The 127448-nt window shown below is 37.8% G+C and overlaps 1 protein-coding gene across 16 annotated transcripts; it reads left to right on the top strand.

Moving 5' to 3' along the window:
- Positions 1-31212: 31212 nt before the first annotated feature.
- On the top strand, positions 31213-119359 carry plekha6 (pleckstrin homology domain containing, family A member 6). Of its 16 annotated transcripts, none has more exons than XM_079844765.1 (26): positions 31345-31419; positions 67802-67885; positions 70087-70219; positions 71149-71253; positions 71444-71516; positions 83729-83829; positions 94714-94829; positions 96595-97041; positions 97491-97989; positions 98490-98576; positions 98907-98960; positions 103248-103316; positions 103430-103510; positions 103637-103786; positions 103938-104033; positions 104561-104672; positions 105912-106051; positions 107376-107558; positions 108302-108377; positions 108741-108844; positions 109072-109248; positions 112056-112205; positions 112303-112436; positions 112797-112939; positions 113783-113879; positions 117921-119339. In XM_079844765.1, exons 3-25 carry the CDS (start codon positions 70103-70105, stop codon positions 113875-113877), a joined length of 3309 nt encoding a protein of 1102 aa, XP_079700891.1. In that variant the 5' UTR covers positions 31345-31419; positions 67802-67885; positions 70087-70102; the 3' UTR covers positions 113878-113879; positions 117921-119339. The 16 variants fall into 16 exon arrangements, with proteins under 16 accessions (XP_079700893.1, XP_079700881.1, XP_079700883.1 ...); XM_079844761.1 differs by lacking the exon at positions 31345-31419 and adding an exon at positions 45275-45722; XM_079844753.1 differs by lacking the exon at positions 31345-31419 and adding an exon at positions 45275-45722 and having other exon boundaries at positions 94630-94829.
- The last annotated feature ends 8089 nt before the right edge of the window (positions 119360-127448 follow it).

Here is a 127448-nt window from a genome sequence, read left to right as displayed (position 1 = left end):
TAATTCTAATATTGAAGAAAGGGAACATTAACAACCCATATGCAGGTGTGTGTGTGTGTGTGTGTGTGTGTTTCACGTATTCCCTTTGTTGTGGGGACAAATTTATTTGGTCCCCATAAGGAAAACAGCCTATTAATCATACTAAATGATGTTTTTTAAAAATCATTATGTCTATGGAAAGTCCCCATAAAACAGAAACCGGATGTGTGTGTGTGTGTGCTTGAATATCAGTTTATAAGGGGTTAATCCACGGCTCTAAGCCGGAAACACGAGTGCCATTGGTGGGCTTCTTGCCTGGGGGTGGGCTGTGAGAGATTACAGTTTCATTTCTCCCTCTTTCTTTAATTAAACGGAAAATAGAAGCAGCTGTGGTAGTGTCACCCACCGCTCTCCACTGTACCCATCAACATAATTGCCCACCCCATCTATCTCTCCTTCTCTCTCTTGCTCCTTCCTTCCCTCCCTTCATTTTCCAACCAGCTATGATTGACAGCTCAGAGCAGGTCATGTGACACTTAAATACCCAGGGATTTTCAGCGAGCATGCTCCATAATGCCCCTCCTCCCCTCCTGCCTCCGTTTCTCCGGTACGCTTGTCACTCCCTCCTTTATCCATCCTTTGCTGAAAAGGGGATGCTGTTATTGTAGCATCTCGCCGTGACTGCTGCACCAGCTAGTCTTGTCGCTTTGCATCTAAAAGGACGACTTTTCTTTGCTTTGCAACTGATTCATTATTCTGTATTTTTAAAAAATAATTATTGTTTATTATATTTATATTTTGTTATTTTGTGGACATATCAAAAATATCCAAATACTGTCAAGGAGCTTATAGCAGTTTTCTGGTAAGTGCTGATATTTGTGCATGTGGGTTTTTTTTCTATACAATTTATTCAAGAAATTACTCCATGTTAGGACTGTTTTGATGTAACATTTGTTTACCCAACAGCCCCCTGTTTTTTGAGCATGTTCACACACTTATGATTAATTCATATAAGAAGTTAAGTGAATATTTTATAGCTCTGAACGCTTGAATGCGGATGGTACATCCAAAATGCTGAATGTTTTGATCTGGTTGGTCCTCATCGTTTTTCGGGGTGTTGTCCGTGATTACAGATGCTTGGGTCTCACCAGATGGGTTTCGAGCCTGTGTTTTCCCCCCTAGAGTGTCGCCACCTGTCTGTCTTTCATTCTCTTTCGTTCTCTTTTGCCTCTTTACATCTCGTTCTGTCAATGCAGGGTTTGTTCCAATCAAGTGCCGTCCAGCATGCAGAGTGTCCCAACAAATCTGAGAGTGCGAGCTTTGCCAAACCAGAGCTATTTGGATGAACTGCACTTAGATTGAGAGGATAAACTCAATTGACTTCAACAGGCATCCTGTTTAGTGCCTGGTTGTGTAATGGATTTCTCCCGGCGGGGTTGATTCGGATAAACGCTACATGTCTTTAAAGGAATGATTTTCATATGAAGCACTAATCAAATATAAAGTTGTGTTGGTGCTTAAAAACATTTGAATCCAAGTTTTCTTGGATTAAATGCATTTGAAGGGAGTTGTAAGGCTTTTCATGAGCGAGCGTGTGTGGATGTTTGTGTGGAAAAGGGATGAATGCGGTGCTTTGCCCCTAAAAAAGACGCATCTGTTCTGGAAGCACACTAGCTCTCTGTCCCAGTGTATCTGTTTGTGTTGCCACTCTCGCTCTGTTCTGTTTATCTGCCGTGTGATTGGTTTGTGCAAAGGAAATGCACTTTTGTCTCTGTTTCTCATTGGTTGGTGCATGTAAGATCTATGCTGATGGCTGGTAACGCAGGTTGTGGTTTGTGCGAAACCTGCACTGTCAAAAAAAGGAGGGAAATGTGTGCGTGCATGTGCAGCTCTCTCGTCTCTAGTATGCATCAGCTTCACTCTCTGATGCAGTGCTGATACTTTGAAACCCAGAGCGAATACTGAGTAGTGATGGAATGCGGTACTTCTAGAACAGGCTGGAGAACAGGCTTGGGGCATCTTAAAGGGATAGTTCACTCAAAAATAAAGATTCGGTCGTCATTTACTACTTACCCTCATGCTGTTACAAACCTGTATGGCTTTCTTTGTTCTGTGGAACACAAAAGAAGATAATTTGAAGAATGTGCTGGTGGCTCTTTTTCATACAAGTGAATAAGGACTCGTCTCTAAAGCTCCAAAATGACACAATTAATTTAGACCATATGACCTGTATGCTATATTTGATATATATAAGTGTTCAAAATCCATATGATAGCTTACAAATAGTCCAAAAGTAATATTTAATAAAAAATCATGGCCATCTCTTAAATTGGATGGTTTGTTTACGATTTTTCTCTTTATGCGACAAAACATATGACTAAGCAATGTCAATATAGGTGAAACCAACAGTGAAAAAATGATAAAATTATGTTACAAAAGTAGCTACAAGTTATGTTTATATATATATATATATATTATATTATATTATATTATAATGTGTGTATATATATATATATATATATATATATATATATATATATATATATAATATATAATATACTTTATATATGCACTGATTAAGAGGGAAAATAGGAAGAATTCTGTAAATTGGAATTAAATAAATGTAAATGTGTAAAGCTTTTTCAAGCAAAACATCTCACAAAAATAGGTTTGTTAGGTTTGAAATTTGTATTTTATTTTACTTTATTTAATTTCTACACTGTTTTAAAAGGGGAAATCTAAATGAATATGTAAAATAAATGTGTAAGGTTGAACTGAGTTTGATAGTCTATTGATAGCTGAAAGCATTATGAAAGTAGCTAAGATATTTAAGGCCGTGTGTCCACCAAAGCATTGTTTTTTTTATTTTTTTTATTGTTAGCCAGCAGTGTGAATAGGCGCCGAGTGTCCATTATGTCCTTTATTTCTGGTCACAGAGAGTTGAAAAATATCCCCTGGTCTACCACAATGTTAATATGAAAAAATAATGCTTGGAGGAACATTTCGTTCGCCATGAAATACGACTTTCATTCTACCAGGCTTTCAAGCACCACCAACTGGCCATTTTTTTTTTTAGAAGAGCACCTGCCGTTTTTAGCTCGCTAATAACATTTTGGTGAACATATAGCCTAAATGAACAAGTGAGGCATGTGTAGAACTTCGCGGAATGAGTTCTAGGGATTCCATTATAAATAGCTGCTGGCTCTATTGTTCTGCCATTTAGCACTGTGTCACATCAAAGTCTTTGCAGTAAACTGAACTACATACACTGGCTGATAGATGATATTTATTGTTTGAAATCAACTAGCACTGTTACTGCAGACCTGAGATGTTGATTCAGTGTTTACGGGGGTGGTGTTACCTTTCAGCACATGCTTTAGCGAATGTAATTAGGCATGGAAAAGTGCACAGCACTTAGCTAGATAACCTCCATCATTGTCCTTCAGAGTGGATTACTGTGAGGCAGACGGAGAAAGAGGGGTGTAGGAGGAGAGGTGAGGTGCCGGAGAGCATTAAAGAGTTAATCTGCTCACTCATCACCTTTTATAAAGGGGTTTTCCTCTCCCTAAAGGGAACCCATTAAATATACAGTAGGCCCAATAGGTATTTGAACACTTGAGCCACACTTAAAGATGTATGAATGTCATTGCATTAGATAGATAAATATCAATCCAACTCAGTGTTGTTATTGTAAACTAAAACTATTAAAAATCTAAATATCGATTGAATTATAACAGTTAATAGTTAACTAATCCTAAATTAAATTTTAAAATAATGCTGAAAATAAGTTTACGTACTAAAGTAAGTACTAAAATTACAAAACTGGCATAAAAACAAATAGATATATTAAAAAACGAATAAAACTGACACATAATACAATTACTATTATATATGAAAATAGAAGCTAATTCAAAATATTAATATTGTAAATACTATATTAAATAATACTAAAACAACACTGATCAAACTGCCATTTATTTTAAATAATGATAATACAAACTTTTTCAATAATAATAATAATAAAAAAATAATATTCAGATAGGCAATTGCATACATTTATTAATATAAATATTCATTTATAACATTGTTTACATATTTAAGATTTAATTTAACTATGAATTCATCTAGGTTACGTGTCCAAATAAGTGTGTTTGGGACAATACACATATCCATTTTCAGAGAATAAAAGATAGTGGGAGGGAGAAAGAGACCGGAAGAGAGGGTGGCATTTGAATAATTGGGAGAAGAATGGATTGATGAGGTGAGAGAGTGAGACATGACAGATGGAGATTGTTTGGAGTCAGGTGCATTTTTCCCTGGGGCTCCATGATGTTCTTTCAATGCACCCAGAACTTGTTTACTCTGAATTCTGACACCAACCCATTTATATGTTTATTCTTGCATAGAAATAAGTACTTATGCATATTTTATGAACGCGGTGGACATCTGAGAATGGTGGCTCATAGACGAGACAGATTGCCTCTGTCTTCGGCCCGTTTAGCACAGGGGACCAGGTGGCCTGCCAAAAGATGTGCCAAACCCGCAACAGATCGCGCTCAACTGGATTTTAACCCTTTTAACTCCCGTTGCTGTCTACTCCACACCAATAGGAAACGACTGGCACCATCCAAGGGTGTTAATCCCTATTTGGATCATGCGGTGGTTGTTTCACCTACCTTGGATGGTTTGGCTGATCACCTGACCAACCTTGACCAATCAGTCAGTCGGGTTGAGCATTTAAAGCTCGATTGATTGACCTCCAGTGTTAACCCTGAGGTCCACAGAAGTATGGTAGTGAGGCAATGATAGCACATATGCCCCAATGTTCACCTGACAAGCTATTCAACCAGAATGATTGAACTATTCAGCTGGAATTAAACTATTCAACTGAATGATTCTGGACAAGTAGATACATATGCAAGTCAGTCTTTAACCAAGAACCACCTGGTATATCTTATCCCAATCAGATCTTCACTGAGCTGAAAACAGATCTAAAATGTCTCTCTTTTCCCATATCATCCACAGTATAGGGTGGGGTGTCGGTCCTTTTGCAATAGGGTGTGAACAATTTCATTCTCTATATACAGTTTTTCCTTTTTTATATACCTGTAATGCACACTGATTATAAAAGTGATGTATAAAACACTAAATGTACACTAAACTGACGCTGTAGTGATGATAAAAGTTTGTGTTTACATAATATATGTGTGTGCGTGTATAATTATTATGTTTAAATAAATACACACTCATTCATGTATATATTTAAGAAATATTTGCATGTATATGATGTACATCATTTATATACATTTATACCTTGGTCTGTTTAAATACTCGATTCTGATTAATCCGCTGTCATGAGAAATCGTGTCCTCCTGTGAAATAGTGTCCGCTTAGGAGTCGGACCCCAGAGCGATTCTCTGTTCAGAGCCTGATCACAATTCTTACAAAATCACATTTTGATTTTTGTCGTTTAAATTGTGTTAAAATAGTCTTTAACGTCTTGCAAAGCATATGTTTCATATACTAGTTTATAACCGAAGCTATACGTTGTGAAATCAAGTATATCTCGGTTCTTAATGTTTTTTTTAGTTGCTAGTATAGCATACAGCTACCCGGCTACCCGATTAGCTTAGTTTATAAACCACGGTTGCACTTACCCTACATTTTAAAAGCCATAGCCCCGTTATAATGTTTATTCAATAAAAAAATAAAAAATCCTGTTGTATTTATTTTGTGCTATGGCTTTTAAAGGGGTGGTAAAACACATTCTTTTGAAGGCTTGATTGTGTTTGTGGGGTGCACTGTAACATGTGTTCATGCTTCGTTTTAAAAAAAATTGCCTTATTTTTCATATATTTGACCTTTATTCTACACTGCTCTGTCCCTCCTTGTAAAACGGTCTGATGCTTTCCGGGTTGTATGAAGCCAGTCCCTCAAAAATACGCAGTGGGCTCAGATTGGTTAGCTGGCCCAGTGTGTTGTGATTCGCTAACCGCAGTGCACGTCGGAAACGTCACGCCCCTTACCGCCCGAATCAGACCCAGAACATTTGAGTGAAGATGATCGAGCAGAACCTGTTCAGTCCTCGAGAGTAAAGACTGCGGATCTATAATGATCGCTACTGAATGGCACTTTAACTTTTGTATTTTTAGAACGATTATAGCCAAATATCTGTCGCAAGAACTAACCCAAAACAAACACTAAGCACTGGCTTTAACTAGTAAGTTAGCCAAATCACACACAGAACCATGTTTAGCAAGCCTGTAGATAAACAATACATAAAAGCTCTAATCAAAGAATCATTTACACTAATGCCAGGTTCGCTGTTGAGATTTTAACGTTAGTGTTTGTAACGTTAGGTGTTCGTCGGATAACGTTAAGTATGAATGAGCATTTAACAGACTGGTTTGCAGAACAGCGTTGTCATCTGTTTACTTCCTTGCTACAATGTACAACCTATTACAGGAAAACACATCGATGAAAAATAAATCAGACTTACAGGTTGTGGCCCGTAAACAGCTTCTGTTTGTAAATCCAGCTTTCAGGACAAGCCGTTGTGCATATCCTGTATTGAACTCGCGAAGTTTGTGGAAGATTGTGTTGTCCTCCGTGAAATGTGCAGCGCGCGCGTCATGCATCCACGCACCGGCAGTGTTTTTTTCACGCAGCTGACGTTGTGCAAATCTGGTATTGAAATCGCGAAGACGGTGGATGCAGGGAGCCCTGCGCGCGCCTGATTCCCCGCTGACTCAAACACACGTGCATATAACATGCTGTATGTTAAACGCTCTGCAACGCACCCCCGTCCCAAGGACTGCTGAACAGAGCAAGTACCCCAGACCTGCAATCCGGATGAAAATAACAGCGTTTCTTCGGCATTGCGGCAAAAACACAGCCTACTAACGCTTCCCCGCGGCGATACAAAATTGCCTCGCCCCCCTTATTTCATATTCCCCGGAGGAGGGGTTTATGTAAATATTGGGCCTGGTGATGTCAGCAAAACCTGGGTGAATGTGTAGTAGTCCCTAGCGGCCGTTTGCTGTAGTCCTTAGAAACTGATTTCTTTAAAAGCAAATATCTCCCTTTGCTTTAAACTTTGAACGTTGTAACTTTGCAGATGTTGTTCATGCTCAAGCAGCAACATTACACGTTAGCTAAAGTTAGAATAGTGAAATCGTGGTTTACCACCCCTTTAAAATGTAGGGTAAGTGCAACCGTGGTGTATAAACTAAGCTAATCGGGTAGCTTTATGCTATGGTAGCTACTAAAAAAAAACATAAAGAACGAGATCTGTATATTATTGTTTTTTTATTCTTTATTATTTACATTATAGTTACATTACTATGTTATGATTTTGTATTTGTTTTATTACTTAGTTTATCAATTGAAATCATTTTCAATATGTTAGGCATGTTATTGCTCCCATTTTGATCAGCCATTACCACGTTGGGTCCTAAGCGGACACTATTTCACAGGAGGACAATTTCTCATGACACCGCCACTAGAAACATTGGTAACCATAGTAACACAGTTACGCTTGCAAACAGAGTAACAGTAGCAGTATTAACATTAAGTGAAATATTTTATATTTAAATATAACATATTTTTCTTAAATATATTGCCTGTGTGTGTATTTATATATACATAATTATACACCGTACACACACATATATTATCTAAACACAAACTTTTATTTTCAATGCAATTAATTGATTGCCCAGCACTAAAAAAAACATATAATATATTGGCTTTTAAATTACATCATTTGTGGGGTTTTATTTTTGATAAATTACACTGCCGTTCAAAAGTTAAGTGTAAAAGTTAAGTAAAGAGCAATGTTAATGCAAAAAGTATTTTATGCTCACTAAAGCTGCATTTTTCTGATCAAAAATAAAGTATAAACAGTAATAACATTGTGAAATATTATTACAATTTAAAAGAACTTTTTTCTATTTTAATGTATTCACATTTTTTATTTATTCCTGTGATGTCGAAGCTGAATTTTCAGCAGTCTTCAGTGTCACATGAGCCATTTCTTATCAATATTGAGAACAGTTGTGTAATATTTTTTGTGAAAACCATTATACATTTTTGGGGTTTTTGAAATATTAAAAGAACAGCATTTATTATATTATATTATATTATTTCATATATTATATTATATTAGTGCTTTTTTCTGGCCTCTGCCACGTTTAGCTTGCTCCTTAGTATGACACTGCTATCTGTAGTGAATAGTGAATGAGTGAGCAATTCAGCACAGCATGAGCTTTGTAAAAAGCATTATTTGTTACAAAAACAGATGTGCAATGGAACAGATGACACTTTTGTTTATCACTTTTGTCATGTTTTTGTGACATCACAAAGGCTTTTCTAAGGCTCTGCAATGAAACTATGAAGTTCATTGTGTTATTTTTCAACACCCACACAGCATAGACACATGAATAATATGATTTTGAAAGCAATTTAAGTGACAGCCACATCTATTCTTTACAGTAGCTTCTATTGCTACATACTAACTGGAATATTGTTTACATAAAATCCCATGTTGTCAAACCTCTATGATTCAGCTTTTATGTAACGAGGTTAAACCCATAGGTATTAAATTTACAGCTTTAACACGCATACTGTATGAGCGAAGAAGATGGAAATCCCCAGATAATTAGGCCTAATGTTACAGTATATAGCAACGCTAATGTAATGCTAATCTCTAAAGGATCCCAGGTCCTTTTCTGGCACTCAGTGAGTGATCTATTGGACGAGTCCAAGCTCTGCAGACAGTATTATCAGTCACACGGGATATAGACCCATTAGGATTTGAATGGCATTACAAATCCTCCTTCCTCTGTAGATTGGTTGAGTATTGTGGGACTAAACCAGACTCCGAGACGCTCTCCCTCTTCTCCCTCGGTACTAATTAAAAAGCTCTTTAGTCTTGATTCTTTCCTAGGTGATGACACACCATAGTATTTCCCCATAATGCAGTTGTGTCACAATACACCTACTTTCTAACGCGTTTGAACACGCGTAAGAGTGCGTTTACATAATCGGCTGGAAGTCTCTTATCTGTTTTGAAGTCTGTTGAGTTATGACGGAAGTATTGCAGCTCGACTTTACTGAGATGTCGCATCTCACTCCGTCAGCTCATGATTACTGGCCTGCGGTAACTTTGTTCACACGTTTCTGGAACATCATATTCTTTTACTGCTGAAGTGCAGTGACCCCAAAACATTAATGCAGACTTAATTGGACAGGCTGGCATTTGCAAGTACAGCGACGTGTTTGGAGGGTCAGTAACTAGAAAATCAGGTCACCTTTGAAGAATCTCAGCAACCTCTGAAGCCTTTTCTCCCCGTAGAAATTTGCTCAAACTGTAACCGATCAAACAACAGACTCATTTTAAGGACAACAGGGTATTCGTGAGAAGTTATACTGGGAGAAAGCCAAAAAATATATAGGCTATATATACAGTATATATACATCATTACACCATAGGCCCCGCCTACTGGCATTTAGCCGCTTAACAGCTGACATTTGCCTTCACTGGATGTGAGTGTTGCGTCACTTCAAAAGCAAATAGAACATTATAATCACTGACGCTGTCTACATTGAATGCGCGTTAGGTTTCTGACATAATCCACGCACTTGAGTCTGTCGACAACAGGACAAATGGAAGAGTAAAAAAAACATTTGCTTTGTCGCGTCCAGTTTAAATAGCTGTTTTGCCTCTCTGTACAGACTTCAGAAGGATCCCAGCGTCGGAAACAAGTTTATTTTATTGGCATTCTGAATCGTGTCAGAGGATTATATGTTTGTTCGGAGCATTTTATTTTGTAAACGAGGAACAGTGTAATGGCAAAGAAACATTTGTTTAAAGATGAAGCAGTCAAATACCACTTTGAGATCGTAAAACTAATCCATATGAATTGAGCGGTTTGGTCTAAAGTTTCTGAAGAGACATGATCGCTTTATACACTGAACAGATTGAATTTAGGATTTTATTAACATATAAACATTCAGCAATCCACACATCAGTAGTGTTACATAACATTAGTGTTAAGCAGTATGTTTGAGCTTCCGCAAGAACCAATGAGGTTCATTCTCGTGTTACGCAGCACTTTTGAGCTTCTGCAAGAACCAATGAGGTTCATTCTCATGCAGGGCTCGACATTAACGCTTGTCCGGGACAAGTGGATTTTTTGAAGGGGCAAGTGAAAGAGAATTTCACTTGCCCGACGGACAAGTAGCCTGATAAAACGTCATTAACAAAAATAACTAGGGAATCACCCAAATTCAATAATGATTCTGCATTCATTACTGTAAGTGGCGATTGACAGTGAATGATAATAATGTATAATGAACTGACGGTAACTAACGTTGCACTGTTTACGCTTGCGCTGCCTCTCGAGGAGAAATCGAGACAAATGTGCACCTCACACAGAGAAACTCAGTTAACACACTGCAGTAAAAATGTAGAAATGTGGAGTTTATTTATATTTATAACATGATACAGTTGCAACGTCACATTACCAAGAGTGCTGTTTTCCTGAATAACATCACGACTGAAAAGGACACTGATTTCAAATGACAGCTCCATAAACAATGATTAAAATTAAGTCACTTACATTTTAGATGCAATATTGAGTGTTTTTGTTCTATTTCAGCAGCGAAAATAGTTCCAAAAGATCACAGCAGAACGCGTGTCACAACAACAGCGTGTTTCCGTGTTAGTGAATGATTCAGCGTTTTGAATGAATTGATAGAATCAAAGATTCAATGAACTATTCGTAAACGATTGCCTCATTCTTGAATGAATCAGCGTTTGAACGAATCGACTCAATGACTCACTCATTCAGACGGTCACCTGCTGCCACCTACTGGTGGTTTAGTTTTATCTTTCCAACATTTCTTATTTGTATATTCAAAAAATATTTAAAACAATCTCATAACATTATTTAATGCAGTTGTAATTTTTCAGTGTAAATTATTTAATTGGTAACTGTTTAATTGGTGACTGGTAACAGCCAGTGTCGTCTTCTAATTTAATTTATTGATCCAATTTAAGAATATAAAAGGAAATCTGAATCATAGCCTATATTTAAAAAGATTAAGGGAAAAATGCCCTTTATAAAAGGTAAAAATATCACAAATATGCATATGTCAAAGCTGATTGAACACTGGTGAGAATATTGCTTCAGAATAAATTTTATTTACAACACACACAAAAAAAACAAAAAAAAAATTTCCGGACAAGCACATTTTTTACTCGGACAAGTGGATGACAGATTTACTTGTCCGAAGGACAAGCACGTGAACATGCTTAATGTCGAGCCCTGTCATGTGTTACGCAGCACGTTTGAGCTTCCACAAGAACCAATGAGGTTCATTCTCATGTGTTACGCAGCACGTTTGAGCTTCCGCAAGAACCAATGAGGTTCATTCTCATGTGTTACGCAGCACGTTTGAGCTTCCGCAAGAACCAATGAGGTTCATTCTCATGTGTTACGCAGCACGTTTGAGCTTCCGCAAGAACCAATGAGGTTCATTCTCATGTGTTACGCAGCACTTTTGAGCTTCCGCAAGAACCAATGAGGTTCATTCTCATGTGTTACGCAGCACGTTTGAGCTTCCGCAAGAACCAATGAGGTTCATTCTCATGTGTTATGCAGCACGTTTGAGCTTCCACAAGAACCAATGAGGTTCATTCTCATGTGTTACGCAGCACGTTTGAGCTTCCGCAAGAACCAATGAGGTTCATTCTCATGTGTTATGCAGCACGTTTGAGCTTCCGCAAGAACCAATGAGGTTCATTCTCATGTGTTACGCAGCACGTTTGAGCTTCCGCAAGAACCAATGAGGTTCATTCTCATGTGTTACACAGCACGTTTGAGCTTCCACAAGAACCAATGAGGTTCATTCTCATGTGTTACGCAGCACGTTTGAGCTTCCGCAAGAACCAATGAGGTTCATTCTCATGTTACACAGCACGTTTGAGCTTCCGCAAGAACCAATGAGGTTCATTCTCATGTTACACAGCACGTTTGAGCTTCCACAAGAACCAATGAGGTTCATTCTCATGTGTTACACAGCACGTTTGAGCTTCCACAAGAACCAATGAGGTTCATTCTCATGTGTTACGCAGCACGTTTGAGCTTCCGCAAGAACCAATGAGGTTCATTCTCATGTGTTACACAGCACGTTTGAGCTTCCACAAGAACCAATGAGGTTCATTCTCATGTGTTACGCAGCACGTTTGAGCTTCCGCAAGAACCAATGAGGTTCATTCTCATGTTACACAGCACGTTTGAGCTTCCGCAAGAACCAATGAGGTTCATTCTCATGTTACACAGCACGTTTGAGCTTCCACAAGAACCAATGAGGTTCATTCTCATGTGTTACACAGCACGTTTGAGCTTCCACAAGAACCAATGAGGTTCATTCTCATGTGTTACGCAGCACGTTTGAGCTTCCGCAAGAACCAATGAGGTTCATTCTCATGTGTTACACAGCACGTTTGAGCTTCCACAAGAACCAATGAGGTTCATTCTCATGTGTTACGCAGCACGTTTGAGCTTCCGCAAGAACCAATGAGGTTCATTCTCATGTTACACAGCACGTTTGAGCTTCCGCAAGAACCAATGAGGTTCATTCTCATGTTACACAGCACGTTTGAGCTTCCACAAGAGGTTTGTTCTCACCCGTCAAGAAGGTTTGGTTGAGCTTGTGTTTATGTTCGCTGATCAATGTTTATATGTGAATAAAGGCCTAAATCCAATCTTTTCATCAAATAAAGCGATCTGGTCTCTTCAGAAAATGTGTACTAAAACGCTTTATTCATATGGATTAGTTTTACAATCTCTATGAACTTTTCGAGGCATAAACATTTTCAGTTGTGCAGCTGTCAACAGAGGCACAGCAAGTTCTCAGATTTCATCAAAAAAATCTTCATTTGTGTTGATGAACAAAAGTCTTACAGGTTTGGAACGACATGAAGGTGAGTAATTAATGACAGAATTTTCAGCTTTGGGGGAACTAACCCTTTAAAGAAGCCGTCCCTTAAAAGCTGATCTTTTCAGACAGAGGGTCAGAATGAGGGTTGAAAATAACAGGCCTTGTTAATTTGTTAAATGTGTAATAAGAGCCTAATTTTGGTGTTGAGGTCTTCAGGTCAGCCTAAAGGCTCACATTTGTAATTAGTGCTGAATAGTAGGAGGAGCATCCTGACCTGTTATGTGTTTTCATGCTTTTCAGATGTACAGCATCATGTAATTCTTTCCGTTAACTGCATCGTAAATTGGTGGTCTGGTCCTCTTCAGGCTCCACCAGTCCTTACCATATGTTATAGGAAGGCAGCTTTATTCCTCCCTTACCTTCTGTTGCTGATTTTGTTTTTTGGGTAATTTCCAAAAGACTGTTAGATCAAGAATATCCCAAAACAGAAAGTCCAGGCCTGGTTGGCCTAACACAATTGAAATGTGTACTGACCCAGTGGACCATTTTAAACCCATGTTATTACTGAGATTATTGTTTTATCAACTGTAGTGAGCACTTGGCAAATAAAAACGCACTTAAATCTATCTCATTTCTTTTATCAGGTCAAGGTAGAGTGACCCGATTTATGTGCACCGTACTATTTCCTGCTTTCAATAAAGTGAGCATTGAGAGAGTTTAATCTCATTGTTTAATCCTTCCTTGGAACATTTCCTTTGAATTGTTTCTGGCAAAACCTGGACAGAAAGCTTAAGGAGGCCAAACCTTAGACTAATTGCTATGAATGTGTTGCTTTTGCTGGCAGGCACCTTTTTGAAGTGCTTCTTGAAAGCAGATTTGGTCTTAGTTAAGATTTACTTACAAATAAATTGATGCGTTGTCTTCGCTCTGTAGCAGCCTCATTGTTTCATCCAGTTGCAAAAAATAAATAAAGGTTGTCTTTGCAATGTCAAGGCGAATGCAAATGGATGCTAAAAATAAAAGGCGAATCACAATTCAGTATGCAAATTGAATTAAGAAATCAAACCAACTGTAAAATCTGTATGCAAATTGTATGATGCCGTCACTAAGCCTACTGGTTCATTTTTAATGCACAATGGAACATTTTCCAGCTTTAATGTTAAATTTGAAAAAGCATTTTACAAAGCCCACATTTTACTACAAAGGGCCAAAAATCAAACTTGATTGAGGACCATGGGCCAAAAGTAAATATTGCATTATATATATTTTTATAACTATAAAAATCTATTAAATCTGTTAAAAACAAATCATATTCATTTATATTTACATTTAAAATGAAAAAAAATAAATAAAAAAAATAATAATGAAAACTAAATGAAGATATTCTCCAGTAATGGGTCATCACCGGTATAAAGTTATGCATTCTAAAAAAATAGACCCTTAAGAAATTGACTTTTAATGGGGTCTGAATGTGCAGCTTTGGGCTGAATTTATTTTATTTTATTATTATAAAAACTATAATAACTAATCTACTAAATAATAATAATAATAATAATAATAATAATAATAATATAATAACTAATCTAACTAAATATACAAAAAAAATTCTACTATTAAAATTTACATTAAAAACAAATCATTCAATTATATTATTTACATTTAAAATATCAAAATAATAAATACAAATATTAATGAAGAATTATAGAAATTAAGATATTCTTCGGTGATGGGTCATTTTATTTTATTTATTTATTTATTTATTTATTTATTTATTTATTTATTTATTTATTTATTTATTTATTTATTTATTTATTTATTTATTTATTTATTTATTTATTTATTTATTTATTTATTTATTTATTTATTTATTTATTTATTTATTTATTTATTTATTTATTTTTATGCATTTATTCATGTCATAATTAAATGTTATTTATTGTTTTATTTTATCTGTTTTAATTTTTTATTAATTGCAGAAATATTTAGGGTTATGTATCAAATCCTGTTCAGAATGTTTGAGTAATATCAATTGGCTGCACTGTAATTAGCCAGAACAGATGTAAACAGTGATGTTCAGCTGATTTAGAGCAAAAGCAGGTATAATATGATCATGAGTTCACACTTAGCTCAAGTTTTACAAGTTGACAGTGACCCTACAGTGAACTGGTTGTCTTCTGTCAAACACACTTCTGGGCCCCGTTCACAGATAAAGCACACAGCCTCCCCAATCCTTTTCATATCGTTTAATCCTAATCCCAATGATCTACACAGAATTATAGTAGGACATCAAAGACCTCAAATGGCAGCATTGGCCTCTAGCACCCTTTAAAGTTCTGTGAGTGGACTTTAGCCTACTAATTATTATAAAACAGCTGCTTTCTGGACTGCATGTGCATTGCGCGTCATTTGTTCCACATTTTTCATTGACTCATAGACTGCGATAAAACAAGATTATTTCCCTTTTTTCTCTCGCAGTCTGTCTCTCAATCCTGTGTTGTTTTTCTTCATTCATCCAGCCGCCCACAATCTCGAGAAGGATTTCTGTTGAATGGGTGAGAGATTCAACACATTCATTATGAGTCATCAGGCTTTTAAAGTCTCTCTCAAGCATTCAGTTTATTGAGAACACAGCTAGTGCATTGTGGGAAAGTGCAACAGCCAATACCCAGTGAGTTTGGTATGGCGTTAGCATGTTGCTACGCTAAAGGCACAATATCCTAAGCACAGAAATACATAAATATACACTTAACTATTTTTATTGATGCTTGTCAGTGTTAATTAAAACATATTTGATTATAAGCAATATTGCTTTGCCTTAATCGTTCACAGCAATTCACATTGAGGTTAAATCACAAATGTTTATGTTGTGCTGACCAATATGGCTAGCATAATGTAGCATAAAAACAAACATGCCCAATAGAGAAATTTATTTTTCTAGACTGTTCATTTCTTTAACTGTTAAACTTTTTAATGAGGGAAATCATTTAAAATCAGAGGGTATTAATGAATAAGATCCCAACAGGGCTTTTAAATTGAAGTTTGGAGTGTAAAAGATCAGTTGAATAGCAAGGTTGTCAAATGACATAATAGTATTTGTCAGACAGTTGAAGCATGTAAAGGTGTGGTCTCCTTCTGTTAACTTAACTTGTGCTTCAAGACGCAAGACAAAAGCGTTGAAGGCAAATATTCTTGTTTTCCAGAAGTCCTTTGATTATTCACAGATAAGGCATTAGACAGGTGTGTAATTGTGTATCGCACGGAAGATGGGACAATCAGGACATAAATCTTTCAGAGGATGTACTTTTGATGCATATATTATGATCGGTTGTCTTGTAGGACATGAACAGACTGATAACTTGCTGACTCAACACACTGACTAACACCGCAATGATTTAAAACTTTCACAAATCTAGCCACAGGCATCCAGTTACCGGATATACAAGGTAAGAAACTTCCTGTACTGATAAAAGTTTCATTTTCAGCATTCTCATCTCACCCTGATATATTTTAATTATCAATCACGTAAAATGTATTTACACAAAGTGGATTTTGTTTCTAATTCATAAAGGTGATGTGTTTTTTTGTTGTTGTTTTCCCCCCCGTTTGTTTTGTCCTAATTGGCACTTAAATTGACAGGAACTGTAGATAGATAAATAAAAAAAATACGGGAAGAAGAGTGTAGAATAGGATACATGAAATATTTAGCTTAGTTGCTTTCTTCCAAATATAGTTTTTTTCTGGAAAAAGGCATAAAGCATTTCATTTAGGCTACTGAAATGCAGCAACAGAGTTGTTTAGAAGAACATGCTTGTGAAGTAATTTTAATCTGAAAGCTGTAACATTGGCTTATCCAGCCATGTGTCCCATTTACATGCTTTGCAAATGATAGGCATGTCCCAAAGCTGCTCATTTGTAAAGCAGAACTGTTGGCCTAACAGATAGTCAGCATAATATCCTCTTGGGGGTGTGCTTTACTGTGAAATATGACTGGCAGTTTGTGTCAGCAGAGAATGGTGGGATGTGGGTTCAATAAATGATGCGCACAGGCAGCTGGATGAGTTTTAATGATGTCGAGCGAACAGGAAAGAATCTGTGTGTTACAGGATGCTGGAGTCTAAACTGCACAGTCTGGTAGCTGTAGTACAGTACGCTTAGTTGGGCTGTCTGCACATGTCCTGTAGCAGAGAATGTTTTCAAATGAGTTACTTCCTGTTTCTGCTTCTAATGGCATATGATTGGATTAAATTTGTAGTCTTGTCTGTAATTCTGAACGAATCAAAAAAAGGCATTTTTATTATTTATTTCATATGATTAGATTCAATTTGTAGCCTTATCTTTAATTCTGAATTAATCAAAAAAAGACATTTAATTTTTTTAATTATTTTATTTATTTATTTCATATTATTGAATTCAATTTGTAGCCTTGAATCAAAAAATGATTTTTTTTTATTATTTTATATTATTTGTATTTATTTAATACATTTAATAAGTTAAAATAAATAAATTAATTAATTTAATTTTCTTTTATAATTTTTTTTAATTAATTTAATTTAAATGGATTCAATTCTTAGGCACAAATAAGTAAAACATTTTTGGTATTTTATTTGATCTTATTTATTATTTTATTCAATTTAATTTATACATTTATTTTTAAATAATTTATCATTTTATGTGTATTAACTAATTAATTTATTTAAATTTAATAATTTCATTGAATGTAAATTGGTTCAATTTCTAGGCACAAATAATAGCCTAAAAATAAGTAAATATGTTAATTTTGTATTAAAATGTTTGCTTTCTTATTTTATTATTTTATTTTAAATTTAATTTATTTAAATAATTGTTTTATTTTCTTATTTTAATTTAATTTCATTTAATTTAATTTGTAAAATTTAATTATTTTATGTTTTGTTTTTGTTTTTTAGCTGGTAGATCATGATGTAGATGGTATGGGTTCAATTCCTAGGCACAAATAATAGCCAAAAAATAAGTAAATAAACTCTTTTAAATGTAATAAAAAAAAGTTTGCTATTTTATATTTTATCTTATTATTTTACTTTATTTCATTTTATTTTCACTGAGGTCATCTGTTCAGTTCCCAGGAACAATGCATCCCTTAAATGAACTGTAATTAATTTTGGATTAAAATGACTGCATGCATAATTTTATTATAATTTCCTCACTGCCACTTGTGTGATGAAGCAAGTGCGCCAACCGCTAGGTATCCAAGGCTTTTAGCAATTGCATGAAAATAACAATTTTGCAATTATAGCTTGTTGTACTAAAATAATGAACATATTAATGGGAATGAAGCATCCTTTCTTTGTCCTCTCTGTCTCTCCCTTTTTGTGTTCAGTTGATAAGTGGGTGGGGCAAAGAGAGTTGGGAGGGGCTGTCATTAGAGGGCAGCACCAATAACATCGGCTAAAACATAATTGACTTGAATAGGAGCACCTACCCTTCCTCCACTTCGACACAAAGCCCCATGCTGTGATTACCTCCTTTTGTTAAGCTCCCTTTTCTCTGTGGCAGTCTCCTTGCCACGTGCCAAGTGTTTTCGTCACGGCAGATGTCTGACACAATCTGCTCTAATCTCTGCCGTGCTTCCTTGACGTGACTAGCATGTAGTGACTTTGCAATGGTTTTGAGTTTGATGTGCACAGGAGGGAAGATTATGTATTTGCTTAATTTCATTTCAATCTAAAGACTAATGATTGAGCTAATGACCTAAAAAAATAGAGTATGTTTAATTAAAAGCGACAGGCAGATAACACATCTCTAAACGGATCTTTCCGTAATGTTAAGACACTGCTCACAGCAAGGACAAGGGCGAGTGTAGTCAATAGGCAGGGTGTGTATTCGCTACGGTCCTCACTAATGAATTTAGAAACCCTCTTTGATAAGGGCCAGCATGAGGTCTAATCATCAAAGAGCCCTAAAAACACGCTGGCTAATTAGATTAGCTTTTTCATCCACTGCATAAAACAGTTGCCTGTCTTTACTGATGAAACTGTGAAAGCAAGAAAAGGCTTCAGCTTTAATTTAACACCCTGTTCAACTTTAGGTTGTGGAAAAGCGGATGCTCCTTGAATGTTTCTCCTCCATCTCGAGGCTTTAGGAGAGGTTTGGTCTTGCACGCTGAGAGGCCTGCTGAGTTAATGCTAAACTATGGATATAGAGCAGGATGAACTATTGGATTGTATCAGATTTGTGTTTAAGGTTGTGAAATTGTGCGCCCTTGCTTCCGACCTCCCACCTTTTCTGTCTGACACTGTCCTTCGTGGCTGTTCATCCTCACTGTGGGACTGTTATATAACTGTGACTTTCTGACTGATGATTCAGTAGATTTGGCCTCTGGTTATCTTTCCCAGAGGGATTTAGCCAGTGACAGTATCCAAGGCTATCTAGACTTGGGCTGTGTTCATAGTGTGGCATGCTACCATACTACTATTTCAGCAGCTTGTAGAATGTATACTGTATATTTTCCAAAATGCACATGACATATTAATTATATTCCACAATGCAATGCAACCTTCCATTTCCAGGGTGACAAATTGGAACTAAATGGGAGAGAAAAATAATAATAATATTTAAATTCTGCAGTTACTGAAAACTTTTCTATCCTTGCTGCTATAAGTGCCTTTTCTCCAGATATAGTTTTACAGGACAAATGCATAAACCTTTTCATTTAGGCTAGTGAGTGAGTCGATCAGATCACAAGTGGATGATGCTAAATATAGGTGTAAATGGTGTGTAAAACGTGTTGTGTTTGTCCACGTTCAGAGGTAGTCGAAAGCACATTCGAACTTGCTTTCGAAGTATAAACAGCTTGCACTGCTCTGCGACGCGCCACAGATTACGTAAGCACGTCGGAAAGATCCAGCTAGATTTAGGAAGAACAGACCCAAGCGAATGTGCCAAGACTAATACAAACGCCCTTTACCAAAAAAAACCTCCATCTCCAACTTCAAAATTGTCAGACATCGTTGTTTTACCTTTTTTTGCCAAAGGACGTTTGTATTAGTCTTCACACATGTACAGTGAGTGAGTGAGTGTGTGTGAGTGAGTGTGTGAGTGTGAGAGTGAGTGTGAGAGTGAGTGTGAGAGTGAGAGTGAGTGAGAGTGAGTGTGAGAGTGAGTGTGAGAGTGAGTGTGAGAGTGAGTGTGAGTGTGAGAGTGAGTGTGAGAGTGAGTGTGAGAGTGAGTGTGAGTGTGAGTGAGTGTGAGTGTGAGAGTGAGTGTGAGTGTGAGAGTGAGAGTGAGTGTGAGAGTGAGTGTGAGAGTGAGTGTGAGAGTGAGAGTGAGTGTGAGAGTGAGTGTGAGAGTGAGTGTGAGAGTGAGTGTGAGAGTGAGTGTGAGAGTGAGTGTGAGAGTGAGTGTGAGAGTGAGTGTGAGAGTGAGTGTGAGAGTGAGTGTGAGTGTGAGAGTGAGAGTGAGTGTGAGAGTGAGTGTGAGAGTGAGTGTGAGAGTGAGTGTGAGAGTGAGTGTGAGAGTGAGTGTGAGAGTGAGTGTGAGAGTGAGTGTGAGAGTGAGTGTGAGAGTGAGTGTGAGAGTGAGTGTGAGAGTGAGTGTGAGAGTGAGAGTGAGTGTGAGAGTGAGTGTGAGAGTGAGTGTGAGAGTGAGTGTGAGAGTGAGTGTGAGAGTGAGTGTGAGAGTGAGTGTGAGAGTGAGTGTGAGAGTGAGTGTGAGAGTGAGTGTGAGAGTGAGTGTGAGAGTGAGTGTGAGAGTGAGTGTGAGAGTGAGTGTGAGAGTGAGTGTGAGAGTGAGTGTGAGAGTGAGTGTGAGAGTGAGTGTGAGAGTGAGTGTGAGAGTGAGTGTGAGAGTGAGTGTGAGAGTGAGTGTGAGAGTGAGTGTGAGAGTGAGTGTGAGAGTGAGAGTGAGAGTGAGAGTGAGAGTGAGAGTGAGTGAGTGTGAGAGTGAGTGTGAGAGTGAGTGTGAGAGTGAGTGTGAGAGTGAGTGTGAGTGTGAGAGTGAGAGTGAGTGTGAGAGTGAGTGTGAGAGTGAGAGTGAGAGTGAGTGTGAGAGTGAGTGTGAGAGTGAGTGTGAGAGTGAGTGTGAGAGTGAGTGTGAGAGTGAGAGTGAGAGTGAGTGTGAGAGTGAGTGTGAGAGTGAGTGTGAGTGTGAGTGTGAGTGTGAGTGTGAGTGTGAGTGTGAGTGTGAGAGTGAGTGTGAGTGACAGTGACAGTGAGAGTGAGAGGACTGGTAATCCCTACGTTGTGGGGACAAAATGTCCCCACAAAGATGGCAATATCCGAAATCCTCATCCTTGTGGGGACATTTTTAGGTCCCCATGAGGAAAATATCTTATAAATCAGACTAAGTGATGTTTTTTGAAAATGTAAAAATGCAGAATGTCTCCTGTGATGGGTAGGTTTAGGGGCAGGGGCAGTGTAGGGGGATAGAATGTACGGTATAAAAACCATTACGCCTATGGAAAGTCCCCATAAAACATGAAAACCCAACAAGTGTGTGTGTGTGTGTGAGAGAGTAAATGTGAGAGTAAATGAGTGAGGGAAGTGAGTATGAGTGAAGAATGAGTTGTTAACTGCATGCAACACACCGAATTGAGTATCATATATTATTCTACTTTTATTGTTGCATACAGCAAGGAACATAGCATAATATAGCAGGAACTACATACTGTGCGATATGCAGTAAGCAACTAGTACTTCATTTTCTCCAGCACAGCCTCTGAGAATTCTGACCTTGTAAATTCTGTTTAAAAAAATTCAATGGCTGCAAAGCCTCTTTCTCTTCAGATCTTCCTATTATGAGCCAGTCTTAAGCCTTTTTTCAGTCAACACTCCAAGTTTGAGGAGCAGTCAGTGGCAGCCCAAGGAGGATTTAGATGGACTTGAACGGAAAAGAGGACATGCGTCTTGATGTATTACTGCTGGCCTACTTTTGACAGTTCTTTAATTGCTCCAGGAAAATCTGCTCTTACTGTCATTTGTTATTTAATAGAAGTCTTCTGCAGTCTGGAGAGGTTTAGAGGTCTTTTAACTGAAGAAAATGAAATGCATGAAACGTCTGTTGAGTCATCCCCACTTGTGTCTAAATGTTACTGTATATGGAAAGGGAGATGATAATTGTTGCGTGTCATTGGGAGGATTCTGGGAAATGGAGTTCTCAAGGGGGATGAGGATATGTGCACTCCTCAGGGAGGGTAGCCAGCACACAGTGTGGGAGAGGATGATGAACAAGAGTCATCCTCACAGTTTCACAGCCCAGAGCAGAGAGAGAGAGAGAGAGAGAGAGAGAGAGAGAGAGAGAAAGGGCAACAGCGAGGCAGTGCTAAGTATAGAACTGCAACCACTGGAGCTTCATCCCATTGGGCACAACCACAGCCAAACAGCCTCCAATGATGACATCCTCTGGGGGAAAGGATGGGCCAAGGGCTCAAGCGGGGTTCATACTGTACAATTTAAGGCACAATTTTGCTGTGTGAAACAAATTTCAGGACCCATAAGAGATTTATTTTGCCGTTTAGGGCAGGGGTTTTCAAATCAGGGTTTTGAGTCCCCCAGGGGGCAGCAAAGGGGTGCTGCGGGACTTACAAAAAAATTATATATATATATATTTTTTTTACAAAATTTTATGTAATGATTTTTTTCTTTCACACAGTAATATTATTTATTATTTTATTCTGCTTCTAAAGACAGATGAGAAATGATGCCATGGATTTTTGCCATAGTTTTTAAGCCTTAGTTTTTTTTTTTTACTTAATTAAAAGGTATTTTAACATTTTGATAATATAAATGCCAATTATTACTTTCGAAAACAATTTTGTTGTCATAATATTATGCTTAATATTTTTCACACACACTATAGTTATATTTACATGAAAATATCTGCTGTTATATTAGTAGAAGGTTAGTAGAAGATTGTAATATTTGGGGGTCCTTAGTATTAAAATATTTGAAAACACCAGGGCATTATCGTCAGTTTTGGATCGTTTTCGCTTTTATGCAAGATCTCATCTGCTAATATCATAAAATTTGAGAAGCAACAATCGAAAAGGACAGAACAAAAAATCAGTGTGCATCCATCTTTAACTGGATATAACCAGACTATCCAAATGTCTGAGGTGGCGGTGAACTGAAGAACTATTTCAAGAGCTAATTTGCTTAATCGTTCTTTGCTTTGGCCTCCAGATGCATCTGTCCTCATTTTCACAGTTGTTTACTTCTTCTTCACAGTTATGACTTCCAATGCTAATATGGCTCCCAGGTTGGGTATTAGCCTATGTTGTTGTAAAAGAGAGAAATCAGCAATGAGATATATGTACTGACTGCTGGATATGCATTTTTATATGTTAGTATTTTCTGTCCTCTCCGAGATCTCTTGCCCTTGATGTTGCCCTCATCCCTGCGGCCAGAAGTAGTCATGGCAGTGACGGACATCGATGGTCAGCTTTATTAGCATGCAGTTAGTACATGTCCTGCAGCCCATGTCCTTCTCCCTTACCAACTCATCTCTCTCAGGCGCTGAATGGTCTCTGCTCATCTGTCCTGATTTACCACAGCTCTGCTTATAGGGCATGGGAAAAGAGCCTGCTCTCATGTCTTCAGAGCCATTAAAGTAAATGGATGGCTGCCTAATATGGACAAATTTCCAACATAATGTCACCACCTCCGTATTTTTCCAACAAAACCACTCTCTTATCTAGATCGACATTTTATTTTTAAATATGATTGTTTGATAGATACAGCTTTTTTCTTCTTTTTGAACAAAGCCTTCTCTTTTAAACTAGTGGTGATGTGACTTCTCTGGTACTTTAAAGGGGACATTTTATGCCCCCTTTCACAATATGTAATTTAAATCTCTGGTGTCCACAGAATGTGTCTGTGAAGTTTCAGCTCAAAATACCCCCCAGATAATTTATTACAGCATGTAAAATTTGCCCCTATTTGGGTGCGAGCAAAAAACTGTAAAAAAAAATAGTCGTAGTGTCCGTGACGTCACCCATAGGATTCTGAGTTGGCCGTTGCCATCTTGGCAGCGCGTCATCACGTGTCACTCCCGGATAATAGAAAATGGGCAAAGAAGACGTGGGTGGAGCTGAGGTGAGGCGATGACTAACAGACAGCAGATAAATGGCTATCCACATGTAACCCACAAGTAAGTGGCCACGCCCTTAATTATGCAGAACTTTAAAAGGGTGATGAATTGAGAAATCAACTTTCCCTTGAGCTTTTGATATATAAAAGGTAATGGTAATATAAGAATATCCTGTAAGTTTCAGAGCTGAAAACTTCCTTGTTAGTCAAAGAAAAGCTTATAGACACCAGGCCCAGCAAACGATCGATGTCAGAATGTGCCCGGCTATGACATCAGAGTGTAGTGAAGCACCGCCTCAACAGAAGAAGAACAACGCCTGATTCTGTAGCCCCGCCCATCGACTCGTGCTTCTAACATAACACAGGCCTACATAGAGCTAAATCGCATCGAGTTTCTAAACATACCACATAAGCTTCATTCGGATTCCAATATTAAGAATGCATGGATGAACTTTATTTTTAATGAATATCCAGCTCATGTGGGGAAGACTTTGCGTTTGTTCCTTCATTTAACCACGGATTCGTTTGTAAACAAGAGACTGGATTTGCAGTCTGGATGAGATTACATGAATGAATGTAGCAACACACTAATGTGAGTAAAACATGTTTTTTATATGTGATAGTATTTCATTGTTACAGATCGTTTGATATAGATCTATTGATTGTGTAAGTGTCTAACTTAACATGCCTTAGCACTACACTCTAAAAAAAAAGGCTCGTAATCATAGGGGAACCTTTTTTAGTGCTATATAGCACCAATTTTGGTGCTTCAGTGGTTCTTCAGCGGTTCTTCAGAGGTGCTATATAGCACCTTAGTCAAAGAACCGGTGAAGAACCTCTGAAGAACCGCTGAAGAACCACTGAAGAACCGCTGAAGAACCACTGAAGCACCAAAATTGGTGCTATATAGCACTAAAAAAGGTTCCCCTATGATTACGAGCCAAGAACCATTTTTGGTGCAATATAGAACCTTTTTTTTTTTAGAGTGTAGGGGTTGGGGAAAATTTTGATTCTTAGATGCATCGCGATGCAGACGTGAAAGATTCTTAATCGATTCACAAATTTCAAAAAATCGATTTTCTAAATGTTGATAGCGTAATGTTGATGGAACGCAAAAGGCGCAACTCTGAAGCGCGCGTCGAGACCGCCTGTGGCTTCAGCGTGCACATAACAGAGACACATGATAACTGAGCGACATCAGACCGGCACCCTCTGCATTAAAAGCTAGCGTATATATGGAAGCACATTGGCTTCAATAAGTCGAAGGGGAAAATAACCGCAAGTTGTGTCAAACTAAACTAAAATATTTTCGAAACACGCGAAACCATATCAAACGTTTCCAACGTTTGGCTGAACCGGTAACGTTAGACGCTACCAACCAGAGGACCACAAACTCAGTCGCTAATTTGATGGTCAAGGATTTGCGTCCGTATTCTCTGCAGATATTAATTTAGTGTTCAGATGTTCGTTGCATAAAATATTTTTTTATTGTGGTATAGAGGAAAAAATTGTCTGTGCTAGACTTTAATTTTTATTAATTATTAAATTTAATAATTTAAATTTTATTTTAAATAAATTAATAAATTTTAATAAATTAATAACATTAAATTTTATTAATTTAATTTTTTTTCAGCAACATTTTTATTTTATTTTTATGTCTGAAGGATTATATTATTCATTGCACATAACAGGAGGGTATTGCTCATTACTTTATGTTAGTGATTTAGAATATGCTGAAGTCAGTATTAATTTACAAGTATGCTGCTACACATTTCCTGTTGGTTCTTCGAATGTTGGGACATATTCTGGCAAATCTGAATCGTAATCGAATCGAATCGTGAGGTCCCTAGAGATTCCCACCCCTACTTAGCACACGGTCAAAGGCTGGAGAATCCTTTATTTTTGGTTTTATTTCCTTAATCCTCTCTTGACTTGATATTTGAAGGAAAAATACAATCGCAAAGTTTTGATCATGCAGTATGCAACGAACTGGCGTGCGCGCGTGTGTGTGTCTGTGTGTGTGATGCACGGTTTGCGCTTATATCCACCGATCGGGCGAGCCAAGTAATACAAAAATAACATTCCAATCAATCGCGAGTGGATGAGAGATAAATCATTGTGTTTGTTTGATAAAGATGTTTTGCGAGCCCTGTGGGACGAATTATTCCGGTTGCAACTTTCAAAATAATCCCTTACGGCGTACTTGCGGGGAGCCGAAGCTCATTAAATATGCAAATCTTATCCAATCCTAGTCGTGGGCGTTTACTTCCAAGTCTTCAGTGCGGCACGCCCATAAAATCCGAGTGTGCAGGAGAGAGCCTCAAAATCAGGGTAGAAAATAGCCTATTACTTATTCATTATGATGTTTTTGAATGTGAAAACCACGCAAACGTCATAAATTGAACTCAGACAACAGTATAAAATAAAATAAAATAAAAAGCCAGTTCATGACACCTTTTAAGGCATTATATAATAAAAACAAATGAGTTATAAAAAATATTTTTTTTACATGCAGCTTAGGTGAGCATAAGAGACTTCTTTCTTTCATATAAAAAAAAAAATTTGTATCAACCCCAAACTTTTGAACCGTATTCATAAATGATTGCAGGGGAAAATAAATTCCAAAATAAACATTTTAATTGTTTAGTTTCCTCAATATGTTCATAAACCTACATTTGAGAAAAAGGCAGAAAGAAATGGAGTTGGTAATATTCATTCTGTGTCTTTAAGAGTTTTGTGTCTCTGTCAGGTCAAGCCGTTTTGACTGATAAACTTTTAAACTTTTCCATGTTGCAATGTTGATCATGGCCATGTACAGCATGTTCCCTGTATGGCCTGGTTAATGATCGCTGGACAATCCAAAAGGTCAGTTTGTGAACCTCTCTGGATCACGTGTGCTGTAAGTGACAAGATCTGGACACTGTCTAAACTTTATGGGTCATAATACTGTCAAAATAGGACACCGTAATCTCTCTTGCTGTTTTCTCTCCAACTAGAGACACGTGGTTGTTCCATGTTAAGTTCTACACCCTTTTAAGGGCGCTATATGTCAACACTCTGCGGTACGGTTGACCTGGTCATCTCCTGTGGGAGAAAGAGGTCTTTCTTGTGTCTTTTTGTTCTGTTAAACCAGGTAAAACCAGAGGAGAAAGAGAGAATTAGTGGAGGGGCAGCTGGGGGAACGCGCAACCTCCGCAGAGCCGTGAAGATCCGGTAACAATAGACTTGTTTTACTTGAACAAAGAAGTTGTCATGGTATTTTCCCACCATTCTCTCTTGAGCACACTGATTTAGTTACAAAGCAGAGTAATATCAGATGTGTTGTGTAGGTGAAGCTTTATCTGTTCCCAATGATAGTGAACTGTATTCAGAGCAGCAATATCCTTTTTACAGAAAAAGAGCAAAAGCCCAGTTTATTGCAACAGAGAAATAGAGTAGAGGTTTTCGTTGTAGCTTCAGATATTGTGCTATTTGCCACAGTGTTCTGAAAAACTGCTTCATAAAATATGAAGAAGTGTTACCACGCTCCCAGCAGGCCTGCAGTAGCTCGTCGTGTATGTTGGCCATTAGAGCCCCTTTCCCGCAAACACGGCTACTCTACAGTAGTGGGTCTGACAACACTTAACCTCCGACCTTGCCGAAAACCGTAACGTTAAACACGAGAAGAAGCGTGGAGAGGGCCGGGAAGTCTTGTGGGAGTGTGTGATTATAGGGAAATATAAAGGCTCAGAGCACTCCAGTAATTACTCACAGGCGCACATGGCACATGTTTTTAAGGGATCATTTCTGTGGTTTTCGGAAAAACAAACAGGAAGTCTACTGATAATCTTATCTAAGATTTTGGAATATTAGGCATACAATGTAAAAAAAAAAAAAAATTGTTGAGCAAAGATAAAAAATAAAAGCAACATGATGCATGAAGATTAGTCGCACTAAACCTACTTTGTTTAGCCAGTTGGAATTTGGTCGTTCACTGAATGCAAAATGTCTTATTCAGCTGATAAATTCTTGCCAAGCAAGGTTTCTTGTTCAGAAAAGGTTCAAATTGCAAACCATAAATAAATTATTTATTGATTTTTTTTAAATGACTGATTTAAATGTTTTATTTGAAATTTGACTAAATGACATGAACTGACATCTCTCAGCATACAAGAATTCCACCCTGAAAAGAACATGTAGCGGTAAGTGTCACAATGATGCCTATATTTGAACACTATTAACGGTCATTTGGTAACTATGGGAAATTTTCCCTTATTATAATACTATTTCACACACTGTCCGAGTGTTTTCCTCATATGCGCTCTTGTGCAAGCAATGACAAATCGTTTGAATCCTCTAAACAACACACGTCCACGAACAAACGTTGACATCTTCACATTTACATATCCTTTTCTTCACAAAACGAAACAAATTGAATAGCCTAATGTGACGTCTTGCATTTATACACAAATCCGGACAGACACCTGTCTGAAGTGTAGAAAATACATAAAAATAAAAACGGTATTGTATTTTATTCCCACCTAAAGAATAGCCTATATACTTATAAAAATATAAGAACAAAGTATGTTTTAAGAAGAGCTCTAGATAGCCCAGCACACCATTAATTTACACTGTTTAACCATTAATCACACACACACACACACACACACACATATAACTTTAAAGTTATATGTATATCATGATTCGAATATATCATGATTCGGATCGCGTGTCAAACCACCAAACTGCTGAAATTTGGCGATTCAAACCGCTGATTCGACTCGCTGATTCATAACGCTTTGAAGCTTCATGATGCCTTGTTTTGAAATCGTCATCACTATGTAAGTCGTTATTTAGGGCCGATTGATAAAGTTATTTTAGAACCACTGTAGTGAGATGGACTTTGTAACGACGTCTTTAGTACCTTTTAAGGGTCTTGAGAGTGTAAAGTGCCATTGTGCCAATGGAGGCCTTTCAGAGCCATCAGATTTCAACTAAAATATCTTAATTTCTGTTCCGAAGATGAACGGAGGTCTTACGGGTGTCGAACGACATGAGGGTAAGTAATTAATGACAGAATTTTCATTTTTGGGTGAACTAACCCTTTAAGTGTGTGAGAGAGAGTTTGTTATATTGATGCACAAACAACAAACCATGTATGTGCGTGCTCTCGATCATTGATCGCACGCTGCATTCATGTACAGACACATTTCCGTACATTTGCGTTGTTTCCACACACACTCAGAGTCAGGAATGATAATGTTTGATTTGACATGTGTTTATGCAGTCAAGTCAAAGCGGTTAATTTAGGTACTTTTTTGGGCATTTCTGTGTGGTCCTGTTCGGTATCGCAGCTTTACTCATCTAAAATGAAAACTCTCAGTGTTGTTGCTCCGTACACATACTATAAACTGTGAATTCTGTAAAAAAAAATTCTGTAATGTTTTTTTTTTTCATGGGTGCTTAGGTGTGTATAAATGTATTATATAATATAATTATATGGACTCTTTATATTTGGTTATTGTGTGTCATTTTGAAGTCTCCAAAGATCCTTGAAGCTTGCAGAAAATACAGTTTTGTGAGAATCACCCTTTAATCTGTTTGTTTACTTTGCTGGATATAGCAAATGATGACAAAATCAATGTGTTTAATGAGATAAATGGCGTATGAATGGCATATGCTTAATTTGACGCTAATTTCACAAAAATGAGATTAATCGCGATTAAATTTTTTATCGATTGAAAGCCCTAAAAAAAAAATATATATATATATATATATATATATATATATATATATATATATATATATATATATATATATATATATATATATATATATATATATATATATATGTGTATAATTATTCATTAAACACAGTACACACACATATATTATGTAAACACAAACTCTTATTTTGAATGTGAATAATCCTGATTAATCATTTGACAGCCATTATATTTTCATTCATTCATTGTGAGTATATAATTTTTTGTTTCAAAGAAAACTCTTATACATACCGAGGCTTCATTTATTTGATTAAAAAAAACACAGTAAAAAGAGCATTGTTGTAAAATATTAAAATTTAAAATAATTTGTATTTATGTTTTAGCTTAATACATTTTAAATTGTATTTTTTCCTATTTATGTACATTTTAACAATTAATAAAATAAGTTAAACTGTTAAATGTAATCAATTTTAAACTGTACATTACTGTAATGTTATGATGTTTTTTTAAATGACTGATTTAAATGTTTTATTTGAAATTTGACAAAAATGTATCAAAATGACGGGGGGAAAAAATGTATCAAAATGATGGAAAAGTATCAGTTATTGGCCATAACATGAAAATAATTGCCAACTTATCAGTATCCGCCTGATATTACTACATTTCTGTCTAAAGGTTTTATTTATTTTTTATATTTATATTTATGTATTATTTATAAATGTAAATACAAATTTCCTGTGACTCCCTGTGTGCTGGATAAAATGTTTTTTTTTTCTGTGATATTTGCCTGTGCACATTCTCACTACACACACACACACACACACACACACACACACACACACACACACACACACACACACACACACACACACACACACACACACACACACACACACACACACACACACTCTTACACAGTTTGGCTGTTTCTGCACAGGACCCTGTATGACATCACAAATATGTGTCATGTACTCAGTACATGTCTTTGTGTGCATGCACGGGCACGTAAGGAACAATAAAAAGCACGCTGGGGCAGCGAGAAGATGAAGATGAAAAGTGTGCACTGTGCAGTGTAATCACCACCTATATCCCATAGTCCTCCATGCCTCTCAGGAGACTGCTGTCTTTAGTATGGTTGTTAGCCTTCCCCAAATGCTCAGTCAGACACTCTCTCATGGGCCACAGTGCACCTGACCTCAGCCCTTTCCCTTTATTAGAAAATGTTGCCATGGCTTCTCCTCTGTGGAAGAATCATACTATTAATTAAAAAAGCTGCATTTCTGTGTGCAAGTGTGTGGTTACAAGACGGAAGTCGGCTGACAGGTTGTATTTTATGTATGGCCTTGCTGGATGTACAATTCTCCTATTCATTTTCTTTATTGAATCTGGATTGGAGGCGAAAAATGGCTGTTCTTACGCACCAGGAAGGGATTTACTTCGAGGTTGATGAGTGGAGGAGAGAGAAAGGAGAGGGGGAAATGATTGTCTGAGGGCCACCGGTGGTTTCATGTTTCGTCTTTACCCTGGAGCTTTTGATTCTTTGCTCTCCCTTTCTCTCTCGCTCACCCTCTCCTTTTCTTTCTCTTTGCCAGCCACCCCCCCCCCCTTCAGACCACACCACCACGCTTCAGGAGCACAGTAATAGGGAGAAGAGAGGGAGGCAGTGAAGGAAGCGCATTGCGAGGACTTAACCGAGACGATTCTCAGACATTAAAACTCTCAGCAAGGTAGGATCACCTCTTTCTTTTGGGAAATCTCAAGTTGGGTGGGAAAAGAGAAGGAAAGCCCTCCTTTCTACATCCACACCGATGGTTTCTGTTCTGTCATTTCTCTGTTGCTAGCTCCAGAACAGATGTGAAGTAATCAATGGATGCATGTGAGTTTGTATGTGTGTTCGATATGTGATACAAGGTGTCTAGACAGAGAAGGGGGTTTTGATGCATTGTCCAAAGACTAGAAGAGACTAGATCAAATCTTTCCTGTCTTACAGATAGCATATCTTACAGATTTAGGGTAAATATGAAAGATGTTGGGTTATTTTTAGTCCTCATTTTAGGAGTGATCTGAATGATTTAGATTGTGTAAATGCAAACACGTAATGGACTTCTGATCTTCTAGAAGTTACCAGTATTTCACACCAACATACCAGTATTTCTATATAAAATTCTATATAAAGTTAAGATTTTGAATTAGCATTTATTTTTGTAATTTCAGTTTTCATTTCAATTTTAGTTCTTTGTTTTTGTAATTTTTTAACACATTTTAAATATATTTTAGTCTTCATTTATTATTATTTTTTCCATCTAATGTTTACATTTTATTCAATTTCTGCTTTATTTCGAATAATAAAACATGTTTTTAGTTTTAGTTAACAATAATAACCCTCCGACATACACGGGTAGATGAACTGACGAAGCTATGATTCATCATGTTAGCTTAAAGGCAAGAAAAATACAGCAAAGACGCATGCACGCATGCTAAGACAGATGTTGTCTGAGGTCATCCAGATGCCCAGGTGTACATCATTCAACAGGAATATGCCATCATCACCTCAAACCAAGCAAAAACAGATAATTATAGACGTGGATCATTCCTGAAAGGTGTTTTACCATCCCCTGCTACTTGATTTACTCTTTCAGGACAGAGCACCTGTTTTGCGCCTGTGGTATATGCCGAAATCGGGAAAAACAAACTGATCTGAAGACTGCAGAAGGGTTGATGATGCTGTAGGCTGTTGATATACATCCCGCCATTCTGAGTTTAAACCTCTGATTAGCATAAGCCACGAGGCAGCTTAAAAATTTTAATGGGAGACCATAAACTCCTGGGCTTAATTTTAGCGAGTTTAAAAGCTGGAGCTTAGTGGCACGTGGTGGAACTGCGGTGCTGGTGTGAATTTCAGACTTGCTAATTTCTACGCTATATTTGGATTTCAGGGGAAATGCAAAGATGCTCATTTGTGATGGGCAGGCTGCCATCATCTGCAGAAAAGGCATAGATTAAGCATTGAGAACTGTGCTAAAAGTTATGAAACTTCCCGCAAACCAGTTATAATGCCTATTTTTTGCATCCACATTCGATGGAAAGCTAAACAGCATAAATTTCAAAGATCCACCCTTGCTGTAATTGCATGTTAATATATGATTTTTTTAGCATTGTTGCTATGGCAGAAGTCAGTTGGCTGAAGTTGGTTTGGCAGTGGCAGTCGTCAGATTGACTGTTCTCTGGACAGGGTTGGCGTCCCTCGACGTGACTAGCACAGGGTGAATAGTTGCCTCGGTGTCTGGATGGACAGACTTGGCACTGGCCGATGGATCAGGAGAGGTGAACAAAAAGCTTGAAGATGACAGACGGGAGAGAGGAAGAATACCCCACTTGTCCTGTGTCTAAGGAGCTATTCAGTGTTCACTGTGATGTTTATCTGAGTTTGTGCAGAGATAAAAGCTCATTTGGGCACACCTTTCCCCAAAATACCCTTGCAGCACACAATGTCTGAGGATAGTCTCTACATTTTAAGAAAAGTCTTTACCACTTTCCCCCTAATTGGGTGAATATATATATATATATATATATATATATATATATATATATATATATATATATATATATATATATATATATATATATATATATATATATATATATATATATATATATATATATATATATATATATATATATATATATATATATATATATATATAAACAAATGAACACAAGAAATTGAAATCAAAGCAAGACAGTTTAAGCAAATCAAGGTGGCAAGAAAATGTCTTAGCATATCTAAGTAAAAGACAACAATTGTTAAATAATTGTATGAATCTCATGAAAAGAAAATCTCATAAAAATAAATAACATGAAATTATTTTTTCCATAAAGAAAATGTTTAAAAAAATATTAACTAAAGAATATTTTGAATTGTGACATTATTTTCATGACAGTCATGGACATTTAACTCTTTGCTCAATTGTAAGCTTACTGCATAAAGCATAAAATGCAGTAAGCATTAATGCAAAAATTAAATGTTAGAATTAAATTTAAAAATTAATTATTGTAATGAGAATTTTAGTGGAAATGTATCCTAAAAATAATATAAAAATGCAATTTATTTAAGAATACTTTTTAAACAAACATACACAAATGAAAATATTTATTTTTCCCCCAACATAATAAAACAATACAAAAAATAAATGTACTAAAATAATGCACTTTTTTAATAATAATAATAATAATGGTAATATTTTGAGGTGAAATATATTAGTATATTTATTATTTTAAACATTTTTATTATTATAAAACATTTATTCATGAAATTCAGAGTTATTTAACATGTCTTTTGACTTGTCTTTTGACATTCTTGCAAATTAAGGAGTATGTTGTTAAAAATGATACCATACCTTAATCCACTGCCATATTCCTCATTTTAGCCTAACATATCATTGTATACCTCTATCTGTAAAATTCTGTTTATAGTAATAGCCATCTGTATATTATATTCATAGTACATATCCACCTGTAAATTCTGTTTATAGTATTAACCATCTGTATATTATTCACTGTACATATTCACCTGTAGATTCTGTTTATAGTAATAACCATCTCTCTATTTATAGATATATTTATATATATTTAGTACATATCCATGTCCGGCATTTATGCAAACGTTGTATATCCTGCACTTGCTGCTATTGCACTTCTGGTTAGACCTAAACTGCATTTCGTTGCCTTGTACTTGTACTTGTGTAATGACAATAAAGTTGAATCTAATCTAATCTAATCTAATACATTTTTTAATGGAAAAATACCATAGAATTTTTTGAAGTGCCACGTGAATGCCACAGTAGATGAATGAAAACATGCAGTACCATAGTACATTTAAAAGTAACCATCAAGTATTACCATCACTTTTCCAATGTACCACCACAGTATTTGTTTGCAAGGGCTATGAGTCATAAAGATTCCAGACAGAGATCCTTAAAAAAAAGCCAGGACTAAATAACAAGGCAAAAGTCTTTTGTTCAACAAAGAGCACAGTCCCGATAAAGGACAGACACTGTTGAGATGAAACGACAACTTGTATTGTCTGTTCTTGATTTACTGTGCAAGGCCATCTGGGGTCCTAATTAGCCACACCATTATTAGCAATAGCCAGTTTCCATATAGCATACAAACCCCCCCAAGCACACACGCAGTGTAAATTAGAGCCTTCAGTATCTTTGCGCTGTCTGCACAAGTCACTACCTCCCACCTCTGTCTCTGGAGCATCATTTAGATGGCTAATATGAAAGAGAGAGAGCAGAAGACGAGGTGGGGCACAGGAAGTCATATCAGACAGGGATTCAGGAGAGCGGGTTGACTTATGGTGCTTTAGTGATATGGTTCCTTTGTTCTGTGAACCGCTTTGGCCAATTTAATTGCTCTTTGAGTGGTCCTGCACTCGCTCTCTGCTGGGCTGCTCTTCTGGCATGGAGATATTTTTGGCTGGTGTCCAGCGGGGGAGCTGTTATGACTATTATGCTACACTGTGAGTTGCTGTAAATGAATCCTAGTTCATAGTTCACTATCCCTGACTGTAATTTTTTTAGTAGGTTTTACAGATTGAATTTGCGTGGGCCGGGGGGATAAATGCTAATATACCAATGTACTGAAGTGCTAAAATATGTTTTGTACCTTTTATAATATACTGACAACCACCCTAAAAGCACAGGTAATAAAGCATCAAAGCTTGTCACAAGCAGTTTTTCCACAAGCTGATGTAAATACTTTTATATAAAAGGTGCACGGTTTCATACACACAAATGCAAAACACAATGATTATGACTTTGATTATGAAACACAATGACTTTAAATCATTAAAGGATTAGTTCAACCAAAAATGAAAAGTCTGTCATTAATTACTCACCCTCATGTCGTTCCAAACCCGCAAGACTTTCGTTCATCTTTGGAACCAAATGAAGGTCTTTTTAATGAAATCTGAGAGCTTTCAGTCCCTCCATTGACAGCCTACGCAACTACCACTTTCACTACCACATAAAGGTAGTAAAGATGTCATTAAAGTAGTGACACCAGTGGTTAATGTTAGAAATTTTCAACTTTTTGGATGAACTATCCCTTTAATTTAATAACATAAGATGTTACATAAAACGTACATAACTCATAACAATTGGGAATGTCAAGTTTTTCACAGGTAATTATACGATGATTATACGATTATCACTTGCTGAAAATGTAACCGTTTTTTACTATTCGATTTATCACAGTTTTTACTTAATATAGTAAGGAAACGTACTGTTAACCAACTAACTTTTTACTCTCTACAGTGCTCAATCTATACATGCTTCCCTATAAAGTAGGCAAAAAACAGTATGTGAAAAGAGTAATATGTCCAAATTCTTAGTATCCGGATGACAAACATAACGGTTTTCTTTTCTCCATGACTGAAAGTCAAATTTGAGTGTTTCAGGCCAACTTGGGGATGCACGATAACCCAATGATTTGGAGCTGATCATTTACAGTAAGGTTATGTGTGGAACATGGTCTTAAATCAGAAAACAAAGATGACAAGTTTCTGTAGGAATATAGTTGTGTTGCTTGTAGAGACCTGTTCATCACACCCCTAGTATTTCACCTCAGGCAAGAGGAGGAACAGGACAGAGTTAAATACCTCCCTGATGAGACGGCAGGCACATAGAATGCACCTTTGTCTAAACACAGTCGGATGTCATCAGGAGAGAGGTGTTGACATCTTTTTAAACTGCACACTAGACTTTGATACACTTTGATACAAGCCACTTATAGACACATACAAAACAAAACATGTCCAAAAAAAAAAAAAAATACACATGGCTACACCCTGAGATGGAACCTCATCCATCTGGACATGACGGTTTGTAATTATTTTCCAGTCCATGGAGAAATCCTTTTAATCATTTCCTATGAACTGCTACTTACCTGACCTGGTCACTGTAAAGGGTTCTGGATTAAAAGTTACAGAGAGCGCTCATTATTTTTGTATCTCACCACATGTTGTTACTGAATTGTTGCCAAGGAATGGTTTTCCCTCATGAAAACAGACTGTAATTAATGTGATCTCTATTTATCAAGAGAGACAGTGGAGTTATTCTTGCAATATGGCCACAGGGTGTCGATGTTAAGCATAATGAGCAATTGTGTGTGTTCATAGAGTTTTTTTTAATCAGTTCGTAGGAATGGATTTAAAACATGGTGAATGATTTATTTTATTTTTAAATATTGAAAAAAAAATATATATATACATTTTATTTAATAATATATATTTTTTTAAAATATTTTAGGTACTATTCCATGAACTTTGAGGTAAAATAATTCTTCATCGTAACGGGAATTATTAAATGACCTGCATCTGCATTTTAACGCAAGCTCGCACCTCACTAGGGATTCCAAAATTAGCACCACCATCGATAAGATAAAAGGTTTAGTGCTCTTTGCCCAGTGGGTTAGTCCACTCAGGGTAAGTGGCATACAGCCACAAATAACCTAAATTCCTCGTTCATGGAACCTGCCAGTACCTGTTCCATCTTAGTTTAGCTTAGACTAGTGATAATGGGTCTTTCTGTGGCCCGTTTCATCCCTCCATCCTATCAAAGTGCGGTCCAATAAACTCTCTAATGGCTAATGAGAAACAAACTTGTCACAAATGTTGTTATTAGACTGTTCTTGTTTTCTGTTTGTCGACAACAGAGCAGGTGTTTTTTTGTGGTGTTTTTTTTACCCTATGATTTGAGAAGAGATGCTTGTGGTTGTGTTGGTTTACAGATTAGTGGTAAATTACAAGTTAATAGTCTTCAATGAAAACAGAGGATTGCTGCTGGAATGTTTTAATTGGCCCAACAAGGGGGAGATTTGTGGGTCTTACGAGACATTGGACCCCAGGCAATGAATCAAGCTGCTGTGTGGTCGGACAAATAGAGATAAATAACATTCCCCAACGGACCTCGCCCGAGCATGCGTGTGCCTCGATTATCACAGATTATCTCGTGTTGAAAGGACACAACGTGTGTGTGTGATTGTTTGTTTGTCCGTGAGTAGGTTTCAGAAGGCCGGCCATCTGTGTTGACTCGCTCTTGATAAAGGCACTGGATTTTATGCCCAAGAGCCATTCCAGGTTGAAGCCTGACCTTGGCTAGTGCCAAAGTTGAAAGCATTCTAGACGCCTCCTTCTGAGACATCACAGACAGACCACATCGATTCAGAGAATCCTCCCCCTGCTGTACTCAAATATTTGTCTCTGGTTGTACTGTTGATAATGTGTTCTGCAGGCAGGGTTTCATTTGTACACTAGAGCCATGTCAAGTCCTTTGTATTTGATCCTGTCCAGCTACTTTTCTTCCTTATGAACAGATTGTATGTTGACTGTGTGTGTGCACATTTGCATGTGGTTATGCTTATGTAACCAGAGCAAACAAAGTGTCCTCACACTGTTGCTCTGTCCCTCTGTTCGTTTCCCTCGCACCCCTTATCCACACACACACACTGTCCATTTCCAATATAAATGTGTGTGTTTGTGCAAGGCTAGAGAGCTGGCACTAACTCCATGGTGACCAGGGAAGCATAAATAAGCCACCTGTCTAAAAGCTCTGCAGGGTTGGTGACACAGTGCACGCTCTAAAGCTTGTCTGTGTGGACTCTCCCATGTAGAGATATCGAGAAAAAGACAGTTCACCAAAAAATGAAAGTTCTGTCATTTATTTACCCACCCCCATGTCGTTCCAAACCCATATTACTCTATTTGGTCTGTGGAACACAAAAAGAGATATTTTAAAGGATGTGCTGGTTGCTCTTTTCCACATGATTATAATAAATGGAGTGTGAAGCTTTTTAAGCTCTTAAAATGATGTTAAAGTGCCATAAAAATGAACCATATAGAGTGTCTAAAGCCATACAATTGTTACATGTCTGTCTGTTTAGTTTATCCACACGAAGCCAGAACTTTCCCTATCCAATCTTTTTTTCCCCTCGTTTCAAGAAATATCTGCGTACACACGAGAGCAATGAAAACAACTCAAAACGATGTAGTGGTGGTGTAATTCTGCCACATAAATAAACTAAAAACGGAGAAGAAGAGTTGTGGCTAGAAAGGGTACAGCAATGGTAGGAAGTGAGGCAAAATCTCACAATAAAATTACAATAAATAAAATTGCTACTTACCAGATGTATTTTATTAATGCCTACACCTACCCTAAACCTACCCTTACAATAATGCAAATACAGTAATTAAATGACGCAATATTGATGTGCGCATGCCCAGTGCCCGTAGTTGTATCCCTTTCTAGTCTTTCCCACGCGGGACGTGGTGTGATGACATCATCTTTTCACAAAATATACGGATTGGCTGTACACACGAAAACACAAGGGTGTCGTTTTTAGATTTATCCACTCTGGGACCCGGTTTAAACAAATATCGGTTTCATGCTCCCAAAACGCTGGATCCTTGTGGACGAATTGCTGATACGGTACAAAAGTTACAGCTAAACGCGTCTCCGTGTGGATGGGGCCTTAGTTTCCCGCCACTTGTTAGTTCCCATGGTTACCCTCATTAGTTCATCTGTCCCTTTGTCCCAGCTGTGTCTTGTTAAACATCTTGTTTCTCTTCACTACTTAAGTTACACCCTCACCTTCAGTCTTTGTCTAGTCACTGTTATGTTACATTGGGTTTCCGTTGCCTGTCTATAGTTCCTTGTGAGGTTTGGATTAAAGTTTATGTTTGCTTATTATCTCCTGAGTCTTCAGCCTGTTCCTGTGCACACCCAAACCGTTACAACAATAGCTTTGTGTGACAAACAGACCTATTTTTTTATTTAATTTTATTGTAAATCGTCCCCATTGGGTCGATTGGGATATTAAACCAGTTAGAATTTAAGAACTGGATCAGTTTGATTCATGAATAAATCATTGGGACTGGTTTTGTGAACTGGAGAAACTGATTTATTGCAAGAATCCAATTCAAATGAATGATTTGTTCACAAATTGGACACTGCTTGTATGTCATATGGATGTCATTCAAATCATATGGACAATTTTATGATACTTCTTATAGTACTTTTTTTTACCTTATTTACTTTTATTAATATTGAAAAGACTGGTCTGGATATTCTTTAAAAAAATCAGTTTTCTTTCTCAGAAGGCATAGAGGTTTGGACCAAATTAAGTAAATCTAAAATCAACCACCAATGGTGATTTTTATTGTATTTATTTTTTAATTATTGTTCTTATTTGCATCAGGTGTTCAGGTTGTATTTGCATTTACTATATTTAAATGCTGTTACTTTATGAAGATTCCAATTCTCTAAGCCATACATTTGAAGATAATGTTTTAATATGCTGTTGTAACTTAAAGTGGAACCCTCTGTAAGGCACATGCACTTATGCATCCCTCTGGTATGGAGTAAAAAAATGTGTTTGTACCAGAACTCCAGAACACATTTACCCATGAGTCCATTTGTGTAATACCAGTCTGGTGTACTATGATGATGTGTGAATGAGGTGGTAATGGAACAGGAAATGGATATGACCTTGCATCATGTCACCGCTTGATATATTACTTCAGATTTCAAGGTGGTTTGAATAAATGCTCAATATCTTACTGGGAAGCTTTCAAACCCCATGGGCATAAAGGTACAGTAGATCAACCAGTAAACAAGTATTTTACACCTTTAGTTTTTTATTATTTATTATTTATACTTGCCCTCACAATGTAAAAATACAGAATTCATATTTATGTTTATTTATTGTTTCTTTGTTCATTGTTTTTTTCCCCTTTTTTTTTGCTAAAGCCATTGTTGTTTTTGAATTTCTGTGCTTTTAAAACTTACATAAGACTTGACTTACATGAGACAAGAATCAATTATAAGACAATCCACATTTATACTCATCCTGTTGAGAGTCAGCTAGGTTTTGGAATGTTTTCATCTGTTTTGCCCGCCTCCCTGGTCTTGAACCCGAAGTGTTTGTGAGAAGGCAGCCAGAGTGTCTGATAGGATGGAAGGAGTGTCACTGAAGAATGTGGAATGATACAGCATGGACACTGTGAGAGCTTTGTCCGTATATCAGTATGAGAATTTAGGAAAACAAGTGGCCACATTGCAAGCACTAATAGGACATGCATGGCCATCAGATGCCAGGATAAGTTATGAGGACAGTCTTCATTAGAAGTTTGTTTTAGGAATGAATAGCTGGGACAGAGACCTTGTATGTGAAAATTGCAACCACTTATTGGAATCAGAGATGGACTTAAAGTGACAGTTCACCTAAAGGCCAATTCACACTGCACAGAAGCGCCAACAAACAAGTTGGCTGTTGGATTTAGAATTTTACGAAAAATAACTGTCATGTTCACACTGCCTCAACAGACACAGACAAACTCAAGCACCCACAGAAATGGTCGAGCACCTATATTCTCCTTTCATTTTAACCAATAAAAATAAAAGATTGTAGCGTTTAGACATCAATCAAATATTTTGACATAATTTGAGGCAGTTTCTATGGCGTTAAATGTCGAGAGCGCATTATTGTAACGCGAGAGTGCATCCATTAACGAATCTTTCCGCTCGCAGGCGGATTTCTTTCACTCTTGCACAAAACTTACTGGATGGGTGCTTTCAAATAAGGCTCTGCTCTCATTCAGATTTTACGTGTGCATGCACAAACTTTGTCCAGTGTGCTCTCGCGAAAATCTCCTTGCTCTTTTTCTCGAATTGTCTTCTGGGGCCTCATTTATAAAACTTTGCGTAGGATTTGCGTCAGAAGTGGCGTACGGATGAAACATAGGACGTGCGTACGCACAGAAATATTCGGATTTATAAAACCGTGCGCACGCACATCCTACGCAGTTTTCCCTTAATAATTCACAATCAATTCTAAATGTAGCGTAGCTTTTGCGGCTTCATGTCACGCCCATAGTTGCCTATAAATAGTCCGCGAAACGCCCCCAAGTTAATATTCATCGATTGCGAAATCATGGCAAACACAGAGATGAAATCAAAAAAACGTAACCTCACTCAATGTGAAGTAGAAGTTATCGTTGGCGGGGTGGAAAAGATGAGAAAAATGTTGTTTTGGAGGGCACAGTAATTGGCAATTACTAATGCCAAAAAGGCACTTGAGTGGCAAAATGTTGCAGACGCCGTAAATGCTGTAGCCCTTACAACCTTGGACCGTGGCCGAAATAAAAAAGAAATGGTCGGACATCAAAGTCGAGGCAAAAAAGCGTCTAGTGCACCATCGCCTGAGTGTGTCCTCGTTTGCCAGCAAGTCTTCTTGCTGTCTGAAGATGCGTTCACTCTGACTCCTTCCATTTGCCACATCTTCTAAGAGCGCAATATCAGCCATTGTGCGTCATTACGCATTGTGATGGGGCATTTTATTTCCATCCATTTAATTGCATCTGACAAGCTACAGATGTCGGTTATAATCTACGTGGAAATGGGAAATAGGCTAGTTCAGTGCAAATGGAAAGTCTTGCAGCTTTCTGAATGGTTGAGACATACGTTATACGTTATTTTATCAAAAATAAAACAAACTAAAGGCATATGCATGAATACCATGATTCCGTAGCTGATGAAGAAATTTTTACTATGAAAACAACTTTCCCCAGTGGACAATGAATAGCCTACATCAATCTATCTATTTATCTATATATCTCCCTAATTATCTATCTATCTATCTGTCTGTCTTCCTATTTGAATCTATATCTGCTCCGCCAGACGGACACATTGACGAGAATAGCCTATCAGTTTTGCACATTATTTCATTCTGTTTACCATATTATTTATGAGGATGAATTGCATAACATGCCAATATTATTGCAGAACATATTTCACTTTTCTTTTTGCAAATATGTGTTAATTTGCATTTCTGTTGTAATTTTCGTTTGGTTTTGTTTGTTTTACACTGCAGATCGATCAAACAGGTGTTCGTGTAGGCTGTTAATTGTAAGACTTGCTTTGTGAAGTCTTCATGTTATTTATGAGAGGCAGTATTGCCATTTCTTTTACACAATGGTCTACAGTTTCACACACTTTCACGTGTTTCTTCCATCTGCCGACGGTGTCGCCATTTCTCATTTCACCCGTTTTTGTGCGTACGCCTGGGTCAGAGCTTGCGTGAAGGACCGCACATTTTCCCGTCAAGTTTGCTTTTTATAAATACCAATTATTGCGTAGAGAGTGGCGTACGCCTTCTTTTGTGCGTACGCAACGTTTATAAATGAGGCCCCAGATTTGTCCAGAAACCTTCCATTTTTTTCACTACAAGGGTAATTACCAAACACGCAAGGGACCTACGTCTTTGCAAGGGATTTGCCTCATCATCATGGCAATGGTTAGTGTCCAGGTCAGATTACGTCAGAGTTTGTTGTCGTTTGTTGGAAAATCATACCACGCTGCTCAGACATTCCACGACCCAACAAACACAGATTGAACATGTTCAGTCGGGTGAAAACAAACTCAGACCAAAGGCAACATACGCCGACAGGGATAACACACTGATCCAACAAACTCAGACAGAATTGTTTGTTGGCGTTTGTCTCTGCAGTGTGAATTGGCCTTATATTGTTCCAAATCCAATTGATTTTGTAGAACTCGTAGCACAGAGATAATAGACAGGATGTTCATGATGCTCTCTTCCATATAATGAAAGTGAATGGTAACCAGTGGCTGTCAAGCTTCAAAGTAGCCAAAAACAACATAAAAGTTGTCATTAAGAGGTGAGTAAATGATGACACTGTTCATTTTGGGGTGAATTATCTCTTTAACTAGGGCTGAGTATGTGAGGTGCAGGAAAATAAAGAGAAACTTTGTAGAACTGTTTTTGTTCACAGATGATAAACCAATAGAAGTCTGATAAAATGGTAACACTAATGTAGCTATCTGCAGGTTTGTAAATAAACTGTGCTTTGACCTTGGAATTCTTGAAAGGCCAGAATGCTCGTTGCCAAAACCACACACAGCCTCATTATTTTATAAACTGTAGCTGGTAATGGCTTGAAGTTATGGCGCAATCCACAAGAACATTACATCCTGTTACGCATAAATCAGTCCACTGGTCCAATAATGACAAATTAATGAAATAGCCACTGTAGGATTATAAATGAACATTGCAGGCCAAAAAATGTAATATAACTCATTATCATAATTATTAGGTGTGTGGCCTAACATTATCAATAATCCCTAGGGGTGTCATTCCACAGACATTTTTCTCTGTCATTATCATTGACCTTCTACTCTGACTACAAAGATCTCAATGCACATGACAACATTGTGGCTTGTCTCGCTTTGCAGAAAACACAGAGATGGAAGATATTATAGAGGCTAAAAACTGTCATTAAACGAAGTTGAATTGGGGAAATTACTAAGAATTAACTTAGCGCAGTTTTTTTGTTTGTTCGTTTTTTGTATGATCTGTCTGCATTTTTTAATGTTCTTATGCAAATCAGTAGCAATGGAACAAACATGGCCAAAAAGTGAATGCAATTTAGAATATAGTGCACATTATTTGGACTTTTTGCAACAGCTCCTAGTCACAATTCACTTTCATTGTATTGAAAAGAACATTCTGCTAAAAAAAATTTGTTCCATAGAAGAAAAAGTCATGCAGACTTGGAACGAGTTGAAATGAGTTGATATTGGCAGATTTTTCATTTTCATTAGTGGAACAATCCTTTTAACTAGGGCTGAATACATTTAAAGGAATTATGGAAATCAGTTAATGATATAAACATGGCTAAACATTTCTGAACGCAACTTGCACAGGCTGGTTCTGAGTACCAGGTTGTAGGGGAAACAGTAGAGTTCCACAATTTGCCATACTTTGGGACTGTATCGCATATGCAAAACTGCTTGTAGACACAATTTTGTTTACCATTGTTTTGGTTAACATTTCACTGGGTAAAAAGCATTGCGTTAGTGTGACATTAATTGCACCAAACAATAGTTTCTAAAAATTGTTAACTGTCATTTGGTGCTGTGTTAATTTCACTAGGCAAATATTGTTGTGTTTACTGCAGTTCAGTGCAACTGAAACTTTTATTTACTGTCATTTAGTGTGGTGTTAGTTTCAGGCATATAGTAGTGAGATTGCATATTTGTACTAATAATAATTACTTAATTTACAGATTGTACACTGCACATGCACATACTGCTAAAGTAGTGCAACTGTAATGTCTGATTTAACATCAAAACTAGCGAACGTTATAGTGTTTCTGCTTGTTTCCTTCAACCTTTTGCGGACATTCTGAGTATGAAGAGGTTGGACAGGACATGATTATGCTCCCACAAACCAATGACAACGGATTACTGGGAAGCCCTAGCATGATAGTCCATCCAAACCTCAGATGAATTGCCCTACTTCACCATGTTATGTAACATTCTGCAGCCTATTTGCACTGAATCAGTGGCCCTCATGTTCACTTCCACCATCCTTGTTGATGGTACAAAGTATTCCAGGAGTAAGAACAGTCTTTGTTTTTATAACCCATGAAGAATGAGTGGCAGGAGGCCACCGAAAGGGTTAAAGGACGTACTGCCGCCCCAATCAGAGTTAATGATTAGAGTAGAAACAGCACCACAGAAATGAGGGAGCGGACAGGGGCTGTGCTGTGGGGGATCTGTAGGGGAGTGTGTGAGAGGGAGCAAGAGAGAGAGAGAGCGAAAGAGAGAAAGCCACTGTGCTTAAATCCAGCTGGCTGCCTCCCTGGGAATGTAATCCATATGTGAGCGCGAGTTCAGCTGCAGGAGAAAGAAAAGATATTACCCGCAAAGAAGCGATTGTTTCTGCTTTTCTTGTTTAAATTCCACTCATTCTGGCCCCTGGACCCTGGCTCTGGTTCAACAGCCAACACAAAAAGAGAGGTATAGTGTGGAGAAGGACAAAGTGAGAGTTGAGAGAAAGTTGGAGAGGATAAAAGCGAAGGCAAAAGGAACAGTAGAGAACAATATACAGATTAAGAAACCGAAAGAAGAATGAAAGAGGACACACAGGAGGAAGGCGTAGAGAGGTAGGTCATCTAAAATTTTGGTTTTGTTTTCTAGTTAATGCTGGTTTAGGTGCAGAGGTAGTACTTTGTGCTGGGCTGTTTGGACTATGTCTGGATAGGAAGCAAAAGGAGACCATGTGTTTATGTATGTGTGTGGATCGATCGATAGATGGGGGCGTGGGGCTTCTGAGGGATCTAGGAGCCTGGAATATAGCACCACAACAAAGATCTTACAGCATGTTGGTACATGGCATTTTCTGTAAAGTTCATTTAAAGTTTGAACTCTTTAGTTTCTTGTAACTTCTTTCAAATGTGTGTGTTATTTCTTAGAATTCCTTTTCTTTTCATTCAGGCTTAAACTTAGCATTGGTCTCTCTTGATGTTATTGGATAACCAGTTGGATTCTGAATGTGCCACATACCATAATGGTTTATTTGCTCAGCGTATTTGGTTTTTATATACTATCTCAATCATTGAATCACCTGAATAGCTTTCTTTTAAAATCGCTTTTCTTCTACTGTGGTCACATGAGATTATTTTAGTTGCCTGGACACTCTTGGACAAACTAGTTAATCAGTCAATAAGGTGTTTAAGTTGATTTTTGGAATATTGTGGCTGGTCAATCGACTTTAACCAACTAATAACCAGCTTGGACCAGCTAGCATACTTTTAAAACACAGCTAGCAGCTTAAGCTGTGTCTTTGTACTGAAATTGGTAGTTTTACACTCACAATGTGTTTTTAGTGTTTCATGCAAAAAAGGTTATCAGGTTTAAGAGCCACCTCCCATCCATAACCCTTAACCTGCTTGTAAAACATTATCAATAATGACTCAACTCTATGTTTACTAAAGGTATATCTTCAATAAAATGTCTGGTTGCAGGGATTAGTGAACAAAGTGGGAATGGAGTTTTTCCTCATTGTTCCCAGATGGGAAATTTGTGTAAATGGAGAATTTGCTTGCAGACGTGAAGGAGAACCTCCAAGTCTTGATTACTCTTGGGGAAACACAGCGAAGGCCAGAGTATTTTGACTGGAAGAATTTCTCTAACTTAAGCACAGTTCACTTGCAGTAAAGTTCAAAGCGTGAAAGTGCTGTCAGGCAAGAACAATAACTTGCAGTGCAGAACAATAAAGCTAGTGGTGTAGAATTAAAGCAAATGCTTGATGTTTCTGAACAGTCTGTGTGCCATAAAGGACCTTTTGGTTCAGACTATAAGAAGAACCCCAGATCAATAACTAGCAAGTTTCAGAATGCTAAACTAGGGGTGTCCAATCCTGCTCCTGGAGGGTCAAAGTCCTGCAGAGTTTAGCTCCAAACTACCCAAAACACACTTGCCTGGAAGTCTCAAGTAATCCCGAAGGCATTGATTAGCTGGCTCAAGTGTGTTTGACTATGATTAGAGCTAAACTCTGCAGGATAGTATGTGCTATACCTATCCTGGGGTACCTATATCTGCTAAACCTTTCCCATCATGTCATGAGAGGAACCCATCCCTTGACAACTACGCAGGTAGCCAGTTGTAGCAAGTGGTCACAAGGCTTAAAAGGTATTGTTGGGAATGTGTTGATTTGAAATGATCTTCTGTTAGCACAAGTCATCCTATTTGTTGAAAGATTGCAGCCTGCTACTCTGTTTTCTGTCCTCAGCCCTCACCAACAAGGAAGTATGCAAGGAAAGAAGTGTGTTTTGCCCATTGGAGGTGGTATTGTGCTTTGGAATGTTCTGGGAACGCCCCTCTCCAGCTGGTGTGGAGTGACTAGGTCTCATCCTTCAATAAGGATTTGTGAGTGGAAAAAACGAGTGCAAATTTAGGTGGTGGTTTGAAGTGCTGTTGAGGCTCCAGGAGTGTCAGGAACATATCATTTCAATGTATCGTACGTGTCTGAATGCCATTGCCCACAAGGTGCATGACAGGCATTGCAGTCTTATCAACATATCTCACGTGAAATGTGGACATGCACGTCCTTACCCAGTATGAAGCAAAAGTAATGCATGTTTGTTGAGTCCAAGTGTGTCATCATCTCTCATGTTTCACTGCAATCTTACTACAGTAGGTTATCAAGGAGTGGCATCGGTTGTCTCTGTTGTAGCTTGGCCTATTTCTTCTCTGACCTGACACGGGAACAGAAGCACAAATAGGACTTCTACTGTGTGGCTCAAGACCAATCTCATTGGCTTGTGAGGGATCTAGGCTGCCATGTCACTTGCCTGTGGAATAGTTCGACCTTTTTCAGTTTTCCTCGTCCAGTTCTTCTAAGCCCCTTCTACTGTTTAATTAAATGACAATACTGATCTCAAATCTGCAGGAAAGGATCAATCTTATACCAACAGATTGTATTCACAATGAGTCAGTGGTTGACTAAATTGATCTCCTTTTAAACACTACAGCCATGCACATTCAGACTGACACATTCAGACTTTATTCCTTTAAAACTAATTTTAAAAATTGGTTCAGTTTTTAAATGCAATAATTGTAAATGTCCCTCGAACGTTTCTGTTCAGGGTAAGGTGTACCCGAAACCAGCCTAATTATACAGGGATTCCTTAGCTGACTAGTCTTTCAGGCAACCCACCAACTAGTCGCATTTGCACAACTTTTAATTGCAAGTTTCCTCTAAGAAGCACTTACAACTCTGTCATATCTTATTTCACATGTCCCAATAGACTCCCTCTGATAGCTGACTGAATTCTTGTTTTTTCAACACTTGATATGTGCTATACACTGGGGGCATGTTAATTACTTAGCTTAGTCCAGAGTAAGTAATTGAATGAAAAAGTTTGTTCAAACCAAAAATACATTTATAAGTGTTAATTTGTTCATGCTTAGATAATGGAAACTCTTAATTAGCACTTGTTTCCAGTATTAGCTCAGTTTAATAGATGTCATCACCCAGGGAGTTTTGAACATTAGTTTGTAAATCTGGTGCTGTTTTTGCAACTAACTTATTGCACTTTAAAATAGCCATGAAATCAAAATTGAAGTCTTTTGGCTTTTAGTATGAATATATTAGTCTTACTGTTATCTATAAGCTAGTGTGCTCCAAAACAATGACAAATTTCACATTTAGAAGATATAAGCATTCAAAACTTACAGTCTCTCGCTTCCGCCAATATGGATCAAGGATTTTGATGACATGAACTTCAGGGGCACGTTCAAACGTTGAACATCATGTTTCCTGGAAACGGTGTGCAACGGGTTTGAGATGCGTTTTCTCTCGTTTGGTGGGTGTGTCAAATATGTCAGCCCAATCAGCAGCAACATGTATATAAACCACACGGTATTAAAGAGACAGCTCGCTCGCACAATGGGTCCAAGTGAAGTTGTTTACAAATGTGTCCGCTGCAGGTCGGTATATGCAACAATTGAAGATATTAGAAGACGTGATTGTCTTAAGAGTTTTATAGTAAAAATATAGCATATCAACATGATGATGTAGTTGTTTATATTTTTAGCTTCATTGCAAGGCAAATTTATTTATATACAAAATCTCCTACACAATCATACGTGCTTTACATAAAAATTTGAAAGAAAATACAAGATATAAAAAAGTAAGAACTAGAAATAAAATGATTTAAATTAGAATTGATTACCAGGAGATTAAGTTGATTCAATGGGATGGGGATGTTCTCTTTTATTCTGGACGGCAAGGGCAGTGATTGCATCGAGTGTATTTTGCAGTATTAATTATGTATTTATATCGATTTCATCAGGCTCCAAAAATTCTTCAAAAAGAACACAAAGAATGGCCTTCTTAGCTGCCATAGTTGCAACTCCTGCGTCATCAGAACAGGGTGTTCAACACAGCACCGTTTCCGTTTAAAAAACCTTTTGCAACGTTTTGTCTGGGCTGAACGCAGCCCTGCTTCTCAGAAGCTCTGTCACTTGTTCACACATTTACTATTTTCTACATGGTGAATGGCTCATAGTGCACTATACAGGGGACAGGGAACGATTCAGACTGTAAATATGCTTTCTAATGGGGCGAATGAAGTCTGGTTTCATGTTAGTGTTACGTGAACCACCACAGTGCACGCAGTCTGCTCCGGTCCAGAGACACTATAGCACAGAGCGGATCGTATGTGCAAGCCGCTGCGTGCCAGAAAATGTATCGGACACATTTGAAGTCTGCACAAAATGCTATATTTTAAAGCGATATATGGAGGTGATTAAGAGGAGAAACGGTTAGAGATTAGGAGGAAACTGTGGCTTTACCGAGCTGAATGTGATATAAATGAAACGCTATTGGCTTAAAATAAAACGGGAGGAACTGTTCGATATGTATCGCCCTGTCTTCCTGTTTCCTTGGAAATTACATCAACACATTGAATAATGCTGTGCGTTTCAGTGGGCCTTTAACTTGCATAGAAAACGTTACCATGGTAAAGATTTTCTCAGAATATTGTACTTACTGCAGTAAAACTGTGGAAGTTTGTTCTTAGCCAGCACTGTCATAAAATGAATGATTCTGAAAGCTTCATACGCGGTTTGCAGGAGATCCCAAAGTGTTATGGTTCCTTGGTAGTAAACAGTAGTAACTTCACGATTTTGGCAGCTAGCATGGTAAATATTTTGCTAGCCGTGTCTTTTGTTAGACATGACTCATTAAGCTTAGTGGGCTTTTTCAAAGAAATTCTCCTAAACCCTTGTTAACCTGGAATTGTATTATTTCTAGTATTGACTCGGGTTAATTAGTGCTGTTAAACTGCATTGAATTTATTTCCACACAGTTTCTGCAAAGTGAAATAAATTTTCCACGTTATCAGCCGTTTCTATTTGGCCTCGGCTCTAGAGTGAGAATGCTTTGTGTTAGCGCAAGGAGGAAATTATATGAAATGATTATCTAGGCCGTGGGTGTATTTGAATCATTTTAAGCAAATACCACAGCACATTTCCTACTCTTATCTGTGAATTATTATAGTAGTGTTTACATAAAACCCACCACAGCATAAAGGGCTCTGGAAACATTTTAAGTGTGTACGTGATTTGGATTAAAGCATGTGTGCAAATTTGGATCTGAAAAAATTAAGCGTAGCCATAATTTTTCTAGTATTCATCAGCAGAGAAATTGTTTTATTATTAAATAGCTATATTGTCAGGCACAGCATCATACAAAGTGCATGATTATTCAAAACACATTCTACAGCCATTGTGTACTTTTTGAACTCTTTATGAACGATGATGCATAATGAGCCTTGGCCGCCCATGACCCTGTCGCCGGGACCACGGTTCCTTCCTTGGACCACTTTTGATAGATACTGACCACTGCAGACCAGAACATTTACATAATTTAAATAATAATAAGTAAATGTAAGTAAAATAAAAAGGAAGGAAGGAAGGAAGGAAGGAAGGAAGGAAGGAAGGAAGGAAGGAAGGAAGGAAGGAAGGAAGGAAGGAAGGAAGGAAGGAAGGAAGGAAGGAAGGAAGGAAGGAAGGAAGGAAGGAAGGAAGGAAGGAAGGAAGGAAGGAAGGAAGGAAGGAAGGAAGGAAGGAAGGAAGGAAGGAAGGAGGGAGAAAAATACCTGGATTATCTTTTAATGAATCATAAGCTTTTAATGTTAGCAGTTGGATCCTCTCGCCTATGATTTTCTTTTTTAAATTGTTTAATTTATTATATTAAGATACTGCATATTGTACTGGCTACATGTATCACACCGACAGATGAGAAGGGTTTTTCTAAAAGCAGCAGTGGGCAGTTACTTGCAATCAAAGTTTGGAAGGAAAGGGACATTTTCTAAACCTAATAAACCGTTGCTTTACTACATTTGGTCCCAAATGCATTTTAAAAACTGCACTCAACCACATAGCTGTCACCTTGGGGAACAGGAACCATGCACTTTCCAACAATATTATTTGATTGAACTTAATTGTTTTTTTTATTGATCGCCTGCCTTTGTGGCAGTATGTTTCAGGTTTACAAATTTAATTTAAACCTGGTATTAACTAGTTTGTTGAGCTCTGTATGTTCACTTCAGACTCCTCATGTAGTGTCCCTGTTGTTTTGCAGATTTTGCAGAAAAATTGTGATATTGAAATCTGGATTTGTCTGAAGTTGTAATTGTGTTTTGTCTGTCTGAGATGCAGGTCAAAGGACACATTATTCATATGAAGTTGTGGTGGCGTGTGTGTACTTACATTCTTTGTCTTAACCCCAGTCTCAGTCTTAAGCCATGTCTTGTGGTTGGGGATTTGCTAACTCCCTTGTGTTCCTGAAAGGATATTGCCTCATTCTTAATCTCTTGTCTCAAGAGTATACAAGGTCCTTGATGGACCCTGGTTAAGTTGAAGGATCCTGCAACTCACAAGAGGTTACGAGAAGACTAATGAGAACATTTTACCAAAACAAATCTGTAACATTAGCTTAACCCTAATGTCCTATACTATTTCCTCTAATCTTATGCTATTATTTTTTATATTTTTTCCCCGTTTTGTCACAAAACTCACAAAACTCATGTTTTGTCTTTGACACCATCATTGTTTTGGCCTAATGCAGGGGTTTTCAAACTGGGGTCCAGGGACCCCCAGGGGTCCTCCAGAAGGTTCAAAGGTGTCCCCAGAAAATTTCAGAGAATAAAAAGACAAAGCAAAAATAAAATGGTCCAAACATTTCTTGCCGTATAACATGTTTGCTTTGTATCTTTCTAGTGAGTTTTTCTCAATAGTCCCCTTTATCTTGCTCACTGGGGTTGTAAGGCAGTATTCCTACAAATCATTTTTTATAGAAAATATTCTTCTTCATGTTTATACATCCAACATTAAGTTTAGCCAATTTAAGTTTGGAAACAATATGTTGTATTTAGGGGGTCTCTCATAAAATGTTCATCATGTTCGGGGGGTCCTTGGCATCTCAAAGTTTGAAAACCCCTGGCCTAATGCACAATATTCAGGTATACTGTTATTCAGCAAAGTGACAGCAAAGATGTTTATAATATGACAGAAGATTTCAAATGTACTATCTACATTTTACATTTACGCATTTGGCAGACACTTTTATCCAAAGCGACTTACATTGCATTCAAGGTACACATATTACATTTTATCAGTTCTTGCTTTCCCTAGGAATCGAATCCATGACCTTGGCGTTGCTAGCGCCATGCTCTACTGTTTGAGCTACAGGAAAGCCCATAAATTCATCAAGGAATCCTGGAAAATGTTTTCAACATTTATAGCAATAAGAAATATATTTTGAGCACCAAATCAGCATATTAGAATGATTTCTGAAGGATCGTGTGACACTGAAGACTGGAGTAATGATGCAAAAAAAATTATATTTTTCCATCACAGGAAAAAATTACATTATTAAAATAGGAAACAGTTTTAAATTGTAATATTTCACAATATTACTGTTTTTACTGTATTTTTGATCAAATAAAAGCAGCCTTGGTGAGCATTAGGGCTGCACAATATATCGAAATATCGCAAATGTACATATTGCAATATGCATATCGCAAGGGCACGCAATATCTGAATGATTTTAATAGGCTACTTCAACATTGTGAAAATTTTACGTTTTAGGTCGATGCATATAGCAGAGAATAGACTGGGCACACGACTGTTACTTATGTGACTTGCTTGACGTTAAAAAGAGTTATTAAATGCAATAACTTGCGAAGAACAACTTGCAGTCTCGTGCTGTCTGACACGCACACCGAAACGTGCACACAAGCCGCCTCTCTGAAGCGTGTGAGCCCTTCAGTTCTGTTTCGTGTCTTGTTACACACTCGAACAGTCAAGATATTTAAATATTGTCATTACATTTTTTGTTTGTTTACATTGATGTTAAAAATGATATTGTCAGATTTGTGACATACATTTTTGCTAAAACACTGCCGGTCACTTTCAGAAGTTGTAGCGATGCTTTCTTTTCCCAGAAAGAATGTGAAACACATAAATGGTATCGTTCTCAGTTTTTAAATAAATTGTTTTAATATAATTTAAATAGATTTTACACACTTAAAGCAATATAGTATCGCATAATCAAATATTGCATTATTTAATTATAATTATTTTCTTCAATATCGCACAGCCCTAGTGGGCATAAGAGACTTATTTCAAAAACATTTTAAAATAGAATAGATCCCACAGATCTTATCCCAAACTTTTAAATGGTAGTGTATGTTACAATTGGAAAAATCTATGGACATAGGTCTACACATGATACTCTCTCATATAGCAGTTATAAAAGCAGAGTTGGATTTTTGCCATCAGACGGATTAAATTACCCATATCTCCCCTTGATCTGATTTTACTGTAGCACCTGCACCTCCATCAACACTTGACTGATTTCTGCTTCAGTCAGGCCAGCAAAGGCCAACTTTATTCCTTCTATCAATCAAAACCTTAATCACAGACCTTTTTGAGGTGTGTGTATGCGAGCCTGTGTGTCTCCTCCTTTTGTAATTAAGCTCCCATTGTTTGTTTAAAGGAAGCACCTGGATGTGGCACCATCATAAATGACATAATGATGAGTGTTATCAGAAAGCAGCGTGTTTTATTGGAATCATAAATGCGCATATATCAGTGTAGAGCCTGAACGTTTGCCAGGTCTCTTCATATGTAAACATACACAGTTCCACCTGAAATTACAGGACTATCGTAAGCACTGTTGAGTAATAAATCTCACAGTTACGAAAGAAAGCACAGCTCAGCAATGTTCTGGAAGGTATTGTTTCACTTGGTCAGAGAGAGCACAGTACCCGTGTGTGTGTATATCTCCAACAGAAATAGAGAGAGAGTACGAAAGAAAGGGGGAGATGGATTTGAGCTTCGGCCAGCAAACCTGAGAGTGGGCACTAATCACTCTCCACTGCTGTGATGTCATCTGGGCGTGTCTGACAGATTTACCGTCTGCTGGATGGCTAGAGGGATATTCAGGCCGTCCTGGAAGACCAATCTGTGAATCATTTGACCAAATTGTCATGTAAGCTTTGTGTCTTCGTGGCCCGGAGCCAGATTCACCCATGTGATTTATCCCTCGTTTGGGTGCACGTTTAATATTCCATGATTTATTGAGTCCGTGGCAGGCTATGTGAAACTATTAACAATCAAACTAATAAACAAAATAGACAGTGGTGATAAAGCCTGAGTGATGAGCTTATGAGAAATTTTATAGTTTTAAGATTTCATTACTTTGTAGCTTGCAGCGAAATATTTTCATTGCAACAGGGCTACCTGAGCGTTTTTAAAAATATAATTTAAATAAAAATAACATTTATTTTTGAATATAAATAAAAATAGAATTTAAAAACATACCTTTGGTCATTTATTTTGCCTCATGTCATTCCAAACTTTGTATGCAATTTTTTTTAATGGAATTAAAAAAAGTCAAACTCAAAAATGACAAACAACAAAACAAAAAAAACACCATAATGCACCATAAAAATGGTCTTGATTTGTTTGTTAAGTGATAGTTTTGTGTGAGAAACAAACCAGCATTGTAATCTTATTTTTGGGGGGAAATTGAAATTGACATTACAAGCATTGTAATGTTTGGTCAGTATGGAAAGAGTTGCGGAAATCAATCAGAATTTTTTACTTTCACGTTCCAGAGAAAACAAACTGGATATGTGTTTGACGATTTTCAGGTGAACTATTCCTTTAAAGTCATGTATTGCTGTTACATTCTGTGAAAAGCAGTTTAATGGACGGCCTCATACACTGAGCGCAATCCTCAATGGGATTGTCCTGAGAGAAAGCTTTGTCAGCAGCCCTTTTCCACATTGTGCATTGATCCATTTGGGTGAGTCTTAACAATCAATACTCACCGCAGCCCCATCATTAATTAGACACAGGTAAATTTCCCCACTTCTGCTCTTTTTTTTTTTTGTATTACTGTTACTTTCCCCTCTCTCTCCCTCTTTTTCTCATTGTCTTTTTCCTCTTCTCTTTACTATGAGATTACATTCATTGAAGGCAGAGAGCCCTGGGCAGCTCTTGGCAGTTCGAAAATGTAACCTTAGCTTTGAAGAACATGAAGGGAAGTAGTGGGAAACTCCCTGTATCATTTCCCATGATGCCTCCCCCTGAGGAGAGCCCGCTGAGAGCAAATTAATAAGCTGCTCTCGGATCATCCACACTTGTTCACTGAAAAACAAAAACTGTATTTTTGTCATGATTTTCTTTTGGAAACATCTATTCTTAAAACAAGATAAATTTACTTATGAAGCATGCTTCTCATATTCTTTTTTTTTCTTCTTCTTTTGTACCCAACAGCCCCGGGCTTTAATATCCTAACCTTGAAAGGAAACATGTTCCTTTTAACTCATATAAGAGCTGTATTCAGAGAATGTGTTTTGAATTAAAGTATTTTTTCGTGTTTTAAGCATTATCCTCACTTATAGACCTTATGCACCAGAGAAACAAGCTTTAGAATTTTGTGTTTGAACTGCTGTTTTTGCGGTAGTGGATTTACTTATTGTAGAGTAAACAAAAGTTCATAAGCATTGTAATGTTTGAAGCGAATGTCATAACAAATGTCAGTTAGACCGGAAAGATTTTAAAACAAACTAATTTACATTCATAAGTGAATTACCTTCATGCTGTTCAAAAGTTTGGTGTCAGTAAAAAAAAGTTTAAGTAAAGATTCAAATATTTTTGTTATTACTTTTCAATTAAAGCAGTATTTCATGTTAGAAAAGAGACAATGCCTTTAAAATCAAAATTTTGAAGGCAGATTAGAGCCATCTGGTAGGAGTAAAAAAGAAAAATATATGTAATGCCATGGTGTAACCAGATTCCTCTATAGCTTTATATAAAAAGGCTTCAAAATTCTCTAAAAACGTTGTTTTAAACTTAAAGTTGCAGATTTTTATATATATGTTAAGACATTCTCAACTACTTTTTGTCAAGGTTTCAAATTTTAAGTTTTTGTTTGAAATGTTGATTTGAAGTGTTGTTTTTTGCATCCGTTTTATTACAGCCAAATCTGAACACAAAGACATTTTACACATAACATCAAAATGAATCAAAACTGCAACAAAAATGAACAGAAATGCTTTATCAGAGCTTAATCACGTGTACACTTTTTTTCTGCATCGTGGCTGATTTGTTGATTGTACGCACAAAAAAAAATTCCCAATCATTTCCTATGACGGTCATTTTTGTGACGTGACTTTAAAAATAAAAAATTTGGGGGTCCGAACAACACCATAGGTATAATATATTAACATAGATAAGGGTTATTTTACATTTTAAATTACAGACAGTATTACATTTCACAATTTATTAAAGCAAAGCAGTTTTCCTTTTTATGATCTTGCCATTTAAAAATGATATGTTAAAAATGATGTTCTGCAAAAAGGAAAAAAAATACATATAAAGAGAGAGAGATAATGTATGATTATGTAGTTAATATGGTACCTACATTAATGGCTCTGTCTCTGACATCCTCAATGCGGGGTGAGTCATTGCATGTGAGTGTGAACACGCGTGTGCAATCGCAGGATTGCTGTTGCTAGGAAAACTGCTGAAACACCACGTCTGCACTCTCACATCTCCAAGAAGTCAAATAGTTTAAAATGACCATGAGTGATTTAAATCATGGTCATGTCCTTATTATCCATTATTAATTTGGTCTGTGATGTCATCCTGTTTCTGTGAACATACATATTCTCTCTACAGAGAACATTAGGATGCCATTCGCTCCATCTTTATCGTTGAAATAGACTCAGCGAAAATGTTGCTGTTGTGAGCTTCAGAAAACAGCCAGTGATCAGGTTTCTGCGCATCGCTTTGTGGTCCGCTGCAAGCTCATTGGCGGCAGCACTCAAGTGTAATTATTCATCCCCCATCCCTCCCTCCTTTCCTCCTATCGTCCCTCCAACCCCCTCTCGTCTTTCTTCCCACTCATCCTCTGGCAAGCGGTGAGGATGTGGTCGCTGTGATGTGGCTATTGTGATTTTGCTCGCCGCCACCATCTTGGCGGTGCTGAGGTCAGAGGTTTGACTTGTGATTGCATCATCTCATAGCAATGGCAGAAAGAATGAAAGCACACGTGCGCACATTTATATGCACAGGCACGTACGCGCACATCCCATTCATCACAGTCGTCTGTCTAATTAGCATCTTTTTAACAATGCGCCTTAGAATGACATCACAGATACATTTATCACTGTAATTGTTCCTCGCTTTATGGTTTAGTGAAAGTCCACGAGCCAGTGTGACTCCAGGCAGTTCCCTACACTCCTTTTTTATGCTTTATCATACTTGTCTGATGCTATGACAGGGAGATGTGAAGCTTAAGCCCACTGTGCCGTACTTCTCGGTTCTCTCTATATGGCTGGGGAGCGAGAGACTGTCAGGTTTAATGCTGGATTTTGCTCTCAGCCGAAACCCGAAAACCTGTCAGAGTGCTGAACACCAGTATTGCCAGAGCACGGTGGTTCCGTTTACAAGAGCACATTAGACCTGACATCATGAAATACTAGCAGTGTTGTTCATGGTTAACTTGTCAAACATGTAGTCGGGTGTGTTTTAACTGTCTCAAGCACACAACAATATAATAAATAGTCAAATGTGACAAAATTCAGTGGCTTCCGAAGTCTGAGTCTTCTATTTTGCATGTTTTTAATTTGATGCAATGTTTTTCATTGCAGATTATATTATCAGTCGGACAATTTGAGTGAAAAGTTGATATTTACATTATTTTCAAAGCTTTTTTTAGTATTTGGTTTGCCCCTTGTTTGCTTTAATGGTGTTATATCTGCATGGCTTGAGATGCATCTTGTGCTTCACTGAAACCATCAATGAGCAATGTCACAAATTTGATTAGAGACCTAGAAATTGCAATGTGTATGTTCAGTTTTAGTTTCGTTTTCACTCTGTTCCTAGTTTCCCTGTTTGTTAATTAGTTTCCATAATTCATAAATCTATCACACCTGTTCTGTTTCCCGCTAATTACTTCCCATGTCTTTAAGCCCTTAGTTTTCCTTAGTTCTTTGTCAGATATCAGATATAAGTTTATCTCCTGTGATTTTTCCATTGTGGATTTATTTAAACACAGTTTTTGATCCTATACTCTTTCGTTATGTGCGTTCTCTACACCCACACGTAACATAAATAGCATAAAATCTTAAATATTAAAAATGGTATATTTTTAGAGAATTATTCATTTACTATATATTACATTTTAAATCACATATTTTGAGTATTTTAAATATTATAAAAAAAAATTTATCCAGTTCAATAATATTTCAATATTTTTAAATTCAGTATTTAAAGGTGCACTGTGTAAATTTTAGCGGTATCTAGTGGTGAGGTTGTGAATTGCAACCGCCCACCGCTCACCCCTCCCTTTCGGAGCACATAGAGAAGCTACGGTGGCCGACACAGGACAAAGATGTTGTACAGTAGAAAGTAGCTAGAGCTCTGTAGAGCAGTTTGTCCATTTAGGGCTACTGTAGAAACATGGCGGCGCAAAATGGTGACTTGACTGTAAGGGTGTATGTACACGCGACACGGTGTATGTAGATAGAAATGGCTCATTCTAAGCTAATAATAACATAACGGTACATTTATGTAAGGTCTTTATACACCACTGAAAATATAGTTATGTATATTATATTGCATTTCTGTCAATAGATCCTCATAAATACTACACACTGCACCTTTAAGTATTTTAATGATTCTTCTTTATTCTTTTGTATTTTAAATTAGATTTTAAATTCTATATTTTCACCCCCACAGTATTTTTTATTATTTATTTATTTACATTTTCAAACCTTCGTGTTAAGTCTGCAGATTATGCTATGACTCATAATTGACAAAAAAAAATAACACACACACACACACAAAGATTTCCATCTCTCCAATCTGGAAATGAGTAGACATTATCATTCTTAACTAATCAAAATTCCACCCCTGCACAAAACATAAACCGCATATTGTCTGTGGTGTTCCCAGATGATTTCTGAGTGGGCACTGTTAGTGGAGACCGCGCCATACAAACCATTTGGGTCCCGCAAGCGCAGATGACAAACTGGCTCTCTGGCTGACCTTCACTCTTTCACCGCAAGGACGCTTTTAATTTGAGTGCGTAGCTCTCAATACTAAGCACAGCACTGAAGGACCTTTTTTACTGCACAAACGCAGCAGGTAAATTGTTAGCAAATGGATGTGCTGTTTAGAGTCAGCATGCCACGTTTCATCCTGTACAGCAAAAACCAGACACATTACAGGCTTGTATGGTACATTCCATACCAGCTCTGTGTCTTAGTGTGAATGCTTGCTCTTTATATCCAAGGTTTAAGGAGGGAGCGAATGCTGACGTCTTTCAAAATACAATAGGGATTAGCAGGAATGCAAATAATTAACATGATTAGTTTAAATAGACAAGAATTAAATTAAAACATTCATAACTCGTGGTTTAAAGAAAGCAAGAGATGGAGATTGGGTGAGGAGAAGGTATCAATATGCAATCCCCTCAGAGGGGCAGGTAAGCTGCCACCTTCTATTTGTATGTGTCCCTGTCATATCTGTACACAGCGGGGGACGTGATACGGAGACCATCTGGTGAGACCACATATAATGGAAGCCCACTGATTAAAAAAAAAACTGGGACGACCGCCATGTGTTTTCACTGGACTTGACAGCTCTGACACACCTCGGTGAGGTAAAGCGTGAGACTAACCTCAGCAGATGCCTCAGGCTTCTTTTACATATACAGTACATAGGCGGATGGAATTCATTTATTGATCTAGTTTACATGTACACTATGTGATGTGACTGTGGAAAGATTATTATGTAATATCTAAGGATTCTCAGCAGAGAAATATTTAACTTTGGAATTCTCAGAATTTTTCTGAATGAAATTGCTTGCCTGTATAAAAATTCCGCAATGCTAGAGGGTTGTGGATACTTGCCAGGGCATTGCAAAGTGGTCGCTAGGTTGTTCTTGATGGCGGCTAGGGTCTCCATGAGGATGTTTGGGAGCTGCTACATGAATGATTAGTGGTGGATGGGGGTTCTGGGTGATTGCTATGGTTTTCTTTGTGGTTGCTGGCTTTCCAGGTGGTTGTTATTGTGTTCTAAGGGGTTGCTAGGTAGTTACCATGGGGCAGGTGGCTGCTGGGGTGTTCTAAGTGATTGCTGGGATGTTCTGTTTGACTCTTAGTTCTTAAGGGGAATGCTAAGGTGTTCTTGGGTTGCTGGGTGGTTGCTAGGGTGTTCTGGATGATTGTTGGGGTCTTCAGGGGGTTGCTAGGGTGTTCTTGGGGGTTGCTGGGTGGTTTATATGTGGCTGCTAGCCTAGGGAGATTTAGATGGTTGTTGATTAAGATGTGGTTTCTAGGGTGTTCTGGGTGACTCATTGGTCTCTAGAGGGATGATAAGGTGTTTTTTGGTTGCTGATGATTGCTATAGGGCAGGGTTCCTCAAATCTTTCCCCAGAGGGCGAATGCCCTGCAGAGTTTAGCCTCAACCCTGATCAAACACACCTGGGCAAGCTAATCAAGGTCTTCAGGATCACTGGAAAATCACAGGTAGGTGAGTTTGATCAGGGTTTGAGCTAAACTCTGCAGGGCAGTGGCCCTCAAGGACTGGATCTGGGGTACCCTGCTATAGGGTCTAACGGGGGTTGCTAGGGTGTTCTTGGTGGATGTTAGATGATTGCTTACTAGGTCAAGTAAAAAAGGTTGGGATTATTCTGGCCTCTAGATATGGCTTAAAGGGGCACTTCAGCGCTGGGAAGATGAATGTGTATTTAAACTGTGTCATTTATGTAGTAGAAATGTGAAATTATTTTTGAATTTGGTGCCTTCTAGACTGAGAAAAGACAGAAAATGTATTTTTGTCTCATGTGGATGAAAGACAACAACTCCCAGAATGCACTTGCTTCCTGCCCTACGAGACCACTCCCAAAGCCACGGCTATTGGTTATCACTTGCCCACCGCGGCACCGCCCCCAACGTCGTTTTGATATTCATAGTAATAAAATAATTTCGTTAGTTAGAGAATAGACACTACAATTAAAAACTGTGTCTTTTCAATAAAGTGTGAGTGAGCCGGACGAAAGTCACGGGACAAACGCAGCATGAGTCGGATTTCATTCATCACGAGAGAAGAGCTGAGCAGAGCTGAGGTAAGCGCGGCAGTCATTCTCGGCGTGTGTCCAGTCTGGCGCGTTATCAGATCGCATATGGAAGCTAAACTTTCATAGGAATTAATTGAAAAGTTGAAACCCTCACTTTGCTCCGTACTGCTCCGTTATGAATGCCCGAGCTGAGCAGCAGCGGGTGTGCGCATTTACATTCTGTGAGTCAGATCCCTGGGCGGGTTGAAAACATGCGGAACTAGCTCCTGTAGTCTCTAGCCTCTGGCCAAAAATCAGAATTTGTTTCCAGAAATAAAATGCATAATTCTCTTGTCTCAGGGGGACATGAGGAAGGAAAGTACCATAATTCGAATATACTACCGGGTTTCTACTGATACAAAGCTTAATGCTAAATCACTGAAGTAACCCTTTAAGGCACACTCACTGTAAATCAGTGGGATTTTTTTAATCACCCACCATATGAAAATTATCTGATCATGTAGGAAAGTAAAGTGTCATTCATGATGAGATACAAGCCAAAGTTCAATACTTGGGGTAAGGGTCTTGTAATAGTAGTAGTGATACTTGCCTCATTTCCAATTAAATCTCTTTTCTGCAGTTACCCACGAATCCTGTTTTACTCAGAGATAAGAGTCATTTTAGTGGGGGAATATGACCGGGTATATTATCCATAGACACGATTAAAGTTGATCTGATGTGAATATATATGACAAAGTGACATTTTAGTGCGCCAGACTCTGGCTTTTAATGTTGAGCTTGTCTCAGTGTGATATACAGATCTAATTATTGTGGTGTGGGAGTGATGTGTGTGTCTCTGGGTAAGGCTCGTCAGGGGGCGGCTGCAGATGCAAAGCCGCCTACCTGAGTGGGTAACGTCTTTTTTGCCTCGGCCACTCCCCTTCACCACATCCAAGGCTGTCATGGGCGTCCCAGGGGAATTCTGGTCATGACTTCTCCTCGGGTAGGCATGGGGGTAGCATCTACATCTCAATCTGATCTGTGATAGGAGGCCCCACGTGTGTGAGGAAGAGAGAGAGTCCGACAAAACCAGTAACCAAATAAGCTGAGCTGAGCAGATCTAGAAGGCAAGAGAGCCAGAATGAGATATAGAGGTTGAGAGAGAGAGAGAGAGAGAGAGAGAGAGGGAAGCTGGCTGGCAACAGCACACATGCTCAAGGAGAGAAAAGAGGACAGCAATTATTGTATCCAACACCCTACAGCTCCTGCAATAAAGGCTCGCTGTTGTCGGCATCACAAACCTGCTATTCTCTCCACCTGGCCTCATCCCACTGACTTATATGATTGATCCGGGGGAAAATGCTGAAGTTCCGCGCGGACCGGCGAGTGAGGTAGGTAAGGGAGTATGTTGGGAGAGAGTTTATAGCGGCAGACAGCAGTGTGAGGGGAAACTCTGAGCTGGAGGTCAGGCAGGACTGCAATGCAGTGCTGGCTTTTTCGTGGACCATCTTTATGAGATATTGAGGTTTATTTGTGTAAAGTTTGCGTGTTATCGGTGCGTGTTGGCACCTCATTTGTGTCCTTACTGGATTCCAATGTGGTTCCGTTTACATGCTCCGTTGCTATCCTGCTAAATCATTCCTTGATTGCTAACGACTCAATCATTGATTAGTGGTCATATTAGCGACATTTATGAGCAGATGTATGTCTTGTGCCTCTATGTAGGTTTATAGGTTACACACGAGCGAGCAAGACCACATCGGAGCGCGCACACGTGCACTTGCACACCTCAACCTGATTTCAGTGGCTAGGCTGTTGTGCTAGATTTGTTTAAACATTTGTCCTCTGGTGTTATATGGAGCACGGAGCTCTGGTGTGTGTACCTTTTTGATGTCAAGAGGTAGATGCCTTCAGCATGAGTGTATTCTTGGCTTGTCCTTCTGGTCCCCGACCTATCAGGCCGCGTGTGTTGTGTGTCAGTGTATACAGAGACTGCACAGACTTTGAGTTCTGCTTGTGTTATCCAATTGGCATGTTGTTCAAGTGCACTTAAACAACACTGAAGAGGTGTGTCTGCAATATGTACGAATAATTTCAAACTGAAGAGATAGGACAAGAACAAGATGAATATAAGACCTTAAGTATAGTGTTTTTACTGTAGATCCAAGAAACAGGCTTTTCACACTTGAAATTGTTAAACAAGGTTGATTTTTTTAGTTATCTTGTGCCATCTTAATGCATGGTTTTCATATTCCTCATTGTAAATGCGTAAACGTAGGGGTTACATTTCTAATATTTAAATTTACAAGGTTTATGTCATTATACAAGTGAAACATGTGACTTGTACACATAGATTCGCTAATACTGCTAATAACATTTTTTTACTTTTTCTCTCAGACAATGAAACTAAACAGAGTATGAACTAGGGTTGCCAACTTCAGAAAAGGAAAATAAGGTACAATTGTGGATCTTTATAAGAAAAAAAGACTCTCAAAATATCTGTACTGTACCACACAGTGTATGTCATTTTTCAGTGTTCAGTGCAGTTAAGTGTGTGTATAAAAGGTTCTCGGATATAAACACATTTGTTTTGCTTAACCTATTAATGCACAATTTAATCATAAAAAGAATGTTAACGTCATAGAAATAAATGTCAATTGTTACAAACAAACCATTGAAAGCTTTTGTTGCTTTATACACTTGTTCAAAAGTTTGGGGTCAGTAAGGATTTGTTTTAAAGAAATTAATAGTTTTATTCAGCAAGTATGCAATTTGTCAAACTTGACAGTTAAGACATTTTAATATTACAAAAGCTTTTTATTTCAGATTAATGATGTTCTTTTGAACTTTCTATTCATCAAAGAATCCTGAAAAAAAACTGTTTTCAACATGTATTTCTCATTACAGTATAGTGAGACTATCATAATCATTTGTTTGCAATATAATCTACAAATGCATACACAAACAGATGTTCCTTTCACGTTTAAAGGCATTTTACTCGCATACACCTAGTTTGCAGAACAAACTAAACCGACAACTAACGTTGCTAAGCAATCATAAGCCGCGTTCCCCATGATGATGAAGAAATTTCAGCAAAGGATACATGGATTTCCAGCCTTTGCATTAGCTGCTAGATATAATTGCTAAATATAATTATGGCCAACGTGTCTCGATCGCCCCGAGGTGACTGGAAGCAGTATAGGTCATAAAGCCCACCCCCTCCATGAAATGAAATGGGACATAGACACACTAAACAATCAAATTAAACTTCAAATAAATTTTTTCCAAAGATACTATTTGTCATTTTAGGCTGTTTTTTTACCACCCTGATGTTAGTTCAAGTGTTTGTTCTTTTAAATAAGTTTGGTTTTAGTTAGTTATTTGATGCTATAAAAACTGGGGTGTGATGTTATGATTGACAGCTGCTCCGAGAGAAGTAGTCACTGAGGCACTAACAGACTTTTTTTCGGGAACTTCGGGAGGAGATTGGAGTTTTAACTACAAAAAGTTTGTTGATTAGGCGGGAGTGTGGACGGGACCTTGATATCGCGGCTCCATTTCGCGCTCACTACTACGCAGACTCGGGCTTCAAGTTGCTACTGCGCAGACTCAAGACTCAGTGCCATATCTGAACACTGGGGGCTTCACTTACGTCAACAGAAGAGAGTGAAGGCGCGTCGTCCATCTTTTTTTAGAGTCTATAATGTAGACATTTAGCGTTTTGAATCAAGTCACCACAACATTTAGCAGGGCTTAATAATCTAGGGTTAAATGCGGTGTTAACACCCCTTCAAAGTGAGAAGCTTTAACTCAAGGTTAAAATTATTCTTAACCCTGGGTTAACTTCTTTTTAACCCTGGGTTAAGCATAGGATTAAAAGGCATGTAGAGGTTATTGGTTCATGTTAGCTTAGCAATCATCCATCCATCCATCCATCATCTTCCGCTTATCCGGGGCCGGGTCGCGGGGGCAACAGTCTAAGCAGAGACGCCCAGACTTCCCTCTCTCTAGCCACTTCCTCCAGCTCTTCCGGAGCTTAGCAATCATGTCTAGTTTAAATTTGGATTTAACTCTAGCTATTTGATCGTTATCTTCATGTGAAACTCACTACACTTCACAAGCAAAACAATCAATGCATTAAATGTATTGTCTTTACTTATTTATATTTACTATTGCAGACAGGTAGACTGGGTAAACCCAGCCTGATCTGCCGGCGATTTGATTTTGCGTTCATTTATCCTGCGTCTGTTGCACATTTGCAGGAACCAATCACAGACTGGCTTATCCACCTGGAACGCTATTGGCGGGTTTAGCACAATGATGGATAGAGAAGGGATGGATTGATGCATTGATCACGCCTCTTGTGGTCTGATTGGTTGAAGGACTATCCAATTACTTACAGTCATTTGAATAATTTTCGTTGATCACGCCTCTTGTGCAGGTGAAAATACAGAGCAGACTCTCCAGACCAATGTTCAATCTTAAATTGAGCTTGGTCTGGTGATAGCCAGACAAGCAGACAGGTAAAATCAATGCTAAATGCAAATAATGAAAAGTAATTAGCCATTTACTGTGATTTAAGCACAGTTAGGGTATGAAAATAAATAGGCTTATAAACTTTTAAAAGGGAGAAGAAAAGATCTCCTATACTGTATATTTTACTGTTGGTAATAATGACATAATTTTAGAGATGAACTGTCCCTGATGAACTGTGCGTGTTCACTACTGTGCTGTTGTCAATTTAAGACCTGCGTGCATCTAATATACAGACACACGCGATTTTACTTTCACTTTAGACATAACCCACTGTGTTTATGTTAACCTTGTGTGTATACACAGTATTAGTGCAGTAAGACGACTATTTAGTCCTGTAATCACGTGTTAGACAGGCGTTTAGTGCGCGCGCTCCGAAAAGCGCGCGTTAAAACCGCGCACACGAATGAAACCGGTAAGGCTTTAAAACACATGCAAATAATGAACTTTCGTGATTGTGAATAACTATAGTGTTCCTTGAGTATAACTCTACCACTAACGTGTGATGTGAATGTATGTCGCGTTGTTCAGTAGCCTATATTGGGATGGAGGCAAATGATAGAATGTGTAGAAAAATAATTAATTAAATGCAAAACCGAAAAAAACGCAATTCACAAGCGCGTATTGAACGATGAATGCTGTACCGAACGGTTCAATGTTATATTGAGAATTGTGGCATCCCTAATATATATATATATAATAGTATTCATTTCAGCCCTTTTGTATATTTTCAGTTTTCATTTTAGTTAAAGTTTAAGTAGCAAATTTTGCTATGTGGTTCCTGAAGCAAAACAAGTCTAAATTTCACCCTGACTGTAGCATGTCTACAATTATATCTTATGGCCTGGATCTTTTCTAAATGCTAGTTTTGATTTGATGTCTCTGTATCCATGGTTCTCTGAGAGAAACAGGTTAACCAAACCCAGAGAAAACGTATTTGCTTGCTCCCTCTTCAGCAGTTGTAAAATCAATAGCCAGAAAAGTGACACACAGCGATGAAAACACTTGTAGGATTTACACCCGAGAGACAAGTTTCAAATGCGCATCCACAGGGAGAACACATGAAGCGAGGTCAGAGAAAGTGTGACAGAAGTTGAACTCCAGACTTCAAGGTTTTTATATGTACCAAAAAAGACATGTCTTTTCTTAATATAGACTGAATATAATAGGTGTGTATGAACTCTGACGTGTTATTCTCCAAGAACTGTCTTGTTGATATTTTGGCATTGAGGGCCAACCTGTCCACACTTAAAACGCTCTTTCACAAGCGCTGACAGCCATTAATTTCCACAGCAGTTGTCTCATGTGGACTTACAAAAGAAAGTGGCCTTGTATTGATCGGACATGATGTTGTAATGCTGAATTATTAATAAAGAAGGGATGTGCCTTCTGTGAAACAGGTTTGAAGCCACAAGAACGAGTTTTGAAGCATCTTAAACAAATGGAAAATCAGTTGCTGCTGCTTTTGGCTTGATATTCTTCCAGACAGTTTTTGAAAGATTGTTTTGGCTGGTTTGTCAATCAGTCTGAAATCCTAAGTGTCTTTTTTTATCTTTTCAGTCAAAATGACCCTAACGGAACAGTTGGACACCAGCAAGTGATCCAGACGCACCTGGAAGACAACGGACCTTTGAAACCCTTGCTGTAAGTGATCTTTTGTTTATTTTTTTTTGTAAAAATGCTGCTAGTTTTATACTGCCTTTGTTAATTCTGTTGTTGAAGAAGAGCTTGTTAAACTGTTGTAAAAAAACTTGGATACATACCTAATTATTTCTGACAACAATAACATAACGCACAGTGGTACCATCCCCATGATAGATTGTAAATGCAACTTCAAAATATGTACAATACCATTCATAATTTTGGGGTCAGACATATTTTTTTCCCTTAAAGAAATTAGTACTTCAGACACATGAAATTTGTTACAAAAAATGAATGTTGCTTTTCTAAACTTTCTATTCATCAAAAGAATCCTGATGAAGAAAAAATATCATGATTTCCACAAAAATATTAGCCTGCAAAATCTTTCAAAATTGATAATAGTAAGAAATGTATCTTGATCTTCAAATCATCATATTAGAGTGATTTCTGAAGGATCATGTGACACTGAAGACTGCTGAAAATTCAGCTTTAACATTACAGGAATAAAATACATTTAAATTATATTTAAATAGAAAACAGTTTTTTTTAAATTGTAAAAATATTTTGATCAAATAAATCCAACCTTGATGAGACCTCTTTCAAAAACAAAAACGTCAACGGTACTTTTATATTTTTACTTTTCAAAGATAGTGTATATTTTAATGATTGAGCTGCACAATTAAGGAAAAAGGTGTTTGTCTAAAGCTCTTATATATGCATATATAATTTTGCTTAGTCACATATCATTGACTTTTTTCCCGTTGAACACAAAAAGAAAAGGAAATGTCAAAGCTGCATTTATACAATGAACAAATAATAAAAAAATTATTTATAAGGATAAAATAATATACTTTTATCTAAATCCGTCAAATTTCATGCTGCATTTGTATGTAAAAATGACATATTTTTTATTTTGAGATGGAGTCAGTTTACTTGCTGCTAAAAACATGGTGTTCCCAACAGTCTGTGTCACTCATGTTGATGGAAATCATCGACTCTCATTGAAAATGAATGACTTCCGGCTCGTTGTTGCTGCAAATGTCAGTGTGAACGCCCCTAAGGAGATGAGACAGAAAAACAGTTACTTGTCAGACCAGCCCTGTTCTGTCTGCCTTTTTGTATAATAGCCACTAGACAATAATTGTACACTTGCGGAAACATAAATATATACAAACAGACGGTATTGTCAGGTTAAATTACGCTGAGAGCATTTTATTAATTTGTTTTAAGCCGCATTAGATAACAGGTGGCGGATAAACATGTCAGAATTTCCTTGATTTCCTCTATAAATTTTGTCAAACGTTTCTCCTGGACAAAGAGAATGCACTTACCTCTCTCTCAAGATCTTGCTCTCCTCCGGATCAATATAATATTGAGTCGAGAGCCAATAGCACATTAATAAGAGGCGATGCCATTAAAGCTGAGATCCATCCAGGATTTAATTTTATTAATTTCCTGTTACGACGCAGGAAGCCGCTGGAACATACCCGCTGTTTGCAGCGATAGCTAAATAAAGCCTAGATAATTAGCGCAGAGATGTTTCTGGTGTGGGTATCGTGCTCTAATGTAGTAATTGTTACTGTCGTGTGCGTGTTCCCACTTTCCGCTAATGATTGTGTGTCTTTTTATGTCCTCATTTGATCTGTACGTGCATGCTCCGTTCCATATGTGTTTATGTTCTTTGCTTCAGAGACTCATAATGACTTGCGTATGGCTATAAACTGACTGCGGATGGTAGCGTGCACTACAGTGAGCTTTCCAAGATGGAAGCCACCGGGCGGCTCCGGGGATTGTAAATTCATCTTGCTGGTCGGCGGATCGAAGGCTGTTGGAGAGGGCCTGGGCGGCCCTTTAAGGAGATCAATACGATTGACCTGGGACTGCAGGCCTGCATCCACCAACCCTTTCTCTCTTTCTTTCCTCTATTCGCCACTCCAATCACATTCTTTGTGAACCATCGCCTGTTTTTAAACTGCAACCTCAGGGGTGCGGCCTTACGACGGTGCCAGTTGGGAATAAAAATAGCTTCTCCCAAATGCCTGTGTGCTTCCTTCCCATAATCCCTCAGTTTTCCAGCAGTTTGAGTCAGTGTATTGGTTTGAAAATGATTTCTCTGCATTGGTGCGTTGAACGCAGGCAGATGAGAAGATTGTTGCGGGATCAAACGCTGGGATGGCTCAATGGCTTTGTGTGTGTGCTCACAGGAGCTCTGATTTGGAAATGAACGGCAAGGCGGGTGGCAGGGGGCCCGTGAACAAAGTCAGCGAAGCAAACAGCAACGCCAACAATCTCAGCATGGTTTCTGAGATGCCCCCGGACTCCCAGAACCACACACGGGTCAGTACAGCTGCTATAGATTAACTCGTTTCTAGAAATATAATAATAATAATAATAATTATTATTATTATTATTATTATTTATTTATTTAATTAATTAATTATTTTAATATCAATTATACTTTTATTATTATTATTATTATTAAATATGACTTTTAAAGTAAATATTATGCTTTTTATATTGTTTTATTATTACTCTATATTATATTTTACATGTTGTTATTATTATATTATATTCAATATATTATATATTATTTTAAAATAAATATTATGCTTTTTATATTCTTTTATTATTATATTACTTTATATTATATTTTACATGTTGTTGTTGTTATTATTATGTTATATTATTTATATTATATTATATTTTATTTTATTATAATATGATATTATATTAATTATATTATATATGATTTTAAAATACATATTTTTTTTATATTGTTTTATTATATTCATTATATTATATTATGTTATATGTACAAAGTAAGAAAAAATTTAATTTATATTTTATATAACAAACAAGTCTTGTCCTGCTTGGTTTTATTTGAATATTATTTATATACTGTACTATTATAGAATATTTGAATTTTATATTAATTTGAATTAGCTTTTATTTTTATTACATTTTTTGTAATATTATTTCCTTTCATAATTTGTATTAGTTTTTTTATGTTTCTGTTTAGCTTTAATTAATTTGTATTCAATTTTAGTTTTAGAAATTTTAGTACTTAAACATAAAAAAAAACTTAGAAATGATGCCTTGGCATCTTACTGAAATAATTAATATAAAGTTTATATTTATTTTATGTAGTTTTTTATTTTTAATGGTTTTAATTTTTGTTAACAATGCAAATCCATTGCCACTGTCATTCATTACCCAGATTGAGTGTGTTTGCTGTTGGTGTTATTGTGTAAACACTCTCTCACCAGGGCACGCGCACACCCAAGAGAGCCGCCACATTTGGGAAGCGTTCCAACTCTATGCGCCGCAACCCCAACGCTGAGGTGGCCCAGCAGGGTTGGCTTCACAAGCAGGTACTGTTGCTTATCCTTAAACCTCACCATTATCCACACAGACACACAGACAAACAAATACGCCCTCACAGCCTAAAGCCATATCTCTATAATCCATACTTAAGCCATTCTCTTTCAAAAACGTCTATGCACTTAGATGTAGTTTCAAGGCCTTGGTTTTTTTCTTTCTTTCTCATTTTCTGTAATGTAGGCAAGCAGTGGTGTGAAACAGTGGAACAAGCGCTGGTTTGTGCTGACAGATCGATGTCTTTTCTACTATAAAGGTAGGTTGTGTATGTAAATGGGAGTTTATGCATAAATTCATGCCTTGTGCATTTGGTTAAACATTTCAGTGAGTTCCCCAGAAGCTCAAAAGTTATCTGATTTGAATGTATTTTTTTAAAACCAGTTTTATAAAACAATATTTGAATTTATCCCATGGCATTATTTCAGCACACAGACTGTTTTCTGCCAGTAGTGAAGAAGAGAAGTATAAAAGTAGATATATAATGACAGTCTAGCACAAGCACACATCCTCTATGAAGGCTTTAGGAAACTGTATTATCTATGTTGTGTCAACAGAACAAGTACCATGGTATTTTGAAGCACTGTAAATCAATTGTATTTTTTTGAAGAACCATATAATGCCATATAAATATTACAGTATACCATACCGCCAAGTTTGAGGTCAATACGATTTTTTTTCAAATGAAATGAACACTTATTTAGCAAGGATGCATTTACTTGATCAAAAGTGACAGTAAAGACAATTACAATGTTACTAAAGATTTCTATTTTAGATCAATTCTGTTCTTTTGAGCTTACTATCCTTCATAGAATCCTCAAAAAACAGTTTAAATTGTAATATTTCACATTTTTGAACAATGCTGTACAACTTTTGAACGTTAGTGTACAGTATACAGTCAAACCAAAATGTATTCAGACACATTTTCTCACATTATCTCAGTTTATTCGCTATAGTTTATAAAATGGAAATAAAATATGACAAGAATTCAGAGTTAAACTGTGTCAGAACAAATTCATCTTGATAATGTCAGATAACTTTGATAGAAAGGTATGTAATGGATTACAATCAACCAATCAGCTGTCATCTGTTAAATTTAAGTACACAATTAGATAATACCAATTTAGGTTAACCAATGTCCAAGCAATGCTTCATTTTGTTCAGTAAAATGAATTAAATAAAAATCACTTAAGCAAAACATGGTCAAGGAAAAGTGTCTGTATAATTTTGGTCCCACATTTTTATCAATTTTACGGATAGTCCACTGTATGAAGAGTTTTTGGGTATAATATGTCACAGTTTACTTTATTTAAAATGTATAGTGCCCTGCACCCACTAGTAAAAAAATATATCTGCTGTCTGAATAATTTTTGGTTAGTCTGTATATGAATACTTGTGTGGTCAAAGTACCATGATACCGCCACTGGACTTTTAGGGTTATGCTGCACATCAGTAGTTTGTTTATATTCACTGCTGAAAATAGAGGATTTCATGTTTAGACATGTTTGTTTTGTTGTGTGTTATTTCGCTTGATCTCTCTCGTGATGTTGTCTTGACAGCCACATGGGCTGATGTTGTCATGGTTGAGTTTTACATAAACCTAAAGCATCCAACTTGTGGTTGCCCTCCAACCGCCGCATAGACAAGACATTAGTAATTATCTTTGATTCGCTTTGGGGTAATTACATGTTTTTAAATGACATTTCAATTTGCACATATATTCAGCTCGTTTTCCATATTGGAGAGAAATTAACGAAGTGTAGCTGGATTCCTAAAGAGTGTATAATGTTGGAGATTAAGGAAATAGGTTATATGAAGGCTAAAAGTATTTGAAATGTGTACATAAACACATCGATTTTGTGTGTTTGAGATACAGTATTAGTTAAAGTAACCTGAAAATACCGTAAATTGTCAAATTACATTTGCTCAACCAGTTGTGTGAGTTTGGAATGGGATCTGTTTGTCTAGCCAATGGAAGACATTTTTGCAATTCAGTTTGGTGCAAGAATGACACATTTCAAATTTAAGTGTGAAGCAAATTTGTTCTCACACTATTCACACACATCAATCACGCACTCAGAAAGCGACGTCTGTGATCTGCGTGACAAGAATATATGACCGCCTCCTTTAGACCAGCCGTGAAGGTCAGTCACAGCTCGTGCGTGGAGAATCAACAACATCCAGAGGCATTGTGGGATAGAGGAGGATGTTAAGATATTTGGTATGCAGCTTCATCCAGATGTTCCTTCATGTTCTTCTCTCATTTCAATTTTAGAGTTCTGTTTTGCTCCGTTCTTTAGACACTGGTCACATCTGGGGTTTTAACCCTCTCAGACCAGTATTTCAGAGACACCAACATTATATCCATACTTTATTTGTACTCTAAATTATACAAAATAAAATGTAATTTTTTAAATATTTACTTATTTTAAGAAAAATCATAGCTAACATATTGAAATAGCAACCTACTAATAATTTCAGAGGATGTCAAATATTCTATTTTGGGTTTGCAAGATACTGGAACACTTCAAACCTCTCTGTCACCCAAGCCCCGCCCACGCTCTAATGGTTAAATTTAAACTCCATAGACAGATAGTGTGCTCTCGAAAATGAGTGGGTATGCTTTAGACATGTCATCATATGAGAGGTTGCCTGCAGGTGTGGATGATGCACATCAGCTGATGCACATCATGCATGTCCGGCATGTGTCCTGCCCACTTCCCTCCAGCCGCAGTCAGTATTATGTCAACAGCAGCACACTAGTTCACTGGCTTTCCACCCTCCACTTTAATAAGAATACCCTTACGAAAAAGAAGTTTATTCAAGTGTGCTATTAGCATACTTCTTTTAAGCTAAAAATAAGAAAATCAAGCGTATAGCGTTAGTTCTGGCAGGTCACGTTAGTCAAGCTTGCATTAGCTGACTGTCAGCTGATCACGACAACCTATAGGAATACAGTGCCAATCACAGCATGCATATATAAGCTCCTTCAGTACTATCAGCTGCTATCGCGTTTCTCTGGTTCTCTGCTATTACCCTCCTCCATCCCCAGCTCCTCCTCCTCCTCTCGTCAGTCAGGATTTGGCATTCTGATTCCCCCTGAATCAGACAAAATTCCCGAATTAGGTTGTACATTTTAATATTGACATTAATGATATCTGCAATACATCGTTGGTTCTGTTCTGTTTACCCTTGGTAAATTTACACCTCATTTAAGCAGTGAGTTCTTGCCCAGAACAGAACCATACCGCCAATCTAAACTATATGCTATCATCTTTGACGATAGTGGTCCTGACAGAAGTATATTCCAGTCTACTTTTTATGTACTTCTCAGAAATATACTTAAAATGGCAATTATACTTGGACTATACTAGACTTATACTGACAGAAAAGGAAGTATATTTGGCCTATTCTTGTTCTCAATCTTTTGATCAAGATATACTTAAAAGTACAATTACGTATTCTAAGTATACTTGGCTTGTTGTGTATAATCTTTTGATTGAGTAGCCTATTAAGTACTTTTTACACATTGTTTTACCTACTGTCTTATAAACGTACATTGTTTGAAAGAAATAAAGAAAAAAGATATGTTCCTAATTCTGAGTATCTGGGCCCGGTTGCATGAAAGCCCTTAAGTTAAGAAAACCCTTAAGGGTCCACTTAAAGGAAAACTCAGGTGAAACATTTTTACAGTTGTCCTTTAAGGAATCTTAAGGCTGTTACTAAGTATTTCCCTTAAATGCTTAAGTTTTCCCTTAAGTTCTGTTATACGTTGCAACAAAGTCCTCCATTTACCCCTTAAAAAATTAAGGGATCAAAATAGGTCACTTAAGTCATCTGCTAAACTCAAACGTGATGGATGATTTCATGTTAATTGATAAAAAATTTACCGATGTGCCTTTTTACCAATCATTTAAAGTAAACCTGTTGAAAGTATGACGTGACACTGTGTATATTGATTAAATAAACATTCAACACCAAAGTTTTCATATTTTTTTCATTACTTCCACTGTGCACTTGAATTAATTATTTCATGGCAGGCTTTCATCTTTTGCGCAAGAGTGACTGATTATAGTGGCAGGCTTGGGTGTTTTTTCCCTGTCTTTAAAAAAAAAATGCTGTTTGTCCTTGGTCCTGTTTGTTTTAGATTTTTTTTTGTTTCCATTACTGGAAAGCCGGTTGGCACATGTTGCGTCTAGGACACCGAACGCGTCATTCAGTGAATAATCACCAAACTGCCGTTGATGCGTGGGTACAATACAATAACAACAAGTTGGACATATATAATGTCATTTAATGAAAAACGATGCGAGTGGCGCGGCAGGATTTTGAACATCCTCCGGTCAGGTGTCGTAGTTGGACTCATAAACCAATGTGCTCGAGGACGCTCTGTGTCGTCCGTCAGATGCCTTTAATATTATTCATAACTCAAATATTGTAATACAGCTGTATAGTTTAGTAAATGTCAAACTTGTTTAAAAGTCAGTGGTCCGTTATGTTCTGTTTATTTGCGTGAGATTTCGTAACTATAGCAACCGCTTCTCCATTGCCGTGTTTTCGTGAAAAGCTTAGTGTAAACACTTAGGTAAGGGTGACGGCTAAGATTTTTTCCCCCTTAGGGGTACAACCACTTAAGAGGTTTCATGCATTCGGGCCCTGAATTTTTGTGTAGGCTAGTCCACTGGTAGTGTACATATGAATTTACTTCTAATTAGGGCTGGTCTGAATACCATTTTTTGAGCTTCGAAGCTTCGTTAGTAATCAACACAGAATATTCGAAGCTTAGGAGGGAAGGGGCTGAACATATTCTTCTCTCTAATAAAGGCAGGAATTTCGAGAAGCCGCACATCTCACGTGGGCAGGGCTTATATGCTCATAGAACGGACGCTGCACTAGTGATACAAAACACGTCCCAGTAACAAGCTCCTATATTTCGCAGCAGATTCATTTAGATTGATAATAACTGGTAATAGGCTTGCTGCGATAGTCTGTGTTACAGGCATAAGACCGGTTACATCAACCACCGCGGCACCGCCCCCACCATCGTTTTGATATTTTATAGTAGTAAAAATCATTTAGTTCAGTTAGAAAACAGATTAACTACAATTCAAAACTGAACGTGCATCGTGAGCCAAACAGCAGGAGTCAGATCTCATTCATCACGAGAGCGAGGAGCTGAATGACAAGATTACGATATTAATTTTCAAGCTATCCATTTTTACACTGTTATAAGGTAGCACAGAATCTCCGGATCAAAACACAGATGAAGAAGCAGAATCAAGTGATAGAAGATTGCTAACGTAAATGTAAAATAATGTGATCATCAAACATTAAACAACATATAAATCATAATGTTACCGTATGAAGTGTCAAACCCTTGGAGAGGACAGGACAATGAAGCTTCGGGGTTGATGTTGGATTCGATCTACTCCATCTGTGTTTTGATCATCATTCTGAATTTGATGTGGATGTCTTGGACAAAAATGCTATTTTCTCAGCTATTTATTTGTTTTCTTTATTTTTTTATTTATGAAATTTACCCACATTCAAGTGTTGATAAAAAAAAGGATGTGTGAATCTCCAATAAAATGTTTTTAAAATGGAAAGATTTAAAGGTATATTTCAATTATAAAAAAATACCTAAATAGGAACATAGTAATATACTTAAAGTACCAAAATAATTTATAAATAGTAAACTTTTAGGAAGATGTTATGTTCATTTAAGAAAACTTAAGTATACTTGCAGTATAAAACTACTAAACTAGTTTACTTTAACAAACTAAAAAAGAAACTACTAGTATACTTATAAGTTCACTTGTATTACAGATACAGTACAAATGAGAAACTTAGTTGTGTACTTAAAGTGTATTACTTTTACACTTATAGTACACTTAAACGTATACTTTTTATATACTAAAGTGGGCCAATTTAATCCCAAGCGGTATTGAAATAGTATGCTTACAAGTTTACTAGTACATCGATACTAGTATACTTACTAAATAACATATACTTAAAATATGCTTGAACATTACTTAGGTATACTTAATAAAATGAACTTGAAGTAATGTAATGGCATGGAAAAGAATGACCACATTCTTTCTACATTTGTGTTCTATGCAAAAAGGAAGTATTCCTCTTAGATGTACATGACTTTCTTCTTTCAGCCGAAAGTTATTATATTAAATAATATCCTGGCTCTTTCCAGATGTGTAATGGCATTGAATAATACAGAGTTTTTTAAGCGTCAGCCAGTTATTACGTTTTAAATATGGATATTTTTCTTTTAAAAAAAACACATCGCTTCACTTCAGAAGCCATTTATTAATCCACTAGAGTTGTATGGATGACTTTTATGATGGATGGATGGATGCACTTTTTGGAGCTTCAAAAACTCTGGCACTATTCAACATTACAAAGCCGAGAAGAGTCAGGATAGAAGTTCAAGAAGAAAGTCATATACACACAGGATGGCTTAAGGGAGACTAAATTATGGGGGAAAAAAGCATTTTTGGGTGAACTAACCCTTTAATGAAATTTTTGTAGTAAGTTTATCTTCTGAATATTTAGACAATTTTATTTGAAAACAAGAAAAATACTGAAGAAAATGTATTTTTCAGTGCACTCCTTTTTATCACTCTATATTTCTTTTTTAATCTGCATGTTTTCCTCTGTGTCCCTCATTTTAGGAACATTTTGCATTTCCTTAAGTGATTTAAAATCCACATATTTTACTGTCTGGGAATATCAGTCAGTGATTTGTCTTCATATTTGCTAAAGAAGGTGTAGTCTATCATTTAGAAGAATATAAATCAAAACATTAAGTTATGTAATCACAATTTTTTATCATTGTATTACGTAATCTTATGGCAACACTATTGTCAGTGATTCATTGTGCATTGTTTTAGAAGCAAACAACATTTGATGATGCTACTATTCAGTCACATAGTTTTGGTTTTAGGTCCATTGACTGTTTTTGTGTGTTTATGTGTGTGCACCTGACCATAGTTGACAGTGATACTGTCTGAGGTAATGCAAATATGAGTCTCTCAACGTCTCCAAACATGTCAGACTTCCTGTAAAATTCACTCTTCACTTGCTGTCAGTGTTGTTCTTAGTTTTTTCTCAGTTTTCAGAAACTGGCTTCTTGTTCCTGTGTATCTAAACACTTGCGTGCCGTATCAGACACAAACTTGTTCTGTGAGATTATAACTGCCAATCATCCGTGTAAAAACAGCAAGGTTTTGTGTGTTTGCTCAGAAGCATCATGCAAATTGAATGTGACGGGGCACGTGCCACTCCAGATGTTTTAAAAATGCAACTTTGAAAAATTATTTTAAATTATGTTATTACTATGTTACTTGGGGAAAAAAGTCAAGTGTTTGTTTCCAGTGGAATGTCTTTTCAAATGTTCCAAACAATGAAAAAGCATGATAATTGGCTGTCAAGTTTTGTGCATTATTTAAAAATTCATATTAAAGATTACCCAAACAATGAAAATGTCATGTTGAACAGAAAATACATATTTTCATAAATGTTTTAATGTTTTCTTTTACCGTCTAAACAATGGGGGTCATTGGGGGTCCAATGTTGTTTTGGACCCCATTGACTTTCATTGTATGGATGAAAACACTTAAAACATTCTTCAAAATACAGGTTTGGAACCACACAAGGCTGAGTAAATGAATTCTCATTTTTGGATGTACTTTAATCTCTTTAAGTAGGGTTTTGAACAAATTCCATGCCAAACAAAACTACCACTAGACCAACACATTCTCTTTTAGAACATGCTCTGAAGATCATTCCTCTCCTTGAAGACCTCCTCATCCCTTCATGCGGGAATTGCAGTGAGTCTTCCAGGCCCGTGTTAGGGGCTGTGCTGTTTCCTTCTTTGAACTTCTACCTTAATGTCTTCATGCAAGCGTATTCCTTTGGCAGGACTCCCATGCATTTGATCTCAGGTTTTCTGAAGGGAGTGAAGACGCTAGACGGCCTCCCGGCTCTGCTTGGATACGCATGTCATGGGGTTTGTTTGGGCTAGAGTAAAAAAAGGTATAAAGGCTGTTGTCTTCTTCCACAAGGCCTATGGAGGATAAAGCTGTCCACATTCCCTACATCCAAGTTTGCATGCGGATATTGCGCATTCACACATGAGAATTCTGATCATTGATTCAGCTGATTCTGCTGATCATCTGAGCAAATCCTGCTTTCTCACTGGTCTCCTTAATATCTATTTGTTGTGTAAATTTGAGACCCATTAGAGCTCCATTACCCTATCACATTAGATCCTAAAATGTTCCCATCTCAGGCTGCAATTTAATCATAAACTTGAGGAACATCTGTGTATGCGTCTACCCTGAGGAGGAGGTCTACAGTAATGGTTCTTGGCTGGATCAAGCTTTCTGTGTGCAGCAGGTTTAATTATATCGGTGAGTCCAGGCCTGTGGGGCTACGGCTGTATGATTCAACCCTGTTGACTTTGCCCACGTCTCTCTGTCTAATTACTTCACACTGCCTCTCCATTACCCTCACATACTGAAGGCAACAACAAAACACGTGCTCTGGTCCAAAACCTAGTGGGCTACTTGCGGAGGGTGTGTTTTAAGGCATTTTATGAGCACTCCTGACATCCTTCATAGAGAAGATGGTCCCAGAATGCATTGCTGCAGCTCAATTTAAAAAAAAAATCTAAGATGAGGTGCAGAAAGCAAGAGAAACTGATTATAAATAAACTTTCAGTACTGAAAAAATGTCAATAAAAATGTTCAGTGAGTTTATTATATAAGATGATTTATTATACACCTCTCATCAAACGTTTGGAGACCATAAGAGAATTTATTTTTCAAATTATACTGAACATTTAGATTTGTCATCACAGTAATTACATTTTAACCCTCTGGGCCTCTTCGGTCAGAAATTATAGAATTTTAGGGTTAAATGCCCCTGCTTTACTTGAAAAATTATCAAAAAATATATTAGAGAAAAAAAGTGTATTATTTTCTACCGGGAAAAACTAGTTCATAAAATGTGTATGAATATTGCATAGTATCATAAAATCCCCTCAAAATTCTAAATAATAATCAAAAAATATTATTGAACAAAAATATATTACATTGGTTTTCCTGGGGGGGGGGAAATAATTTCGATTTCAAGGCTTCAGTCACTTTTGACCACGAAGGAGCCAAGTGTTACCCTAAACGAAGAGGGATAAATATTTTTAAATACATTTCAATAATATTTGACAGTATTACTGTTTTACTATGTTTGTATTCAAATAAATGCAGCCTTGGTGAGTATAAGAGACTTATTTCAGAAACATTAAGAAATCTTACTGACCCCAAACTTTTGAACTATAATGTTTATTTTTTTACCCAATCTTAGTTTTCATTCCGTCATTTTATGCCATTCTGGGAATTGCATTGTTAGCTTGTCAAAATCTAACTCCCATCATTTTCCTGAAAAAAAATAAAATAAATCTAAGATGGTAGGTGAACTGAGATAAATGAAAAATGTGTTGATTGATGAAAGTATGTTGATTTTAATAGTATCAATAACAACTGTTCAATGTAATTTTATTTAAATTTAATCGATGGGTTATTTTACCCACTGGTTGTAAAGTTTGTGTATTTTAATTATTAATGTATACTATAATTACATTATAGTGTGTCATGTTGTTAGCTTAGCAACGTGCTAAAATCAAACTATTGAAATCAATAGCTTATGTATTGAACAAGGAAGTGCATTCCGTTTAATTTTTGGATTAGAACTATTCCTACTTTTGACCTCAACGTCTGGAATCAGAAATCAGATGCAGAGTCAAAGGGGTATTTGTGTTTCAGTATGCCAACAAATGTGTCATCCCACTTGCATTGAAATACATTTTGCAACTACTTCACACAAAGATCATTGTATATTCAAAAATTTAACGCATAACAATATTAATGAGAGTCACTGGCATAACAAACACACTCCAGGAACAACAGGAAGTTTCTTTCCTTCCTTGACTGGCTCACTGGGATGAGAGGGTCATTTATTTAAAAATCATAATCAGCAACACTCAGAAATTGGCTGTGTCCCAAACGTCTCCACGGCTTCCCTTAATATCTTGGCGACGGCGCTGTGTTTGGAGGCACAACACCATGTGTCCTCTTATCACCCCACATCCTTCTACCCAACTGTGATTTAATGCAATTTAATGCCTTAATTGGTATTCTGAACATGAGGAGACGTTGAAAAATGGCTCGCTGTTGTTGTCACTGCAGATATCAGAGATGTATGCCAAATAAGAGGCTTGAATGAAATGATTATTAAGCGACAATTCTTGTTTTTTTATGGAATTGTAACGTACTGCTCCGAGACTTAAAAGGTTGAGGATCCAAATGCAGCTAGATATAGGCAGAGGAAATGAGGTAAATGAGACACAGGTGTAAACAATGAGTGAAGATGAGTGCGGGCAAAGGATTATGGGAAATGTAGTTCTTGATGGAGTGACAGTCCGGGGTGGAGTATCCTCTGGTGGTAATCACGGGCACTCTCACTGGTGAATCGTGAGAGGAATATTGCAGTATATATTGCAGCAAAATTCATATGCCTTTGTAATCTTTAATCAAAATAACTTGCCCTCCCTTTTTGCAACGTCATCTCTTCTCTTATGATGTTTTTCAGCATGAGGGCGAGACAACCTGTCACCCACATGAGATCACAGCGATAGCAAGCCACAGTCAATTCAATCCAATCAATTCCCGATAGACAAAATCAAGTGCCGCCCTACATTTTTTTCACATTGTCAATGTAGCGATGTATGATGCCCAGCTCACAGAGAAGTCACTTTCAAACCAAGCAGCTTTCTGTTGGTTAAAATAGCAAATTTGCGAAATCTATGTGGGGAAATCTTTCGCCCTCAGGCAAAATTCCCAATTTGCGGGGATTCCACCAAACAACAGTAAACTGGACTGCACCTTTTGTCAAGGCTTTTACTATAATCTATTTTCAAATAGAGGATCTTCCCAAGCCTGTGGTATCAATAATCATTTGAAAAGGCAAACGACAGATTCTGAGAGAATTTGTGAATTTAGAATCGTTACATAACCAGTATAAAGTATACAAAACATATTTTGTGTATAAGTTCTGTAAAATTACATATCAAAGTAGACAGAAGTATGCACTTGGACACAGTTCAGATGAGTTTCAGAGTGATAAAAATAGGTGCCTGACAAAAAAACTAAATCTTGATCTGTTTTCATCTTGCTTTATAGTGATCTAAATACCACTAAAAAATATGCTTAACACAAGATATATGCCAACACGGTAAGAAAAATAAAATAAAGTTATTTTAAGATTGATTCTCTAAAACCATGTCTTATTGTCTTATGCAATTTTACTTCTCAGGTAGATTTATCTTTTTTTAAATATATTTAGAAATTTTTACTGGAAAAGGTGACAAAATGCTACATGAAGGGGGCGAATAAGCATAGTAAGGCTACATTTTTTGCAGACGACTAGCCTGTAACCATGTTATCAGGATTGGAGAGGGCTAAATTAAAGAATCAACCCTTGAAAATCATATCTGAACTCATAACCATACAGAAAATGACATTCCTTGTCAATCTCTGTAGTAATTACAACCCTAACAGACAGGTTTAGATTGTGGTGTTGTTATTGTTGTTTTATAACCCTCCTTTATACAGTGTTCATGTATTTCATTGTTTTTAAGTTTGTTGTGGAGATCATGTTTTTCCATATCAGTATAGGTTTCTTATTCAGAATTGTTTTGCCTGGCCTTTTTGTTGACAGAATAATAGACTCTGATTGGTTGTTCAGTGCAGGTACAGCTGGTCGAGAGCCAGAATTCCTGCAGCACTAAGTCACTGAGGGATGATGGCTATCTCTCTCTCTCTGTCACTGTGTCTCTCTGTCGCTTCCATACAGCACAAACACAACCTGCTCCACCCCTCCTTTCCCTCCGCCCCTCCCTGTCTCTCTCATTCACACACAAACACACACACATAGTGCTGTCAGAACACACGCGCGGGTGGGTTCACTGCATTTCCCCAGCAGCTGCTCTCAGTACGGGAGATCGAGAGCGAGAACACTGGATCTCCATTGCCCTCCTCACGATGAAAATTTAACGATGTGCTCCATTATTTAACCAGCCAGAGCATTTCTCTCCCAGGCTTTGCGTCGCTGCTTGCTTCAGTGTCATTAGCGTTGCTTTGTGCCGGGATAAAAATGGATATCTATTATGGGATTCACCTGCAGTTTACCTGCTTTTCCAGTACCGCTGCCTATCATCACCAGTGTAGCAGCTCACAACTGAAAGTTGGACTTTTCTGATTTAGTACGGAATTTTTTCTTACCAATTTTTTTAAAATCCAGGTTGGAATGATATAATACAGATGTTTTGTTCTTATTTTTCATTGTGTTTTTCTTTAGCATTGATGTTTTTTGGTTTTTTTTTATGTTTATTCCATCTAGACGATAAAGAAGAAGGAGTCTTGGGCAGCCTTCCTCTTCTCAGCTTCAAGATTGCACCAGTCCAGGCATCGGACAACATCAGCCGCAAGTTTGCCTTTAAGGTTGGTGATCTCTGTGCATTTTTAATACATGTTTTGAATGCTGTCAGGACAAGGGATGGGAGGGGTGACAGGTAAACATGGTATTCGGTGTCAGTGTTTGTCATATGATGATAGGAAACTTTAAGCGATGTTTCTGAATTAATCATGATTCGATGACCACGTATCTGTTTTTAGTCAAAACCACTGACTCTATATTTACCCTGATTGCACACCCACACATGCAGTGGACTTTGCATCTTTGCATGCGTTCCCGAATGTGTTTGCACACCATGTGCCAGAAGGACAAACATAATGTCTGATTATATTTTCATCAGGATCCCAGGCGAAAGGTTTGAGTACATAGACCTTTAGAGCATACATATATATGACAGATCGCAGAATTTCGGAGTGTATACGCCCCTGGTTGCACTGTGAGAGAACGTTGTTGTGGTGAGTTATCATAATTTAGTAAATAAGATTATGGTTGGCCTGTTTGTGAGGCTGTATTAGATTAGACAGGGTGCATGCTGGGTAGCATGTGAAGATGTGTTTTCAGCTGTGTTTATAGTATTGTAGGTGTGCTCGTTCCACTTATGGAGAATGTGAGACCGTTATGTGTTTGGTAACTGTTTATGTCTTGTGCTTCTGGCTCCATGGGGCCCCTAAGGGCTGGGCTGGAGATGTTTAAGAATCTGATGTCGTGTCTCTGCAGGTCTTGTTAGGTTTCTAGTAAAACTGCTTTTTTTAATAGCACACCTGGCTTTTAAACTGACCAATAGGAAATAAGTAAGCAACAGAGGAGGCACGTTGATGACCTTTGGCAATACTTTTTTGAAAATAATCAGTAAGGAGGAATACGCTTTGCTTCTGTCAGAGCTGTATTAAGAATCATTTCTGGTTTAAGCTTTTTAAATATTTAGTTATGTTTGAATGATGCTTTATGCAAAAATGTTTAGAATTAACTTCTTTGAAAAAGTGCGTTATATTGATTTTATTATTCTGATATATTATTTATTCTTCAGTTGTACTCATGCATACATTTAAGTTAATATGCTGTAGTCGATAATGCTTTAATTATATTGTATTTTAAACATATTTAGTGCTTATTTGACTTGAATAAACAATATCATTTATATACACTACCTTTCAAAAGATCAGGGTGCGTAAGAATTATTATTGTGAAATATTATTACAATGTCATGTAACCGTTTTCTATTTGAATATATTTTAAAAGGTCATTTATTCTTGATGGCAAAGCTGAATTACTCCAGTCTTCAGTGTCACATGATCCTTCAGAAATCATTCAAATATGCTGACTTGCTTCTCAAGTTTTTTTTATTATTATTATCAATGTTGATACGTCATGCTGCTTAATATTTTTTCAGTATACTTTGATAAACAGAAAATTCAAAAGAACAGCATTTATTTGAAATAGAAATATTGCATTCTTGATGATAAAACAGTACTGACGCCAAACTTTTGAATAGTGTACATTTACGATACATTTATTATTTTCTAAATATAATGTCTTTAGACTTATTTTATATTTGCCCCTTCTATTTGGATTAAATTATATATAGACAACTCCTGTACTGTTGTATAATGTTGTCCATGAAATAATATTGTTTAAGAAGCAGGTGGTTCAACAGTCATTTGACTGTAAGATCATATTTACTTTAAAGCATTCTTTATAGTTCTCAAATATCTCTTTTTGTATTTTTCTTTGGTTTATGCATCACACTTATACTTCTAATGTTCATCCCCTGTGGAAATGGCGGGGTTAGACACACCGCCAATACAGCTTTACTAAAACCCATGTCTGCCTATCCACGTGTTTTTGAAAACATATCCAGAGCTGTTCAATCTTCTACAAAAGAGAGACTATTTTATACTCCAGAGATATATTTGTAGAACAAAGCAAACCATCAGTCAGAGGGATCCAGTAGCCTCTTGCATCTGCACCCTGAGGCAAAAGGTGTGCAGTGTTTCTTTTACATATCACAGAGACCCCTATAGTGTAGTTTCGGTGTAGAGCCACGTCATCGCAGATCAGGTTCATTTTTATGGCAGCCATCATAAAAATCATGACACCATCATATATGTCACACTATGTCTCTAAAAATACCTGTGTGCATGTTTTGAACTTATAACCTAGCTTGGTGTTAATAGTTAACCAGGAAATATTGAAATGTGTTTGTCATATGCGTGTGTGTGTGTGTGTGTGTGTGTGTGTGTGTGTGTGTGTGTGTGTGCGTGCGTGCGTGTGTGTGTGTGTGTGTGAGGGAGAGAGAGAGAGAGAGAAAGGAAGATGTGTTTAATCAACCATTCTTCATCGTGACAGTGAATGGTTACATGTATCATGTTGCCTTCACAAAAGAACCTGAAACATGTCCGATACAGTGCATCTTGCCCTGGGTCTTTATAGTCAGACTCTTCTCCTGGAAGTGTTGCCAATTCTTTTATGAAATTCTTCTCCTGTGTGAAAGGATCAAAACTGGTGTTTGGCCTCTGGGCACAGGATATTCTTCAGTTTCACATAGGGGATTCTAATACTGTCTTGCTCTGCGTCGCTTTAGGCCTTACGCACCCACACACACACACACGTGTGTGTATGTGTATATTATGTGTGTGGACACTTGGATACAATTTGTGGAAAAAACTGTCCCCAGAAGTACACTAAATTTAGAGTTAGGGCCCGTTCACACCAAGAACGATAGCTATAACTATATAGATAACTATACCGTCCACATCAACGGATGGTAATGTTCTGATTGTTTTAAGCACACACTGCAGTTATGTTGTCTGTTTCTTTTAAATGCTTGAGCTCTTTAAAGTTATGTTGATTCTAATTGGCTGCATCTAAAATCACATGCTTCCCTACTATATAGTAGATGAAAAACTGTATGTGAAAATAGTTGTATGTCTAAATGCACATAAAATGAAAGAGTAGGCAAAAAGTACCTGGATAACCTACTACTTCCAGCGAGATTCTGAAGTGTGCATATGATAAACACTTTACCATCCCATGAGGCCACGGGAGAGGATTTTATGAATGGCAGTGAACCAACGCAACTGATGCTGGTAGATCACATGATAATGACAACATGGCGAATGTAGTGTGTCCGGATTACATTCATAATATATAGAACATGCTTTTTTAACTGTCATTAAGCTGTTGATTTAATGTGTTAATTTGGTACAGTAAATAATTCAAAGAAATTTGATAAAGAAATAAAAATGTATCTGATCTATCCATAAATACAGCAATGTTTTTTTAAGTTTCCACTTTAAAATAATGCACCCTCTCCCAAACAAACATGCCATTTTTTTATATTTTTAAAGGGTTAGTTCAAACGAAAATGAAAATTCTGTCATCATTTACTCACCCTCATGTCATTCCCAACCCGTAATACTTTCGTTCATCTTCAAAAACACAAGAGATTTCTGTCCCTCCATTGACAGCTATGCAACTACCATTTTGACACTTCAAAAAATTCATAAAGAGATCGTAAAACGAATCCATATTAATCAAGGTGTTTAGTCCAAATTTTCTGAAGAGACTTCATATGATGAACAGATCGAATTTAGGCTTTTTTCCCACATTTAAACATTCATCAACTCACACATCAGTTGTAGTAAACGGAAGCTCAAGCATGTTTGCTTGACGGAACCAATGAGGTTTGTTCTCGCACGTCAAGCATGTACAGTTGAGCTACTGTTCATGTTTGCTGATCAATGTTTATATGTGAATACAAGCCTAAATTCAGTTTTTTCATCATATGAAGTGATCGAGTTTCTTCAGAAAATTTGGACTACTCAATACCACTCAATTCATTTGTATTAGTTTTATGATCTCTTTATGAACAAAGTAGTTGCGTGGACAGTCAATGAAGGGAGGGACAGAAATCTCTCAGATTTAATTTCAAATATCTTCATTTGAGTTTCAAAGACGATTAAAAGTCTTACTGTTTTGGGACGACACGAGGGTGAGTAATTGATGACAATTGTTTTTTTTTCTTTTTTTGGGTGACCCTTTAATGCTTTTGTCTGCAACAGTAATATAATTTTTTTCTCAGCCAAATGTATTTTAGGTAAAGCTATATAAATGTGAATGTGTTTGTTACTGTTCTCTTTGGTTATTTTTCTTTCACTCCCTTCATTCTTATGTCCCAGTATAGAGCCACTGCAATATTAATGAGTGCTTGTTGTGTAACTGCTGTGTGGTTGGAACGTTTTTAGCCTAAGATTCATCTTTTCTCTGAGGGAAGAACGGCAGAAATATGAAAGATCAGGAGGTGAGTCTCCCGACTCAGGCCATCAGACTTTGTGCTGAGAAATCTTTTCTGGAGGCAAAAGTCCTCAGTGGCTGAACCACCGCATGTGGGATGCACAAATACGGCCAGACAGCTTTCATATAGTTTGTAATGGATTCACGATACACATATTTCCCTATAGTAGGGTGGGCCAATCTGGAAGAGCTATTGATGGCAATTTGGATCAAACCTCAAATCTCCTGTTCTCACCCGTCTCTGCAGTCGGTGTGGTCTGTCCTGAGTTCATTTTGTTCTTCTCAGCAGCCCTGAGCTGGTTACCTTGTTCTAGCATGCGGGGCTGAGGTGTCTCTCTTATCAGACATGTGGACTCTGTCTGTTTGCTGTGTGTGAAGTACACATCAGAGCGTTCAGAACAGACACATGCCATCCAGAGAGTGTGTGCATGTTTGTAAAGTATGGCGGTAGACAGAACACACGCACAAGGAGCCATCCAGCCCTGTGTGACGCCTAGTCATTAAAGGTTGCTGCAATCATTCATTTTGCAGTTCTCCCCCATATTTTTGCTGTTGTTTGAGCTCGTGCTGTTAACTGCTTTGTCAACATGGAGAGCATCACACTACAGCTGTGGCTCTAACCTTCACGCAATGTTGCATGTGCGTTTTTTACAGATGTTTGCCTTCGCCCAGCTGTGTTGCTGTGTACAGTATGGTTGATTATTATAATATTATTAACTTAAAGGAATGTAAACTTCACTGAGAAATATTTGAAAGGCTACTTATACAATTTATTTATTTATTATAATTATAAAAAAAACAAAACATGGAATTAATATTTTTTTATTTAATTTAATTTAATAAAAAATTATAATATAAATATTTTATAAATATTATTTCACAAGGGCTGCTAACCAAATAGCAAAATACTTTAAAATATTGTATGTAATAATATAAATATTAACTAATTATTAATTACTTATATTTACGTGATATATATATTGTTGTTGTCTACTGACATTTTTGGTATTTTGACAACCCTATTTGGTATCATACTTTTCCGAGAGCATGTTTGTCTACATGTCCCTGCCCCCTGGACTCCAGGATCAGCAAACATACGGATCAAAAACAAGCGAGTTCAGTCTAGCTCTGCATGACTGGGGGTACACAACTACTTGTGTCAGAGGCTCAGTTAAAGAGAGCGAGACATGCAGAATGACAGAGGCAGGGAGACAGGAAAGCAGAGGGCTGTCATTTCCATATCTGCTGAGGCTTGACTGTCTGCTTCCTCTTCCATCTGGCCCTCCAAAAAATAAGGCAGAGAACTGCCCTGCTCCTTTGTTTTTATATTGAGCTGCTCTGGGCATCAGCACCTGCTCTAATTTGTGTGGACAGGTGAACTGCTGTTATTCATAGTATTTTAATGAATTATGTTATGTATTTTATTTATTAGTTTATTTTATGTTGTTATTCATTTTATTGTATTATTTGTATGTTGTTTAATTGTATCATATTTATTGTATGGTATTATATTTTATTCTATCTTGCATTGTATTGTTTTCTGTTTTATTTTATTCTATTCTCTTCAAGATGCTACAGAATCACTGTTCAGATTTACATTTACATTTATGCGTTTGGCGGACGCTTTTATCCAAAGCGACTTACATTGCATTCAAGGTACACATTTTACATTTTGTCAGTTCTTGGAATCGAACCCATGACCTCGGCGTTGCTAGCGCCACGCTCTATTGTTTGAGCTACAGGAAAGCTACAGGTGATGAAATGTACTGTACATTATACATAATACAGTTACAGTAAGGCTTACAAGAGAATTTCTGAGGCCATTGAGGGATTTACCAGAACAAAATGGTAAAGAAATCCTAAGTAAAACTCAGCGACAGATTGTGTTGTGTGGTGTAAAAAGCCATGATGTGATGGCTCAACTGTGGGTCATAGCCGAGATGAAAAACTATGTTTAGTGGATATTGTACTCAAAGGAAATAACCCGCAGTGCCTTTCATTGTTGCCAGTTGAAATCGATGATCTAAGATTACCAATAAATTGACTCTTTTGGACATTCGATTAAGTCTTCAGTGTAAACACGGTTCTCTTTCACAACTATGTGATGGCTCATAGTAGCTCATGTGTCCCGGGCCGCACCTCTCTGCCAGTGCCATAGGAGACGGAGAGCTCTTGGCACGGAGAGAGACAACAAAGCCCACTCAGATTACGACAAGACATGTAGCTTGACCTTCTTTCATGTGCAATAAAAGGGTCAGATGAATGTCACTCTTATCAGATCATCTGCTAGTCTGGTGTATTGCCTTCACTTGCATCAGCAAATGCACAAAAAGAGGGCGTCATTATAATATGAAATCCTACACAGATCAGGATGCTAATACATACTTTCCAATTTTCACACGCGTAGGCTTATTTCCTCAGGCTAGCTACAATAAAAATTGATCTTGTGCTAGTTCTTGTCTGTGGTCTGACGGAGCCTGTGGAATTCCTGAGGACGATATTGAGCTCTAACATTCCTGAGAGAACTATGTGAGATATTTCTCTTCGCAGACCAATGTTGACAAGCATTTTCAATTAGGACATAATTAAGCTTTGACTAAATATAGTCTTGATGGGAAGTTCTTCTTTCTGATTTGTGAAGAAGAAAACAAGGCACCTGTGATTATTTGGGTAGACGAGTACCTGGTAGTTAAGAGGAGGTCTGTAAAGATAGATCAGTCTGACATGTGACGCCACTGTAAACTCAAATGTCTCCTTCAGAACATAAATATGTCTTTAGGATGCACTGGGACTAAGGCGATGATTTCAACCCACCTTTGAGGAAGTGATTCACAAGAAATGAAGCGTCACTAAAAACCTGTTTAGGTTTCTAAAACAGCGGGTTTATTTAAAGCGATAGTTCTGTTATTATTTACAAACCCTTGTGTCATCCCAAACCTTTATTACTTTTTGCTTTTGTGGAACACAAAAGAAGACATTATTAGTATTTGTAATCGTATTTTATTATGTTTATGAAGAACATATCACTTTTTTTTGTACATACAATGAAAGCCAATCGGGTCCAAAACAGCATTGAATGCCATATGTGACCCTGGACCACAAAACCAGTCATAAGGGTAAATTTTTTAAATTGAGATGCATACATCGTCTGAAAACTGAATAAACAAGCCTTCCATTAATGTATGGTTTGTTAGGATATGACACTATTTGGCCGAGATACAACTATGAACTATTATTGAAAATCTGGAATCTGAGGGTGTAAAAAAACAAATATATATCTGTGCGACTTATGACTGGTTTTGTGGTCCAGGGTCACAAATTATTCAACACCATATTATAACTTACTGTGCATCTGGGAAATCTATGAACTTCACGTTACCTCTTCACATTATAATATTACACTTTGAATCATTATATTAGCGACAACTTGACAAATTAGTGGCAGATAAATCATGTCGCTTCGGTTTAACATGACTCATTTGTCACGTGTCCTCACAAAGCAATGTCAAATATCTTTTACCTACTTGCAAACACCTCCTGCACTAGTTTTCCTTTCATAATGATGTGCTAGAAAGTTGGTTATACTATAATGAAGGTTTAAACAGCTACACACAACAATGGCATCTCTGTAAAATCAAATGCAAACAGTAAGCACAGAATTTGCCAAGCCCTGAAATGAATCAATAGTGCAGGAGTGTTTGACGGTTTCCTCAGGGAGAGGTTCAATCAAAGGAAACCAGGCATTCTTTTGGCAGGTACAAAGGTAAGCGAAAGACTTAGGACAGCATGACTAGTTTCTGTGCCAGATTTCTAAGGTTGAGCAACCTCCGCAATGCGAACGACGAAACTTAAGGCAAAACTTTGTTTTGATACTCCACTGTGATAAACAACGGTCTCGGTTTCGAGAGAATTGGAAGCATGTAAACAACAGCTTATTGAGAGAATGAACAAGAAAATGAATGATTACTTTAGTTTAGTCCAGGTTTGTTATTCTGGTAAATTGGTGACGGCATGATGAAGCTCAGGGATCTCCCTTAGTTTTGACATTTCACATATGAACTTTTTTTGTATTTGTACAACAAATCCTGTTCATCAGGTACATACAATTTGTTCCCTAAAAATCTCTACTATAGTGTCAATTAGCTAGCTGTCATGTAGAGCAGTTAACTATTAGCTAACACACCCTCAGATGACTAAAAGTGTGTGTGGTTGTTTGAAGCAAGACTAATTTAGGGGATTGGCAATGGTAGAGATGCTGCATTTCATCATTATATTTTTATGGTCAGATTATTGTAGCTTCCAGTGTTAACACACCCTCTCCATTCAGATCCTGCTGTGCGTTTCCTCAAACTGTCATGTCTTTTGTAGAAATCTGAGGTTGTCACAGACTTTTTGCATAACCCTAGTAATATATATTGTGTTGTTATATCCTGTAGATATATTACAGCTTGTTATTTGTTTGATTTTATAAGTAACACCAGCTAGAATTGATCAGAATGTGAATTTATTTAATTTTTTTTCTCAATTTACTTGAATGGAGTGTTTAGCAATGGATGGACTAAACGGACTAACACTGTTTTGTTCTGGGGCAAATATTGTTCCTTAGTAAGAACTTAATTACAGAAACTAGACACAAGTTAAATCAGAAGCATTAGGTTCTTTTGGGATATTATAGAAATAATAGCTTCAGCATGTTTGGTTTTTGTTGTGTACTATATTTTAAATCAAAGTAATTTATTCAGTTATTTTTTCTTTTTCATTTGCTGTTTGACGCTTGAATGACCACAGAATGCATTGTCCACAATTAACTCTGTATTGCCCCCATGTGGTGAAGTTGTCTACTGCAGTGTTTTGGACAAGTTAAACTATGCAGCCTAATTTGTGTTATTCTATCTAGCTTTACACATTCACACAAAGATTTTACATTGTCAGGTGTCGATGTGCCTCGATGTGTTCATATAGCCGATGTTTTGTGCCACGTTTCTTTCAGGATATTAATGCACACTATATCCACTCCATTACGATACATCTGGCCACATCTATCCCACATGTATCCTGCTCCAAAAGTTGATTTTATATTTGATCTAGTCATCCTTATTTAGTCTTTTCTCCTCTGTTCCCAATACCCACCCCTCCCCCCATCTCTGAGGACCCCTGACTGAGCTTTCTCCAATGTGTCGATGAGCCCCATTTAGTAGGTATTTCAGAGCACCTCTTTTTGCTCCTATAACTGCATGACAAGGGACAAGATCAGACTCTCCTGCCTGCGTTCCAAACATGAGCTGACAGTAATGATAATGATGACAAAACTTAATAAGTATCTTCAAACTTCTATTTTCAGTAGTCTAAATCAAATGTCATTAAATGGAATAATTAAACCGGACTTTTTGTCCTGTCTGCCTATAACTATATTTGTTAGTCTGATCTGCATGTCCTATGCACTATTTTCTCCCACGTCCTGTTGCATATTAAATATCAACAAATTTGACCCCACTTAAATTCGCCGATATGACTTTACGTGAAAATGTACAGTCATTGCATGACAGATTTTTTTGTTTGCATGCACTGCAACATCACCGACTCACGTCTGTCCAGCTTTGAAAGGCTTTAAGCCCAATATTACTCTAAATAATAGTGCTGTATTTATGCCTATAACTTTAAAGGGATAGTTCTCCCAAAAATAAAAATACCCCATGATTTACTCACCCTCAAGCCATTCTTTCAGATGAATACAATTGGAGTTATATTATAAAAATGTCCTGGCTCTTCCAAGCTTTATAATGGCAGTCAATGGGAGCACAAAATTTGAAGCCCAAAAAAGTGCATCCATCCATTATAAAAGTAATCAACACGGCTCCGGGGGGTTAAAAAAAAGGCCTCCTGAAGCAGACCGATAGGTTTGTGTAAGTAAAATATCCATATTTAAAACTTTATGAAGTAAAATATCTAGCTTCCGCCGGACCACCTTTTTTGAGTTTTGAACTGCAAGAGGCGTTACATTTTCTTCATAAGTTGAATATGGAAGGCGGTCTGGCAGAAGCTAGATGTTTTAAATATGGATGTTTTACACAAACCCATCGATTCACATTAGAAGCTCTTTATTAACCTCCTGGAGCCGTGTGGATTACTTTTATAATGGTTGGATGGATGCACTTTTTTTGGGCTTAAAATTTTGGGCTGCCATTCACTGCCATTATAATGCTTGGTTTGACCAGGATATTTAATAATATAACTCCGATTGTATTCGTCTGAAAGAAGAGTGTCACATAGGATGGCTTGAGGGTGAGTAAATTATAGGATCATTTAAATTTTTGGGTGAACTATCCCTTTAAGCATGTCCTTCATGTGCAGGCTGTTATTTATCCGTTCATGTACATATGAGCAATTGAATGCACTATTTTGCATGAGCTGTGTTGGGCCTTTTTTGCATGCTCTGTTGTTCTTGTGGTATCAGGTTTACAGTTAAGTTCTTGTGCAATGGGAGTGGCTGTAGGACAGTGCAATAATATTCTCTCTTTCTCTTTCTGTTGCAGGTGTGGTGCGAAACAGAGGAAGAGGAGGAGGAGCAGGAGGAGGAAAGTGAGGATTTAAAGGGAACTATTGCGTTCTGTTTGCAGGCTGAGCACGCAGGAACTCGTACATACTACTTCAGTGCAGATAGTCAGAAGGAGCAAGAGGAGTGGATCCAAGTCATGAGTGAGGCTGCCAGGGTCCACATCCCAGCCACACCCAGGTACACACACACCCACCTATAATACACACTGATTCACACAGAATTTGGTCCTGCATTCAAAAACAGCTTGACCCGTATGACTTTCTTTCTTCTGTGTAACACAAAAGGAGAAATGCTGAAAAATGCACTGGCCACTTTCCAATAAAGTGAGTGAGGACTGTTGAGCTCCAAAAATGCACTAAATGGCCCTTTAAGATCAGATAACAAGTGGATGTCTCTAATAAAAGCATAAACGGGGGCTAAAATGTTTAAAGTTTGTCCACTTTGACCACTTCCAGGGAAGTCGAAAACGTATTCGACTGGATTTTTTTTCGTAGTGTAAACGCTCATGTGGGCAACAGCCACAAAAGACCACCTACTCTACGCCTACACTCTAAAAAATGCTGGGTTAAAAACAACCCAAGTTGGGTTCAAAATGGACTAAAAGCAATTGGGTTGTTTTAAGCAAACCTTTAACCCAACTACTTGGTTTAAACGACCCATTCACTGGGTTAAAACAACCCAATTGCTGGGTTAGTCCATTTTCAACCCAACTTGGGTTGATTTTAACCCAGCATTTTTTAGAGTGTACTGACTTAATACGTAAACATTATGGGAAGCGTGCTAGCCAGACAGAATTTAAACTTTTGTTAGCTGAAGACCGACGATATAAAATAAAGAAAATACCTTTAATTAAGTTCTTATCATTTGCTATCTGCATGTCACATGACCAGTTTTGATGCAACAAAATGAATATGCAAATATGAAAGTGCAAAGGAGATATGAGAGCTACTGTAAAGGGGACAATTATAAAATGTTGGCCTGTTCATCAGGCAATGTAATGGTTTTAGATTTTTTTGATGGCTGATGCCAATATCTTAGAGAGCAAGAGTGACCTATATAAATCAAATATATGATATCACACTATTTAATTTAAAGATAATAAAAAACACAAGCATAACAGTTGCTGTAATTACCATTATATTTATCTTGCATAATATTTATTAAAATAACTTGATATAAATCAAATAAATCAATCTATGTGAAATGGAAATAAAAAAAACTCAAATAAAGACCTGGCAATGCTAATTTTACATACCACTACACTACAAAGGGAATATGACACAAGTAATAGAACCACATAGTAGTTAACTGGATATATAATGCACTATAGTTTGTAGTTGCTCATTTCGTGTGTATCTACTGACAGCCGAAATCAATTCACATGGCTTGGATAATTTGCACAGACAGACTGTCACACACAGTACATGCATTTTTCCGGTGCGTCTGCATGTCAGACAGTAGGTTCCCAATACTCTCAAAATAAAAGTCCCACTTAACGATACTTGTCAACCAAACAGTATAACTTATTGGCCAAAGCAATAACTTAAAAATGTCAAATATTGGCCGATATATCGGCCTTGATATTATACCGGTCGACCATTACTTACATAAAGTACACTTCATTCATAGAGAACAAAGAGATTTCAACTTTTTGGTTTTCACAGAAGATAAAAAGTCATAGGAGTTTGGACAGTCTTAAAAATATTATTCTTGTGGAGCAAGAACAGCAGATTGCAATATCCGAAGACACGTTTGATGAAAGTGTGCAGACAACAGTGCAGACAAGTGTACAGACAAGAGCAACAACTAAAAAATAGCAGAGATGGAATGCAAGAGTGTTCCTTATAAAACAACATTTCATAAATAATGATCAAAGGCATCGCTCTGTTTTATGAAAGTGTCTCACAGATGTTTTGTCTTTCTCTCTCCTGCTGTCCTGCAGAAATAAATCTGAGCCCATCCCTGCTGCGGATCAAAACGACATGGTAGCCAAACGACTGGAGCCCAACTCTCATGCGGAGAACAACGGGCAGAGGCCAGATTTTCATGAGCCTGTCAAACATGAGCCAAATGGAGTAGAGAGCAGAGACACCACACCCAGCACCCCAATGACCCCTAATATAGAGGGCAGGATGGGGGAGCAAGGAGGCCTTGCCCCCCATCACCCCAACGGTTGGGGTAACTATGGTCCTCCCAATGGTTCAAGGTACCCGTCTCAAGAGAATGTGAGGGACTTGCGGGACCCTCACGAGGAGAATGTGGTGATGCGGAGGGGCTTTGTGCCCAGGACAGCACCAGAGAGACTCGCCCAGAGGAAAAGCTCCATGACGCAGCTGCAGCAGTGGGTCAACCAGCGCCGGGCCTTGGTGCCTCAGGACGACGGCCCCAGGTGAGGTCTAGATTGGCTTCATGACCTCGTCCCCTTTCCTTCTCAGCAGGGTTATTATAGTTTGAGATTTTGAGGGTTTTTTGTTCAATGTATGATTTTGATTTTGTTTTTTTTGTTGTTGTTTTTTACTCTCAATCAATCTTTGTTAGATAATCTATAGTTTTAATATTTTCAGAGCAATTTTTTCTCTGACATTTTAGTTTATAATGCAAATAGATTGCAAAAACTAACATGTACGTGAATTTAAGTTCTTTTTGAAGTTTTAAAAAAAAAGTATTTTTAGTTTATATTTAATATATACTGGAGTAATGTGGATGCTGCCGAAAATCGCAGGAATAAATTACATATATTAACAATTTTAATAGACTTTGACCCCAAACTTCAGAACTGCAGTATATTTTTTATACAAATATTCATTTGTTTTTAATTATAATCACTGTACTTCTCAGTCCATCCAGGTACTACACAGTGAACCGTGGTATGCCAGCAGACTATTACAGCGTGTACGGCGGACCTCCGTATATGGATGAATATCCCCTCTACCCACCCGGTGTCCGACCCGAGAGCATCTGCTCCATGTCGGCAGCGTACAACCGACCATCTCCTCGCTGGACCGTGGAAGAGAGAAGGCGGTCATTACGAGATGGACCCATATACGGTCAAACACGAGACCCTCAGTGGATGATGGGACCCCAGGGTCCTGCCTATTACCCCCAGCTGGACTCAGCACAGAACTCTATGAGACGGCTTTCCATACAGCCGCGCTCACGGTCAGTCCCTCGCTCGCCTTCTTCCTCATCGGGAGGACCCTACTCTCCACACAGCTTCGCCTCACCCGCACGATCGCCCAGCGTCAGGTTTGATCGGGGACCCGGCCGACTAAGAGAGGAGGGTATTTATGCTGATCCCTCTGTCTATGGACTCCGGAGGTCACTGAGCTCGCCTAAGGTAAAGCACCTGTCAACCAAATAAGCATCCATATAGTGTAAACAATAACCAGAGCACCTCAACTGAAAGATTCTTTAAAAATTATTTCAGATTTTTACTGTTAACTTTCTTAAACTTTTTCATTCTTTATGTGAGCGTGCTGTCAAACTACTGTTAGTTTTTTCATAGCCAATGCAGCTCTTTCTGGCCACTTGCACAACAAAATATATTACTACAGAAATACATTTAATATGAAAATCCTGTCAAAATGCAGCAGGTTTTTCAGTGTCACATCATCCTTCAGAAATTATCAATGTTGAAAACAGTTGAAACCATGATGCAGTTTTTTCAGGATTCTTTGGTATTTATTTGAAAATAAAAATCTTTTTAACACTATAAATGTTTTTACTGTCCCTTTTGATCAATTTAATGCATCCTTGCTGAATAAAAGTTTTTATTTTAAATATAGTGTACATTAAGTATTATATACACTAAATTGCCATATTTAATTCTTGTTTTAGTATGATTTCCCTGGTGATCGTCGCTCTTACAGCCAAGGGATGTACCAATATAACTACCCAGCATCCCCCTCGCTCCACAGTAAAATGGTACGTCAACACTTTTAAGCATATGTGAATGTATTTTGCATGGTACAAGCCAATTACAGCCTTGCCAATTGAGAATCAGCAAATTGTGTAATCATGTAACTGATCATTTTGTATGTGCAATAGCTTGTAATTGAGAGCATGTGTAATTGTCTGTTCTTATGAGTATGAGCGTGATGCACTACGCTGTGCTGTGATTAGCGATGCCGTGACCAGCATGTGTGTGTCCTCTTCTGTGTCTCGGTCTCTGTCTCTCCATCTGATGCTTTTGCGTGCTGTATGCTGCTGGGTTTGACACACTGGGCTTTGCTGCTGCTTCACTGCACACATCAGGAGGACATTTTAGACGTGCAGCTTCAGAGGAACCTGGAGTATCTAGATCAGCAGGTAGGAAGCTTTATCCAACAACCACAACTGAGTTTCAATCCAGACAGCAGTTAGCTCTGTTCCAAAACCGAGTGAGCTACCCACCTAGGCAACATTTTTTTAATGAAATATTGCTGTATTATAAAGGATTTATCTGTGCACATCATTTTTTTATTTCATGTGAACTTTAGTCAAAATAGCCTCCCCTCCCTCTTTCAAACAAAATGTCTTCTCTGATGATGTGTTTACTGGTGTGAGGGCGGGACAACCTGTCACTCACATGAGATCACAGCAATAGCATTAGTAAACCACAACCATCCAATCAATTCCCAATGGACAAAATCAAGTCCCGCCCTACTTTTGTTTTTCTTCTTGTTTGAAAAGCTGTTTCTCTCTAATATGCCACAATAGTGGAAAAAAGATTTTCGCAACTTCCTTTTCATGCCGAATATAATTAATATAATAATATATATAATTTTGACCACATTAGAAAACTTTTTTAAACCTAGACATAAACTGAAGGTTTTAGGATTTTAATGCATTCTTGTGTGTTACAATGGCTGCCACGTGCGGGTGTCTGTTAAGTCCTTGAGACCATAGGGTGTCCGATTTGTCATTTTAGGTTTCTGAAGGGTGCTCGTGAGCACCCCTGTTGCGGTCGATATGCGTCCTCGATGCACACATTTGCCGAGCCCGCATTGAAGCGAGCTCCACCGCAGACTCATAGGAAGACCACAAGTTTTTAGGGTGCCATTTGGGACAGGGCCTTTATTTGGATGGTGCTTTTGTAGATGGTAGACAGAGGAAGCTCACAAAGTTTTCAAACAGAGTTTTGATTGTTGGATTCACATTAAGGACTCACTGATGTTTGGATGCCCACTTACAACATAAACAACCATGTCATAAATGTAGTCATGGTCCTTTCAAACATTTTGTAAAGCACCACCTCCCGCTCTCACTGTCTTCTCCTCCCTATATCCTCTTTGTGTCAGTTCTCACACTGATCTGAAAGGGTTTCTAATTTTATAACAGTTGCATGTTAAGTGCACAGCAGCAGCCGCTATATAGCTTCTTCGTTTTCACATTGGGAAGTTGTCACGGGGTTATATATGAGTCAAGAGTTCAACTATAAAAAAAAATGTGTTTACTCTAGCAGTGTTTTTTTTATATTTTGTTTATTAATTATCTTAAATATTTTTGTTAATTCTGGAAATGATTATTTTTAATGTCAAGTCGGGGAAGGATGCTAGAATTTTATTGAGGCATGTTGTCACACCTGCTGCTTTCAACATTGATTAAAAAAAAAGGTTTCTTCCGATAAATGCATTTCTTGCTATGTTGAGTACCATTAATCTCCAAGAAGACGTAGTCGTGGAACTAAAGAAAATGTTTTAATCAAATGAATGCAGCCTTAGTGAGATTATGAGACTCCTTTCAAAAACGACCTAAACGCTAGTGTGTACCTAATATAGAAAAGGACTTAATCGAAAATAAACCCACCTTGAGAATATTGACTGGAGTACAAAAAATGTGACAACTAGCCCCGGTCTCTCCTCAACCTGCTGTGAAGTATAAGTTAGGTTCCATCATATTCGGCCATATTCAAAGTCAGGCTTCTAGCCAGATGAATGATGGTTTGTTCTGCCCTAGATGACAGATGGTGATCACCTAATCAGCATGGTCACCAGAATGGTTGAACGTTCCTCTCCTCGAACAAAGTTATTCTCACAAGTAAGAGAGTTGAGAGTCCTCTAGAGAGGCAGGCTGCTGATCTACCTGGTATTCCTGCAGCACCAAACCTCATTTCAGTCTCTTTCAGGCAAAGTTAGGCTCAAACGAGGCTGTTCTGAGGCTGTGATGGAGCCTGCCTCTCTTTGTGCTTCCTGGTCGATGTGGCATGTTGGATGTCTTGATAGTGCTTTAGGTTTAAGTGATAGTTTTCAAGTTCAGCCATAAAAGTTAAGCCTCAATCTTCAGTTTCTCTTTGGCTTTTTTTGCTTTATTTATGTATCAGAATCCCACCATTTCCATCCTTGTTTGCCCAATATCACACCCTCCATTGTGTGGTCAATGTGTATTGTGTCGTCTTGCTGTTGTCCTCTGTCTATGCATCTTATCCATTCACATCGTCCAGCAAGAAAGCCATTGTTCAGTGTATAGCCTTCACACAGTGGGGCTTATCATTGACACAGCATTTTGGGATGGTTTTTGTTGCTGAATAATGCAAACAGCACGTTGCAATGGCAAACAATTTTTTATTTATTAAATAAATAAATAATTTATTTATTTAGAAAGAGTTGGTATTTATTTATTTAAATTGATCATTAATATTAATAATATTTAGTGCTGTCAAATCGATTAATCGCATCCAAAAAAAAAAAAAATATTTTACAAAATATGTCTGTGTACTGTGTATAATTATTATGTATATATAAATACACACATGCATGTATATATTTAGGAACATTTGTTATATTTATATATAAAATATTTATATTTCTATATAATATAAATTATATAACTATATATACAGTAGATACTTGCAAATATTTCTTAAATATATACATGAATGTGTGTGTATTCAAATGCACGTAATAATTATACACAGTACACACATATATTATGTAAACACAAACTTTTATTTTGGACAGCACTAATAATATTATATTCTATATATATATACAGGGAGTGCAGAATTATTAGGCACGTTGATTTTCTGATCATATTTTTTTTCCAGGCACATTTGACCAATTCCAAACCACAGTAATCCTAATAACTACTATTGATTTAGTATTTAATAATGTATAAGTGATATATAATTGTTCATGAAGGCTGGAAATGAAAATCACCTTATATTCAGGTGTGCAGAATTATTAGGCATGTTTTCTTTTACAGATAAATTCAGCCAAAAAAGAGATTTAACTCAGACTGAAAAGTCAAAAAGTATTAAATGCCCATGAGAAGGATGCAATACTAGACATTGCAGTTAAGGCGTGACCATTGGACAGTGAAATGCTCATTGGGTCAGCAGGATCTGACAAAAACAGGTGGTGAAGAAAAGACACCTGTTAACTGCAAAAGAATTAAGAATTAAGGTGAAGAATTAAGGGTGAAACCATCAGGAACCCTTTAGTCTCCAGCGCCACCATTTTCCAAAGCTGCAACCTACCTGGAGTCTCCAGAAGTGCAAGGTGTCAGGATCTCAGAGACTTCAGTTAGGTAAAGAATCCTAAAAAATGACTCCCACTAAATAAGAATCATAAGCTGAAGTGTTGTAAAATACATGAAGCCTGCTTTTTTATAGGCTTTATAGGTTTTATAGGTTGAGAATGACTCTTGAAGGACCAGCACCACATCCTCTAGTACCACTGTTTGAAGAATTCATCTTCCAGAATCTAGCAGTACGTTTTGGGAGTTCATTTTAGTCCATCCTGAAGTCCGTTTTGCAGAGATGGACTAAAAATGAACTCCCAAAACGTACTGCCAGATTCTGGAAGATGAATTCTTCAAACAGTGGTACTAGAGGATGTGGTGCTGGTCCTTCAAGAGTCACTCTCAACCTATCTGTCCATAAAGCCTATAAAAAAACCTTCTTCATGTATTTTACAACACTTCAGCTTATGATTCTTATCTAGTGAGGGTCATTTTTTAGGATTATTTACCTAAATGAAGTCTCTGAGATCCTGACACCTTGCACTTCTGGAGACTCCAGGTAGGTTGCAGCTTTGGAAAATGGTGGCGCTGGAGACTAAAGGGTTCCTGATGGTTTCACCCTTAATTCTTCACCTTAATTCTTAATTCTTTTGCGGTTAATAGGTGTCTTTTCTTCACCACCTGTTTTTGTCAGATCCTGCTGACCCAACGAGCATTTCACTGTCCAATGGTCACGCCTTAACTGCAATGTCTAGTATTGCATTAGTATTGCATCCTTCTCATGGGCATTTAATACTTTTTGACTTTTCAGTCTGAGTTAAATCTCTTTTTTGGCTCAATTTATCTGTAAAAGAAAACATGCCTAATAATTCTGCACACCTGAATATAAGGTGATTTTCATTTCCAGCCTTCATGAACAATTATATATCACTTATACATTATTAAATACTAAATCAATAGTAGTTATTAGGATTACTGTGGTTTGGAATTGGTCAAATGTGCCTGGAAAAAAAATATGATCAGAAAATCAACGTGCCTAATAATTCTGCACTCCCTGTATATATATATATATATATATATATGTTAAATATTTTTCATATTCAAAAGACAAATTTTCACTAATATTTCCATTTTATTTATTCTCTCTGGTTATAGGTGCCTCCATTCCATGATGTGTACGGTGACCTACATCCCACACTGAAGATTAATGAGATTGAAACCAGTGTAAGCTGATTTGTATGATCAAAGACATCATTCTTAGCGCATACATTTACAACTTTATAAATCATTGTCATTCGTACAACAGGCCCGTGAACTTTCATTTTGTCTCTATACAGAAACTACTGGGCCGCTTATGTGAGCAGAATCGTCTTGTGAAAGAGCAGGAGACTGTAGTTCATCGTTTGCGAATGGAAAAGGTAGGCTACATATATTGCTTTTAAGACCCTACCACATTATTTATTTCAAATTAAATGATATACTTAAACCATAAAATGTAAAAATACTGAGCCAAACATTACTTGAATGTCTTCTGCAATCTCCAGGATAGTCTAGAGGGGGTGCTGGTTGCCACACATCAGGAGATGGAGCTGTACAGGAACCAGCCGCTGGCCATGGAGAAACTTCAGCTGAAGAAGGAGAGTCTACAAAACAAGCTGATTAACATCAGAGGAGAGCTATCTCAGGCCTCCAGTGTAAGAAACCAGACAGTTTAACAGTTTTATGAAGAAGAAAAAAAACAGCACATAAGCAAAGCTAGTGTTGTTCATTTAAATACATGTTTAATTGTATGAATATTGTAGAGATTGTATGTTTAATTTTAAATCTTTGCATGTTTCTTCACAGGCCCTGACCACCACCCGAATGGAATTTGAGGCGCTAGAGGACGATGTGAACAGTATCCATGGTGACCTGTGGGAGCAGCTGAACGCTGGAGGGCAGGTATGTTGATTGCCACGTTTGTCATCATCATCAGCGGCATTCATGTTGTCAGCATTACTATTAGTTACTTGGATACCTTGAACTCTTAAAATACAAGCCCTTAATGACTTCTGCCGTCTTTTCATTTAGACAATCATTTATTCATGTGCACATGCAATTACCCATTTGCATCATGCATTCAGCACGATCATTTTCACATTATTGATTTACCTTTATCCAATGATATGGGCATTATCATATTTTTAAAAAGGTGACCTTGATGATACAGAATTTTATTGGTATACTAAATTAAGATCTATTGCAATTATCTATTTATTTGCTAGTAATGCAAATGCAAGGACTGCTCACATTCATTTGAATGGAGATGAATTATTTAATCAATAATTAAATGGCTTGTGATTCTCTTGTTAATTATTAATGAGAATAAAAAGCATTTTTATAATGAACCTGGCAGCACTATTCAATAATGCATGTGTCTTTTCTGTTTCAATGAATAGCTTGTCTAACAGAATCTCCTCTCCTTCCAGAGTGAGCTGGTACACAGGCACATTCAGAAAGAGTTCTGGAGGGTTCAGGATGTCTTGGAGGGGCTGCACAAAAACAACCCGTCTCGTGGAACGGACACGGCCAAACACAGAGGTCAGATGATCTCCTTATTGCGTGGCGTCACACATAAACTCTGCATTTTTTTTCTGCACTCAGAAACATTAATATTCTATTATTAAAGTCAGCATGAGATCAAAATTCAACCTATTGTTTTTATAAATGCAAGTTTCACTTATTGTGAATGATTCATCCATGCATATATTTCATTTTGTAAAACTAGTTTGTCATTTAATCAAAATGTCATAACCGGATTTCCGGTGAAACTTCAGACTTCTCTCTGGTGACATACGCCGGATTTTTTCAATAATTTAGTCAGCTTAAACCCTGCACCTTTCTTACAATCAACTGAAAGCTCACATTCAGATCTGCCTCCATCCAATCAACAACCAATGGATAGAACCAAGTCCCTGCCCTCCATTTTTTTTCGACAATCTGTTTGTACTCTATTGTACATCACAATATGGAAGAAAAGATCTGCTGTTACTTGCTACAACTTGTGACCAGTGTTGGGGTTAGTTATTTTTAAAACTAATGCAATAAAATATTTTGTGGAAGTGAGATGAGTAAATACATTTTCACATTTAGTCTAGAACTACAATAACCATCATGTTCACATTGCGCACACAACACCTCTACACCTTTACTCCCGATTTCTCCCTACATGGGGACAAGAAGAGGTGTCAGTCAATAAATGGGAAAACAAAGTAACAGCATTACTTGTTTGAGTAAGTAATTCAAATACTCAAAAGTTACTTATAATATGTTACCCCTGTCACTGCCTGAGACACTGAGACAACCTGTCGCTCACATGAGATCACAGCAATAGCAAACAATAACGATTCAATAAAGTCCCGTCCAACATTTTACTTGTTCGAGAAGCCAGTTTACTCGGATATACATCACAAAAGAGAATAAAAAAAGTATTACTACTTCCATTTTATGTCGACTTTAAAGGAAATACTCAATACAATAAATCGGAAATTATTTTATTTTCTGTATAGAGCTGCAATTTTGTTGTGTAGTTTTTAAAACATTGTGTGCCTGCTTTTGCAGCTATCCTGTGGTGCTGTAATACCAATTGTGTGTGCATTTTGAAACAGGCTTAGTAATTGTGAAACAGAGTGCAAGAGCAACGTCATTTGTTTTATGATTTAATAATATTTTATTGGAACGCAAAAGCAGCTAAGTAGAGCACATTACAGGGAAGAATATTAGGTTAGTTATGATGTCCTGACATAGGTCCTTAACTCCATTATCTGTCTCTGTCCCCAGTAGCCAGTGGGACATCCGGCTCCTTCAGCACAAACAGTCCTGCAAGTCCCTTGAGTTCAGTGAGTCTGACGAGCCCTCTCAGCCCCTTCTCTCCTGTCCCTGGCTCTCAGGCCTCTCCCACTAAACAGCTGGCCACGGAGGTATTTTACACACCATTATTCTTTAATGAAAGACACTGTTACTCATTACACTGTACAGAAAACACTACTGCAGCATATTCTGTAGAACCAAATCATTTCATGAAAAAGGGGATATTCAATTATTCAGTTTCCCCTAATTAAATCAAGTCTGATCATAGGACTTAGCTTTTGCATTCAATTTTTGTTTATTAAGGACAGCATGATTTGTTCCTTATTCACAATAATTAATATTTGCTGTAGCAGGCTCATTTAAAGAAAACCCCTAACCATAGTCAAATGCCATGGAGTTGTGGTAATAATTTAAAAAGACTTTTATTTTGAAAAGATTCTAAAATAGAGTGCGGTTACGGAAGTAAAAATCTCATTTATTTTGTCCATAGTGAAACAATATCTTATAAATCTTAAAAAAAAACACATACAGTGAGCTACAATTTTGCAAGTTTGTTAATCAATGGTATATGCTTTTGTTGGGATTGCTGTTAAATACACACTCTTGTACCTTTGTCATAGCTGGTTGTTTTGCCCCATGGCTTATAACTCCTAAACAAAAAGTTTGAAAAAAATACTTCTGAAATTAAAGTCTGCTAAAAATGTGGACGGGCACTGATGCACTTTATTAGCTTGTTAGCATAAGATAAAGCATTATGAGCTTGATCGGGAATTGAATAAATGTAATTGAATGATGATTAAATAGCCTGATATGGGATTTAAAAACTATTTCTGTGTCTAATACCTGTTTTCTGGCTGTATGATTCTGTTTTTTGTTGTTACTTAGCTGTAGTAACTCTTAAACGTTTGGTTGTGCGTGTTTGCTAGTATTCATAGGCGACCCACTCCTACAGTGATACGCTACCAAAATATACCCAGAGTTTAATGCCTTTTCTGGCTTCTAGCACGCACCATTTATTCCGAAAAACCAGCCCCTGACTGAACTGCACATTTTCAGACTTCAAATTGTAGGTCACAAAGGATTTCCATGTTAAAACAAATGGCCTGAGCTTTTTAAATTAATTCCCAGTTGCCTTTGCTAGCAGTGATTTGTCGAAATTGCGAAGTACACTTGTGGGTCGTGTGCAGGTCAGTGTTGCTTTGCGTTTGTGGTGTGGGATCCATGCCTATATGCTTCCCATGATTCTCTCCGCGCTCCACCTGGCTTAGTCGCTCCTGATGCACAGCTCTCTCTCTCCATTCCTTCCCTTCTCTTCTCCTCCCTGCATTTTTTTCCCTTCTGCTTAATACCTTTTCTATCTGTATCTTTTACTTTCTGTTCCCCAACTTCCTTTGTTTTTGTTTGGTTTTTTACTCTCCTGCCTTTCCATCACAGGAGGTTGGTCCTCCGAGACCTCCACTTCCTAAATCTTACCAGCCCCTGGAGTCCTCCCAGTCTTTTCCCCCCTCCGTCCCTCCCCTGCCCTTAGACAGCAATGCCTGGCTGCGCAGTATGGGCCCCCATTCAGGCATCCACCAGGAAGGCTACAAGGACGACGAACAATTCCGCAGCAGAAAGGTACCTTAGGAAGGTGGTCACACTACCAGAACAAGGAATCATACTTCCACTATGTCCATTTCCATCATCATTATTGCAACGTCGACAACATCTCACTTTCACTCTCGCTCATTAACTTCCCTTTCTTTCCGCTTCACTATTTCACTTTATACCATCTCTGTTTGCTTTATATAATTTTGTCGTTTATCACTTTATCTCAAACCATACGGCATCACAATATAACATCTGTTGTAAGACATAGAAAACATTGGAATAAAAAAAAATCAGATAGAGTAGCTTGTCTTCCATTACAATTCCCATTTTCCCCTCCAACATGTGTGTGTGTGGTGGCAGACAGCTTAAGTTCCCTCATATACAGACTTGTGTAGTTGCACCATTTCTGTCCTTTGAACCCATTTTATTTGTGCTTGCTTGTGTCAATGCTAGTGTTGCATTTATCAGTACTGTGGTTTTTAAAAATGCTTCCATTGCTTTAACTCACAGCTGTATTCGCCCAAGCAGCCTCACGCTTTTACAGGCTGCTATTCATCATGCTATTGAGCAACCTATAGAAGCCCCCACTGTGCCCCATGCTGACTGTTTTTTTTTGCATACTTTTTTTCCTGTATGCTAAGAAAACTTTTTGAATAATGATCTGCTAAAAGTTGTGGTAAATGGGGGGTGGTTCTGTGGGAAATTAGCAATCCCGTAAATTCCTTTAGGATATTTTTACTAGGGTTTATATTTGCTATGTTCTGTTCCAGCACAACTACAACTCACAGGGAGAAAAGACCAGCAACTATGAGACAGAGCAAGACCGGCTATCCAACCAGAATAAAGGTAAGAAGTTTAATCTTGACCTTTCTTGAGCATGTAAAGTTGGGTGTACATTTGGAATATTAATATTATTGTTTTATTGACCTCAGCATTATTAAAGTTTCATTATTAAAGCATTAAAAAACAATGTTTTTTTTTCTGTACAGCAGTACTAAATAGACCAACAATTTAAGAACAATTAAAAAAATATAGACCAATATTAAAAATATACAAATTGCTAATCTAAAATCTCATATTATAAAGCTAAACTCTTAATAAATTCTAAAATGCTTATAGAATGGCCAACTGAACAACCTAGAAACCAACAAAATGTTATTGCCTTACAATGGTCTAAAATATAGTTTATATTTAACTTTTTCCTCGCAGTTGGAATTGTTCCACCCAGGACCAAGTCGCCTTCAGAAGAAAAGAACAATTCTGATGCCGTTCATCGGAGAAATGGGAAGGTGTCCAACGGTCACATTTCCAGGGTAGGTTAAATTGTTTATGTAGTAAAAATGTAAAAATTCTTCAACAATAGATATACACTTTATGATAAAATAGAATGAGCTATAAAATATAGCAGGTCCCATTAGTTTTATCAACATGAGTTACAGATCCAAAGGATGTGTTTAGATTTTGTATGAATAGGACTAGGTGGCATTACAAGTAGTCTTTTATAAATACATCCTGTAATGGTGTTGGATGTGTGTCCCAGGAGAGGCCAAAGAGTGCGGTGTTTCCTGCAGAAGTGAAGTCGAAAATGAGTGTGGAAGAACAGAACGAGAGGATACGAAGAAACCAGAGCAGCTCTGTCAGAGACAAGAGGCGCAGCCTTAACCTCTCTAGCAACCAGCACATCGATGGGTTCAAAACCTCAACTAATTACAGAGTGGTTAGCGTCATACTCTTAAACATCATGACTGAAAGACTGATGAGTTAATGCAAGTCTAGCTGGTTACCAGGTTCAAAGAAAGCAGTCTACCCGTAATATGAAGCTTTACCTGTAAATATGAAGATACATTTCTAGCTCTGACTGATTTTAAATCGTAATTTTGGTCACCCCTGAAATGGGTCATACCATTAACATCACTGTTGAATTACGCTATAAAACTGCGCTCATTCAGGGACGTGATTTTCTTGTATTGACGAAGAACATAATGTTTTTAATACATATAGCATGTACACAGTTCCGTTGAATGATCAAATTTGCCCTCTTTAATGCTGTTAAAATGAATGTATGAGGCAACTGTTTGCTGAAAATACCCTCAACTTAACACTGAAATAGGAGCGTGCAGTTTATCTGTCAATTGCGCGTAAAAGTTGCATTCATCACTATAATATTATGCATGTGTAGGCCTATATACAGTATATATATATATATATATATATATATATACTGTGTAAATTCATCTATTGATTCTACTGAACACATCTTCAGTGATGTTCCCGGAATCATTGGGTGTTTCGGGTCTTTCAACATCGTACACCCTCATCCAGGCGACCCAGCTGAGGCTGATCAGACCCCAGCTTGTGTCCAGTTGGCGAATCTAGCTACTTTGCCCCCATGGATCTCCTCTCTTGAGCCATATCCATCTTGAGGCTTTCTCTGCTGCTTCGGTGGTGTTGTAGATGGCTCTTCTTCTCCTCCCTCCATCGATGCCTAACAGACGAAAGGCTCTGAATAGGGATCGGGCTGCAAAGCCCCTGCTTCCGACCTCGATTGAAAGACACCTTGCTCTCCATCCTGCATGTCGACACTCGCTGACCAGCCCCTCATACTTGGCGAGCTTCCTTTCAAAGGCCTCTTCCAGGCGATCTTCCCAAGGGACTGTTAGCTCCAACAGAACCATTTGTTTGGTGGACTCAGATAAGAGAACAACATCTGGTCTTAAGGTGGTGGTAACAATGTGGTTGGGGAACTTGAGTTGCTGCTCCAGGTCCACCAACAGCTGCCTGTCCCTCGCAGTGGCCAAGATGCCTGCAGATGTTTTTGCAGCTGGTCTTGGCTGCTCTCCAGCTCTGATGAAGGTGATGGCTTTCTTGGAGAGGCGGGAGTGCTTGGCCCACTCGACTCTTGCAGCAATGGCTTCAGCGATGGCCTTCAGCACCTGGTCATGTCTCCACCTGTACCTCCCCTCTCCCAGTGCCTTTGGGCAGCAACTCAGAATGTGCTCTAGTGCTCCACACCTGGAGCACAGTGGACATGCTGCTGACTCCACTTTGCCCCATATGTGACGGTTTGATGGGCTGGGAAGCACATCATTTACCGCCTGCATGAGAAACTTGATCCGCTGTGGCTCTGCCTTCCACAGATCCGCCCATGCCACCTTCCTCTCGATCACGTTTGCGATATATATATATATATATATATATATATATATATATATATATATATATATATATATATATATATATATATATATATATATATATATATATATATATATATATATATATATATATATATATATATATATATATATATATATATATATATATATATATATATATACATATATATATACATATATACATATATACATATACTTCACAGTCTTTTCACAGTCAGTATCATTATTTCTGTTACAAATATTCAAATGATCACAGAAGTACTGGGATAAAAGTCTATAGTTCAGATATAAACACTGATGTCTATAGAATCAATCAAAATAGAGCAAATCACCTTTTGAAAGTAACTTGACACTTCAAATATAGATTGTATCAATTACATTACATAGGTTACTGTTAAATAATATATATGTCATTGAATCATTCATTCAAGAGATCTGTTCAAAAATGATTAATCCAGTAATGAAACAATTGAAGTATTTATGAATCATTCATTCAAATTTTTTTTTAATAATTAATTCAAATTAAAGAAGTAGATCAAATTAAATTAAAGTTTTTAAATTATTAATTTAAATTATTTAAACATTTGTAAATAGGCTGCAGCAATTAATCATTTGTCAGAAGCTGACAAATTCATGTTATTTTGTTTAGTTTTCTGTTGAGAATTGTGTGATAATTGTGATCTCTGTTTGAAATGTAAAAAAAAAAAAATCATGATCCTCAATTTATTATATGTAATCAGATGCATATGTAAAATAATGCAATCATCAACATTAAACAAAATGTCGACCCAGAACGAGTGATAGGACTTTGCAAGCATTACGGGTGTTGATGGATTTGATCTACTCAATCTATGTTTTGATCATCCTTCTGAATCTGATCTGGATGTTGTCTTTGACAAAAACTTGATTTTCTCAGCTTTTTGCTCAAAATGTTGCTTTTTTTTTTTCATGAAACTTACCCACATTCGAGTGTTGATAAAAAAAGAATACATGATAAAATAAAACAGAACAAAATATAACATTACAAAATATATAGAATAAAACAAAATATTCTTGCAGCCATGAAACTTTTGTGAAATGATCAAAAAAACTGGCGGTAGCTGTCAACTTTTTCTAAAAACACTGGCGGGGAAAGAGAGTTAAATAAATTGCTAAATATATTATTGATATATTATAAATCTAATAATAATTAATACATTAAACTGGTTCTATAAAGTATATGCTTAAAGCAAGAAGTGATGTGCCACTGGTGTAAGACACATACAATTAATTAAAGTTTAATAAAAAAAATTTGCAGTGTACTTAAGTCATTCTAAGCATTGAGCCGCGTGTTCTTGCCGTTATCCAGGTGCGGAGGAGAGTAACAGCTGATGAGGTGGATATTAAGGATCTTGAGGCAGCCGTGAGGGGACAAGGTGTGGAGTCACCCAGGCAGGAAATTGCTCGCCTGCGACGACAGGTGGAGCCTGAACACTATGACCTGGATCTCAACAGAGAGGTTAGAGGTCACATGGCAACACTGCATTGCACTTTTTGTTACATCGTACAGCAATTTTACAGTCTATGCAAGAACATTTGTGTCATTGTTTCTCCAGTTGTCCATGCCGGATAAAGTCTTGATCCCAGAGCGATACTTGGACATTGAGCCCAGTACACCGCTCAGTCCAGAAGAGCTCCAGGAAAAACAGAAGAAAGTTGAAAGAATTAAGACACTGATTGCCAAATCAAAGTATGATGCACAACATTTTCTCATTCACTGCACACCAAGTAACCTTCATTCTGTTTTTGTTCTATCTGGTCCAAACCCATTTGTTGTTATGCCATAAACCATATGCAGCACTTGCTGTACAACCTGGGACTGTCAAACTTTTAAAATGAGGTCAAGATGTGAAAATACAAGTATAAAAACACACCATAAAATACAAATTTTTACTTTTGTGTTCTTTGGAAAATGTAACCCGTTTGGAACAACATTGAGTAAATAAAGATAGAATTTCCTCTTAGGTAAAATCTTGAAAACTTGAAAAATACATCTTAGGATATTTATCTTCTCTATTGTATATTAATGGCTGATCTGTCTTTGCTCCAGCCTGCAAAATGTGGTGCCAGTTTTGGACGGGCCAGTGGAGGGACCCAATAACCCAGACCAGCAGCTTCATGAGCAGGAGAAACGCATCGAGATGTCCTGCGCGCTGGCCGCCGAGGCCTCCCGCCGTAGCAGGCTGCTCTCCGGTGAGGAAGTCTGCCGCCCTGAGGAGCCTGGCAAACTGTGACCCCAACTGTCTGATCACTGTCTGACCCTCATGCCCTTCTAATATCACATGCTCCTCAATGCACACTTCACCACACTTCAGTGCTGAGGTTGCACTTTAATTCTAAACACTTTATATATACTATTAGATTTATTATTTTGCAAAAGGAAATAATATGATTTATTTTTATTATCTCAATCTGCATTTGCAACATATTAATGAAGTTTTTAGATGACATCTAGATGTGTGAGCTCTGCACTGAAGCACACTGTCTAATTCCATTTAGATTCACTGGAAAACTGCTCTAGAGTTTAATGACTATGAATATATTCAGGTTTGCTATCTTTACTAAATCGTTAAACTTAAGAACACATGAATTGAAAAAGGCAGAGAGGACAATTTTTTATATATATATATATATATATATATATATATATATATATATATATATATATATATATATATATATATATATATATATATATATATATATATATATATATATATATATATATATATATATATATATATTGAATTTAACATGCCTTTGATCTCATTTGCTAGATTAAGATTTTTAGCCAAAATACACCAAAAAAAAAAATCATGCTAATTTTAGGATCATGCATTGGATGTTCCTTCATAGTTTTCTTTCATTTTATTCCATGTTTTTTAAGTCAAAAATACAATTAGCATGTATTCATTTGGTGTGGCTCCGTGAGAGGACAGTATATGATCACCTCTCTGTCCCACAAATCCTTTTTCATTTGCTTCATGGCATACATTTCTTTTGATATTTCCCCCCCATGATTCCACTGCATTGCAGCCAAGTGCGTCCCCAGTCCCCCTGCCTCCCCAACCAGCCTGGTCCCTCCCCCTTCTGCTGAGTACTCTGACTCCTCCCACATCATGAAGGTGTGAAGGTGAGTCCCGCCCACTGCACAACAATCCCCGCCCCTTCCTTTCACTCCCAGTTCCTTACACAAACTGTTTTCCTGGTCCTATTCATTACTGTCTTTGCTTTCTTTTACTTTCTGTAGATCTAGAAATATAAAGGCACGGAATATCACATTTACACCTCCCTGTTTTGCTATTTTTCTAAAAGAAAGAAATTCAATTCTTGATCTTGATTAACTCCATATTTATTCCAGGATTTGTGGCTACTCTACAAAACCTCCTGCAATCGTGTTGACTGGCGTTCATTCTGTATATTTTGCATAATTTCCAACAAACAAGTTTTGACACAGAGAGTAAACAGACTAACAGTAAACCTAAAAGCTGCAATCAGCTCATGACATTAATAGTCAGTGATGATGAAAAACATGTGATAAGAATTTTGAATGGCTTGGTGTTTGAAATTGCACATTTGGAACATGTTGATCCTATGATCAAACAATACATTTCTCCTTTCATTAAGGAGCATTTTCACCTGCTATAATCACATGGAAACCAGATGCTGATATTTTGTCTACAGCTGTGAAATTGTGAAATTTTATTAACTGCTGGGTCAGAAACAAACTCAACATAAGAATGCAAATGTTAAACCAGATGTATTGCAAAAGTGCAATCCCGTTGAATGTATTTAACTTTAACTGCCATTTAAGCCTTATTATTCAAGTAGCTATAAGCATAAACATAAGTCAACTTAAACCAAATAGGCCCTGCCACAAACAGTGTGTTTAAAGGGATAGTTCACCCTGAAATGAAAATAAAGCCATCTTTTACTCACCATGCTGTTGTTCCAATTCCCTATGTCCTTCTATCTGTCTCGGACCTCAAAGGCAGAAATTAAAAAAATAGTCCTGCACACGCTCCTTCATATAATGGCAGTGAATAGTGACCAGGTTAAAACATTACAAAAATGCTACAAAAGTATCAAGCAATGATACAGTGAGACGTGCGCCATATATGGAAAGTGTTCAGGAGGCATAGTATAAGGTTTTGCTTGAAAAAAAATGTTTTATTCAGTCAAAATATTGAGCACGGACGTTACTCTGCGCGCGTTCCTGTGAGTGCGTGCGAGCCACCAGCAGGCGCTCATGCTTACTCGCACTGTTGTCATGGTACCCAGGATAAGCACACACAGTCACACACGCATGATTTTGAGAAATCAGGCTCAATAGAAACAAACGTGACTCTTGTCTTTTCTATAAGGTATATGATAAGAAATAATTCAATAATACTAATAATAAGGTAAACCTTTTTAAGTGAATGTTGTGTACCAGTTGTCATGACAACATAGCGTGAGCTCCTGCTGACAGGGACGTGCACAGAGTAACGGCCGAGCTCAGTATTTTGACTTAGTAATATGGTTTCTTTCTCGCAAAACCTTATAGTATACCTCCTGAACACTTTCCATTTATGGCGCGTGTCTTACTGTATCATTGTTTTTTCATTGCATTTAAGCCTGGTCACTATTCACTGCCATTATATGAAGGAGCGTGTGCAGGACAATTTTTTGAGGTTCGAGAAAGTTAGAAGGACATAGGGCATTGGAACAACAGCAGGGTGAGTAAAAGATGGCTTTATTTTCATTTCAGGGTGAACTATCCCTTTAAAGTAACTCAGTGGTTCTCAACCAAGGGTCTGGGGCTCACTAGAGGGCCTCGGCAAACTTCAAGATGATTGTATTTTGAAAATACAAAAGTATTAAAATAAGCCAAAACAACTAAAAATATAAAATATTTATTTTAAATCACACCCTAAACAGTTTTTTTTTTTCATGCACATTCAATTAAAACATTAAAATCTTGTAACTCACAAGGGCATTTTTATAATGAATAAACATTTTTCTAATTAAGCCAAGCTCTAAAATATTTTATTGGGTAGAAATTATAGCAGTAAAATATAGTTTTAAAAATCCTTATCCTTAATCCTTAATCACGAAAAACTTGCCTGCAGATATTATTGTGGACAACAGGGGACCTTGGAGTCAAAAAGGTTGAGAACCACTGATCTAATTTGACATTTTTGCAGCCGCTATGCATCGTCAATATGCCCTTTTCCCCAAACCGACACTGTGGCCAAGTGTAGACAGCATTGGATGAGGTTGCCATTTAAGACAGACTCATTCTTTTCAAATTGTTCCTCCGGCATGACCATAAATGACCTGAAAAATTGTCTGTATATGAAGAGAGTTTACACTCATGTACACTAATGTTGCCCCTAGTGACAGCACATACTTTTGTTGCATTTTAAATTACTGATACATTTTGTCAGATTTCTAAGTATTTTCTATCATCATTTACTCTCATTGACGCCATGTATGACTTTCTTCGGCATAACATAAAATTGTCCATACAATGAAAGCCAATGGGGTTTAGTCTTTTGACTTTCATTGTATGGAGAAAAAAAAACTGTTAAAATTTTTTTTCAAAATATCTTCTTTTCAGTTCAGCAGAAGAAATTAAAGCCTCATTCCAATTTTTGTGCATATCCGATTGAAATCCGGAAATTGAATTGAAATGCGTGTTTCGAGCTACATTCATATGTGGTTTGAAGTCCTATTCACATTTCTGGAAATCCATTTCAGTCTGACTGCTCTGATCGGATTTCTCTTGGTTTATGGGACTTTCTCACACCAGTAAAACATAAACGTAAGACGTTATTATTGGAAACAATGTTGTGTTGTTGCAAATTGCCGGACGAGCAGAAAATGACAATATAAGGAGACATGTTTTGAAACTGGCTGAGACGACAGCACGGAATAAAGCCACGCGTACCAGCCTCATACGTTTCTGCCGCTGCCTCATAGCAGTAGTCCAGCGCAGCGGCTATACATTGTCATGTTGTAAATAAGGGTGCGTTCACACTTGTAGTTCGGTTCGTTTGGTCCGGACCAAAAAACAAAAACAAAACATATAGTCCTGGTCCGCTTAGCGTTCACACTGGCATTTTTAACAGCGAATCTAAATTTACCGTACCAAAGGCATAGGGATACGGTCACAACATGATTGGTCGGCTTTAATGACGTATATTTCGCGACGGAGCTTGCTTACCGAACATTCAAAACAATGCTGTGTGCTGGATTAAACGCGATCATTTTATGCGTGTACATATTTTATTTTTACCAGCTGAGAACTCACGAAGAGCTCATAAAGTGTTCAAAACATTCAAAACAGCACCAGGATTTCTGCAATGCAGAAACGAAGATCTGCATTGATGAGGCACTTTACCTACTCGTTGCTCCACGTTTGATCTCTACTCATTTTGGATACACTCAAATCAGCTGACGTGTAGCGGCATCTTGTGACAGCACGTGCTGTTTTTGGTTCGTTTACCAGTCTTTGGTCCATGTTGCGTTCATATATCAATCAAACCGCACCTGAGTTCGTTTGGAAACGGACCGAGAACCATCTTTTTATCGATCTCGGTCCGCTTGTTTGGTGCGCACCAGGGTTCGTATGGCAGCATTCACATATGTTCAAATGAACCGCACTAACCGAGCAGTTCCAGGGTTCCAGGGTAGGCACTAACCAATCACACCAGGGTTCGTTTTAATCGAACCAAACATGACAAGTGTGAACCCTTAGACAACATCTGTATTGCAAACCCCTCTATGTTGCGGTTGTTGTTTTTGGCATATACCTACCAACGCAACATCATTGCCATAAAAACCAATGCAGAGATTCTGGCAAGCTAAAGAGCGGCATGGGACACACACACATCGGATCTGAACAGTTGCAATACACAATGTGGACAGTCAATAATTTTAGATCAGATTCCAAATGGATTTGGACTGACATTGTGAACGTAGCTTGTGGACTGACAGTGATACAGGTTTCGACCAACGAGTAAATGATGACAGAATTATACATTTTTTTATACAGAGTGCATTTCTGGCCTTGCTCAAAATGTTGTGTTTGTGTGTGAAAATCTTTCAGCTGAAGTTGAAACATGACAGTCTCTGACAATACTTTTGTTCTCCTCTTCTCTTTTCTCTCTCTTACCTAACATGTTCCCAGCTCAAGCTCTTGCAGCTGTCAAATTTGACGATGAGCCCTTCTGAGTGTCCAGCAGACAAAGAAAAGATGGAAAAACCCCCACTTTAACACCAAGAACATATGTTTTGCCTTTGTCAAACATTGTATTTCTTTTGATTACTTGCACAATATCACGCAGAGAAATATTTCAAAATGTTTGGACGTCTGCGGAGGGCTGTTCACAAGCTTATCTTCCTCCACATCTACGCGCACTCTTCGTTCAGAGTGCGTAACCCACGGCAGAACTACGTAATTGAATTAATCAAATGTTTTGACTTGGTTTCGGAGGATGGCAGTCGTATTACAAAAGCTACAAACTAGCCAGGAAGTGGACGATGTTTACAGATTCATATCTGCTCTCGGTCACATTACAGTGATTAGAGTACACACAGCAAATTCATGCTACAGCTGCTCAGGGCGGATTCTGCAGACACAAGCACGTTCGTGGCAGGAAAGAGCGCGATAGGAGACCGAGATGCGACCAGAGGAAAATAGCCATGCTTGAGAAAGTTGTAAAAACCAGACCAAGGACTACAGCAAAGTTGTCAAAGTTTATTTGCAAGTCATCATGAGAGAGATTTGGAACCGCTGTTATGATCATTTTATTTTTTTGATTGACCACAAGGAATATGAACAGAACCCAGTTGGAACTTGGAACAGTCACAAACTGGGGATGAATCCGTTGTTGTTTTGATCCAAAGGATGTTGTTGATGCAAGAAGACTTGGCATTGGGCACTTCCCCTCCATCAATTTTAAGGCCAGACTCACTGTGACTCCTCCTGGCCTCCTTCTTTCCTTTCCCACAATCCTCTCCGGTTTCACTATAGGACTTGAGAACCCTCTACCCGTCAGCATTGCAGTCTCTCAAACCATTGTCAGGCCTTTACCGTGTGTATCTATAAAGAAAGCATATATATTGATATGACTATTACTCTAATCTTTGCATCAAAGCCATGTGGACTCATCATAGTGCTTTTACTGCTAGGACAGTAGCTACCAAATAATGGTACCTAAATACTTGTGAGCGTGTGTGTGTGTTAGATTAATGAGAAAAGAAGCTGAAACATTGGAAGTGTCCTTAGAATTGTAAGTCTGCTTGTTGAAACGATACGTGTTCATGCAGGGCCAGCAACTTGCATTACAGCCTGTATATACTGACGTTAAATTATGTAACCTGTTGCCCCAACAGAATATCAAAGCCCTTATTTGTGGATCATTGTGCCATTTAGAGATTCATTTGGCTTTCTTTTCTGCTGTGGCACAGTTATAGTGTAAATACAGATTGACATGGAATTAAATGGAACGATATTTTGGATTATTTTTCTATCACTGGTAATTACCTCTGTAATCAAGCAGTTTGATTATAATGTATCGTAAAGTAAAGAACAATTTGCCAAACTATATAAATCTCCTGTTTTGTACTTCGATCTTTCACCATATCGAAACCTCTGAAATGCCATGCAAGTTGTTAGCCCATACTGTGCTCTCTGCTTGTCTTTTGTTTTATATATATATATATATATATATATATATATATATATATATATATATATATATATATATATATATATATATATATATATATATATATATATATATATATATATATATATATATATATATATATATATATATATATATATATATATATATATATATATATATATATATATATATATATATATATATATATATATATATATATATATATATATGAAATCAGTCTGTCTTTGGTCTAACTCTTGACTAAGCACTGGCCCCTGCTTGTATATGAGATATTTTGTGAGAAATTGTTTGACAAAACTGTTCTTATTCCAAAAAAAGAAAAAGAAACCCTGAATCGAGCTAAAAACACAGTATGAGATCTGTAAAAGATAGTCACGTTTCAGAGAAGCAGATTACTCATCATCACTTTTAAGCAAAAACAGCCCTGAAGGGGAAGACAGAGATCTATTTTTATCCTTTTTCAGAAAGAGAAAAACAAGATCAATGCATTGCATATTTTTCTATGATGTATAAAACAAGGGTTTGATTGGTTACATTTATAAAATGATTAAAGAGAGTTTTGATCTGATATATTACGGGGAATCTAGGCTGATATATTTTTAATTTATTGACCGAAACTTTACAGCATCTTTTCGAAGGCCTTGTTTAAAGTGTTATTTTGTATGTAATTGGATGAAATGGTTAAAGTCGCAGTTGGACAGACAAAGCAGAGATATTTGATAAAAAATGTAGCATATAAAGTGGGAATAACTCATTCAAAATAAGCACATTGGTCTGTGTAAATATTTTTAAAAATCAAAACACTGTATGTCTCCATATTTACCGTGATTAATGCTATTTTAAGGAAAAAACGAGACTGCTTGAGCTATGCAAATCCAACAGAATAATACTTCATGTGCTTGCTTTAGAAGTACCCTCATGCAATAAAGTGAATGTATTTAAAACCTTCATTTGTAATTAAAACTCTTTATTTGTTCATATCACTTTTTGAACATTAAAGGTAAGATTTTTGGATTAAAATATCCAAAAAAACACCAGAAAAATGTTATATAATTTGTTGACTTGTGTACTTGCATTATTCCAAATGTTTCCAAGGATGTTTAAATCCAGAGAAATAAGCTATTTTAACCAGTGCTGCGTTCCAGGTTTTTTCACTTGCTAACTTCCCTCCGTCTCGTTCACTCGGATGTGCGTCATTGCAGAAGGGAGCAGAATCTCATTGAGCCCCATGTTAAAATACCCAACTTTACAGCAAAAGAACACATGTTTACAGCCTGGTACAAATTGTGGTTTTGGTCTATACGGCTCATTTTGCTGCGAGGGGGGTGAATTTTTTTTATAACTCGTTCGTTTACATTATATAAAGCTTTAAAGTCCAGCATAATTAAGGGCGTGGCCACTTTGAGTGACAGGTGGATAGCCATTTATCTGCTGTCTGTTAGTCATTGCGTCACCTCAGCTCCACCCACGTCCCGCCTCTTTGCCCATTTTCTATTATGCGGGAGTGACGCGCTGACTCGTCCCTACTTTGCACTTCAAAATGGCTCTTCAGAATCCTATGGGTGACGTCACGGACACTACGTCCATATTTTTTTACAGTCTGCGGTCATTGCTTACATTGCATGAGTGCCCACTACTGGCAGAACCTTTGCAATAGACTGAACTGGAACTTCCTAAGCCCTTGATCACTTGAATCCACTATGGAGTATTTCTTTTTCTTTTACGAAATTGTTTACTGCAGCATTCTTTATGTGTATAGAGGTGTGTTTGGGTTGTTTTAAATGTTTTTAAAAATAATTAAAATATCATAGTTGTTTGTGGTGGGGTTTTAAATGTGATGTGCGGTGACGGCACATTCGTCTTGCATTGTGGGATATGAAGCTACCTAAAGTGTACACATGAAGTAGACTCGCTCCCTCAGTCAAAATTAAGGGAGCAAGGGTCTCTCCATATAAACTTCACGAAGTGGAACGCACTTCAAAATGGCGGCAGGGATTCCCCCGAGGGGAAGTGCTTAGGGAAGTTCGCAAGTGCGTGTCTAAAACTGGAGTGGAACGCAGCACAGGACACGGACTGTGTCCTTACGTCGCCTATCAATGACATACCTGTGTTACCCTCGATTTCCGTTTATATTTTGTAGAAACCATGGAAACACCAAAGACGCATTAACATATGTGTTTTATTTGACAGGTGAGTAACTGTTTGGATACATTCATCGACAGAAAACAAATCATTGTTATATAGCTCAACACCGTAGTCTTATAGTTTAAATCTCGTTTTCTTGATTTACTGCATTTACCATATTTTATCATGCCTAATATTGATCTAGCTTACTGCGGTGTGCAACAAGTGTCTCATAGTAGCCACAGAGCGAACGCACAAAGCAGCATTATAACATAGCTTTCAACACACTCAAATGTATGATAAAACAGCGCTGCGTTACCATACACATGACCGGAAGAAGCGGAAACGGTCGTCTGCGGCATAATAAAAGCTCCACTGCTTTCGAGCCGTGTGTCACGCTTGTCTCTCATTAGCAATCTCTCCCGCGGCCTTGTTCCGCTCCAACAGCTTTCAGCCCCACCCTGCTTCATGTAGTATGAAGGGTGCTTCATGTAGCATGTAGAGTGGAGCAGTTGTTAATGAGTAATGTTAATAAATCTTTAATACATTCTCATCCATGAATATGATTTCTGCCCAAGTCCCATCGGATTCTTTTCCACCAGCTGTAGAGGTAAAGACAACAACTCCCATGATTCCATGAAATCCAGGCGTCATCAAGCTACGCCTTTGTTTTGAATAAGCGACCTCTAGTGGTGAACATTACATATTGTGCCTTTAAACATAGAACAACCATCCTTTAAATGTGATACTTTCCTCCTAAAACAGACTTCATACTTTAGCTTTCTGGAGGTAGATACAATTACACTGTATTACAAAAGAAGTTACTACAGAAGTTATTTGCTGCAACTTGTGAGGTAAATTAATAGTTACAACAATAGTTTCAGCAAAATAGATATATTAAGCCTATTTATTATACATTTTGAAGTCTTAGTCTTGTTTTGGCAGTTGGAAATGGAATACTCTGCAACAAACCCCATAGTGAGGAGCCAGATGTCAGTCAATGCAACATTCCAACACGTTTTTTTTTTTTTGTTTTGTTTTTTTCTTTCTTTTTTTCTTCACAGAAATCCCAACCACTTATTTATGACCACAGTCATTGGCCTGGGCCACTTGTAACATTTGTAAGCAATGAAGCTTAGTGCTGAATATTTTGCTCTATCAAATTTTACATTTGCTTTTAATTTTGAGGATGAGACTTTACTGGAAAGCAACTATAAATTTACTTTCAGTGTATTTTGACAATAACAAAAACAAAAAGAGAAAGCCAAGAAAATGTGTCAGCAGTAAATATAACAAGTCATGTCCCCTTTATTTATATAGCGCTTTATACAATACAGATTGTTTTAAAGTATATTCACAGTTAAAAACGTCTCGGTTACGTATGTAACCCTCGTTCCCTGAAGGAGGGAACGGAGACGTACGTCGGAACTGACCGACGAATTGGGATCTGATCTCAGAGACCAATCTACTTCGAGTGTATTAAAAACGAGCCAATGGAGATCGGCATGCGATCCACGCATTCCACGCACCGCCCCGCAGCGCGGGTATAAATAAGGAAGTGGAATGCTTGATCATTGCTTTTTTCTGCTGAGGAGCCGAACTAGTGACTCGGCCCCCTAGCGGAAGCACAGCACCTGGCGACGGGACGTACGTCTCCGTTCCCTCCTTCAGGGAACGAGGGTTACATACGTAACCGAGACGTTCCCTTTCAGTCGGTCACGTTCGACGTACGTCGGAACTGACCGACGAATTGGGATCCCTACCAAAACGCCAGGGCGCTGGCCCTTCCAGCGTCCTGCTTGAGCGCACTGGACCGTCTTAGATGGTACGGAAGTCAGGGCTCCAAGCAGGGAGGTCAGTCACTGCTGTTTCTGCAAGACCCACTCAGTGTGACTATTGGATAACACTGGGAAAGCGTGCCCGTCTCGGGAGATGGTACGCTGCGGGCCACGTCCTTCGTAGAAGGCTAGGTGGCAGAATACACATAAGGACTAACCTGGCAGGGTAGTGCAACATATGGCAGTCTCTGGGGTGGTTCCAGCCTGGTCCCAGGGGGGAAAGAACACGCCCAGAGACGACAGAGCGGGCTCTGTCAAGGGAAAGACACGGGGCTAGCCGAGTAGGGTAGCTGGTACCGTGGAAGAATACACATATGGGGTAGCCGTGAGGGGACCGCTACATATGGAACCCAGCCTACACACACGTTTCACAAGCATACGGGTGCAGGCCTGGCGTCAGACGGCCGCAACGTCTGGCACCGCAGGGGTGACGGAGGAGCTCGACAGGGTTAGCCGTTTCCGGGGAACACAACTGGAGAAAATAGACGCACGTATCCGGCCCAGAGGGCGTGAGTGGCGTTGCAAGCCGACACTTAGAACGGGCACTTAGCGCTACTGGCCACTGGGGGCGAGGATGCGGGAAGATACCGGCTCTACACGGAGGCTATAGAATCTAGCGAACGTGTTAGGTGTCGCCCAGCCCGCAGCTCTACATATATCTGTCAGCGAGGCGCCTTGAGCCAGCGCCCAGGAAGAAGCAACACTCCTTGTTGAGTGTGCTCGCAACCCGAACGGGCAAGGCACGTCTTGGGACTGGTAAGCCAAGACGATAGCATCCACTATCCAGTGGGCCAACCTCTGCTTGGAGACAGCCTTTCCCTTCTGCTGGCCTCCGTAACAGACGAAGAGTTGCTCTGAGGTCCGAAAGCTTTGAGTCCGGTCGACGTAAGTGCGGAGAGCGCGGACGGGACATAACAAAGCCTGGGCTGGGTGTGCCTCCTCCGAAGGCAGCGCTTGCAGGTTCACTACCTGGTCCCGGAAGGGAGTGGTAGGAACCTTGGGCACGTATCCAGGCCGGGGTCTCAGGACAACGTGAGAGTTGGCCGGCCCGAATTCTAGGCACGATTCGTTGACCGAAAGTGCATGCAGGTCCCCTACCCTCTTGATGGAGGCCAATGCCGTCAGAAGCACTGTCTTCATTGACAGGTTTTTAAGCTCCACAGACTGCAAAGGCTCAAAGGGAGGGCTCTGAAGTGCTCTGAGCACTAGAGCTAAGTCCCAAGAGGGTAACGAGTTTGGACAAGGAGGATTTAGCCTCCTCGCACCTCTGAGGAACCTGACGATTAAGTTGTGCTTTCCTACGGACTTACCTTCGACTGCGTCGTGATACGCCGCTATTGCTGCGACGTACACTTTGAGCCCATCTTGCAGGAAAGAAAGCACGACACTAACCGAACACCTTCGGGGGTCTTCCCGGTGGGAAGAACACCATTCAACGAACAGGTTCCACTTCAAAGCGTAGAGGCGCCTCGTAGAGGGGGCTCTAGCAGAAGAGATGGTGTCCACCACTGCCTGTGGTAGACCACCTAGAACCTCCGCGTCCCGTCCAGGGACCAGACATGGAGTTTCCAGAGGTCTGGACGCGGGTGCCATAGAGTGCCCCGACCCTGAGAAAGAAGGTCCCTCCTCAGGGGGATCGGCCAAGGAGGGGCTGTTGCGAGGAGAGTTAGTTCTGGGAACCAGGTCCGGTTGGGCCAGTAGGGCGCAACTAACAAGACCTGCTCCTCGTCCTCCCTGACCTTGCACAGGGTCTGTGCAAGAAGGCTCACTGGGGGAAACGCATATTTGCGCAGGTCCCGGGGCCAGCTGTGCGCCAGTGCATCCGTGCCGAGGGTGCCCCCGGTCAGGGAATAGTACCACTGGCAATGGGTCGAGTCCGGAGAGGCAAACAGGTCTACCTGTGCGGCTCCGAAGAGGTCCCATATCAGCTGGACCGCCTGGGGATGGAGTCGCCACTCCCCCGGAGGTGTCGACTGGCGAGAGAGCTCGTCGGCTGTCTGGTTCAGCGCACCTGGGATGTGAATGGCACGAAGCGACCTCAGATGCTTCTGACTCCAAAGGAGGAGGTGGCGGGCGAGTTGGAACATGCAACGGGAGCGTAGACCACCCTGACGGTTGATGTACGCAACGGCCGCAGTGCTGTCCGTACGGACCAGTACATGCTTGCCACGTAGCGGCCCCTTGAGGCGGCGCAGTGCCAAGTGTACCGCTAACAAATGAATGCTTTAAAAAGCTCGTTGTTAGTTCATGTTAGCTAAAGCGTTCACTATAATGTTAAAGGGTTAGTTCACCCAAAAATGAAAATGTTGTCATTAATTACTCACCCTCATGTCGTTTGACACCCGTAAGACATATTCGGAACACAAATGAAGATATTTTTGTTGAAAGCTGATGGCTGAGAAAGGCTTCAGATAGGCCTCCATCGGCATTCAGTACATTTACACTCCCAAGACCCATAAAAGGCACTTAAAACGTCGTTACAAAGTCCATCTCACCACAGTGACTCTACAATAATTTTACGATGCGACGACAATAGTTTTTGTGCGCAAAAAAAAAATCAAAATAACACCTTTATTCAACTTGTTCTTGTCTTCCGTGTGTGCCTCCACGACGCATGCGCGAGAATATGACGTAGCACCGGGGTTCGGGAATCCATGAAATGCACACTTTAACCCCATTTTGAGAACTACGCCGAGACCTAAAGCACGATCAATGTAAAATTCAACAGCTTAGATACGCGCGTCTTCCTCTGCTTGTAAACAAATCGCTTCTGGGTCATGTGTTCGAACGCCGGATCTGCGTCATATTCTCGCGCATGCGTCGTGGAGGCACACACGGAAGACAAGAACAAGTTAGATAAAGGTGTTATTTTGATTTTTTGCGCACAAAAACTATTGTTGTCGCATCGTAAATTTATTGTAGAGTCACTGTGGTGAGATGGACTTTGTAACGACGTTTTAAGTGCCTTTTATGGGTCTTGGGAGTGTAAATGTACTGAATGCCAATGGAGGCCTATCTGAAGCCTTTCTAAGCCATCAGCTTTCAACAAAAATATCTTCATTTGTGTTCCGAATATGAACGGAGGTCTTACGGGTGTCGAACGGGTGTTTATTCCGCTGTGTGTCCTAAAACATGGCGGCGACTACCCAGAAGGCAATGCGCAATGAAGTAGTTTCCCAGGCTAAATCCGAAATCGCCCCCTAAACCCTCATTCTCTATTCCCTTGAGTCCAGTAATACAGGTCACTTGAAGGAGTGAATGAAAACAAGCGAGCAAATTCAGACAGACGTTGAGCGTACATCGGTACAATGTGGGATAGAATGCACTCGATAATGTCCACTATGGTTTTGGACACCACTACAAATGGCTGTCCCTTCAAATAATGGGTATAGGGGGGTGATTTCAAATTCAGCCCCAGAGGGCAACAGTTCCCGTCCCCTTTTTCAGCAGCACTGGTTCCGGAAATATTTTTTCCCTAAAAAAAGTCTCAGTTAAAGAGTTACTAGTCATGAACTAAGCCAGTCAGCTACAGGTGAATCACAACACTACAAACGTTTTATCTGAGGCACAAAAAAAAAGTGAAAATCAGTGGCGAAGGTAAGAACTACAATCCAATGAAGCATAGCGAACAGTATAATTTAATTTAACAATGCAGAAATATAAAACTTCTCATGTACTAATGTTGATATATATATATATATATATATATATATATATATATATATATATATATATATATATATATATATATATATATATATATATATATATATATATATATATATATATATATATATATATATTATATATATATATATATATATATATTGAAAAAATACATTTTACACAAACATTTAAGTATTTTTAAAGCTTAGAGAAATACATTTGTACATTCGCAGTGCTTCATGGGAGTGGGCGGAGCTAAAGAACTATGCTTTTTTTCGACTCACTGGTGTAATTTTCTGTACAGCATCATGGGTAATGTAGTTTTTCATTAGGAATTCTCCTGTTATACGATTATTTTAAAAATAAGCTAAAATA

Source organism: Gobio gobio, assembly GCF_949357685.1.
Source record: "Gobio gobio genome assembly, chromosome: 19".
NCBI lineage: Eukaryota > Metazoa > Chordata > Actinopteri > Cypriniformes > Gobionidae > Gobio > Gobio gobio.
The sequence above is the reverse complement of the archived record's forward strand: the minus strand, read 5'-3'. Positions and strand labels throughout refer to the sequence as shown.

What these genes read in the sequence shown, in the direction of transcription:
- plekha6 (XM_079844753.1), top strand. Translation starts at nt 45,688, where the DNA reads ATGAAAGAGGACACACAGGAGGAAGGCGTAGAGAG. An exon ending in GGACACGGCCAAACACAGAG is followed by an intron (nt 104,673 to 105,911) that starts GTCAGATGATCT and finishes CTCTGTCCCCAG; the next exon opens with TAGCCAGTGGGACATCCGGC. An exon ending in ACACTGATTGCCAAATCAAA is followed by an intron (nt 112,437 to 112,796) that starts GTATGATGCACA and finishes TCTTTGCTCCAG; the next exon opens with CCTGCAAAATGTGGTGCCAG.